Source organism: Schistocerca piceifrons, chromosome 10 (assembly GCF_021461385.2).
Source record: "Schistocerca piceifrons isolate TAMUIC-IGC-003096 chromosome 10, iqSchPice1.1, whole genome shotgun sequence".
NCBI lineage: Eukaryota > Metazoa > Arthropoda > Insecta > Orthoptera > Acrididae > Schistocerca > Schistocerca piceifrons.
The window spans coordinates 117,923,577-118,038,697 of NC_060147.1; the positions used below are offsets into that span (position 1 = coordinate 117,923,577).

A 115,121-nucleotide genomic window follows, 5' to 3' on the forward strand; every position below is an offset into this window, starting at 1 on the left:
GATCAGTTTGGATTTCGTAGAAATACTGGAACACGTGAGGCAATACTGACCTTCCGACTTATCTTAGAAGAAAGATTAAGGAAAGGCAAACCTATGTTTCTAGCATTTGTAGACTTGGAGAAAGCTTTTGACAATGTTGACTGGAATACTCTTTTTCAAATTCTAAAGGTGGTAGGGGTAAAATACAGGGAGCGAAAGGCTATTTAGAATTTGTACAGAAACCAGATAGCAGTTATAAGAGTCGAGGGGCATGAAAGGGAAGCAGTGGTTGGGAAGGGAGTAAGACAGGGTTGTAGCCTCTCCCCGATGTTATTCAATCTGTATATTGAGCAAGCAGTAAAGCAAACAAAAGAAAAATTCGGAGTAGGTATTAAAACCCATGGAGAAGAAATAAAAACTTTGAGGTTCGCCGATGACATTGTAATTCTGTCAGAGACAGCAAAGGACTTGGAAGAGCAGTTGAATGGAATGGACAGTGTGTTGAGAGGAGTATATAAGATGAACATCAACAAAAGCAAAACGAGGATAATGGAATGTAGTAGAATTAAGTCGGGTGATGCTGAGGGGATTAGATTAGGAAATGAGACACTTAAAGTAGTAAAGGAGTTTCGCTATTTGGGGAGCAAAATAACTGATGATGGTCAAAGTAGAGAGGATATAAAATGTAGACTGGCAATGGCAAGGAAAGCATTTCTGAAGAAGAGAAATTTGTTAACACCGAGTATAGATTTAAGTGTCAGGAAGTCTTTTCTGAAAGTATTTGTATGGAGTGTAGCCATGTATGGAAGTGAAACATGGACGATAAATAGTTTGGACAAGAAGAGAATAGAAGCTTTCGAAATGTGGTGCTACAGAAGAATGCTGAAGATTAGATGGGTAGATCACATAACTAATGAGGAAGTATTGAATAGGATTGGGGAGAAGAGAAGTTTGTGGCACAACTTGACCAGAAGACGGGATCGGTTGGTAGGACATGTTCTGAGGCATCAAGGGATCACCAATTTAGTATTGGAGGGCAGCGTGGAGGGTAAAAATCGTAGAGGGAGACCAAGAGATGAAAACACTAGGCAGATTCAGAAGGATGTAGGTTGCAGTAGGTACTGGGAGATGAAGAACCTTGCACAGGATAGGGTAGCATGGAGAGCTGCATCAAACCAGTCTCAGGACTGAAGACCACAACAATAACATATTGACCTATTACAATCCTGGTTGCAAATCTCCGATTTAAGATGCAACATGCTTCTCCAGAATCACCAAAACAAATTTAAATCTTAAATTTGAATCTCCTGTTATTGGTGTTACATCTTTCTGCATTTTAATACTGCTTCATAGTATTAACTTCGGGTATTTATGACACCACTGATCAGATACTTGTACTGAAAGAAGCCGTGAAACAGTGGCAATATTGTTTGTCAAGTTTCAGAAAGCCTATAACAGCATAAGCAGAGAAAAGCTGTGGAGAAACTGCAGAAGTTTGAAACACCAAAGAAAGCTACAAATCTTGTTAAAAGTTAGACTGGAACGCTTAAAGGGGATAGTGGAAATGGATGGACAATATTCTACGGCTTTTGATTTAAAAACAGAAGTCAGGCAAGGAGATTGGATATCACCACTCTTGTACAAAATAATAATACAGAAAGCACTGGATGCATCTAGGGAAGCAGGGGAGGGAATTAGGATAGGAATAAAAATGAATGTACAGGACTTTTTGGATGACGTAGCATTAACTGCTGTATATGTAGGTGAATTGAAAATACTGGCAAGAAAGCAATTTCAGAAAGTAAAAGAAATTGGATTAGAGGTAAATGACTAGAAAACAAAATTTGTGATGGTAGAAAGAAATTACAAGACAAAAAGATGGGAAACCATACAGATATATGACCAAATGTTTGAAGAAGTGGAAGAGGTTAAATATCTGGGTTTGAGTAAATAACAGAAATAATGATAAACAGGAAAAGCAGCATCCATAGTGTCACATTCATTCAACAAACTACTATCAACCAAAATTTTATCAAGAGGAATCAAAATAAGGATATATAAAACTATAATCAGACTAGTGTTACTACATGGGCCAGAAATATTGAGAACAGACAAGATTTTGCCCACCACACCTAGAATAGCTTTTCGTCACTCTCCCGATCTCCACAATTTCCTTGTGAGACACTATGCACCTTCTGCACTCATCTCCCCACCCTATGGTTCCTATCACTGTGACTGTCCCCACTGCAAGACTTTTCCTATGCACCCTCCTTTCAGCATCTATTCCAGCCCTGTAACTGGCAAAACATATACTATCAAAGCAAGAGCCACCTGTGAAACATGTCACGTACCAGCTGTTATGTAAACACTGTTCGGCCTTTTACATCGGCACGACTAGCACCCAGTTCTCAGTCAGGATGAATGGGCATAGGCAGAGGGTGTATAGAGGAAAACCACAATATCCTGTTGCAGAGCATGCTGTACAAAATGACAGTCATTATCTCGGTGCCTGTTTCACCACGTGCGACATCTGGATTCTTCACCCAGAACTCTGCAGTGGGAATTAGTGCAACAAGTCTTTGGTTCTCGCCACCTACCTGGCCTTATTTATGTTAATTCCTTCTGTCTCGGCATTTCTTCACGTTAGCTGTTCCTATCTTCACTTCATTTTAGTTTTCTAAATCTTTCATTTTCTGACTTTTCTAGTCTTTGCCATCCCCCTCCCACATCTGTTACATACAATGCACTTAGCTTTTCACTCTTATTAACTTGTGCCATGATGTTTTAGTAGTAATTATGTCTTGCATATTACCCCGTCTTCCACCTTTAAGCTCTCAAGTTTTCAAATCTTGTGCAGTGCAATCCCCAACAATCTATCTTTCCTGCTTATCCCATCTGGTAAGTCTCCCCTGACACAGGGTTCTAGGTGACTTTTCTGAACTGTACCTCTTTCCCTACACCTCTTCAGTCATTTTCTTTTGCCCCTCTTCTTTTCCCTTCAACTCGTCTGCCAGAAGGAGCCACTGGCTCCTAAAGCTTGTAAAAGTTAAATCCTTGTGTGTGTGTGTGTGTGTGTGTGTGTGTGTGTGTGTGTGTGTGTGTGTGGCACACACGCGCATGCACCCTGCCACCACTTGGTGAATAGATTTTTTTATCTATCCATTTACATCATATTATAAATAATTGATTATTTTTGTTGTTGTAAGTATACAGAGAGAAAGATAATGGTTTCCAAAAATAAAATCCTGCAGAAGATATCTGGACAAATTTGTGAGGGAGGAGGATGGTGAAGAAGAAACAACAGGGAGCTCAGGGAGGTATATAATGAACCACAGTTGCACAAGCTAAGACAAGGAGGCTACGATGGACCAGCCACATCTATAGAAGATTGAGAGAAGTGTTGGAGAAGACACCTGAAGAGCAAAGGCCTAACGGTACTGACCGGCCGCCTTGTCATCCTCAGCTCATAGGCATCACTGGATGCGGAGATGGAGGGGTACGTGCTCAGCACACGTCTCTCCCTGCCATATGTCAGTTTCCGAGACAGGGGCCGTTACTTTTCAATCACGTAGCTCCTAAGTTTGCCTCACGAGGGCTGAGTGCAACCGGCTCAGCCAACAGCGCTTGGGAGACCGGATCTCCCGAGGAGATCACGAATGTAAAATTAGAGAGATTAGAGCGCGCACGGAGGCTTTCAGACAGTCGTTCTTCCCGCGAACCATACGCGACTGGAACAGGAAAGGGAGGTAATGACAGTGGCACATAAAGTGCCCTCCACCACACACCGTTGGGTGGCTTGCGGAGTATAAATGTAGATGTAGATGTAGATGGTCACCATCCCAGTGCTAGCCCAGCCTGGCAGCACTTGTCTGTGATATGACGGGAACCAGTGTTACCACTGCGGCAAGGCTGTTGGTGTAGGCCTTTAGGCGAACCAAAAATAAGATGAAGGGACCAGGTGGCCAAGAATCTTCAGATGCTTGGAGCAATGGAAGAAGATGCCAAGGACAGAATGCTGTTGAGCAGTTTACTTGATAAAGCCAAAAATTGACTGTGGTTTGTAGAGTAGGGAGGGCAAGAGCAAGTATTTATGTCATATTATCCAGTGATATAAAAAAAATTAATAAATAATAAGATTAACTTCAAACACAAACTGAAATCATATCTGCTTGACAACTCCTGCTCCTCGTCTCATTCTCTCATATGGATATACCAAACATCCAACTTAACATGATAGCTTGAGCAAGTCTTGATGTAGTCATGTTTCTTACATGCTGGACTGTGTCCAAAGCGGATGGACATTGTGGCAATGGGACGTCCATTAGCTCCATCCATAAGAAAATATATTTATGAAGAATTCTGAGGACATTGCCTTTGACATTGTTCCAACAAATTTCTTTTATTGTTATGTTGATAATACCTTTCTTGTGTGGCCCAATGGCCATGTAAAAATGGAAGAGTTCTTGCAACAACTGAACAGCATTCATGACCATGTCAAGTACATGATGCAAATAGATGGTTATTTGGTTGATTGGGGTGGGGGGAACCAAACAGCAAGGTCATCAGTCCCATACCAAAGGTGACAGAAATTAAGGGAGGAACAACACAAGCATTACAGTACAGTCAATGGGGAAAGAAAATGTGCAAACAAAGAGGCAAAAAAAGGTTGGGCCAGCAGGAAGAGAAGGGGACATCCCAAAGGTGCTACCAGCACTGCCACTGACCCATCCCAGTCCCCACACCGTGCCGTGACTGCCACACAATGTGGCAACCCAAGGTGGAAAAGACACAAGAAAGGGGGAAAAAATGGCACAAAAGACCACACAAAATGTAGGGAAATGGGGGTAAAAACCTGGCCGGCATGGAGATGAGGCTGAAGACCTCCCAAGCTGACACCTACACTAACAGACACCAATTCCAGAAGGAAATTCACGTACATTAATCTGGGAGGACAAATCACTTTCGTGAAGAAAACCAACTGAGGATGGACATAATTGTTCAAGGATCATCTGCTAAACACCCACGAGAAGAAAGGTGAGAGCACATATTTAGTACAAAATGTCAAAGGGTGGCAAGAGTTCAGCAAACTATGGATCACTGTGGTGAGGGGTAAAGGGGGGACCCCACAACTACAAAGGGGGGGGGGGGGGACTCAGAGTAAAAAACCAAGGGTCAGCTTGGTATGGTTGATACAAAGATGGCAGAGAACGCTAGATTCCTGCTGGGAGAGGCAGCGTGAGGAATGCCACCCGGTGGGAGTCCGCTTGATTTCACAAAGTTTATTACTCAGGAGTGGTCTCCAATAGAGAGAGAGAGAGAGAGAGAGAGAGAGAGAGAGAGACTATTTTGCCATTATTTGACATATTTGTCCATAGGGAAATCATGGTGAATGTTGACTGTAGTATTTATTTTCCTTAAACGTAAACCTAGAGATTCAGACCGCCATTCTCTTGAATACAAACGCAATGTACTATTGTGTTATCTCGATCAGGAGGCTAAATTTGTATTAATACTATTTCCACTGATGTAGCAAATTGTCACTGCTGTATATATATTTCAAAACGTTTTATTCAAATATCCATTTTATAAATGTTTACAACAGGAATGTATTTATCTTTCTTATGAAATGACACCAGCACTGCATTGTACCAATCATCCTGGTAATTATTTCATTACACAGCTCCAGAGTATTTTCATTGATGTAACATCTGGTAAAATAGAAATCTCAATAAATACAAATTACAATCTGCTTTGCACTGAGACATTCTGGTTTTAATAGCGGCATGCACACAGTAAAGTATTTCAAGTACAAAGAAACCACATAGTGAAGGGAGAACCATTCCCATACACTGAAACAGCACCATCATACAAAGGAAAAGTATTGCCTTATTTGTTAATTTGTACTATTTTGTCCAGCACACATGGCAGTAGCAACACAACCAATTTTATGCTTCAGTTTCAGTAGCAGAGACTTTGGTTTCCAGGAAACACTGTCACAGCACAACCCCGATATCTGTTACTGAAGCACGAGACTGCTTTTTAAGCAATCACCGCAAATCACAAATCGATGCCTCGGCTCCGAAATATTTTATCGAGAGCCGCCTCCAGTGCAGCGTTGGAACCGCGCAGGCCCCGCACCACATCCCTCGACCACACGAAGTACTCGTGGACCCTTTTCTCTGACCAGCCATCTGGCGTCGCACGTTCCAGGTCCCTCAGATTGTACAGTTTGTCTGCCAGCTTGATCAACTTTGCACCGGGGCTAGATGTCGGTGCGTGCACCACCTGTAATTGCCAGGCAAAACAACTTTGTCAAAATTTACTGAATTAAAATTTAACACTTTGAGAGGAGGTAAAAACCACTAAAATTTCCCCTAGAAGGGCACGAACAATAACTGACACATTTTAAATTCAATTCAACTGTAAAATGTTATTTCAATACATGTACCAGAATATATTCATAAAACTTCAACAACTCCCTCCCGTCCTCTCCACATCTTGCAACCTCTTCCTTACTCTCCCCCTCTCTGTCTTCCTCTCCACCACCACCACCACCACCACCACCACCACCACCACCACCGTCCTCTCCTTTCCTTCCCTCCCTCTCCCTATCTCCTATATCACTGCTGGCCATGAAACGCCAAACTTAAACACATGCAGGTTTTGCAGGCTTTGTGTTGCCTGAGGCCTAGCCTCTTTGGCTTTGATCCTTCTCGGGTGTACCTGGCACAGCAGGACACTTCACTGAATATTGCAGTGTGGTATTTTTCAGTCCGCACAACTCTCTTCAGTTCGACAGTATCGTAGTGTCAGTGCTATTTATCCTTCGCTTTTTCTTCACGGTACTCGGGACGGTCACAGGTGCACAAAAAGAGGCATCTAGTGATGTCACAAGCCTTAAACAATGAATGGGAATGACAAGAGAGAGAGAGATGATAATTTCTGCATAAATGACAGGGATCACAAATTCGCTGTTAAATGATATTACAATAGCCTGCAGAACGAATTTAAAGATTTAGCTGACAACGAAAGAGCAAGTAACTACAATGATTGATAGATGGGATTTACTGATCTGTAATCAAGGAGCTGTTTTTGCTAAATCTGCAAGCATACAACACGTGAGGAAGTTGGTGCTACAAATAGTAAAATTTCTGAAGTCGCACACATTATTCCACTGTCAGCTGCAACAGTTTTCAATGAAATTGAACAAAGTGTATGGAGACTTTATACATCAATGCAAAGTATCTTGATTAAGTCAAGAGGCATGCCTGGAACAATTTTTCAATTTAAAACTTGCTCTTAAGGAAGGAAAGAGGAGTGCAGGAATGAAAATTAGAATGTCCGGAATGGATTGCAGACCTCGCATTTTAAGTGCACTTGATTGCACACTGTCCGAAGTAAGACACTGCAATGTGAGAAACAACTTGCTTTCTGATTTGATGGGGATGCGTTTAAAAAGAAAATCACATTATAGACGGGACACATTCTGTCAAACACAGTCCCATTCCCTAAGCTCACGTGTGTTGCAGAAAACATGAAGTCTGAAGAATTCATTATGGCTTTGAAAGAATTACAACAATAGTTTTCTAAACATTTTGAGATCACTGTCAATCACTCTTACATCTGTTTTTGAGACTGATTCCCGTCAAATGTGCTGATGATGGCGACATGTCTGATCGCCGAAATATTGTACCTGTTGGACACTAAGGACTGGCAGTACACTCACGGACTGTTCGAGCAAGAAATACGCCAGGAGAAACTGAATAATCACATAAATAAGTTATAATTACACCTGAGTGCAATTGTCTGCATCTGTCCATATGCTGACATTTTGTACCAGATACAAATTATATTATGTTTTCAGCACCATAAATAATTAAATTTGTTTATCTGTGTTGTTGGGAAATGTGCAGTATAAAACTAAGTCGCGTGCAGTGAGTCTGCCCTGCTACTTAAATGCAGTGCATTCACAATTTTTCCCTCTTCCCCCACCTTGCACTCAGACAGCATCACATGGCAGTGGGGAAAGTGTGCCAGCCAGCTTTGGGGGCTGTAGCACAAGTGGTAGGGTTTGGCTCATCATCTGAATTCTTGCTCTACCCTCTGAACTCTGTTTGTCTTGATGTGCAGCTACTGAATCATCTGGCGAAAGACCTACCTGCTACCCTTTTATTGTTTCGTGCATCTTTCCTTATCACCTCCCCACTTCTGTCTACTCAGGTAACTGCTTTCAATAATCGATGTTGAATGATTGCTTTATTTGATATATGCTTTACTCATATGTTCCATTGCCATCCAAAACAATGTTGTGGGGTGCAATGAGCATCTACAGATTGGTCAAATCATTCCATATATGTAATTCATAAAATGAAGTGTCAGAAACAATGCAGATACTTCTTGAACACAGTTGAAGTTGTTTGCTCGGACATGCCAGTCCTGGTAAATACTAAAAATGAACAGAGCAAGTACTCATTGTTAACTGATATTAAAATGTGGAAGGCCACCAACATCTTAATCTAAAATGAAATACTTTTCTATATACTCTGAAGTGCTCCACTGCCTGATAGTATTTATGTAAGTCATAGACACATGTAACATACATGACATTCATTTCTCTCAACAGGGTACTAAATATCACGATTTCAGGAAGGATATCTGAGCTTATGGGCACTAAATATGGTCTGGTTTGATGAGAGACAGATGTACAAGGTGACTAGTAATGGATTTTGCAAGAAGTTTTCCAAATGTTTGTTGATTTCCTGCAAGCACACAAAATGTTTCTACAGCAGTTAGTTTTCTGTTAGCATAAGCTGGCCACACCCGAGTGGATTGTAGCGTTGGACCACAGATACTTCCGACTGATTCTGCAAACTCACAGGCCCTGCTTGCACGTTAGTGGAGACGCAGTCTTCAAGCTGTTACCTGCAGTTTTCAGAACAAGTGATTCTGCCTCCACAGTGTAGCACATACAATCAGACTAATGTTTTCATGTCACAGCAATTTCAATTGATTCAAGTATGGTGAAATGATGGACCAATGAACACATGTGGTACCTGACCCACAAACATTACACAAATGAGAATGTAAAGAAACAGGGGATACAAAGAGATGAAGTATTTCTATATGCTATTCCAGCTGTGGACTAAAACCTAATAAAAACTAAGCTACAAAATTTTAAAGAAGAGGAAAAGGAGCAAAGGCGATGGAGGATCATGTAAACCAACAGTATGATGAGTGCCAATAAAAAGTCTCACACACTATGTATCAAATCACAAACCTGGTCCAATACTCAGTAAGTTAATATTTTGAACACTAAAAGACAATGCAGAATTATATCGAATGCTGGAAATCAAGATACATGGCTTCAATTGAGTGCCTTATTCTACAGTGCTCTGGACCTCGTGGATGAACAGCGTGAACTGAGTTTCTCAAGATCTCTGCTTGAGGGCTTCAGCCCGATTTATATAGACGAGATTTTCATTTTCTGAGAACTTTACAACGTGTGAGCATAAAAAGTGTTTTATAATTCTACAACAGATCAACAACACTGATAGAGACCTATAATTAGCACATTATGGTGTAACTTGTCACTCTGGTAAAATAATGTGTTAACCAACATTTATCTAGACGTCTAATGATGAGTGCGATAGCTGGAACCATTTACTAGTTAAATAGTTTAGATCCAAAAACTGTTAAAGGTTTCTGTCATCTTTTTGCATGTGAAAGAGTATGAATGGATTTCGGACATCTTCAAGGTGAGACAGTGATGATAGTATTATCATGAATTGCAGTACATTCAGACATTGCATTTGTTCTGTGCTACAGTGTCCTGTGTTGGAAAGTGGGATGTGACATGAAGTAATCAGTGTGTCATGACAATGCTGACTACACCACAATGAACAAAAGACTTTCAGAGATCTGCCAAAACTGATTCTTTCTGTTGTATTTTGAACTGTCAACTGTACAGTTACATTGGGATTGGGAGTCAAGCAATTCTGCACTGTTTCTTCTAAAGCATTGTTTAATGTGTAGAGTACTCTAATTGACCTATCTTCATTATCTGTCATAATGATTGGTGGGAATGCAGCCGCATGCAGTAATAACAAATAAAATAGCCTCAGGCTGCAGTGTATAATCATCTCGAAGCCTCATCCTCAGTTGCACCTGTGCCCACAATAAAAATCTTTTTTAAGATTACATACATTATTGCACATAGAACATAAAATAATTTATTGCAAAGTATATGTTGTAACTTATCCAGTTGACCTGTCTTAAGGTATGTCTTAATATTTACTCATGGCCATTATAAAGGCTGATTTAATATCATAAATGTTTTTAAAGGTTGCCACGAGTTTCCCCAAGTGAAATTGCCTCATTTTTCCAGACAAGTTCTAGCATTTTTCCCTGACAAATTTTGAGATCACAAGAGTAAGTTAAGACATAAGTTGACAATCTGTCTTTGCAGCTTCAGTACAAGAAACAATAGTGCAAATGAGGAAATATCTAAAAAAAAAAAAAAACTTGCTAACAGATGGTGTTTCCTGATGTGAGCAAAAATCTTAAATACTAACATCAACGTCTTTCGTAATGAACTGTTTTTAGATGGTCAAAGAAAGTCAAATGGTATATGTGTTTCATTAAGTCCACTGATGTTATCTTATTTCAGTAAAACAAAACACATTTGGTGACAAAAATACGCATTTCTTTGGAGTCGCAAGACAGACTTAAAATACTTTCACTGATTTCAGAAACAACCTCAGAAAAAAGAAGGCATCTTGAAAGAAGTGTATAAGGCGGGGAACAATTGTGTAAACCAACACTGTAGGTGACCGCCAATAGAATGTTGGTTCTACTGTTTGTTATTATCAGTTTTAGACCCACTATGTTATACCTATTATTTGACATGTATTGTCTGATCTGTATTTCAAGAATTATACGAGTACATAACGTACAAATCAACAGTGACTGACACAGCCTTCTTCCTCTTCTTCTTCTTGTCCATACTTTCTACCATATAAACTACTTTTGAAGTTCCAAAATGTTCTAAAACAAATAAAAGTCTATAAAACACCACACTGTACAATGTGCTTGTGGTGAAACAGTTGCAATTCCTGAAACCCATCGCCCATGGCCTCTGGCCTGCTGAGGAGCACCACAGTCCTGGGTCCACCCATCATGAAAATCCACTGCATTACGCCACACACAAACAGACCCAGCCTGTGGGCAGATCGGCAAGACTAGATCTGACAGGCAGGGTGTGCACAGTAGTGGGAACCAAATGGCTTCAGACCAGCAGGCCCGATCCAGTACGGATACCCACAGAAATGGCCTGCAGTTTTGGCCTGTCACAGAAATCCACTCGTGTGGCAGCTTTTCACGAGCCACAGACAGCACATTGATGAAATGAGACCACAGTGATCAATCCGCGCAACAGATAACTAGTTCAAATACTCTGAGAATCAATAATAATGAGGATAGGTAGCAACCGACCATACAGACGATTGTTGAGCCACAGACAGGCATGTAGAAATGATCATCACGCTCTCACAACTGTATTTTCAGTCACAGATTTTATCAGAAAACGAGAGTGCACACACATTCACTCAGACACAATTTGTGCATACATGACCGCTGTCTCCAGCAGCTGTGTCTACAGTCTCTGAGAATCAGATCCAAACAAACGACTCCTCACACCTCCCTACCTCTCGTTGGCAGCTGCTAGGCTAATGGCAAGAAGTGGTGGCAGCGCTGACTGCAAGCTGAGGGGAGTGGTAGGAAGGGGAGAAGCAGTAGGAATGAGGGAGTAGGGAAGTGGTGAACATACTCAGCTGCACCCAGCCAGTGATGATGCACGACACCTCAGAAATTGCCTGATATTCCCCGATTTCCCAAACCTGTAGCAGCCCTGGTTTTTCTAATACAGTAGTTATACTCCCAACACATTTAGGTTCAATTCACCAGAAAAGTGAGTAGTAACAATGTGTAATGTCAACAACGTGAGGCAGAAAATACAAGGGGCGATCAAAAAGTTTCTGTTATAAGGCCGTACAGGCCAGAATTCGTATGCCAATCGGGCAATACCTCCACAAGTAAATGACCTGATCATTCTACCGATGCACCAAGTTGAAGATATTCATTTTGTAAAACAAGATGTCATGCTGCATGAAGAAGTCTGTCACTGCCTGCTGCCCATCCTCATCCTCCAGGAATCATTGACCCTTCAAGGTTTTTTTTTTAAGGGATCACAGATGTGATAATCACACGGAGGAGAGAGCAGGACTGTAGAGCACGTGCTCAAGTGTCTCCCACTAGGGATTGCGTAACTTCTGCGTTAAGACATTTGCGACATTGGGTTGCGCATTATCATGAAGCAGCAGAACCCCTTGTCGCAGTTGGCATCACACAATGGTGGTTTTCAACAGACACACTGCCCCTTGCACATTCTTCATTCTCTGATGACTGTCTACTGGTGTTTGTTCTCCAGCAGGCAAGAAAAGGACACTATGTTGGTCCTCCTCATGTGCATTTGGTAGTAACTCCACCACAGTTCACGTTTCTGTATTTACTGCATACACACTGGAATGACACAAATGCCACACTGATTCCTTGCCTAAATGTCAATGTTTATATACTCACATCAGAGTTGCACATGTTGCATATATGCTGCAGTAACACCCTCAAACAGAAACTTTTTAATTGGTTTCCTTTTGACATTACTTTAGGTGAATACTAACAATTTCATATTTCAAACGTGTAAACCTGTGGTGCATACTTAGTCATCATCGTACCTCAGTGTACTTGCACAATTAATATTTATTCGTGGCCAGTGTACAGGTCATTGGCAACACTGTAAAGTTGTTTTGTACATTAGAGAACAGCTATGCACTCCCAATACATAGAGGTTAACTTCATATTGAAATTAAGTAATATCAATGCGTAATGACAAACATTTAAAGACAGAAAATACTACAGAACTAGTAGTGATATTCACTATTACTAATTATAATCCCTTTATATTAGGATTTAGCACAGACCTCTAACCTAATCTTGAGAAAGGTACACTGGTTAGCTGACAATGTATACTCTGCAAGAAATTATGTTGTATATGCACTGATGTATGTAATAAGAAAAAAAATGTTTTTAGTACGTACACAGATGCACCAGGATGAAATATGAGGCATCAAAATCTATTATCAATAAAATTTGTAACGCCATAACTACAGCCTGAGGCTATTTCATTTATTGTCACTACTGTGATTGAGTTGAAAAATATATGGGATACATATCTGAGAACTGCTGTATTAATTTAGGCACGTGGTGGTTGTACTAAATTTTTGGCTTCCAGCACTTACCGTATAGAATCTGAAACAGCAGCCCGATCCTTTTAGTATCCGTAGTCACAAGAAATAAAATGTGAGCTACATAATATCTGATAATCGCAGCTCACTGACAAATTGCCACCACAGGGGAACATCACATCACCTATCAGGTGGTATATCTTGAAAAGAGGACTGACCTGCACTTTTTAAAAAATACTAAGTTCCCTTCATGGCTCCAGTGACCTACGATAAAATACTGCTAGAAGGGGAGAAAGGTCTTCTGCTTATCTCAGCAGAACAGGTTATCTCATCTGGTCCAGTTGTCTTTCTGCTGCTGACCAGTTTTACCCAATGTTTTATTCCACAATCCTTTATCTCAATATCCACTATTTTGGGATTAATGTGACAACTGAAAGGAGGAACTGCATTATGGTTTTCCGCGGTGAAACAATTTCTGAAGACCGAGTTCAGTATTTCACAGCCTTCTGTCATAAAAAAAATCACACACAGGATATAAAGAATGCACTTCGGTCATTCTACAGAACATAATTAGCTTTATGTTACCTGCTGTCTCTTTCGTTCCTCCTTTGGTAAGCTTTTGTCGTCTGTGACTTCCCGTACAAGAGATGTCACTCTCTGTCCAAACAGCTCCTCAATTTCTTCAAATGATGTGTCTGTATCCTCAACGGTGTCATGCAGCAGAGCGGCCATAATGACCTCCACATCTGTGACACTACCTTCATGTGTCAAGATGTATGCTACACCTGTAATATGGAATGTTAGTTTTTAATGCTTCAATTGTAGTGCACATTCTAATGTGCTTTCATGTATAAACTAAGAGACATATGAAGAGATTTTCTACTAGCTATCCGTTTACAGCTACATCCATACTTTGTAAACTATTATGGAGTGCATGGCAGAGACCATTTTGCATTGTACAAATTATTAGGTTTCTTCCTGACCCCTTCACATATGGAGCAGGGGAAGAATACTGCTCAAATGCCTCTGTACACACTGTAGTTAATCTTGCCCTCATGATCCCTACACGAGAGAAACATAGAGGGCTGTAATATATTGTTAGATACAGTATTTAAAGCTGGTTCTTGAAATTTTGTAAGTAAACTTTCTTGTGGGCACTTCCCATCTATCTTCAAGATTTTTCCAGTTCAGGTTCTTCAGCATCTCTGAGACACTCTCCCCTTGATGAAACAAATCTGTGGCCATTATTGCTACTCTTCTCTGTATATCTTCAATATCCCCTGTTAGTCCTATTTGGTTTGGGTCCCACACACACTTTAGCAGAATTCCAGGATAGATCAAATGACTATTTTGAAAGCAATCTCATTTCCTAGTATTCTAACAACAAACCAATCTCTAACACCAGCTTTACATGCAGCTGAAGGCTACATCATCATTCCATTTCATATTCTTACAGATTCTTATGCACAGGTGTTTGTACTAGTTTGACTGTAATTGTTACTTGTTGATATTATCATAGGATATTAGGTCTTTCTCATTTTGTGATGTGGACATTTCTGAATATTTAAAGCAAGTCACTGGTCTACGATTGCAACAGCTATGTATATTTAAATGACAAAATTTAACCTATTGTCATTGTTCATGTCTTCTCAAAAGCATTTGAGCATGTTAATCACAATAACATTTGAAGAAACTTGAAATTCTGTTATTAAAGGTTATCTGTCTTGAGCTGACTGCAATCTAATTCAAAAGAATTATACCAGATGTGTTTCGCTTTTATTTACAAAGCATCTTTGTGGTAGTCTGTAAATTGGATCATCTCTGTGGTAGTCTGTAAATTGGATCCACATGTTTGTACATTTGGTGTTTCTTTACATAATCTGCTCCTTCCCTTCTTGCTAGCAGTGGTTGGTGTCTACTGGCTTCATTTCATATCTGCACTTGGCAGGTTTCAGCATTATGTACTGTTTCCTGCGCTGCACTATTTACAATTGAGTTTCTCAAATGTATTTCATTCTTCACTGGGCACAGTGCAGCGCAGGAAATAATGCAAAATGCCAAAATCTGCACAGTGCATATATGAAGTGAAGTCAGTCGATACCAACCACGGCTAGCAAGAAGGGAAGGAGCAGATTATGTAAACACCGTAAGTAGCTTGCAGGCCAACTTTATAAAGAAACTGCTGTTTTTAACCTAAAACAATCAAAAAAATATACAAACATGTGCATCCAATTTACAAAACACCACAGAAAATGCTTTTATTTACAAAGCAAAGAGTGTCTAGTATAATTCTTTTGAATTAGATTGCAGTCAGCTCAAGACAGATAACCTATAACAACAGATGTTAACAGCTGCTGAGGAAGATGGCCATACAAACAAACATATTATAAGCTTGAAATTGGTTGGTGCAATGAGTAACTGCTTTCAGTCATATTTCACTTGCTACTGCTTCCTAGTATATACAGGGTGAGTCACCTAACATTACCGCTGGATATATTTCGTAAACCACATCAAATACTGACAAATCGATTCCACACACCGAATGTGAGGAGAGGGGCTAGTGTAATTGGTTAATACAAACCATAAAAAAATTGTGTGTGTGTGTGTTTTCCCTACAAGTTCGTTGAGAAATGAATTTCATTCAAATTATCTACTGCATTTGTTTGCTAAATTAACATGGTTTCTTTTATACAAATGCTTAGCAGCAAAAACAAAGTTCTGTCAAAGTAGATTTACACCATTATTTTACTTCCATTTATTATTCTAATGGCTTTCTTTTGAACTTTAATCATACTGAATACTGCTGGATGGTATGTGTCTGAATATAAGCATGTTTAACAGTTTCCATACTAGTGCATGCCTGTAACACACTTAAGCCATAGTATCTTAAACTTAGCTAACTACTAACATACTCAGTATCTTTAATCCATTTCAGTTTGTCTCGCAGCCAAATGCCAAAGAATTTTGTTACAGGGTACTTTGTGCTTGATCGTCCTCGGGGAAAACAATGGATTTATGTGTAATCTCAAATGGTTGGGTATGAAAATTCATTGCAACAGTCTCACTATTACACATAATTAACTGACTGCGGCCTGCCCAACTGATGATTGTTGACTACATTCTTCATAAGGCAGTACATGTATACAGAGGTAGATACGGTCCTCTATACAGTAGTAGGCCTAGTATATGTTTTAGCAAGGACTGATACTTACGGAACCAGTATCATCGAACTGTGGCATCAGTTTCAACACTTTGGCAGGTATTGCCCCTACAGGACATAGAAAATCCTTTCCTGCATATGGTGTGCAGAAGTCATGCCTTTCTACGTAGTGGATTCACCTACTTCTGATCTAGATTTACATTTCGCTGGCGGTTCTACAAATAAATATACAAACAACATGCATAGCGCATAATCAGTCAAATAAAATTAACTCTCCCGAGTCTATTAGTTTTGGACACTGTATTTTTCATGGACAAGAGTATTATTTCGGCTCATTACGACAAAGTTAACGCTATTTCATAAGACCGACAGAGCCTGTAATATAAGTAACTCAAAACATTAGTTTTTTTCCTTTTTTCTTTTTAACTTTTGCTGTTGTGATTCTGTAAGAACAGTGCTGTATGGACGCCGACAAACACATATGCGAGAGAAATACATAATGACAGTTCATACCGACAGGATGATTGATATACGGAGTTTTTTCTGGGTCTTTCCTTCTCTGGTCTTTATGTTTCACCGCTGCAAAATTGGTGCATTGGATAAGTTTAGCGGTAACATCACCACTTGCTTCCTCTCCTCTCTTCGACATGTTCAAAGAATGCAATTTGCAGTTACAGTACATTGACGCTGCACAATAACACCAAAGACCCTACCAACGAATTTCAACTTCAGGTGCGTAATCAAGAAACACTGCCCCAACTAGAAACTCAAACAGTTTATTGATGACTCTTTAGGATAAACAGTTTTGTGTATCTTTAAATAATCGCTAATACATACTGAAAATACGACACTGGATCTTTTAACATATCAATCTCAATCTGACTTTCTTCAAATCGAGTGCGTGGAACCGGGACGTTCAACACGATGGTCGAAAATGTTTGCTCAATGCCTTGACTTATAATGTCTGAACTGAAAGACCTCTGTAAGTAGGGTCTTTCATTCGCACACGGTTCAACAATTCTTCTTTGTTCCGCGGTACTATTGTCGACTTCTATTCATGTTGGGCCCCGGTTTCCTTCGCACAGCGAGATATGGGCGTAGAAAGGATGTCTGCGCTTGTATGTGATGGAGGTTGCTGAGTTACATCTTTGGTGGTGACAAACGTGTTTGTTGTCAGTGGGAGGTTTACGTGTTTGATGGATTGGATGTAAACGAAAATGGTGAGTTGATGGTTAATTGTCATTTAAGTTTGTTGACTTACAACACACATGAAACGTAGAGCTGACTCGGTTTACCTGTAAAGATTGCCAGTTTATAATAAACTCTACCAGATGTTATGAATATGATATGTGTATTTTGAGTTCTATTCTGAATTTTCCTTTACTTTTTCATATTAAGGACCAGAACATCCCAATTGACATTCATACGAACAAACTGTTGGACTGGATGATAAGCAGACGACACGTGAATCGCGACTGGCAGAACCATGTTTTGACTGTAAGAGAAAGAATAAACAACGCTATTCAAGACATGCCTGTTCATGATGGAATTGCGAAACTTCTTTCAGGATCCTGTAAGTGAAACAACTTGCCCCACAATCACAGGGTCTAGTGCAGCAGGGGATACAACCCTTCGGCTTTGGACAATGACGTCACAAGTCGCCAGATAGCAGTTTACCATTTTCGCTTTTGCTGTTATGTTTCAGTTTCGTTTTTTACTGATTGCTTAATAAAGTGGATCTGTTTATTCTATCTCGTGAGATTTTTTTTAAAAAAAGCCAAAAAACACTTATCAGCCACTGAAGGGAGCTACAACACTAAGAAGAATCGCTTCTCGATTGGCGACTTGTGACGTCAATGTCCAAAGCCGACGGGTTGTATCCCCTGCTACACTAGTCCCCAATCACAGCATGATTTCATGTATGTTGGTAACTATCATTGCTGGCATGGCATTTTTTCACGACTGTATCGTGCCTTTTCGATATTGTTTAATATGAATAATCCCAGTCATCAGACGGGGCCCGGTCATTTGTTTGTGATTTATTTGGCCTTTCTAATAACGTCTACATTTTGTGTTGCAGATATTTAACATGTCACGTTCAATGAATTATGGATACAATTTATGTCTGACTGACGCTAAATATGTACCTGAATAACACACGATAGTTCACTTGTATGTTAATATCAGCCAGTAGTGTGGTACTGATCATGGTACATTTACATCTACATAGATACTCTGCAAGCCACTTTATGGTGCGTAGTGGAGGGGACTACTAGTCATTTCCTTTCCTGTTCCACTCGTAAATAGAGCAAGGGAAATTTAATGACTGTCCTTATGCCTCTGTTACGAGCCCTAATTTGTTATGTTCTCTGCCCTTACCCCCAGTGTATGTTGGCGGCAGTAAAATCATTCGGCAGTCAGCTTCAAATGCTGGTTCTCTAAATTTTCTCTTTAGTGTCTCTCGAAAAGAACGGCACCTTCCGTTCATGGATTCACCTTTTTGTTTCCGAAGCATCTCCATAACACTTACATGTTGTTCAAACCTACCGGTAGCAGCCCGCCTCTGAATTGCTGCAGTGTCTTTGTTCAATCTGACCTAGTACACATCCCAAACACTCAAGCAGTACTCAATTGGTTGCACTGGCTTTCTATAAGTGGTCTCATTTAAGAGTGCTTAAAATTCTCCCAATAAACTGAAGTCGACCATTTGCTTTCCCTATCACAGTTCTCACATGCTCATTCCATTTAGTGTTGCTTTGCAGTGTTGTTCCCACATATTTAAATGACTTGACATGTGTCATGCAGGACACTAGTAATACTATATCTGAATGTCGCAGGCTTGTTCTTCATATTCGTCTGCATTAACTTACATTTTTCCACATTTAGAGCTAGCTGCCATTCACACTAGAAATTTTGTTTAAATCATTTTGTATCTTCCTACATTTACTCAACTTCGACACCTTACCGTGCACCACAACATCATCAGCAAACAACCACAGATGGCTGCCCACCCTGTCTTCCAAATCACTTATGTATTAAGAGGACACCAGCGGTTCTGTCACACTTCCGTGAGGCACTCCTGAGTATACCCTCGTCTCCGATGAACACTCACTGTTGAGGACAACGTACTCGGTTCTGCAAGTGTTGCCCAGACAGTGCACCCTTTTTTTTTTTTTTTTTGCCTCTGCTGAAAACAATGCTACGAATGCGAAATGTTATGTATTCATTATTTGAATTTTCTCCTGAGTGAGCGCGCCAAGTTTCTTTCACTTCTGACAGATAGTGTAGTTGCAGGACAGTTTCAAAATAGCATCTGTAGGTGTCGTATGTTACAAGCAATGTGCCATCACTGAATTTCTCACTGCAGAGAAAGAAACTGTGAGGTATATTCACAAACGCTTGTGCAAAGCATCGAGAAGTACAGTTCGTCACTGGGCACAGAGGGTGAAGACATCAGAAGGTGGTTTCGCGGAGCTCCACCATTTGCAGCGGTTGAGGAGACCATCCGTGGCTGTCACACCTGACATGTTGCAGCAAGCTGATGTTGTTATGTCATTAAAGAATACCATTCATGGGAGACATTTTGAGGACGGTGCGGAGGTGATTCATTTGGTGAAGCAGTGGCTCCGCCATCAGGACAAGGACTGGTACCGACAGGGCATACATGTTCTTGTTTCGCACTGGAGGAAGGCCATAGAACGAGATGGAGGTGACATGGAAAAATAGGGTGCATAATTCTCATTATGTTCAGTAAAGAATTATTGAAGAAAAAAAATGTGGTGCATTACTTTCTGGACAACACTCGTATTACTTCAAAAGTCATCGACTGCTCGCATATCTGTGAACCTATTCCATGTGCTTGTACCTTCATTAACAGCCCGCAAAGGGCACTGTGTCAAATGTCTCCCAGAAATGTAGAAATATGTCGTATGCCTGTTACCCTCCAGCCATAGTTCACAGTATATATGTGAGGAAGGGTAAGCTGAATTTCGCATAAGCAATACTTTCCAAAGCCATGCTGATTCGTGGGCATAAGCTTCCCAGTCTCAAGAAAGATTATTAAATTTGAACTGAGAACATGTTCAAGGATTGTGTAGCAAACCAGATTTGGGGTTATTGATCTGTAAGTTTGCAGGTCTGTTCTTTTACCCTTCCTATGTACTGGAGTGACCTGCAATTGTTTTCCAGTACATATTGTAGTACTTTTACTGAGACAGAAGGGGGAAAAGACTGAATATACAAGAGGGGTAAAAGGTAACATTACAAGATACAGAAGAAAAATGGAGTACAAAATGACACCTAAATATGGCAGCAGAAAGCAGTCATGAAAGAGGAGAAACCTTTCACAGTGAGAAACTGTGAACTACAGAGAAGAAGATAGAAAGAAAGAAATGGGCTACTCATCATTGTTGTTTAGTCACATGAGGCATGCTGCTATCAGGACGCATTGGCCAACTTTACAACACATTCAACGTGGCTTTAAAGACATGATTACGAACATCAGCTCATATAATGAGATCTCTGCAATCCAGGAACAATAATTCAGTCTCAAATAGTGTGCTGTCTGTATCTTTGAAAATGCTTCATGATTATGATTTCGTCAAGTATGCTCTAGTGTAATAGATTAATATTATGAACATTTTCCAAAACTCCCTGTTATGGTTTCTGAATGAATAGGTAGATAGCTGTGATAACATTTGTTGCCCTTCACCCATGTCACAACTCTGTTATGTTGTGTGATGTCACTGAGGCATCGTTGAACTTTTCCCTAGAGAGAACCTTTTTTTTTTTTTTTTTTTCTTTTTTTTCCCCAGAGCTGGTATTTGTTGTTGGCCTGTCAGTGAGTTATTTAGCATTGGTAGTTGCAGGCTGATTGTGTTTTTGGTTTTGGAACTGCTAGTTCATAATTTGAAATTTATTCATTTGTGGGATTTGATTTTTTGTGTGTGTCATTTGTTCATAGGTATGGATCTGACTGTTAAATTTAATAGTCATGTGGTGTTAGTGGCTGTGATGGGTGAGGATATGGCTGCAACTATAAAATTTTTACATTGTATGGTCTAACTGCGGAGTATGTTAGGTGTCACCAGTGTGGTGAAATGATGAAACTGACAAAAGCTCCTGCTTCTCAAACCAGGGATCTGTATAAGTATAGATGCCATTGTGATAATGCTTGGAGGTTCATTAGTAGGCCTATCTGATTTGAGCAATCGAGACTTGCCATACAGGATGTAGTTTTGTACATACCATTGGTGTTATTGTTCTTCTGTTTGGTTTTTTGTGTGTGAGACAAGTGAGAGTGATAGGTGTGTCTTGGACTAGTATTCCTTTTGCCGTGAGGTGTGTACTGAGCTTTTTTATTTTAGGAGATCTTTGAGAGGTCCTAGGTAGGTTGTAAAAATTGATGAATTACAGTTTGGGAAGCTAAGGGTGAGAGGAATGATTGTCCTGTGGGGAACTATTGTTTCTTGGGGTGGGTGTTCTGATGGTTTGTAGGATGGTAGGGATGCATACTGTAGTTAAATTGGTGTAAGTTGATCCCTGTTTACAGTAATTCACTGAAGAAAGTGTAATTCACTCACCAAAGGAAGCAGTTTGCAGAAATCATGTTTGGTGACTTCTTGAGTAATGCTCATCAATGTTGGGGTGACTGTGAAGTAGACTTAATAAAGGAGGCAAACGAGATGCTAAGAGAAACAGAAAGTTTCATTAAGCCCCTATTGGTTTGTTTATAAGTGTGAGAGCATTACAGAGATGCTCCTAAATACACGATCCAAAAATGCCATTGCGCATCGCGGAGAGGTTTACTGTCCAGATTTTGATAGCATACATTTCTCAAAGAGGCAGTCAATGTATTATGTCTTCCCACATCTATATTTCAAAATGGGCTTTCGTGTGATACTCCGAGAAATTAGATCTTGGTGGAGGGTCTGTAGCAGTCATAGCTTCCTGCATTTTTCGTGAGTTGCTAAGGAAAAGGGGAAATGATAGTGATATGTAAAGCACCCACTGCCGCATGTTGTGAGATGACGATGTAGAGTGTAGATGTGTTGGAACCTGTAACATTTTCAGGGTGACAATTTTTCTATAAAACTGGGAATTCTGAGAGAATTACATTTTACTCGGAAAAACTGGGGAAATCTCAGAGAATTCTGTATTTTTAATGTAGCATTGTAATTTAATTTCACTGTGCTTTATAAATTTTTAAATACTTAATATTTCTGAGTGTGGTAGTTATATGAGTATTATTTCACATAAACTAGTGATGTTTAAAAACTGGTTTTTAGACTGGTAGTTATTGATTTGTATGTCTTAGCCATGAGGAAAGAAGAGGCGTTGTTGTAATGTCAGACACCCCCCCCCCCCCCCCCCCCCGCCTCCTCCCCCCAAACAACCAAACAAATGTTATATCATGAAAATAGTTGTACTTCTTCTTATTGTGTATGTTTGATTTCAGTGACTGGTTTTAAGTCAGGCTTTTTGATCATATAATGGGTCAAGGCAGATGAATTATATCTGTAGGTTCAATATTTCCCTGATTTAGGTTTTTCGTGGTTTCCCTAAATCATCTCGAGTGGATGTTGGAATAAGTCCTTGGCCAGTTCCTTCCCTGTATGAAGTGACTGAATGGCATTATTGGCCGGCAGGTGCCATGTGACACAACTTTGGTGACTTGCAAATTCTTGTGATGAAGATGAGATGAAATGATTAGGACACTACAAAGACCCACTCCTCGAAAAAAGAAAATTTCTGACCCAGTAAAGAATCAAACCTGAAACTTCACTGTATATGTGTACTGTCTATATACATCTTGATGTATGAAACAGTGCTCATAAAACAAAATTCACCAAGGACATGAATACCAGCCATGGCAGTCCTGCTTTTTATAGTCACTGTGTTACTCGGGCACAGTATTCGTACTGTGTGTACATATGGCCCTTCCTTCATATAGCTTTATTTGGGCTTTGGTCTTTGATGTCTTTGGGTTCATATTAATCAGCTTAAAGTTCACATTCAGTGTGAATGACAATTCTGTGAAATCAATTTTACCTTTCCAGATCTCCTGAAACTTTTTTGTTGAGTCCATTTCTATCTTCACAATATCACTTTCATAGATAAATTGCTCACATACCACTTTTCTGAAACCATCATGCCTGTTTTCCTGCAGTTGGCTTTGATTACATATCCCCCATTTCTTTCTAGATTTGATTAACATATAGTGAATTATCTTGAATGTATGATTATTTTAATAATCCTTTCTCTTGTCTGAGTGCCTTCGGCATTTGGAGGCTGATTAGCTTCTAAATTGATATTTTGCATTGTAGCAAGGCTAGAACTGAAGATGAGCTCTTCGTAATTTGAAACCAGTAATATATGAATAGACTTTGCAGTCCCAATTTGTTAAATAAGAATGTTTCTTTATATAATGGTCACACTTATGAAATTAAAATAACTGTTGTAAATATGTAGAGTTTACAGTGTTGATCCTTTCCAGTTGTGAAATATGTGTTTCTGCTCAGACATAAATTACTTCCACTGTAAGAAGATTGTGGAGATACTGAAGGAGACAGAGGCTGACAGCCGCAATTTCTTTGGATCGTACGGCTCGAAGCGCATGAAGGACTGGCAAGAAGTTCTGCGCCTGTACGAGAAGGACAACGTATACCTCGCAGACGCCGCCCAGATGCTGATACGTAATGTCACCTATGAAGTTCCAGGCTTGAAGAAGCAGATTGCCAAATGTGGAGAGTTGCAGGAGGTATGTTTCAAATAACATATTGCTTAAAACTATGCATCTGGGAAAAGTACTGTGAAAATAAATGGGAAAGGTCAGGTTTTAGGGAGAGATATGGTTGCAGGTACACTTCATTTCGAAGCATCCATCACACAGGTTGGGAAATGAGTATACAGATCTGTTTATTATATATGGAAGTTGTTTCAGGCTAAGAGGACTGTTCATAAATTATAATCTGGATGGAATTGGAGCTTTTGGATATTATGTTGCACCAGTCAGCTCTCTGTTGTTCATCAGTGTGCAATGCAAGAACTGAAATGGGTGATGTTATTGCAAGCATGACTGGGAAGTCATGCTTGCCCTTATAAAGACACTGTCCCTGACAGGTGTTACTAGTGTTGTGCTGTGTGTGCACGATGGACGTGGTGATTGTGGTCGGTGACCAGACTGCCCCTGGCAGCCACCTCAGGCAGTTGCAGGTGCGTACCACGCTTGCCATAGTGGCCAAACTTATGTCCACCGTTAGCAGTGAGTCTGATGAGGGCATCCCTGATGCTTGCGGACCCTGTGGGACTGGTAAACAAGACCAGCAGCGAGGCGAGAGCCATTTGGATGTCGGAATCCGTGATGAGGGCCAACTGCACAGGCAGTGATAATGGTAGGCTGAAAGGATATGTTCTGCTGATGGAGGCCTGGCTTCAGTCCCTGCTGATGGCAGTGTCTGCTCATTGCAGTGGGAGTGGGAGATGCTGGCACTGGTCACAGTAAACAAAGCTGCTATTGATGCTGACCAAGCCCTGACTGCCAGTATACATCTGCATAACATGGCCTGTTCGATCCCTGGAGTGACCAGGACCGACAAAGAATGAGGCTTTGGGCACACAGCCTGAGAAGGAGACTCTGCACCCAGCCTGGGATGCTACTGGATCTAACGGCGTGTCACAAGCCGATCGTCGTGCGAACCATGAAGACACAGCAATTATGCTGGCTGGCTCAGAACACATTGAGGATACTGTTGAAATGCACTGGCATGACTGGTTTGAATGCCAACAAAACTGGCATGTCTGGGGGATGCTTGCCCAGCAGCAAGAGGTTGAGCTGTGTCTGCAGCTGGTGGCCATGCAGGAGCTTAATGGGTATCATTCTGTAAGAGCTTTAAAAAATGAGTGTGTCTCCTCAACTGGGAAATGTTGTAGGGACTTGCGCTGTATCTTAAACATTCGGACAGGATTTTCTGCCTCACTTTTCAACTGCGTGCTGTGATGTGGTATATCTATTGTGAGTACAAAAGTTCTTGAAAGATTGTGCCACAAACTGAGAACTATAGTCTGAAACCAGGGTACAAGGCAAGCCTTCTATGGAGCATAACTTTGACAGGGCCTTGACAGTTGCATCTGCTGTTGCAGACGTACAGTGAATGATATAAGGAAAGAGAGAAAAAGCATCAGTTACGAAAAGAAGGACAAGTGAAATCAATGTGGATTCTTTCCCAAGCTTTTGTGTAGGAGGCAGCCATGGCAAACCGACATTGTGCATTGCTGCCTGCCCACCCCTACACTTCCAGCAGGCTGCAACAAGGCATTCCACCACTCTGTTGGTGCCCAGCCAAAACATTGGGCCAACAGTTATGTGCGAAACAGCCCCATTGACCCTGGTGTAATACGTGGAGGATACCCTACTACAGAGCCACTGGAAGCACAATGTGGGAATTAAGCCCTTCCATTGGCAGGAGAATAATGCTGTCCAAGAGAGAGAGGCGATGGCACGATGCATAAAAATTCCAAAGCATGTCTGATGACCGTTATTATTGGCTTTAATTTTTTAGGGGTGATTTTTACTCTTTTATATTTTTAATTAAGCTCATTATTATATTTCTTGGATTTATTTGGGTCTGCGGAACTTTACCACGGCAGACCGTCTGACAACCCATGTTTTATCAGGTGTACGACCTGCCAAAGCACCAGATCTGCCACTACAACTGAGGCAATAAGGTAACAGGTCATGGGGAAGCCATCCGCCTTGTGTCTTGCTTCCATATCCAGTTGAAAACAAAGCAGTTCCTCTTGGGTGAATCGTGAGTCAGGAACCACGGGGTACTAGCACAGAGCATCCACATTCAGATGTTGCGAACCAATGGATCATTTTACTGGGACAAGAATGCAGCTCAATGCTGAAGATGATGAGGGGCTTTGTCTGGTAAAGACCATGAGTGGCTATACAGGGAAACTGAGGGCTTATGGCTGGTAATTAAAGTAAATTTTGCACTGCCCAAGAATACATGATTTTTTTAAGGCATAGACAATAACAAGAACTGCTTTTTCCACCTAAGAATAATGTTGCTGAGCTGAGTTGATTGTTTTTGACACAAAGGCAAAAGGCTGTTCAGAACCGTCTGAACTGTGATGGGCCAAGACTGCTCCCACCCCGTACTTGGATGTGTCCATTGCCAGGACCAGAACACGTTTAACAGCTGAGGGCACAGAGGCTTGTGCATACCCTTACGAAGACACAATCCACACTGTGTGTCGCCGGTGTATTGCTGTGCGTGTGTGGCAGAGCTGGTGATTGTGCTACCCCTGGCAGCCACCTCCTGCAGTTTCGGGCATGCTGTTTGAATGTGCTGTATTGGTCCGACTTATGTCTGCTGTGATCGGTGGGTGTAGTAATCGGTGGGTTACTACAGTTCTGTCACTTGCTGCTCACCACAAAGCTACATCGTCAATTGTGTCAAGCGTATGGGAGTGGGTTACGACTGATGATTTTGTTAGGGAGTGGTGCAGAAGATTAAAGGCTAGCCACATGTGGTTGGGGAAGACATTCAGATGTGACTGGTGAACCTGTGCAACATGTTAACAAAATTGCGCATGCGAGATGTCTGTTCATAATTTTCTAACTTAATGAAGATATGCCTTTGATAACAAGGACAATACTGTTTATCATCATGAATGAGAGATAAGGATACTGTAAGTTTTGTGTGTAGTGGTCAACAAAATATGTCTAACATTCAGAAAATGGAAAGAATGTGTTCGATCGTAAAATTTTTTCAGCACTACCAGAAGAGGGGGAGAATTTCTGAACAGAATCATCACTGGATGAAGGCATATGTGCAGAATGTGAACTCTGAAACTAAGCGACAGTCCAAATGGTGGATACACAGCCATTCTCCCGTTAAGCCCAAAAAATGTAAGGAGATGTTGTCAAATTGCAAAATAATAGTTCTAGTTTCTTGGAGTTTCAAAGGAATTTTGACAACAGATTTTACAAGAGTAAACTCCAAAGATCAAGCCAAAACAATGGTGTAAGATGATTACTCAAGCAATCATTGTCCTTCACAATAATGGACGAGCCTATGCTGCTAATCAGATTAAGGAAAAATTCAAGACTGTCTGAGAGATTTTTCAGCATCTTCCATATACTTCATTCTTAGCACCGAGCCACTTTCATCTCTTCCACAAGATGAAGGCCTGGCTGGCAGCTCAACACTTCGTGACTGACAGTGAGCTTGAGGATGATTTCAACAAGTGGCTGAAGCAGCAGGTGCCTCCATTCATTGATAAAGAAAGGAGCTAGTGCCATGGTATGACAAATGTTTGAATATATGAGGGAACTATGTGGAGGAGTAATGTCAACATGTAAGCACAGATTGTTTATAAAAATGGGTTATATGCTCATTTCTCTTCTTCAAAAGCCAGTTGCAGGTTGCAAAACTTGCACTGGAGCCTGTATGCTTTTTCAGAAAAATTGTTGTGTTGTAGCCACATGGGAGTGAATGGCTTCAGGAATGTCTCTCACACCTGAATTCTCTGTTCCCCAGCATCGAATTCGCTGTTGTTGTGGAAGAGAGTGGCAAACTCCCCTGTTTGGATGTGATAGTCGAGCGTAATGTGGAAAAGACTGAGAGACATGGTGTGCACTGGAAACCTGCCCAAACTAATATTTCTATCCCCATAGTTCCACCTGCCACCATCCTCCACAGTGTAAGGCTGTGCTTTGTACAATGGTCTACAGGACTTGTGCAATATTGGACAAAGAAGGCCTGCCAAGGGAGTTTGACCAAATTAAGGATGTAGCCAAGAAGAGCAGATATGGTGGGAGACAAACCTGACATGCTTTCAGGCAGAAGACAGATGCAGAGAATAGAAAAAGAGGAGGATAAGACAGTGGTGTATCTGCTGTACGCTGACACAGTATCGAACAGAACTGGCAGAACCTCGATCATTTTCTTCGTGTGGGATACCACAGTTGTATATTTGTTAAGACATTTTGAAGTTTTCCATCTTGGTTGTTTTTGACAGGTATTCACGTTATTAAATCTTGCACAAGGCCAATTTAGACCACGGACAATTTTCAAGTGTAGTAGGTTTCAGTGTATGTGAAATTATCTGATTATAAAACGATGGAATAGCTGATCAGGAGCTGGTGTTGAACAACAGAAGTGAGTGCATTATAGTGTCCTATAACATGGCGTTTGTTATGAAGATGTAAGCTGCCGGTTTTAATTCGATTCTTGCACCTTATTGCTTGCTTTCTGGTTGGTTATTCCTCTGTTTTAGACTCAGACAATTATACTGTATATAGGTGCCTACTGTGATAAAATGGCCTATAAGGCTGAAATTGGCCAATCATGCAAGTGAATACTAGTCAAAAACAGCCAAGGAGAAAACTTCAAAATGTCTTCTAATAAAATGATAGAATATTGGCTTGATGTAACATTAAATGCATTTTCTGACCACCTCTGACGATGTGCACTATTAGGACGATGAAACATGACCTGATACTCCATAAAGTGGGTGTATACTGTATTCTGTGCAAATGTGATAATGCCTACATTTGGCAGACTGTGCAGAAAGTCAAAGAATGGTGGCAGGAGCACAGGAGATTAGCAAAATCTGTGATTGCAGAACACTGAATAGCTACAGGGACTGAATGAAATATAAACAAACAGGAGTGCTCAGAGAGACTTCATTATTTTGGGGTTGCATTCTAAAGGAGGGTGATCAATTGGGACAGTGATTTCACTTTCAGTAAAGCATGGGACTCACCGCTTAGCTCTCTGAAGTCACAATGTCGGCCTTGGGTGACTTTCGGGCCTGACAGGGGCAGTGTAAACACAGATGAGCTGGAGTTTGGGCTCAGAATTCGACCATTGCTGTTCTCCCAACACTCTACACAACACAGTGTGCAGATGCATAATGATGGAAGGGGAGTGATGAACGTCCATCTTTTGAGAGAGAGAAAATTTTCGCAGTCGGCAGGACTCGAACCTACGCTCCCAGAGGGAATCTGATTTCAAGTCAGACGCCTTAACCACTCGGCCACGACTGCCGGTGGCAGAAGCGACTCCCGACAAGTGAAACCGCCATCTTTAGAAGCAATCTGATGGCAGAAAGCGGCGTGGCCTCACTCTTTCCTGTAGGGTTTCCATTAGCCGTTACGAAAGTGTATTAATTTTCGCCCAGACAGGGACTTGAACCCAGGACCCTTTGGTTGAAAACCTAACGCTCTACCGACTCAGCTATGCGGGCCCACGCAGAATATAAAGGTGGCAGGATGTAGAAAAGATCCTCATTCTACAGGAAACATCATGTATCATAAACAACTGCTCCTAGCTGATGTTTCACAAACAATTGCACCTAGATGGACATCTGAGAGCAACACAAACAGTAACTTGTTGTTAGTTTGTAGTTTATTAAATCTATTATATCTATTATTTGTTTTGTTATTGTGTTTGTGTACTGTAAATCAAGTAATAGTCAAAACATAATTTTAATTTAACAGTAGATCGGTCACAGTAGAAAAGGAATGGTCCAATTTTGCAGGAATGTGACAAGAAGGAAGCGGAATACATTAAGGCGGAGGGATCCGTGCGTTCGGAGCTCGCCGCACAGTGCCGGCAGCTGGGCATTTCCGCTCCCGAGGCGAAGTCCGGGTCGGGTGACGCCAAGACGTGGAAGGCGACGCTCCGCTCCGAGCTGGTGGAGAGGTTGTCGGAGTTGCCACGCGCGAACGCCCAGCTGGCTGCGAAGGCCGCAGCACTGAAGGAGGCCGTCACCTTCTACAATGAGTTTGTCAGCTTTGTGGCACCGGGCTGCAGTGAGAGGCTGCAGCTGCTCAAGCACATTATAGGCAAGGCTTCGTCAACATATTTGTACTTCTGTGACATGTGTTGCATTTAAAATAATGACCTTCAACATGGCCAGAATAGCAGCTAGCTAGTTTATGCACCTACCCGAATATAACAATAAATGATATCAGATTGTCTCATTCCACATCATTATGATATATCATGTCCGCCCCTGGTAGCTGAGTCGTCAGCATGATGGAATGTCAATCCTAAGGGCCCGGGTTCGATTCCCGGCTGGGTCGGAGATTTTCTCCTCTCAAGGACTGGCTGTTGTGTTGTCCTAATCATCATCATTTCATCCCCATCAACGTGCAAGTTGCCGAACTGGCGTCAAATCGAAAGACGTGCACCAGGCGAAATATCGAACGAAAGTGCTGGCAGGTCGATAGACACACAAACATACACATGAAATTCAAGCTTTCGCAACAAACTGTTGCCTCATCAGGAAAGAGGGAAGGAGAGGGAAAGACGAAAGGATGTGGGTAAGGAGTCATTCCAATCCCGGGAGCGGAAAGACTTACCTTAGGGGGAAAGAAGGGGTATACACTCGTGCACACACACACACACACATATCCATTCGCACATACACAGATACAAGCAGACATTTGTAAAGGCAAAGAGTTTGGGCAGAGACGTCAGTCGAGGCGGAAGTACAGAGGCAAAGATGTTGAAAGACAGATGAGCTATGAGCGGCGGCAAATTGAAATTAGTGGAGATTGAGGCCTGGTGGGTAACGAGAAGAGAGGCTATACTGAAGGGCAAGTTCCCATCTCCGGAGTTCTGACAGGTTGGTGTTAGTGGGAAGTATCCAGATAACCCGGACGGTGTAACACTGTGCCAAGATGTGCTGGCTGTGCACCAAGGCATGTTTAGCCACAGGGTGATCCTCATTACCAACAAACACTGTCTGCCTGTGCCCATTCATGCGAGTGGACAGTTTGTTGCTGGTCATTCCCACATAGAAAGCTTCACAGTGTAGGCAGGTCAGTTGGTAAATCATGTGGGTGCTTTCACACGTGGCTCTGCCTTTGATCATGTACACCTTCCGGGTTACAGGACTGGAGTAGGTGGTGGTGGGAGGGTGCATGGGACAGGTTTTACACCGGGGGCGGTTACAAGGGTAGGAGCCAGAGGGTAGGGAAGGTGGTTTGGGGATTTCATAGGGATGAACTAAGAGGTTATGAAGGTTAGGTGGACGGCGGAAAGACACTCTTGGTGGAGTGGGGAGGATTTCATGAAGGATGGATCTCATTTCAGGGCAGGATTTGAGGAAGTCATATCCCTGCTGGAGAGCCACATTCAGAGTCTGATCCAGTCCCGGAAAGTATCCTGTCACAAGTGGGGCACTTTTGGGGTTCTTCTGTGGGAGGTTCTGGGTTTGAGGAGATGAGGAAGTGGCTCTGGTTATTTGCTTCTGTACCAGGTCGGGAGGGTAGTTGCGGGATGCGAAAGCTGTTTTCAGGTTGTTGGTGTAATGGTTCAGGGATTCCGGACTGGAGCAGATTCGTTTGCCACGAAGACCTAGGCTGTAGGGAAGGGACCGTTTGATGTGGAATGAGTGGCAGCTGTCATAATGGAGGTACTGTTGCTTGTTGGCGGGTTTGGTGTGGACGGACGTGTGAAGCTGGCCATTGGACAGGTGGAGGTCAACGTCAAGGAAAGTGGCATGGGATTTGGAGTAGGACCAGGTGAATCTGACGGAACCAAAGGAGTTGAGGTTGGAGAGGAAATTCTGGAGTTGTTCTTCACTGTGAGTCCAGATCATGAAGATGTCATCAATAAATCTGTACCAAACTTTGGGTTGGCAGGCCTGGGTAACCAAGAAGGCTTCCTCTAAGCGACCCATGAATAGGTTGGCGTACGAGGGGGCCATCCTGGTACCCATGGCTGTTCCCTTTAATTGTTGGTATGTCTGGCCTTCGAAAGTGAAGAAGTTGTGGGTCAAGATGAAGCTGGCTAAGGTAATGAGGAAAGAGGTTTTTGGTAGGGTGGCAGGTGATCGGCGTGAAAGGAAGTGCTCCATCGCAGCGAGGCCCTGGACGTGCGGAATATTTGTGTATAAGGAAGTGGCATCAATGGTTACAAGGATGGTTTCCAGGGGTAACAGACTGGGTAGGGATTCCAGGTGTTCGAGAAAGTGGTTGGTGTCTTTGATGAAGGATGGGAGACTGCATGTAATGGGTTGAAGGTGTTGATCTACGTAGGCAGAGATACGTTCTGTGGGGGCTTGGTAGACAGCTACAATGGGACGGCCGGGATGATTGGGTTTGTGAATTTTAGGAAGAAGGTAGAAGGTAGGGGTGCGGGGTGTCTGTGGGGTCAGGAGGTTGATGGAGTCAGGTGAAAGGTTTTGTAGGGGGCCTAAGGTTCTGAGGATTCCTTGATGCTCCGCCTGGACATCAGGAATGGGATTACCTTGGCAAACTTTGTATGTAGTGTTGTCTAAAAGCTGACGCAGTCCCTCAGCCACATACTCCCGACGATCAAGTACCACAGTTGTGGAACCCTTGTCCGCCGGAAGAATGACGATGGATCGGTCAGCCTTCCGATCACGGATAGCCTGGGCTTAAGCAGTGGCGATGTTGGGAGTAGGATTAAGGTTTTTTAAGAAGGATTGAGAGGCAAGGCTGGAAGTCAGAAATTCCTGGAAAGTTTGGAGAGGGTGATTTTGAGGAAGAGGAGGTGGGTCCCGCTGTGACAGAGGACGGAACTGTTCCAGGCAGGGTTCAGTTTGGATAGTGTCTTGGGGAGTTGGACATTATGACAGCTGCCACCCATTCCACATCAAACGGTCCCTTCCCTACAGCCTAGGTCTTCGTGGCAAACGAATCTGCTCCAGTCTGGAATCCCTGAACCATTACACCAACAACCTGAAAACAGCTTTCGCATCCCGCAACTACCCTCCCGACTTGGTACAGAAGCAAATAACCAGAGCCACTTCCTCATCTCCTCAAACCCAGAACCTCCCACAGAAGAACCCCAAAAGTGCCCCACTTGTGACAGGATACTTTCCGGGACTGGATCAGACTCTGAAAGTGGCTCTCCAGCAGGGATATGACTTCCTCAAATCCTGCCCTGAAATGAGATCCATCCTTCATGAAATCCTCCCCACTCCACCAAGAGTGTCTTTCCACCATCCACCTAACCTTCGTAACCTCTTAGTTCATCCCTATGAAATTCCCAAACCACCTTCCCTACCCTCTGGCTCCTACCCTTGTAACCGCCCCAGGTGTAAAACCTGTCCCATGCACCCTCCCACCACCACCTACTCCAGTCCTGTAACCCGGAAGGTGTACACGATCAGAGGCAGAGCCACGTGTGAAAGCACCCACGTGATTTACCAACTGACCTGCCTACACTGTGAAGCTTTCTGTGTGGGAATGACCAGCAACAAACTGTTCATTCGCATGCATGGACACAGGCAGACAGTGTTTGTTGGTAATGAGGATCACCCTGTGGCTAAACATGCCTTGGTGCATGGCCAGCACATCTTGGCACAGTGTTACACCGTCCGGGTTATCTGGATACTTCCCACTAACACCAACCTGTCAGAACTCTGGAGATGGGAACTTGCCCTTCAGTATATCCTCTCTTCTCGTTACCCACTAGGCCTCAATCTCCGCTAATTTCAATTTGCCGCCGCTCATACCTCACCTGTCTTTCAACATCTTTGCCTCTGTACTTCCGCCTCGACTGATGTCTCTGCCCAAACTCTTTGCCTTTACAAATGTCTGCTTGTGTCTGTGTATGTGCGGATGGATATGTGTGTGTGTGCGAGTGTATACCCCTTTTTTCCCCTTAAGGTAAGTCTTTCCACTCCCGGGATTGGAATGACTCCTTACCCTCTCCCTTAAAACCCACATCCTTTCGTCTTTCCCTCTCCTTCCCTCTTTCCTGATGAGGCAACAGTTTGTTGCGAAAGCTTGAATTTCATGTGTATGTTTGTGTTTGTTTGTGTGCCTATCGACCTGCCAGCACTTTCGTTCGGTAAGTCACATCATCTGTGAAATAAACACTGCTCATTCATTTGTACACTGAGGTGACAAAAGTCATGGGATAGTGATATGCACATATACAGATGATGTAGTATCACAGACACGAGGTACGAAAGGGCAGTGCAATGGCAGAGCTGGTATTTGTACGCAGGTGATTCATGTGAAATGATTTCTGATGTGACTACGGCCACATAATGGGAATTAACTGACTGTGAATGTGGCATGGTAATTGGAACTAGATGCGTGGGACATTCCATTTTGGAAATCATTAGGGAATTCAGTATTCCAAGATCTACAGTGTCAGGGGCATGTCGAGAATAGCAAATTTCAGGCATTACCTCCCATCACGGGCAATGCAATGGCTGACAACCTTCACTCAGTGGAAGTCTTCCATGCGGGCCTCTAGCAGGGGATCAGTTGTCCCCTGCCGGCTCTGCATCGGCCATGCTTGGGCGACCCACGGTTACCTCCTGTGCCGTGAAGACCTGCCCGAGTCTCGGTGCGGTGCCCGGTTAACAGTGGCCCATATTCTCGTGCACTGTCCTACTTCGGCTGCCCAGCGACAAAATCTTGGGTTACCGAACTCGTTGCCGCTAATTTTCTCTGAGAAAACCTCATCAGCTGATTTAGTTTTACGTTTTATTCGTGAGGGTGGGTTTTATCATTTGATCTAAGTATAAGTGCATATCCTTTGCCCCTCTGTGTCCTCCACTCTAGTGCTTTTAGGGTGGAGGTTTTAATGTGTTGCAGAGTGGCTGGCTCCTCCTTTTTTATTCTCATGGTCAGCCAGCCATGGTAATCTGCTTTGTTGTTTTAATCTCTTCATCCCGTTTCTTGCATTTCTGTGGTTTTCTTGTCCCCTTTTGTCCATTTACATGTTTGTTGCCCTCCATTGTTCTTGTGATTTCTCCTTTCATTCCGTTTTGAATTACCAGTCTCGTTTGTTTTGTTCTCACACTTGTGGCATTGTTTTATTTGGAACAAGGGACTGATGACCTTGTAGTTTGGCCCCTTTCTCCACTCTTTTAATCCAATCAACCAACCTTCGTTGAGCAACCGAGAGCAGCGACCTTTGCACAGAGTTGTCAGTGCTAAGAGACAAGCAACACTATGTGAAATAAGTCTATAAATCAATATGGGATGTACAATAAACACATCCACTAGGACAGTGTGGTGAAATTTGGCATTAATGGGATACGGCAACAGACGATCGATGCGAAAGCCTTCGCTGACAGCGTGACATCACTTGCAGTGCCTCTCCTGGGCTTGTAACCATACTGGGTGCACCCTAATAACTTTATAATGCTGTCCTGGTCAGATGAGTCCCAATTTCAGGTGGTAAGAGCTGATGGTAGGGTTCGTTTGACTGTGTGCAGACCCCAGGGAGGCATGGACCCAAGGCACTCTACAAGCTGGTGGTGGCTCTGTTTACACAGAGCCAATCATTGACAGGAAATTGTTACATTTGGCTACTTGGAGACCGTTTACAGCCATTCATGGACTTCATATTCCCAAACAATGGAATTTTGATGGATACAATGCACCATGTCATCTGGCCACAGTTGTTCGTGATTGGTTTGAAGAACATTCTGGACAATTTGAGCGAATGATTTGGCCACCTAGGTCACCTGACATAAATCCCATAGAACATTTATGGGAAATAATCAAGAGGTCAGTGCACAACATCCTGCACCAGCAACATGTTAGCGATTATGGGTGGCTATAGAGGAAGCATGGGTCAGTATTTCTGCAGGGGACTTCCAACAACTTGTTGAACCATGCCTTGTTGAGTTGCTGCACTGCAACAGGCAAGAGAAGCCCCCCAGGGGATCCACAACTCTTTTGTGGATACGTGCGTAGCGAGCACGGGACCCCGAGCTAATGTGGCCTTCCTTCCTTTCCGGGCTGCATACCTTCCCTTTCGGCATCCTTCCCCATCCCCCATCTTCGCCCCCCCCCCCCCCTCACCTCTGGCTCTTTCCTTCCCTTTCTCCCCCTCTGGGGAGTATGGTTTGTGCCTACGTCCGGAGACGGACGCTTGTAAATGTACCGCCCTCTTCGCCTTCCTTGCTTGTATGTCTTCATCTTTCTTCGTCCTTCTCTTTTCCTTACCTCTTCTCCTTACCTCTTCTCTTTACCCTTGTCTCCGCTGCGGCGTTTGAGACCTCTCTTCTTTCCTTTCCCTGTCTCTTTCTTCCTCCCTGTGCGTGTCTGAAGGCCGACCCACGCACTTCCATGCGTAGCCGGTGACGGGGTAACGCGTAATTCCCCGCCCCGGATAGACAGGTAGGACACGTACGTACCCCCTGGTAACGGCCAGGCCCAGGGAGGGGTGATTACCCGAGCTGATACCTTCCGAAAGTGCCGATTGGTCCCTCCGTCCGTTTGTCGGGAGGTGTGACCTGAGGTGTGAACAATCACCTAAGGCGAGTGTGCCCTCGGTGTGGGCCCCCACAAGGGAGGAGCGCGCCATCGGAGACGCCGGTAATCATGGGGGATTCTTCCGCAATGGTTTCCTCACCTTCCTCTATGTCTGCTCACAAACGTAAGTTCACTGAGTCTCAGCCACAGACGGTTCTTCCATCGATGCCACAGTTCCTTGTTGTTTGTCGGTCTGACGAAGGTCACGACTTTTCCACGGTCAACCCTTTCATTATTCAGAAAGGTGTCGACGCAATTGCGGGTCCTGTAAAGTCTTGTTCCAGATTACGGAATGGCACCCTGTTGTTGGAAACACACAGTGCCCTCCAGGCTCAAAAATTGCTGCGTACTTCTCTGCTCCACACCTTCCCTGTCCGGGTGGAACCGCACCGTACCTTAAATTCCTCGCGTGGAGTCGTTTATACACGCTCCCTCGATGGATTGTCTGACGAGGAAATTCAGCACTACCTGTCTGACCAGGGCGTCACAGCTGTTCATCGGGTTATGTCTTCTTGACATTTGACAAAGTTCAACTCCCATCAAAAATCAAAGCAGGCTATGAGATAATTTCCGTTCGCCCTTATGTCCCAAACCCTACGCGTTGCTATTGATGTCAGCGGTTCAATCACACCAGCCAGTCCTGTTCCAATCCGGCCAAATGTGTTACGTGTGGCAAGGATGCCCATGAGGGTGCTTGTCCACCTCCATCCCCTCGCTGCATCAACTGTATGGGTGACCACGCTGCTTCCTCTCGAGATTGCCCTGTTTTTAAGGACGAAAAACTCATCCAGGAAATAAGAGTGAAGGAAAAGGTGTCGACCTTTGCTGCTCGAAAGTTACTCGCCAGTCGACAGCCCACTGTGCCTCAGAAAGGAAAATACAGCTCTGTCCTTGCTTCTCCTCGGCCAACAAAGGAGGCGGCCACACAGACTTGCGACCTCACCTTTAGTACCACGGTCGTCAGATCGGCCAGCGCAAAGATCGCCCGTTCAACCTCACCACTTTCGCCTGCCCACTCTATGGCTCGCCCTTCGTCGGGTTCTGCTAAATCTCGAGCCCAAAAGTCAGACGCCAAGTCTTCGAAAAAAGAGCATTCTCGTGAAGAGTTTTTACGTACCACAACTTCACAACCATCGGTTCCTCCTTCATCTAAACATCATACTTCCAAGATGGCTACGAAGAAACACAGTTCCTCTCCTTCTCCGCCAAGGCGTGTCCCATCTACAGCACCACCTGGCGGAAATCGCCCTCGGCCGTCTTCTGTGTCGCCGGGGCGCACTGCTGGTGGCCGGTCAACTGGCCGATCGTTGATGGCTGGAGCTGCTCCTGACCAACCTATGGATCAGGATCTTCTGCCTTCGACTGAATGCCATTCCATGCTGTCGGTTGCAAGCTCTGAGCAGTCGTTGAGCTGACAGCACCCTTGGTCACGTTCCTCCATTTTCTGTTCACCCCATGTCCATTATCCACTGGAATATCCGCGGCATTCGAGCCAATCGGGATGAATTGTCGATCCTCTTACGATCCTACTCGCCGGTCATCTTCTGTCTTCAGGAAACAAAGCTGCGTCCCCATGACCGCTTTGTTCTCCCTCATTTTCAGTCCGTCCGATATGACCTCCCCTCTGTTGAAGGCACTCCAGCCCATGGAGGACTCATGATTCTGCTCCATGATACTCTCCATTATCACCCACTCCCCTTAAACAGTTCCTTCCAAGCTGTCGCCGTCCGTCTTTCCCTTTCTGGATACACGTTCTCTCTTTGTACGGTATACATTCCATCGTCCACACCAATGGCACGAGCTGATCTCCTTCATCTTCTTGATCAGCTTCCACCCCCCTATTTGCTGGTTGGGGACTTCAATGCCCACCACCCGCTTTGGGGATCTCCACATCCTTGTCCACGTGGCTCACTATTGCTAGACGTCTTCCACCAAGCGGATCTAGTCTGCCTCAACACTGGGGTCCCCACATTTTTGTCTGCCTCCACGACAAATTTATCTCATTTGGACCTTGCGGTCGGTACTGTTCCGCTAGCTCGGCGCTTCGAATGGTTCGCCCTTGATGATACACACTCGAGTGACCACTTTCCATGTGTTCTTAGACTGCAGCCTCAACTGCCATATATGCGCTCGCGACGCTGGAAGTTTGCCCAAGCCGATTGGACACTTTTTTCGTCTCTAGCGACATTCGATGACCGCCGCTTTCCCAGCGTCGACGATGAGGTCACACATATTACCGACGTTATTCTCACAGCTGCGGAACGTTCAATACCACGCACCTCCGAATTGCCCCGGCGCCCCCCAGTTCCTTGGTGGAACGAGGCATGCCGTGACGCAATACGTGAGCGGCGACATGCCCTTCGCATTTTCCGTCACCATCCAACTTTGGCAAACTGTATCCGATATAAGCAGCTCCGTGCGCGATGCCGTCGCGTCATCCGCGATAGCAAGAAGGCAAGCTGGAAATTCTTTATTAGCTCATTTAACACCTTCACTCCCTCCTCGGAAGTTTGGAGTCGGCTTCGACGGTTCTCAGGCGCGCCTAGTTTCTCCCCGGTCTCTGGGCTCACTGTCGCGCATGATACCTTAGTGGACCCCGGCGCAATTTCTAACTCATTGGGTCAGCACTTTGCTGAGATTTCGAGCTCTTCAAATTACCCGCCAGCGTTTCTCCTGAAGAAACGTGCAGCGGAAGTGCGACATCTTGCTTTCTCCTCTCAAAATCACGAAAGCTACAATACTGTTTTCTCCATGCGGGAACTCCAACATGCCCTCTCTTCTTCTCGCTCCTCCGCCCCAGGACCGGATGGTATCCATGTCCAAATGTTGCTGCATTTATCAACCCCTAGCCTGCGTTACCTCCTTCGCCTTTACAATCGAATTTGGACTGACAGTACCTTTCCCAGGCGCTGGCGGGAAGCTATTGTCGTTCCCGTTCCGAAACCTGGAAAGGACAAACATCTCCCCTCTAGCTATCGCCCCATTTCTCTCACGAGTAGTGTCTGTAAGGTTTTGGAGCGTATGGTGAATTACCGTTTAGCTTGGTGGCTGGAATCCCGCAGTCTCTTAACACCAGCCCAATGCGGATTCCGAAAGCATCGTTCTGCCGTTGACCATCTTGTTGCTCTCTCCACTTCTATCATGAACAATTTTCTCCGGAAACGCCAAACGGTAGCAATATTTTTTGATCTGGAGAGAGCATACGATACCTGTTGGAGGACAGGCATCCTCCGCACACTGTTCTCTTGGGGCTTTCGAGGTCGGCTGCCCCTTTTTCTTCGCGAATTTATGGCAGAGCGCACATTTAGGGTGCGGGTGAACACTACTCTCTCCCGTACTTTCTCCCAAGAAAACGGGGTACCCCAGGGCTCCGTGCTGAGTGTTGTACTGTTTGCCATCGCCATTAATCCAATTATGGATTGTCTCCTTCCTGATGTCTCGGGCTCCCTCTTTGTGGACGATTTTGCGATCTACTACAGCTCTCAACGGACCAGCCTGCTTGAAAGACGTCTTCAAGGATGTCTCGATCGCCTCCACTCGTGGAGCATCGAAACCGGCTTCCGTTTCTCACCCAGTAAGACCGTTTGTGTTAATTTTTGGCGACGTAAGGAGTTTCTTCCGCCCTCCTTACATCTGGGTCCTGTCAACCTTCCGTTTTCCGACGTCGCTAAATTCTTGGGTCTTATGTTTGACAGAAAACTGTGCTGGTCCTCCCACGTTTCCTATCTTTCGGCTCGCTGTCTGCGTTCCCTTAACACCCTCCGTGTCCTGAATGGTACCTCCTGGGGAGCGGACAGAGTGGTCCTTCTCCGCCTCTATCGTGCCTTAGTGCGCTCGAAATTGGATTATGGAAGCATAGTCTACTCCTCTGCTCGGCTGTCTATTCTTCGGCGTCTCGACTCTATCCACCACCGTGGATTACGTTTAGTGTCTGGAGCTTTTTACACCAGCCCTGTGGAAAGCCTTTATGCTGAGACTGCTGAACCTCCGCTGTCCAATCGGCGGGCAGTCCTTCTGAGTCGTTATGCTAGCCATCTGTCTTCCATGCCTGCTAATCCAGCCCATGACCTTTTTTTCGACACCTCCTTTGATGTCGGGTATGCAGGCCGCTCCTCCTCCCTACTACCCCCGGGAGTCCGCTTCCGTCAACTGCTCCATTCTCTCTCCTTCTGCTTTCCTAAAACCTTCTTGACAACTTGGGGTACAGCACCGCCTTGGATCCGTCCCCGGATCGACTTGCTCAGAGACCTATGTCAATTTCCGAAGGATGGTACCCCTACACTTGTCTACCGTCGGGCATTTGCTGCTCTATGTGCACAAATGACGGAAGCCACATTTATTTACACCGACGGCTCGAAAACATCGTTAGGTGTAGGGAGTGCCTATATTGTTGGCAACACCCCAAATCACTTTCGGCTTCCCGACCAGTGTTCGGTTTATACTGCGGAGCTTTACGCTGTTCTCCAGGCTGTCCACTACATCCGCCGCCATCAGCGGATACAGTACGTAATCTGCTCAGATTCTCTCAGCTCTCTCCTAAGTCTCCAAGCTCTTTACCCTGTGCACCCTCTGGTCCACCGGATTCAGGACTGTCTGCGCTTGCTCCACCTGGTGGGCGTCTCGGTGGCGTTCCTCTGGCTCCCGGGACACGTTGGTATCTGTGGAAATGAGGCGGTCGATATTGCAGCCAAGGCTGCAGTCTCTCTTCTTCGGCCAGCTATTCAATCGATTCCCTTCGCCGATCTACGGAGCGTTTTATGTCGTCGTGTTGTTCATTTATGGCACGCGCATCGGTCGACACTTCCCCATAATAAATTGAGGGACGTGAAAGCTCTTCCTTGTGCTTGGACCTCTTCCTCCCGAACGCGTCGTCGGGAGGAGGTAATTTTAACTCGACTCCGGATAGGGCTTCTTAGCCATCGACATCTTTTAAGCGGCGATCCTTCCCCACTCTGTCCCGACTGCTCTCATGTGTGGACGGTAAGACACCTTTTAATTGAATGCCCCTATTTTAATCCGTTACGCTCCCGTCTACAGCTATCGCCTGATCTATCGTTGATTTTAGCAGATGACACGCGCTCAGCTGACCGCGTTCTACAGTTTATTAGTGACAGTGAAATGACGTCAGTCATTTGATTTTTTTTTTTTTGGGGACAACCAACCCCTTTCTATAGTGGATTTTTAAGCATTCCTTCTGCCTTTAGTTTCTCAAATTTTATGACTTTGTTCCCCTTGCTGCTGATTTTAAATTTCGTTTTTTTCCTGTTTCCTACATCACGGGCTGGGCGCTAATGACCATAGAAGTTTTGCGCCCTAAAACCACAAAAAAAAAAAAAAAACAAAAACAAAAAAAGGCAAGAGAAGGTCTGGCATGATATTAGGAGTCGGCCGGAGTGGCCGAGTGGTTAAAGGCGCTACAGTCTAGAACCGCACGACCGCTACAGTTGCAGGTTCGAATCCTGCCTCGGGCATGGATGTGTGTGATGTCCTTAGATTAGTTAGGTTTAAGTAGTTCTAAGTTCTAGGGGACTTATGACCACAGCAGTTGAGCCATTTTGATATTAGGAGGTAGTCCATGACTTTTGTCACCTCATTGTATTACCTCTTTCATACACACATCCACAGATTGGTAATCTCACCAGACAAACTATTAGTCACCACCATTGGTTTTCCACTGTTGCCCAAACTTATAAGCACTCTCCACCTTGTGGTTGTTCATGTGCGAGTTTCTCTTTGGGCTCGATGACTCTTCTTGCACTTATATAATCCTTCACTTGGTTCAGTCATCTTTTCCTTGGTCTTCCTACTGGTCTACTGCTGATCATGTCTGTATGTATGTAGTTGTTTTGATACCCGTCCCGTATGTCCGTTGAACATGGTCAAACTGTCTGAAACAAGTCCTTGTAATTTTGTTTTTTCTCAGTGATGTGTACACTTCAGCTGAGTCCCATATTTTTTCAGCTCCACAGCCCATATTATCTTAATCCTTCCCTCAAAGTGAATTACCACTCTGTCTGGGATTTAAAAGATTTTCGGAAAGATCTTGACTCAGGTTCAACAAAATGTGCACTGACTGCTATTGAAAAACAATATGTCAATTCAAACTACTGGTTCCTCCTCATACTGGAGAATATGTATGTCAATGCCACAGCTTCCCTCAGTCTTCATCAAGATTGTGAAAAATTCAAAATTGGAAAATAAGTAAGACAGGGAAATTCTATGTCACCAGAAATGTTCTCAGCAATCATGAAATAATTTTTAAGATATTTAAACTGATATAATGAAGGAATATGTGTTGTGGAACATATCCAGACCATCCTCATTTTGCTGATGACATTGTACTGCTTGCCTCTAGTTCAGAAATTATTTCAATAGCAATGGAAGAACTGAACAAAGCACATTTGAAAGCATGCTTCAAAATGAGTTACAGTAAGACTAAAATACAGAAGTGTTTGTAAAGTTTGTACCTTTGGATAGGGGAAAAAATTAGCAATCCCAAATTTTACACTTTTATTAGTCCATCTCTACGTGCAATACGTGCATGTTGACACATTTTCTCATATTGTATGCTATGGTTCTAGAAGTTCTTAGTTTAGTCCTGGAAAAAGTTTTCCACCACTGCAGTCACCTCATAATCACCGATTAAATGACATCTACACCGTGGTTCCTTCAGTTTTAAAAAGAGTGCCAGATTCAGTGAATATTGCGGGTATGGTAAGGTTTCATAACCAGTGAATGAACAGGAAGCTACAGTTTCCTGCAAGTGGCAATGTGAAACAGGCTGTCAGTGAAAACCAGCTGCTAACTTGGTCAACAAAGACAGAGGATAAAACTTCAGCAAATTGTCAAGTCCAACACTGATCATGCTAAAATGTATCTGACAGCCTATTTAAGTTGCCTTTGGACAAGGCACACTGTTATCAAGGCATCAGTATTACAGGCTGTTACTTGATGGATGCACACTCAAGATTTAAACATTGGTCTGTATCCTGTCTGAAGCTGGCGTTCCATAAAAATATTGTGAAGTCCCAGCAGCATGAAACAGTGTAAAACCCAAGAATCATGGCAAGATGTACTACATTGGGAAAGCCATTGACAGCACATTTCTATTATTTTTCTGAACTATAACCATCTACAGCTCTCTTTAGTACTATGGAAGCTACTCCCTGGTGTCTTAACACATATTGTATCATCCTGTGTCTCTTTTTTCGTGTCAGTTTTTTCTAAATGTTCCTTTCTTTGTCGAATCTGTGGAGAACCTCCTCATTCCTTACCTTATTAGTCCACCTAGTTTTCAACGTTCTTCTGTAGATCCGCATCTCAAACCCTTTGATTCTCTTCTTTTACATTTTTCCCACAGTCCATGATTCACTGACATACATTACTGTGTTCCAAATGTACATTCTCAGAAATTCCTTCCTCAAATTAAGACCTATATTTGACACTAGGCTACATCTTTTGTCCAGGAATGCCCTTTTGCTTGTGCTTGTTATGTCCTCCTTGTTTCATCCATCATATGTTATTTTGCTTCTAATGTAGTCGAATTCCTTAACTACTTCAACTCTGTCTCACTAATTTTGATGCAAAGTTTATAGATAATCTTATTTCTCTACTCCTCATTACTTTTCTCATTCTCCAGTTTACTCTTAAGTCTATATTCTGTGCTCATTAAACTATCCATTCCATTCAGCATGTCCTGTAATTCTACTTCCCGGTCACTGAGGACAGCAATGTCTTCAGCGATGTTATCATTTATATCCTTTCAACATGAATTTTAATCCCACTCTTGAACCTTACTTTTATTTCCATCATTGCTTCTTCAATGTGTAGATGGAAGAACAGGGGTAAAAGGCTTCATCCTTGTCTTAATTGTTGTAAACTGAGCACTTCGTTAGTGGTTTTCCATTCATGTTGTTCCCTTTTGGTTATTGCACATATTGTATACTACCCATCTTTCCCTATAACTCAGAATTTTGAGCATCTTGCACGATTGTACATTGTTGAATGCCTTTTTCAGGTTGATAAATACTTTGAACAAGTTGTAGTTTTTCTTAATTTCAGCTTTCTTTATCAGTTGCAGTGTCAGAACTGTCTCTCTAGTGCCTTTACATTTCCGAAACACAAACTGATTGTCATCTAACAGAGCCTCAGTTTTCTTTTCCATTCTTGTCAGTGGCTTGGATGCATGAGCTGTTAAGCTGATTGTGTGACAGTTGTAAATCATATTTTTTTGAAAGTCCGACTGCGCGCCCCCAATCTCGTAGGTTCTACACACCATCTTCAATAGTTGCTGGTTGCTGCTTCCCCGAGTGGTTTTAGAAATTCTGAAGGAATGTTGTCTACCCCTTCTGACTTATTTAATCACAAGTCATCCAAATGTGTATCCCTTATGTCTTCCATATTAACTCCCATTCTTCTTCTAATGCACCATCAGACAAGTCCTCACCTTCATAGAGGCCTTCACTGTATGTTTTCCATCCCTCCACTCTCTCCTCCATACTTAACAGTGGAATTACCATTGCACTCTTAATGTCACCACCCTTGCATGTAATTTCACCGAAGATTGGTTTGTCTTTTCTGTACACTGAATCAGTTCTTCCAATGTCCATTCCATTTTTGATTTCTCCTCTTTCCCCTGCAGCCATTTCATGTTTCCTGCACTTCCTATTTCTTTCATTCCTAGATGTCTTATACTGCTGTATTCCCGTCTTTCCCTGAACATACTTGCATTTATGCAGCGAACTGGAAAACAGTATGCTGCTTGGTATTTTATATTAGTACAAGAGTCACTCCAAAAGAAATGCATGTGTGAAAGTTTTACAGTGTGTAGATACATCCTTCTCGCTTGTTTTCGAACTTAGTTCAACCTGTTCCCGTGAGTGGCACCGTTACAGTATGTCTTCAAGATGGCTGCTACACTTGATGTTCCCGTCAGAAGCATTGTGCTGTCATAGAATTCCTGTGATGTGAAAACGAAAGAGTGGGAAACATCCATAAGAGGTTGAAAAAGGTCTATGGAGATGCTGCTGTCAATCACAGTACAGTTAGTCGGTGGGCGAGCAGGTTACGTGATGAAAGCAGGCACGGCAATATTGAGGATTGTCCTCGCAGTGGCAGGCCTCATACTGCACATACTCCAGACAATGTGCAGAGAGTTAACGAATTGGTGACTGCTGACAGACGCATCACAGTGAACGAATTGTCACGCTATGTTGGGATAGGGGAAGGAAGAGTTTGCAGAATACTGAAAGTGTTGGTGTTAAAAAAGGTTTGTGCTAGGTGGGTTCCCAGGATGTTGACAGTGGCTCACAAAGAAACAAGAATAATGGTATGCAGCAAACTTTTGGAACAGTATGAGAATGGCGGAGATGAATTTCTTGGAAGAATTGTGACAGGTGATGAAACTTGGATGCATCATTTCTCACCAGAGACGAAGAGGCAATCAATGGAGTGGCATCATGTATATTCACCCAAGAAAAAAAATCAAAACCACACCTTCTGCTGGAAAAGTTATGGCTATGGTGTTTTTCGATTCTGAAGGACTCTTGCTTGTGGACATCGTGCCAAGTGGAACCACCATAAATTCCGATGCATATGTGACGACACTGAAGAAATTTCAAGCTCGACTGAGTTGTGTTTGACCACATTGGAAAAAGCAGGCTGTTTTGCTGTTGCACGGCAATGCACGACCACATGTCAGTCAAAAAACCATGGAAGCGATCACAAAACTGGGATGGCCCACACTGAAACACCCGGCTTACAGCCCTGACCTGGCTGCATGTGACTATCATCTCTTTGGGAAACTGAAAGACGCTCTTCGTGAACAAGGTTTGAAGATGATGACTCCCTTGTGCACGATGCCAAACAGTGGCTCCAACAGATTGGTCCAGAATTTTACTGTGCAGGTATACAGGCGCTGGTTCCAAGATGGCGTAAGGCAGTTGAGAGGGATGGAAATTATGTGGAGAAATGAAAATATTGTTCCTAAAGGATGTATCTACACACTGTAAAACTTTCAAACATGTAGAGTAAAAGATGGATTTAAAAAAAAAAAATTGTGCATTTCTTTTGGAGTGACCCTCGTATATAGCCTTATTTTGGCTTTATTGCCTTCATCAGTAGATGTCGTAACATAGATGAACATATGTCAGCTTTGAGTAACCCATTATTGCTGTCTGTAGTTGTTGGTTGTAATATGATTTTCAGCAACATTTTAAAGTTGTTCAATAATTTGCTGTTGAATTATATTGTAACACATTTATTACTATCTGATAGTTGTTGAAATTCAATTTTGACAGCTAGTTGCTGAAAATAATATTACAACCAATAACTACAGACAGCAATAATGGTTAACTCAAAGTTGTCATATTCCATCTACAGCATTAGGACATGTACTGATGAAGACAATAAAGCTGAAATACCAAAATAAAATATCAGGCACCATATTGTTTTCTGATTCTCTGCATAATGTCCTACTTGACATAATATACGCTGCAGGTCCCACAATAAAGAAAGTTTTTGTATTTCCTTTTTTTGTAGATAACTTGAAGTATTTCTTCTGTTCTGCACAGTTTATTTGCAGTTGCCTTCCTTGCAACTTGTTTGTCTGTCCAATGTCTGTGACTGTCCATTTTAGAGACAGCCATTCCTCCTCATGGAACTGCCTCTTGTGGTATTCATTATCACAATATCTACAGCCTTCAAGAATTTCTGACACAACTCATAATTCCCCAGTGGTTCAGTTTTCCGTTCCACACTTATTCTTCCTGGTGATTCTGTTCAACTTCAGTCGTCATTACTAAATAGTGATGCAACTCTATATCTGCTCCTTGGTACGCCATGCAATCTTGCATTTGATTTCAAAATCTCTGTCTTATCAGGACATAAACCATCTGGAATTTTCCCATGTCTCCAGGCCTTTGACTAATGTACTTATTTGTTTTGCAATGTTTGAAAAGTGTATACACCTTTACTAGCTAAAATTTATAAGCAGAACTCAGTCTGTGCTCTTCTGCTGCTATTCCTATTACCAAGCCCATATTCTCCTGTGACTCTGTCTTCTATTCCTTCCCCTATTACCACATTTTAGTCTCCCGTGATTATTGGAGTATCATCTTTCTATACATATTGAGTTACCTGTTCAGAATTATCTCTTCACCTGCTGCTTGTGACATCGGCATGTATACCTGAACTGTTTTTGGCCTTGGTTTGCTGTAAATTCTGACAAGAAGATATCTACTGCTGAACTCTTCATTGTAACTCACCCTCTGCCCTTCCTTTGTATTGACAACAAACACTACTCCCATTGTACTGTTTCCCTATCTTTCTTATAACTTTTTCAAATCTGTGAACTATATTTTTAATTGTAGTTACCATTATGTTCTGCTTATGTGCTCAGCTTGTTTAGCTGTTCTAAAGTTAGCAGGACCACTTTTCTTGTGATGTCAGGCTGCCATTTTGGAATGAGGGTGTATTTTGATTTTTCTAGACCATGGTGATACAACAACTTACGAGTGGACGTACGGAGAGCCTCCAGTCCAGGTAGAGGAGCCTGTTCTCGATTTTGGGCTGGAGGATGATACTGGCAAGTCTGGTGCAGGAGACACTGAAGTAAGTCAGTCATATGTCTGTCTGTTGTTGTACTAACAATAGAAACAATCTGCCAGGATTATTGCTAAGTAGTTTCAAAAAGAATGAAACTTTTGAAATAGTGCACCATCCACCAGAGGGAGCACACTGCAGCTACTGAACACATGTAACAGCGTGTTTAGAGAACAAACTGCCGTTTGCCGCATTTCACTCTGACTGTAGAAAACGAGCTACTGCCGCTGAATTGAGTTCGTGATAAGCTGCTCATCAGATTAGTGCCAAAGTGCCAGTGAGTGAGCTTGAAGAATGTGTGTGCATGTGTGTGCACATGTGCGCATGTGCAAACCTGGCAATACTTTCAGAGAGACATTGCAATTGTGTACTGTAATGACAGTACAGTCTTTGCAGTGAGTGGACAAGAAAAGCACACGAGTCAGGAAAAGATCAAGGTGATATTGGTTATGTTTTTTTACCATGAAGGCATTGTCTGTTAGGAATTTGCACCACGTGGTCAGATGGTAACCAAGGAATCCTACCAGGGAATCCAGCATGCATGATGGATGCTGCATACAGGAAGAGGCCTGAATTGTGGGAAAACCAGACTTGGCTGTCATATCATTACAATGTGCTGACTCGCTCATTACTCCTGATCCACAGTTATCATAATTTCCATTGTGCCCCATTCACTGTGTTCTTCAGTTCTAGCCCCATCACATGTTTTTCTGTTCCCCAAACTTAAAATTTCCCAAACTTAAAACCACATTAAGAGGCCATCATTTCTAAACTGTGGAAGAGATTCAGAACATTGTGACGAGAACTGTGGGCCATCCCGGAAAATGTGTTCCAGGAGGTAAGTGGAAGAAATGGTGGGAGCATTGTATATGATTTCCTTACAATTTGTGTGAGTGTCTGTATTACACTTTTGTATTATCCTGCCAACCTGTTATGATCTTTGCAGCATGTCACTAAGTTCATTTGATGTCTGTTGTAATGTGTATTTGATAAGGACTCCACCATAAACGGTTTTGATGATTGTTACACCATTGCTTCCAACCAGTTCCCCTGTTACCAAAATTAAGAAAGATGGATAATATATAGTATGTACAAAAACTAAGAGAAGCAATGCAAACGGAAAACCAAAAAAGAAGTGCTTCAATTGAGAAGGGTACCAGGCAGGGATGCAGCCTTTCTTCCATGCCCTTCAACCTGTACATCTAGGAAACAATTACAGAAATAAAAGAAAGGTTCAGGGATTCGAGTAAAATTCAGGATGAAGGGATATCAGTGAGAAGATATGCTGATGGCTTTGCTATCCTCAGTGAAATTGAGGAAGATGTACATGTTTATTTAAATGAATAGCATAATTTGCACAGAATATAGATTGAAAGTAAACCAACCAAAGAAAAAGTAATGAGCAGGAGAAATGCGATTAGTGATAATCTTAACATCAGAATTGGAGACCATTTAGTAAACGAAGTGAAGGAATCAAATTGCCTTGGAAGTAAAATAATGCATGGCAGACAACACAAGAAGCAGACTAGTACAGGCAAAGAGGACATTCCTTGCTAAGAGAAGCTACTAATTTCAAATATAGGCTGTAATTCGAGGAAGAAATATCTTGGGAATGTACCATCTGATGCACAGCAATGTACAGAAGAGAATAATGAACTGTGTGAAAACCAGAATAGAAGAGTATTGGAGCATTTGAGATATGATTTTACAGAAGGATGTTGAAAATTAAGTAGACTGGATAGGAAAGAACTCGCAATTCTGGCCAGGTTGGATTGCAGGAAGACATCAAAGCAACCCGTAGGTGTGCTGCTAGATTTGTTACCAGAATGTTTGCTCAACATGCAAGGTTACAGAAATGCTCTGTGAGTGAGCTTAGATTGGGATCCTTGGAGGACGGAAGATGACAAAATTTAGATAACCAGCACTGGCTACAGATTTCACAATGATTCTAATGCCTGTAACATCATCTCACTTAAGGACCGCAAGGATAAAATAACTCAGATTATGGCTCATACAGAAGGATACAATAAATCATTTTCCCTTTGCTTCATTTGCAACTGCAACAAAAAAAAGAAATGACTCCAGTGGTACGAAGTGGCCTTTGCCATGCACTGCATAGTGACTCTAGGGGTATGTATGTATGTATGTATGTAGATGTACAATATGGAAAACTGACACAGAGACTTAAATGGCAAAATCAACCTAAAAAATAATCCATCCACCCTCCTTATAAAACAGTGTGGGTGTACACTGAATCTGAATCTTTCCATCCAAACTCCACAGTCTATGATTCTAATTCTGAGATGTTGATTCAACGTCAGTCAGCCAGTGACTGCCATGTTACAAAATATGATACTTTAATCCTTTTCATGTAAATGAAAAAGGAGGTAAACATCGCCTGCTCCCTTTCCCCAAAATTCCTAATCTAACTCTGTTAATTTCTTTCACCAAGATGATTTTAAAATGAAAAAAATCCAATCTATCATCAACAGCTGTACCAAAGAAGAAATTACACGAATTCACCATGAACACAGAAAACACTCAATATTTTACTACAAAAGTGGCTATCATCATAATGAAGACATCTGGATGAAATGGTTTTTAAAACAATTTTCAGAACTGCATTGTTTTATTGTAGACATAGTTAAGACACCACAGGGTACGGGTAATGTCTTTGACTAGTAATCAATATGTCCTGCATTCCGGGTTCAATCCCAGCCACTGCTGGGCTGATTTCTCCATGTGTGCATATGTCTGTGTCACTTAGTCCAACACGATGGTAATGTTGTGGGTACAGTCCATGCTCTGTAAGAAAGTGTACCATACCTTGTGTTGGACCCACATATTTCATGCTCATTCGTTCTCGGATGTTCGATAAGAATGCATGTGCTCTGTGTCCTTTGGTCTGCCAGGTGTCATTTCACTATTCATTAAGTTGTTTCTTTTCAACTTTTTTGGCTTGTAATTTCCTATACTTTGTCCTGTCATCTCTTTTTCATCCAGTATACTGCAGCTCTGAAATATACCATAATGTCTATTGGGTATATACCCAGGATGACACACAATGCCTCTATAGATGCTGTCCCAAACGCTACAGCCATTCTCAAAATGATGCTTCTCTGTCAGTAGGGAGGGGACTATCAGTAGGGAGGGAACCATGACAAAAAGATCGAATTCCTAATGAAAATGTAAGATTCTATGAGTTGGAGTGTTGAATATCAGAAAGCTGAATGTGGTAGGGAAGCTAGAAAATCTGAAAAGGGAAATGAAAAGGAGTTGTCTAGATACAGTGAGGGTCAGGAAGTGGAGTGGAAAGATGGTAATGACTTCAGGTCAGATGAATATACAGGGTGATTCAAAAAGAATACCACAACTTTAAAAATGTGTATTTAATGAAAGAAACATAAAATAACCTTCTGTTATACATCATTACAAAGAGTATTTGAAAAGGTTTTTTTTTTTCACTCAAGAACAAGTTCAGAGATGTTCAATATGGCCCCCTCCAGACACTCGAGCAATATCAACCCGATACTCCAACTTGTTCCACACTCTCTGTAGCATATCAAGCGTAACAGTTTGGATAGCTGCTGTTATTTCTCGTTTCAAATCATCAATGGTGGCTGGGAGAGGTGGCCGAAACACCATATCCTTAACATACCCCCATAAGAAAAAATCGCAGGGGCTAAGATCAGGGCTTCTTGGAGGCCAGTGATGAAGTGCTCTGTCACGGGCTGCCTGGCGGCCGATCCATCGCCTCGGGTAGTTGACGTTCAGGTTTCATAACTAACCTTTTTCGTAGGACTCTCCATACAGTTGATTGTGGAATTTGCAGCTCTCTGCTAGCTCTGCGAGTCGATTTTCCTGGGCTGCGAACAAATGCTTGCTGGATGCGTGCTACATTTTCATCACTCGTTCTCGGCCGTCCAGAACTTTTCCCTTTGCACAAACACCCATTCTCTGTAAACTGTTTATACCAACGTTTAATACACCACCTATCAGCAGGTTTAACACCATACTTCGTTCGAAATGCACACTGAACAACTGTCGTCGATTCACTTCTGCCGTACTCAATAACACAAAAAGGTTTCTGTTGAGCGGTCGCCATCTTAGCATCAACTGACGCTGACGCCTAGTCAACAGCGCCTCAAGCGAACAAATGTACAACTAAATGAAACTTTATAGCTCCCTTAATTCGCCGACAGATAGTGCTTAGCTCTGCCTTTTGTCGTTGCAGAGTTTTAAATTCCTAAAGTTGTGGTATTCTTTTTGAATCACCCTGTACTGTATTTACACAAATTTAATGCGCCATCGAATGCTGCTCTTACCACTGACACAAGCTGCACGATCCACAGAATATTCACTGTGATAAAACTGTTCATTTCCACAAAGTAACTAATATTTAATAACTGAATGTGTGTTTCACTGTGAGACAGCGGACTGAGTAATTAAATGGGTAGTGGTCTGTGTGATTAGCTACACTCAGCATTGAGTAAAATATGTTCTGTGTTTGAAAGACAAATGACAAGAACACAGTGTGCTCTTACAGTGGGTTTCTGACCGGTTTGATGCAGCCTGCCACAAATCTCTCTCCTGTGCCAATGTCTTCATCTCAAAGTAGCACTTCCTCAATTATTTACTGGATATATTCCAATCTCTATCTTCCCTTACAATTTTTACCTTCTACAGTTCCATGTAGTACCATGCAAGTTATTCCCTATGCCATGTCCTATCATCCTGTCCCTTCTTCTCATTAGTGTTTTCCACATGTTTCTTTCCTAACTCATTCTCTGAAGATCACACAAGAGTTCTGTATATGGTCTCCTCTGCAGACGTGCTAGATTCGTAGTAATGGTCAGCTATTCACTTTTCCTATGACTGACATTATTTGCTTATCCTGTGTCATGCCATTTTGCATTGCTGCACCTAGATATTCTGCCTGTGCATGACGATTTCTTCTAAGAAGCCACACGCAAAAATGCGATTTTTGAGTGGGGTGGGGAGTGTCATATCCCAGGGTCTGTTGGTCACAGAGATAAGGCGTCAAGTGCTTTGCACAGCCATTGGCCTCACACCATTTCCATACCTATAGGAAGAATGGGCATACTGTAGCTATCCTACGGTGCAGGGCCTAAATTTAAATATCACACACTTCCTCCAGGCAAACTGAGCAAGTTGGTCAGTTCTTTTGCATTGGGTGTGGTCTATGGTGGGCCTTAGGTGGGTTATAAAAGCACCATTTGTTAATGCCGGCTCCTGAGAAAACCCAAAAATTGGCTTTTAGCCATTTTTTGCATGTGGCTTTGTGGAACATATTGGTAGCATGTGCGGCATTCCAAGGTCCTTAAATAGGATTGAAACTCATTGTATTTTTTTCGGCATACAAACTTTTTCATGTTCCTTATGTTTAGAGAACCTTTCTCATGTCATTGTTTTATCCACCTGGGTATTGTGTCTCTGTCTGGTACAGAGAATTGATGGTTCCTTTCAAGGTGCTTTGTGCTCTGGATAGCTGCAATGCTGTGCACATGACAGAAATCCTCCGCTACCTGAATGTGTACCTGCGTTGGCAGAGTTCCACACAGAACTGAATGGCGTACTATGACCGAGAGAGGTGGTGCAGTGGTTTGCACACTGGACTCGCATTCAGGAAGACTAGGATTGAAACCAACATCCGGCCGTCCAGGTTTAGGTTTACAACGATTTCCCGAAATTGTTCCAGGCAAATGCCAGTATAGTTCCTTGAATGCACATAGCCAATTTCCTTTCCTATCCACACTGGACTCGCATTCGGGAGGACGACGGTTCAATCCCGCGTCTGGCCATTCTGATTTAGGTTTTCCATGATTTCCCCAAATCGCTCCAGGCAAATGCTGGGATGGTTCCTTTGAAAGGGCAAGGCCGACCTCCTTCCCTAATCCGATGAGACCGTTGACCTCGTAATTTGGTCTCTTCCCTCAAAACAACCCAACCCTTTCCCACCTTTGTCACAATCCAAGCTTGTGCTCCGTCTCTAATGACCTCTATGTTGATGGGCCGTTAAACCCAATATTCCGTCCTTTTGGCATACTATATGGATCTGGTTGGACGTGCAGATGGTATGAACACATCTGTATCTTAGCAGGGTGGTCAGTTGACAATGTACTATTTTCCATGTGCCACCTCATAGGTATGGGTTTGACTCCTCTTTCAGAAGATGAAACAAACAAAATTTTTGAACATGTGATGTGTGAACAGGAATGAAATTGTGACAGATCCTTCGAATAATGGTTTCAGTCTAAATTAGAGCACTCCAAGCATGTTGCAGAAATGGGTGGTCTGTACTCAGCTGCAGTGTGTGATATATGGGGCAAATAAATTTGACATAGCTTAGTGGAAGATGCCGAAGATGACACTCCCACCTGCACAGCTCATGTGGTGGTGTGGATCTCACTCACTTGTGGACAGACTGTGAAGTTGTGGTGTGAAAAGGCTCGGTGCACTTACCTTACTGACAGCTATGTCTTGCAGCATGTTGTGACATAGGTAATCACCACCTTTGTTAAGTCCTGTGGGAGCGACCGTGCAGCTGTTGGGTCATATTCGGTGAGTGCTCGCTCGTGTTGATGTGACTGTGGCTGAGCTGCATAGATACTGAATAATGGTTCAAATGGCTCTGAGCACTATGGGACTCAACTGCTGAGGTCATTAGTCCCCTAGAACTTAGAACTAGTTAAACCTAACTAACCTAAGGACATCACAAACACCCATGCCCGAGGCAGGATTCGAACCTGCGACCGTAGCGGTCTTGCGGTTCCAGACTGCAGCGCCTTTAACCGCACGGCCACTTCGGCCGGCTACTGAATAATGGAGTATGACTGCCACTCACTTGGCTTTGCCACACATTGCCCTCGTCTACATGACCATCCTGAAGTACAGTAGTGTATCATTGTCACAGAATGCCACACAGTCAAGATTTTCTACTTTCATCAGATATTTTACTGAGAAACTCTTCAGCGAACAATAATTTTTGTATATTAATTGCATCTGCTGTTAAATGTTTTTTTCATACATACACTCAGGTACCTCAAGATCATCCTGTAGACTGAAACCGGTCATGAAGGAAGTTGTTAATTCACCGCAGAATTCGATTTTTTGGTAGAATAGTGGGGAAATGCAATCAGTCTCAAAGTGACCCACCCTTGAATACTGCTCAATTAAATAAGACTTTTAACAAATAGAACTAACGGGGGACATTGAATATATACAGAGAATGACAACACTAGTGGTAGCAGGTTTGTTTGCCTCGTGGGAGAGTATCACAGAGATGCTGAAGGAACTGAACTGGCAGGCTCTTGAAGATACATGGAAACTATCCTAAGAAAGCCTACTTACAAAGTTTCAAGAACTAGCTTTAAACAATGACTCTGGGGATATACTAAAATTCCTTACATATCACGTCCATAGGTATCGTGAGGACAATATTAGATTAATTACAATCCGCATATGGGCATGTCAAAAATCTTTCTTCCGATGCTCCATATGTGAAAAACTGTAGTAACTGGTACAATGGGACGCACCCTCTGCCATGTGCTTCACAGTTGTTTGTCAAGTATAGATGTAGATGTCATTCCTGCAATATATCACAGCTGTGGAGCATAGATTAAAAAACTTGTGTACCACACACTGACAAAGATCGCTGGGCAATATGGAACTCAGACTTGAACTTTATGCTACAATTTATACGAAAAATAGATTTTACATTTGCTTTCTATTGTCACCTGAGAGTGACATATTAATGAAGCTGCGTTATTGTGAACAGTTATATAGGAATATTTCCCATAATAACATTTCCTAACACAGGAGGTTTACTGCTAATCAGCAAAATGATTCGTTCTCGGAGTTTTTCCAGTCCTGTTCCACTTATCAGCTGGTTATTTCTTGGCAAGCTTTTTAAAAATAGACTTTCTGGGTTATGTGCATGATAATGATATGATTCTATTAGAAAAATGCTTTTCTCATTGGATATCAGTATTGAATTTATACCTTTGTATACTAGTGTGTCCACATTTTTTTTATGTCCTCATCAAGCAGATCGTAATTGTGACTTTTTTGTGTTTTCAGATTGATTTTGGAACTGATGGTGGTATTGATTTTGGAGACCTGGAAAATGGTAATGCTGATGCAATTGACTTTGGTGAAGCAGCTGTAGATGAAACTGGAGGAATTGACTGGGGAAACATTGACACAGCTGAAACAGTTGACAATTCTGAGGTGAGAGAAGAGATTGACCACAATTTTTCTTTTTTTGTAGGGTTCTGTGCCTCAATTTGTAAAAACGGAACCCTTGTAGAATTGTTTTGTTGTCCGTCCGTCTGTCTGTCAATCTGTCTGTCTGCTCGTTGGTCTGTCCGACTGTTGACAACCGTTTCTCTCAGGAACAGGTAGATATATCAAGCTTAGTTTATGTCACATATTAAAGTCTACGGTCCCTTGGTGGTGTAAAAAACTTAAGCTTCTAAGTCCATGCAATGAAAAGATCCAGCCCTTTATGTCATATATGTGGAAACTGAAAAACTTGCTCGTCTAAACCTCTACACCTAGAATCGTGAAATTCGGCGAGAAGCAATATTTCACAATGCGTGTAAAGGAAGATATATGAAAATTGTTAATTTGTAATTATGTCACTTGCAAAAAATATTTTTTGTCAGTTTTTATCCGTCTGTCTGGTAGTCTGTTCATAGGTTAAGACCCTCTTCCTCTGTAACAGGTGCGTGTATGTTAAGACCCCTCTTTCTATGTAACAGGTGTGTGTATGTTAAGACCCCTCTTTCTATGTAACAGGTGTGTGTATGTTAAGACCCCTCTTTCTATGTAACAGGCTGGCGTATCAAGTTCAGGTTCATGTCACATACTAAAGTCTATGGTCCCTCAGCAGCATTAAAAATTTAAGCTTCTAAGTCAATACAGTTAAGACTCAGGCATTTGTGTGACATTTTTCGAAACTCACAAACTCACTCATCGAAACCTATGGGGTACTTACCATTGACCTTTAATCATGAAATTCGGCAAGAAGCAAGGTTTCACGGTGCAATCAAAGTAAAAACTCTGAAACTTGTTGAATTGTAATTATATCACATAAAAACTATCTGTTTGCCGTTTGAACAGACATTGCATTCGTCATCTGTCAAATGCGTAAAAGATGAACATTACTGCATGCATGCATAGAATGTAAATTGTTGTCATGTTTTATTAAGCAAATAGAAAATGTTTTATTAAATCTTCTTTCTCTACATATATAAACATGGGTAGATATTTTGAGAGTAGTCTTGGAATTACCGGGACCAATATCTTGCCAGAACCGATATTGATAGCAGGCAAAAATCATTGTGATTCTCAATTCCCAGGATGGATGAACTATCTATATACATAATTAAGTTTGCGCGGAGCCCTCAGTGCGGGAGTTCTCTTCGCACTTGCCCAACTTTTTTAAAATGTCTTCCTGAAGTATACTGATGTGTAAAGTATCCTAAATTATATTTCCTTAACAACTGTACAGAAATGTTTGGAAAAATTAACAGACACTGTCAATAATAATAAGGAAAAAAAATATGTCTCACAATTGAGAAACTGGCGTTACTAATGAAGAACAAATAATATAGAATAGTAACGAGGAGTATTGTTTTACATAATATGAAGGCAATCAAACAGTTTAAAATCAGAGAAGGTAAAATAGGCTACATTAAACTGAGTGAAAGTCCAAATCCTCAATAGCTGTTTATTGTGCTTTCAATTTTTGATGACCTCTTTTGTACCCTGGAGGTGTATCTTCACATCATATAAAACTAAAACCTCATGTGCCACGACTCCCAAGGTGCAAGTGCGCATAAAAACATGTCACTCCTCAGTAAAACCTTGAATGAAATGACAGATAGGCGTCCAATCCAAACTGTACACGATCAGTAATATATCTCCAAAACACCGTCAAAAGAAGAGCCCGAACAGCACAATAGTCCATGTGATAGGATGAAACTGTCGTCTAAATCCATGGGGGAAACAAAGAACCATATGACACACAATCCTGGGGAGTCATCAGAATACTAAAATGTATTTGCAGGCATCAAATAGAACTGCATGTTACACTGCTAGCCACACACTGAAAGCGTGGTTTGGATTGGATGCCCATCTACCATTTCATCTGAGGTTTTACTGAGGAGTGACATGTTTTTATGCACACTTGCAGTTTGGAAGTCGTGGCATGTGAAGTATTAGTTTTATATGACCTGGAGATATACCTCCACAGTATGAAACAGGTGTCATACAGTGAAAACACAATAACCAGCTATTGTGTATTTGGACTTTCACTCAGTTTAGTACAGTCTATTTTATCATCATCTCTGATTTTGAATTGTTTAATTGTCTGTCACATTATGTACAAATTTTTTAACTGTGGTTGCCTGACCTATAAGGTTATTTGGTGTTTTCTTTTAGTGTGAGCACTGTAACTGTTTTTATGGGCTGCATTTAATAATACTGAGAAGGGAGCCGTGTAGGTTGTGGCCCACTCCTCACCTCTGCATTACTACTGCAGATTACATCCGTTTCAGCCAGCTTTTGGACTGCCTGTAATGTGTTTACTTCCCACACTTCCTTCCATTACAAAATAGATGATCCTTGATGTCTCTCAATGTGCCTGTCAACTTATTGATTCATCTTGTCAGATTGTGCTGTAGGGCTCTTTTCTCCCTCATTCGATTTGATACTTCTTCACCTTTTCATTCTTCTCCCAAGGTTTCTTTTCTCTTCTGGTCTGAACTCACTACCATCTGTGTCTCACTCCCAAAGAAGGTACACTCTTGACAAATACTTCCAGAAAAGACTTCCTAACACTTAAATTTATATTCAAAGTTGACATATTCCTCTCTTTCAGAAATTATTCTATTTCTGTTCCCAGTCTACATTTTATACCCCCCTTACTTCTACAGATGTCAATATGTTTGCTATTTTTATTGTCTCATTGCCTGATTGAATTACCCAGCACCATCTAACTTAATTTGACTATCATGCATTGCTCTTATTTTACTTTTATTGTCATTCGTCATACAGCCTATAAAATTTTATACATGAATCAGTATCTGTTATATGATAATGAGTATCTGTTAAATGATGACAGTGAGACAGCAAAAATTAATCAAGTAAGGGAAATTTGGCAAGCAGATATTTTTTTTCTTTTTTTTTTTTTTTTTTTGTGTGTGTGTATGTGTGTGTGTGTGTGTGTGTGTGTGTGTGTGTGTGTGTGTGTGTGTAGAGGAAACAAACTGAACAAGCAGCTGCAATTTTATGAATTTTATTAGAAGACCTGTTTTATTTCACAACATTGAATGCAATGTGATGCAAAATTCTTTTTGGTTTTTCATATTTTGTATCAGTTATGTTCATATACCATATTCACCTGAATATAAGACAAGGTTTTTTCCCCACATTCATTCATTCATTCAAAAAATACAGTGTTGTCTTACATTCACAAATTAAACTATTGCTGCTGAGGTCAATGTTTTTATGTTGTGTCACAGATAAATGTGGGATTCATTCTGCATTTACAGTGAAGCTTTGGCAGTTGAGCTCACGTGCACATTTAATTTGAAGCATTCGGGAAGGTTGGAGGGGAAACGGTGACTGCAACTTCATCGAGCACTGGGACCTCGAGCAGTGGGACCCATGTGAGGATGGGGCCTATAAGCGGGCAGCAAATTTTGTTATGCTGGCAACCGTGGAAATATACACTGAAGTGACAAAAGTCAAGTGATACCTCTGAATATTGTGTCGGACCTCCATTTGACCGATGTAATGCAGCAACTTGATGTGGCATGGACTCATCAAGTTGTTGGAAGACCCCTACAGAAATATTGACCCGTGTCTGCCTCTATAGCCATCCATAATTGTGAAACTGTTCTCAGAGCAGGATTTTGTGCACAAAGTGACCTCTCGATTATGTCCCATAAACGTTCGACGGGATTCAGTGGGGAGACCTGGGTGGTATAATCATTCACTTGAATTGTCCCTAAAGTTCTGCCAACCAGTCTTGAACAATTGTGGCCTTGTAACATGGCATGGCACATTGTCATCCATAAAAATTCCATTGTTGTTTGGGAACGTGAAGTCCATAAGCAGCTTCAAATGGTCTCCAAGTTTCTGAAATTAACCATTTCCAGTCAATGACTGATTCAGTTGGACTAGAGGACCCAGTCCATTCCATGTATATGGAGCCCACATCATTATGGAGCCACCCCAGCTTGCGCAGTGCCTTATGGACAACTTGGGTCAAGGCTTTGTAGGGTGTACGCCGCACTTGAACCCTATCGTGAGCTCTTACCAATTGAAATCAATACTCGTCTGACCAGGCCATGGTTTTCCAGTTGTCTAGGATCCAACCAATAATTAGCAAAGGCACTTGAGCTGGTCATCTACTGCCGTAGCCCAGTAATGCCAAATTTCGCTGCACTGTCCTAACAGGTATGTTCGTCAAATGTTCCGCATTGATTTGTGTGGTTATTTTAAACAGTTTTCTTGTCTGTTAGCACTGACAACTGTACACAAACACAGCTGTTCTCAGTTGTTGAATGATGGCACTAAACCACTGTGTTATTCGAGGTGAGAAGTAATGCCTGAAATTTGATATTCTCGACACTCCTGACATTGTGGATCCTGGAGTAATGAATTCCCTAACGATTTTGAAATAGAATGTCCCATATGTCTAGCTCAACTACCGTTTGACATTCAAAGTCTGTTAATTCCATCATGCGGCCACAATCATGTCAGAAAGCTTTTCACATGAATCACCCGAATACAAATAACAGCTCTGACAATGCACTTCCCTTTTATACATTGAGTACACTCCACTACTTCATACGTATATAGCATATTGCTATACCATGATTTTTGTGACTTCAGTCTGTATTGTGTACTTTTATATTAACATCTACCATGTTTAAACTGCAGTTTGTCTGAATCCGTTATTGGTTGGAATTTAACTAACTTTAAAACTGTACAAATACTGAAAAGAAGTATGACCTCCTGCAGAGATAAATTAATGCTAACAAAAATTTGGTTGCACAGGCCATTGAAATACGGCAAAACAAATATAGCATGAGCTTCAGCAATGGTGATGAAGCTGCTGCTGCTGCTGCTCTAAGGCATTGTCAATTTTCGAGTTTGGTTACAGTGGTAAAATTTCTACCGATTCAGCTGTAGGGAGCTGAGAGTAAAATGGATTGTATCATTCAGTTTACTCATATAGTCAGTGCTGTAAGAAATATACATTGTAGAAGTCTACAATGAATGCAAATTACACCTGTGGCACCGTTGTGAAACATGGATCTAAAAGTTCATGGTTCACAGTTGGTTCATGCAGACAGTATGACATAAATTTTAAGTTAATGGTGATTCGTGAAGCAGAGGCCCTAGACAAATGTGCTGCAGGAAGAAAATTTGGTGTCACAGCTCTACATGTTCATAGGTGGCATCGTTTAAAGAAAAAAGAATAAATAAATAACAATAACATGAATTCTACATGGCAAAATTTCAGGAGACTAAAGCATATGAGGTTTCATGAATTGTTGTGAAATTTCTTATTATTTAACAAAGTTTATAATTTTATAGGGTGTACTCATCCACATATCTGCTGCTGCCTCAGGCTCATGTTGTCTACTGCAACATGGGTTTTAAGCCATGATTAATAAATACAAACATTAAGTTTCAGAACTTTTATTCTAAGATATTTCATAATTGTACTGACATGCCAGCCGCGGTGGCCGTGCGGTTCTGGCACTGCGGTCTGGAACCACGGGACTGCTGCGGTCGCAGGTTTAAATCCTGCCTCGGGCATGGGTGTGTGTGATGGCCTTAGGTTAGTTAGGTTTAAGTAGTTCTAAGTTCTAGGGGACTTATGACCTAAGATGTTGAGTCCCATAGCGCTCAGAACCATTTTGTACTGACATGCTTATAACACTTACATTTTCCTTAAGTCATTACATGCTTCTTACACGGAATCTAATAAAATACTGCTCTCCAATGCCAACATGGCTGCCCCTTTATATATGAATACGAACAATCCTCGGTATTGTTATAAAGTTTTTTTTTTTTTTTTTTTTTAATAAAATTACAATTAAAACTTTTGTTATAAAATTAATGACATATTTCAACAGTTGCACTGACACTTATAGAACAAATATATTTATCGAACTGTAACCATTTAATATTTTATAATGCCAGTGATGATAATGACGATGATGATTATGATGTCTAAACTAGTGATACCACAAAGTAACTTGCTTAGATAGTGAACAAAAAAGAAAGTGAAAGTAGAGGTTAATGTAAACCTTTTCTTTTTACTTCAAAATTATTCACTGGCTGCAAATTCCTTGACATCGGCTATATTGGATAAAGATGTGCTAGTCATTAGGGACATATGAAAATTTGTGCTGGACTTGGACCCGAACCCAGATTCCCTATTTGTTACGAGCAGTCACCTTAACCACTTTGGCTGTCTGTGCACACTCCCCAGACTGACCCAGACTTCAATACATCACAGTTTTTCATCCTTATATCATAGCCCATTTATTTATTTTATTTCCCCTTGTATTATCAATATGTAGAAAATCAATAAACTGCAGTAGCAAAAGTAACATTTTTTGAAGAGTCCTCCAATGTCTTTAGTAAATGAGCTAAGGTCAAGAGTAGAAGTGGAACAAGTACAAATCTTTACAGAATTCCATATTTGATATTTCCTTGCTTCAAATTTAGGTGTATTCCTGTGATATCACTTGTTAATGTGATTCTCTGTTTTCTTTCATTGAGATATGACTTCATCCTTGCTGGGGCGAAGTCCTATACAGTGACAGCACCACAGATTTAAGTTGTAATAAGAATTATCATTGCACATCCTGCTTATGAATGAAAATTAATGACTTTCACTTTACAACCCAATAACTGTGAACTGTAGGTGCTGAAGATTGGTGTAACTGTAAGTAAAGTAAATCAATTGTTTCAGGAAATTGATTTCAACATTTCACTAGAAGAATCTGGGATAGTCGTGGAGGCAACTGGTCTAGAAGGTGGAGTGGCCCGGGGCAATGAAGCACTGACCGTCCTCGACAATCCTCGGCTGAGGAATCAGTTCATCGATGAAGTCATGGAGGTGAGTCACTAATGACATTAATTCATTTGAAGATGGGTGGGCACTGGTCTTGTTAACACTTGAGTTGATCTCGCATGTATTGCTATTACCTGTGGACTGGCTGAAATACATGTACGAGGGTATACTGAAGAGTAATACCTCTGAATTTTTTATGTGAAAACTATTAAAACTTTTTAAATAAAAAATGTTGTTAACATTCTACATCTTTATTCTTCAGGTCTTAATATTTATTTCGCAATATTCGACTGCTTCTCATCGTGCCTTAAAATGAGGAATGTCCTACTCACAATTCTTCCCACCCCTCCCATAATGATATCCTGCCATCCACGGAACCCACACAATGTCCTTGTCCGTCCCTGCTCCCAACCCCTTGCCTCATGGTTCACATCCCTGTAACAGACCTAGATACAAGACCTGCCCCATACATTCTCCCACCACCACCTGCTCCAGTCTGGTCTCAAGCATCACCTATCCTATCAGAGGCAGGGCTATGTCTGATCTACAAGCTAAACTGTAAACAGTGTGGCCAAGAAACAGCTGCTGAGCAAGCTGCCCAACACAACATTCCTCATTTCAGTGACTGCTTCATAGCCTTTGCCATCTGGATCCTTCCTACCAACACCTGCTTTTCCAAACTGTGCAGGTGGGAACTCTCCCTGCAATATATCTTACATTCCTGTAACCCTCCTAGCCTCAGCCTTTAGTAGTCACTATCCATCACCCACCTATCTGCTTCATGACAACTGAATTTTGTCCTAAAGCATTTTGCTGTGATAAACTAATTAATCTTCAATCATAGGTCGTGTTTACTTTATTTATTTACTTTCTTTTTGTCTGTGGACACTGAGTTCTGTAAATGTGCCAAAAGTATATATGAATTTTTGCAGATTTTCATTACCATATTGTGTAGTGGCTCATGATCATAACACTTGGTCATCAATGATGAACATTTATGTAAATAATGTGGATGTCATTAAAAGCAAACTTCAACAGTGTAACTACATGCATTTAATAAGGTTTTCAAAGTTCGTCTGGTGCAGGTACCGACAGTTACTCTTTCCTTCTCAGTAAGTCTCTGCTAACCCAGTATTCTGGGTGACTTTTCTGTAACTCTTCTCTATTCCTAGACCTTGCCAGTCCTTTTGCTTCACACATCTTCCTTTTCCTTCAGCTCTTTTACCAGAAGAAGCCGTTGGCATTGAAAGCATGTGCATATCCATATCTTATGTACTGTATGTGGTTTTTCCGGTAGCTGCTTGGTAAGTAGATTTTTTACCTATCCTTATTATGTTATTTAACAAACAATTTTTTATTGCTTCCTCAATGGTAGTAAATTAGTTTTTTGTTTTTAATCTGTTGCAGAAGTCTGTTGTACAAGTTTATTCTTTGCATTTTAACATTGCTTTTGGTAATGATATATAAATAATGGCAAGATCTAGTCCCATGTTCATATATGAACTTGTTGTATGGATTTTAGCAATTTTGTGTAGACCATGTTTGAAAAATACGCTCATTTGAAGTGTAAGGATTTCTCAGTATCTTTAGCATATTCTACAGATTTTTTTCACCGAGAGGTTTTTCAGTAACTTGTTAATGAAAGATTAGTGATGATGAATATGGGCTATATAAACTGGCGCAAGCAAACTGCATCACCAAGAAGGAATTGTGTAACATAAACAAGAGTTGGTAGGTGTGTTTCTACATTTGAAAAATGACGTCTGTTCAGATTTTGTGCCAGTAGCATAAGAGTGGCAGTAGTAGCACCACTAAGAGGATGACTTCAGACAAATGCTGGTATGGTTCCTTTGAACGGGCTCGGCCAATATCTCCTTCCCCATTCTTCCCTAATCTGAGTTTGTGCTCCATCTCTAATGACCTTATTGTCGACGGGATGTTAAACACTAATATCCTCCTCCTCCTAAGAGGATGCAAGTCAGGTTTGCTTTAAATGGTCATGAGCATTAGATACCTTTGAGACTGAAGTGGTGAGCTGATGTTGGTCAAGAATGCTGTGACATACCTGGTCATAAATCAGCTTCTAGTTCCTCAGTGGCCGCGATTACAGTGAAAAATTGACTATAAATGAGGGTGGGTAGAGTACTGTCTACGTTCAGTAATGTGGTTGAGATACACACATTTGGTTTCACAGGTGTTACTTGCACAACTTTCAGACACCTCACTAAATTAGTTATGGTCAGTCTGTGTCTTAATTATGTAATCAAGTCTCATTGACCAGGTGTGCACATACTGCACCTGTTAACTATACAACAATGGTCACTGTGCACTATAACCCAGGCAACCTACAACAATCTCACTCAGATACCAAAAGATGGGCACTGCTTATTGACTCACTCAAAATATCTACAATTAAAAAAATGTGTCTCCAAGCACACAAAACTGCGATACTACAATACTGTCATAAAACCAGATTGCCTATATGGATCAGAGACACTAATTTCAAACAGGAAAACAGACATAGAGAACATTCAGAAAAAGGAACGACAGATCATAAGAAAAATTTTAGGCCCAAAACTTGTAGATGAACAGTATCGGCTCTGAGGAAAACAGGAAATCAAACAATAATCTAATATTTGCAGTGATATTAGAAAATGCAGATTAAGATTCTATGGACACATCAAAAGAATGAATGCGGACAGACTTACATAGCAAATAGTTTAATTCTATGAAAACAGGAGTAAATCTAAAACAGACCCAATGAAATGGATTGGCAAAATCAAAACAGATCTGAAACTAGCAGGAATTACACCAGAGGATATCCAAATAAGGGAAATCTTCAGATCCAAAATTCACAAGTGGAAAGTTGACCAAGAGGAGGAACCAAAGAAGACTGGAACAATGTGGTCTCAAGAAAGAAAAGAAGCCTACTGCAAAAGAGTGAAAGAAGTATGGGCACAAAGAAAGGCAAATGCACGCCACTAAGTACTTTTCGTAGTCCTATGGGCTCATTCACATATATGTGAAAGAAAAGGGGAATGGGCCCCAGTTTGCTTTGTTACAATGCCTTTAAGGTGGCAAAGATGCCATTATCGACACCTCACTGAGTTTGTACGAGGTCGTGTAATAGGACTACGAGAAGCTGGATGTTCGTTCTGTGATATTGCTGAAAAACTTGGCAGGAATGTAACCACTGTGCACGATTGCTGTCAGCAGTGGTCACGAGACTGTGTGGTGCAAGATGATCGGGCTCCAAATGGCCATGCGGCACAGCTGAGAAGGAAGACTGTTGTGTTCAGCGTATGGTTCTGGTGCATTGTACTGCATGTGCAGCAGCAATTTGAGCCGCAGTTGCCACCACACTGACATCTACATCTACAAGGATACTCTGCAAATCACATTTAAGTGCCTGGCAGAGAGGGTTCACAATGAATCTTCCTGTCAGATTAAAACTGTGTGCCAGACCGAGGCTCAAACTCGGAACCTTTGCCTTTTACGGGCAAGCTTCTGTGAGGTTTGTAAGGTAGGAGAAGACATACTGGCAGACTTGAAGCTCTGGGGAGGGGTCACGAGCCAGGCTTGGGTAGCTCAAGTTGGTAGAGAATTTCCCCGTGAAAAGCAAAGGTCCCGAGTTTGAGTCTTGGTCCGGCACACAGTTTTAATCTGCCAGGTAGTTTCATATCAGTGCACACTCTGCTACAGACTGAAAATTTCATTCCTGTGGCTAAGCCATGTCTCTACAGTATCCTTCCTTCCAAGAGTGCTAGTTCTGCAGGAAAGCTTCTGTGAAGTTTGGAAGACAGGAGACAAGGTACTGGCGGAATTGAAGCTGTGGGTGTGGGTCGTGAGTTGTGCTTGGGTAGCTTCATTGGTTGCAGCTTATGTAACAAACTATTATATTTTTATCATATCTTTGGGAATCATCACATTCGCATTCATACGAACACTTAAATCGGGCAAGGAGGCATATCTCACTCGCTCAACAGGCATACGTGCTGGGAACATCGACGAGAGATTCCTGTCGTATGACACACGTACTGTCACTAATGCCGTGTATGACACACCAGACGTGTTTTCCAGTGGAGGATTTGATTGACTTGCTGCCTTGTCATCAAATGTTTGTGGTTCCCATTTGAAAGCCACTTCCTTTTGGCTGTTAATAGAGTAGTTATGCAGAAGCAACTTTCATTATAGGTCTCTTCCTTACACCTTGCTGTTGCAAATGGACGTTACACTATGACATGAACATAAATTTGAATATGACGAACAGACGTGTCAATGACCAGCCAGACTGACAGTTCATAATTTGGTGGTGGTGGTGGGGGGGATTGGCACGATGGAGCTTTGAACACGGGCTCGGCCACTTTGTAGCCCAACTCCATCACCGCTTAACTGCAATGCCGAGGTTATTCGTCTGCACTCTATGTTGTACTTCTGAACTTGGACCATTCACTGTTTCTATTTTGCTTTTTTTTTCACCATTCAGTACACCTTCTTCATGTTTTCTTGCTTGAGCTGTGTTCCATTTTTGACAGGGTGTCCACTGGGCCCTCTTACCACTAAATCTGAGGGGGTGCTATGGGGAGTTTTCCTTGTGAGTATCATAAGGGCGTAAAGCAAATCACCATCGATTGTGAGATTGTAGCATATATTCGTGCTTCTGAGATCTTTTAATTTTATGATGAGTCACGTTTATCTGTGCTGTAGGCCCACATTGTATACATCAAAATGCCCGAAAGGCTGTGTCACTTGTCTTGTCTGATATTCACTTAAATGTGGGATCGATGTTGGTGTGCTTTTGGCCCTTATGGATCTCAGCGTCTCATTTGTATTCTAGGTGAGTGACCATGTTGGTAGACATGTTTCCACAAACAGCACTTTGTGATTGGAGTTGGTTGTTTACTGTGAGGGAATCGGCTTTAATGTGCATTGTAAATATTAACTATGTCGAATCTACTTTAAGTGCTAACACAAAAGTAAAGCTGTGAGCATGGGCAAAGTTCGAGTCTCGGTCTGGTGCACAGCATTAATCTGCCAGGAAGTTTGATATCAGTGCACATTCCACTGCAGAGTGAAAAATATCATTCTGGGAGCAGAAAAGTAAATTAACACGAAAAGTTAAATGCAAAGGAGGATCCTTTGACTAAGAGAGCGACAAAATCAAATAAGTGTGACCTCAAGCGAACATTTAACAACGAGGTGTACAGTTAGCATAAGTTGTTGTGTGGGTGCAGCATAAGAATATCTATTTTCAGCCCGGAAGTAAATTTGTGAACTAATACATCTCTTAGAGATCTTGTACATTTGCCCGAAAAAATGGACAAGCACAAAAACTCCCACTTACACAAAAATGCAAAATGGAGAGTTGTTAAAGCTTACACGTTATTTCATTATTGCCTTACAGTTAATATGTACAAAACAACAAAATTCCACCAAAACAATTCATTCTTTTGTCAGATAAGTTGTTATTATTATTATTATTATTATTATTATTATTATTGTTGGCGAATTTTCCCTAAAAGGAAATCGTTAAGCTTATGACTTTGAAGGCTTGTTCTTCTTGTCCTTCCAGTACTCCTTCATTCTCTTGGAAAGGGCCTCTTTTCTCTCCTCACACCATTCTTGTTTGGTCCGCTGTTTTAGCACTTCTGACTTTACTTCCCAATTGTCTATGTGTTTTCGGAAGGTGCTTCTGTCTGTGGTGTTTGTGGTGCCAATTGCTTGTAGGTCTTTTCGGACTCCTTCCATCCAGGGTGTCGAGACTTTAAGTTTCTTGATGTGTTCTAAAATTTTCTTGGTGAGTCTTGTTTCAGGGAGTCTATCTAAATGTCCGTAGAATTTAAGGCGCCTTTTTCTCATATCGTTCTCGATGTTCGAATATGCTTCTACTGTTGAGTTCTTCTGTAGTCTGTAGCCATCTGGTGTGGGTCTTCCTCCTAAAATTTTCCTCATGATTTTGCGTTCTTCTTTTTTGATTTCTTCAATTTTGATTTTCCTGTTGAGTGCTAGTGTTTCGCTGGCATACAGTACGGCGGGTTTGATCACTGTGTTATAGTGTCTGATCTTGGTGTTTCTGGAAATGCATTGTTTGTTGTAGACGTTTCGTACCATGCCTAGTGATTTCCGTGTCTTCTGTTGTCTGTCTTCGTAAGCCAGTTTCTCTGTTCCGGTCGGTTCGATGATTTCGCCTAGGTATCTGAAGTGTGTGACCCCTTTAATTTTGCCGTACTTGGTTGTGATGTTGTCGCCTTCTCTTGTTAGGACTTGAGTTTTTTCAAAAGTGATTTGTAGGCCGACTTCCTCGGCGCATTCTTTCAGGATTTCGATCTGTGTTTTTGCTGATGTTGGGTCATAGGTCAGTATCGCTAGGTCGTCTGCGAATGCTAGGTAAGGGATTTCCAGTCTTTTCCTTCCTAATGTGACTGGTCTCCAGGTGTTTTGTCTCCTGACTTCAGCTTCCCATTCGCTCATTACTTTGTCCAGGACGATGTTGAACAATAGCGGGGATAGTCCATCTCCTTGTCTTAGGCCAGTGTGGATTTCAAAGGGGTCCGAGATTTTGCCCATGAACTTGACTTTGGATTTTGTATTGGTTAGTGTCTGTTCGATTAGTCTTCGAGTCTTTTGGTCTAGGCCTTTTTCTCTGAGGATTTGGATGAGGGACTTCCTGTCGATCGAGTCGCAAGCCTTTTTGAAGTCGACGAAAGTGCAGATGATTTTTTTGGGGCTTGTCATGTGGGATTTTATGATTGATTTCAGGTTGAAGATTTGTTCAGGGCAGGCTCTGTTGGGTCTGAAACCACGCTTGGTATTCCGAGATGGCGGGTTCCAGTTGTCCTTGCGTTCTGGTGAGAAGGCAGGTTGATAGAATTTTGTAGATGACCGGTAGCACGGAAATTCCTCTATAATTGTTTGTGTCTGTCCTGTCACTTTTCTTGTGTAGCGGGTGAATGAGTGCGGTCTTCCAGTCGTCAGGTATGATTTCGGTTGTCCAGGTGTTCTGTATGATTTGTGTGATTTCGTTTAGCGAGTTTGGTCCTAGGTTCTTCAGCAGTTCTGCCGTTATTCCGTCTTCACCGGCTGCCTTGTTGTTTTTCAGTTTCTTTATGCAGTGGAGGATTTCTTCTTTTGTTGGTGATGGTGAGTCTTCCGGTGCGTTGGCCGGTTCTCGGGGTTCGAAGGTTGAGTTAGGTTCTGGGCAATTTAGTAATTTTGAAAAGTACTTCGCGAGCTCTTCACAGTTTTCTTTGTTGGTAAGTGCCAGTTTTCCGTCTTCTTTTCTGAAGCAGAGGTTCTGTGGTGAGTATCCTTTGACTTGGTTGGCGAACGTCCTGTAGAAATCCCGTGTGTTGAAATTTCTGAAGTCTTCTTCGATGGAGTTTAGCTGATCGTTTATGTATTTGCGTTTCTCTTGTCTTATTGTTTTCGATGTTTGTCTTCGAATTTCGTAGAAGTTGTCCTGTGTTTCTTGTGTTTTGTTGCTGTTGTAGTTTGTGAAAGCTGTTCTTCGATTTTGTAGGGCGATTTCGCAGGTAGTGTTCCACCAAGGGTGCCTGGGTTTTCTAGTCAGCGGGATCAGTTCTTTGGCTGTGTTCACAATTTTTTGTTTAAAGCTGGTCCAATCTTTTGCCTCTTGTTTTTCCCAGTGTTCTGTGATGTTCGATTCTCTGATCTTTCTTGTATCAAATTTCGGTGAGGTCAATTTCTTTTTGTGTTGTCTTCTTGGTGTGAGTTTGATTTTGATTCTTGTTAGGTAGTGGTCCGAATCTATGTTGGCGCCTTTTCTCACTTGGACGTCGTGGATTTCTTTCTGGTATTCATAGGAGATTGCCACGTGATCTATCTGGAATTCGCCTAGTGAGTGGACTGGTGATCGCCACGTCTTTTGTTTCTTGGGCTTTTTCATCAGGGAGGTTGACATGATTTTGAGGTTGTTTTGCTGGCAGAGTTCGATCAGTCTGGTGCCGTTTTTGTTGGTGAATTTGTGTGCAGGGAAATTTCCTACTGTTTTTCTGTAGCGTTTTTCTCTGCCGATTTGTGCGTTGAAATCGCCTAGTAGAATTTTCGCGTTGTCTTGGGGTATTTTTGCCAGGGTGGTTTCGAGTTTGTCCCAGAATTTTTCTGTTTCTTCTGGTTTGTCCTTGTTGTCTGCGTTCGTGGGGGCATGTACGTTGATGAGGGTGTAGTTCTTGTTGGCGTGTTTGATTCGCATGGTCATGAGCCTGTTGTTGATCGCGTTGACTTCTTTTACTGAGTCTAGGATGTTTTTGTTTACTGCGAAGGCCATGAGGAGGAGTGCTCCTCCTTTGCCGATTTTCCTGTTGGTTCCACTCTTGAAGAATCTGTAGTTTCCGTAGTCTATTGTGTCTGAATCCGTGTATCTTGTTTCTTGTAGCGCTAGGATCGAGATCTTTTGACTGGTGAGTTGCGTTGTTAGATTGTGTAATTTTCCCGTTTGTATTAGTGTCTGTATGTTGAAGGTGCCAAAGTATGTGTGTGTTTTCTTGGGTAGTTTGCCAGAGCGCTCCGACTCGCCCTTTAGTACATCTCCAGCTCCCCCAGAATCCGAGTGCCTGGTTGCCGTCTTGCGACGGGTGGATCGTCCACCTGGGGTAATGTTGTTTTTAGGTGTACTTGCCATTATGCTTGTAATTCGTCTGGCTTGCGCCAGTTTGGTAGAACCAGGGATTTTCAGTTCCTGGAGCTCGTATCAGCCGCACCATTGGTGACAGACGCTGGCCAGAGTACCGGTGGTTACCACACAGACGTGTCTGGGCTTTTGTGTTAGTTATCTTCGTTTCGCCGGTTTTTACTCCGGGTACTTATCCTCGAGGATGTGATAGTTTTGGTCCGCCCCGAGTATTTGATTTCCTCGGTGCCACCCATATCTGGGAGGCTTTCCCCTATCCGCCACCTGGGGAGGCGCCCGATGGAGGATCTGTCAACCTCACACGGGTTATTATTATTATTATTATTATTATTATTATTGGCAGTACTGTAGTTGTATAAACTTGTTGATAAGCGTAACTGTTATGTAGGAGATGCTATTAATTTCACACTCTTAAATTTTTCTGAACCTAAAAATTTGTGAACACCCAGAACGTATACTCGTGCACCACCACTGATACCCACCTGTGCACTACTGTTATAACCCAGCATGCTCTACAGAAAGTCGACATGTTGCCTTGGCCTGCTTGATCACCAGATCTGTCTTCAATCGAGCACATATAGGACACCGTTGGACGACAACTCCACTGTCATCATCAGACAGCATTAACTGTCCCTATTTTAATCAACCGAGTGCAACAGGCATGGAACTCCATCCCACAAGCTGACATCCAGCTCCTCTACAGCACAATGCATGCTCATTTGTATGCTTGCATTCAACATTCTGACAGTTACACCAGTTATTAATGTACCGGCATTTCACATTTACAGTGGCTTATCTCGTGCTTACACTAACCTGTAATCGTTTCGTTACTGTGCATTATTTTTTGGTGTTGTGATTTTTTTCCCTGTCAGTGTTTGACTTAGTTTTTAATTTATTTCGTTCTGCTTACCATTAAGCTGTTAAGTCAATTTTGCTCCGTTTTGTTCTTTATATTGAAACTGAATGCAGTTTCCCAACTGTTTGTACAGCTCCAGGCCTTCCTGAAGATTCGGCTGTTTGAGATGCGAGATGACTCCGTGCGTGGTGTGCAGCTGACACAGCTCCAGAATGTGCCGATGTCTGTCCAGCTGCAGTCGTCGGAAACAGTCGAGAAGATGCTGGGCCAGGTCGCTGAAGTGCTAAGCACTGCTAATGATCCGAAGATCAGGCACCTCTGCAATATAAAGCACTCATACAGGTACTAATGTGTCATGTTGTGTTTTTAGATAGGAGGACTGAATAACTTTAAAAAATAAGGTTAAAAAGCAGGTGTACTTTCGAAAGGGGCTCTCCTAATTATTACTCATGTGTGGCCACTGATAATGTATTAACGTGCTATAGCTCGCTCTAAACATTGCATTGCATTTTCATTTAGCCAATTGTGCATCTGCATGTGCACAGGTATGTGGACCGACTAGTAGAGCAGCTGCAGCACAAGCTGAGGCTGGCAGAGAAGATGGTGGCGCAGCAGGCGGCGGCCAGGCAGAAGAAGGCGGAGGCTGCCGAGGAGGCCCGGGCGTTGCAGCCCAAGCTGAAGCTCATCATCGAGAAGACGAAGGAACTGCAGAAGGAGGTGGGCTGCTCAGTGAGCAATGCTAATTGCTTTTAGCCGTTACGAAATTACGTAGAACTTAGTTGATGAATTTACAAAACCTTCAAGTTTCCTCCAAGATTTGAAGTTGCATTCAGGGGTGCAACATGTAATTTTCCATTGGAATAGGCATCGTGTGATATATCGAAGAGGTAGAAAGTTATATGCGTAAAACATTGGTCTCTTTCATTTGAGCATACACGGGCTGGACAAAAATACGGAAACATCAAAAACATGACACATTACCATGACTAATACAGTGTTGAATATCCATTGGCATTCAAAACACCTTACCGTCACCTGATAATGGATAGATACAGGTCCTGTATGATTTTAACAAACGTTTTACCACGAGACACACCTGATCAGCCAAAATGATTGCATAATCCATGGCAGTAATGTGACCTTGCAGGGTAACTGTGGGGTTGGTGGAATACCACGATGTGGGTGCCCAAATCGTCACCGAACCCCTGTCACGTTTTAGTCCCGGAACGTAAATTCAACCAGAAGTTGGAAACAGTGTGAAATAAGACTCATCTGATGGAATGACATTCATCTATTGCTTCATAGTCCAGGTTTTATGCCTTTGATACCACTTTCCTGTTACAGGCATTTGGATCACTGATGAGTGCTTTTGTAATTCTGGCTAGCCCTGCGAGTCTGTCCTCGTGGACCTCCCTCGATGTTGTTTCGGTGCTGACAGGGCTCACAAGTGTTACATTAAATTCTGCAGTGATGCTTGCAGGAGTCGTACTCTAATTTTGTGTCACAGTCGTTTCAGTTGACCGTCTGTGATATTCACTTGACACACATTTTCGTCCTTGCTGTGACTTACCCGATAGTGTTTTTCTGCTTTTCCTATTCCCGGTATAAATCTTTGATACGGTGTCTCTCGAAATACCGAGCACTTCAGCTACCTCAGTTACTGAAGTACCCACCTTAAGAACACCAACAATGTGCCCATGTTTGAAACACTCAAAGTTATACAGAACTCTGTCCTGACTATGACTGGCACTTACAGCATATTGAGGACATTTCAGACGTGTTGTCTGTTTGGCTATTATCTGCACTCATGTTCAGGCATACATTTCTCATGCTGTTTACATATTTTTGTGCAACCCCTGTAGCCTCATTCATTCTGGAGTTATGTCAGATTGAGACAAATACTAGTGCTAATACATTAAGGCAACAGGAAGTGCTCAACCCTTTGTTTAGCATGTTTAAGGTGGTTGTTATCTGCTTCACTCATTCATTTACAAAGAACTTGGCTTATGAGCCCATTTATCAGTGTGAGGTTGCACCCCTCTGACCTGGATGCAAGCGCTGATATGCTTGGGAAGGGTGTCGTAACGCTGTTGTATCCCCTCCTAAGGCAAGTTGGCTCACAGCTGTTGGAAGCCCAAGTGTCAACGAACAGCTCACTGAGGTGTGCGAGGTTTCTTATCTTCAGGTCCACAAGGCTAAACCTAAAAGATAATGATAATGGTATAGACAATGGTGGTGGTGCTGGTGGTGGTGATGATGATGATGATGATGATGAGGACGATGATACTATGGGTTCCATCAGACCTATGTAAGCAAGATGTAACTTGCACTTAGGTTGATGAGTTTACACATTTCAATAACTTTTTGTGATACTGTTGTCTTACTCCTGGTGGTACCAAGCACTGTGTACTAGCTATAGTGACACACCTGTACATGTCTGCAGATTTCTTGTATTTTTAAGGAAAGAAAGTAACAATTTCACAAAAGATTCATTATTATTCATGTTTCTGCAAAGTATGATATATTTAACAATCACTAATAGCAGACAGTCCTGGATTTTGTGCGCAGCTCTTGCAGGATATACATTGCCCCCCTCCCGCCCAATCCAGCTGAGTCTTCCAGTTATATATCTACATACCATATTAACCTGGTTATAATACAATGTTTTTTCCCAATCTTGTCATTTGAGAAATGCAGGGTGGTCTACATTTGCAGATTAAACTGTTGCTGCTGAGGTCAGTGTCTTTATGTAGTGTATTGGCTTAAATTGCTAACACCCTGATGCTGTGAAGAATCAGACTTCCAAGTTTCAGATGTATGACCACTGTAATATGAGTTCATGTGTTAAATATTGGATGTTAAGCATTTAAGTGAGAAAGTGTAGAAAGGGTTGAAATTATGCCTAAAGTTTTTTGGAAGTTGCTATGTGCTGTTGTTATGAAACACTGGATGAATTCGTGTGCATTATTTACACTCCATTTTATGCAAAGAAAAGTTATTTATACATCTCAAGTTTATGACACCGTAACTCCTGAACTATGAATCACACAACGATATAATTGTGCAAGGTACATTCAGTAGCATATGTCGATGCTGTTTGCAAATCGTGTTGTGGATAGAGGAAGTACTAAAAATGTAATAAATTAAAACGTCATGCATGATGTTGAAGTTAACTTCATGAACAGTGAAAATCTAGTAAGTGATACACTTTTTTTTTATCACCCCATTTTTTGGTGTGTGTGGGGGGGGGGGGGGGGGGGGGGAAGGGGGGGGGGCTTTAGGAGGGGGATGGAAGCAAGAAAAAGTTTCATAAGGTTTGAAATTGCATATGAAGTTTGTTGGAACCCACTAAGCGTTCTCATTTTGAAATACTGGATGCATAAAGTGTTTGTGGGCAGACAGCTGTGTTGCCTCAAGACAGAAACATGGTTTTAACTGTAACACTAGTCTTACTGTGTTAAACTTTTAATATAATATAATGTCTCTTAATAAGCAGATTATGATAGCATTTTAAATTTTTAGATTCAGTCAATTTTTACATGAGATATTGAATTGAATTTTTTCCCCCCAAGGAAGTTGTTAGATAGGCAACCTACAAAATTGTTCTGGGCTCCATTTTGTTGCTTAGTAAGGTAGATAGTTGTCATCTTACATGTACAGATGAAACTCTGCCAGCTGAGGTTGCATTCAAATTTATTTTGAAGAATTTGGAAGTTTCGCAAGCAGCAAATTTCGTCGTGCTGCCAACCGTATAACATGGGAATAAATACTATATTCCTTGGCTTTTTATGGACGTTTACCACATTTAAACTGCAGTTTGCTTGAATCCATTTGTTGCTGAAATTAAATTGACATTAAAATTTGAAAAGTAGTCAACAATAATTTATATTTCTGCAGGAGAAGGTAAAAGTCTCGATAGTGGCCAGTGGTGTACTTATGTGTTTCAAGCAGCAATGTTTTCAACACTCACTGTGAAATGTGATGGAAATGAAATGGGATGTGTCAGCTGCTGGTTCTGTGCAACCAGTGGGAGAGAGCAGTGGGCAGACAACGTGTTTGGAAACAGGAGAAAAAGGTATAATGTGTTATTCAAATGCCAACATAGGTGCGAATTTCATTATGTACTCTCAAAAACCAGCTGTCTTCTGAGGTTCCAACATAATGACAACCTCAGAAATTGCATCCTATTCAAAAGGGCCAAATATTTGTGATACCCAAGATTATAAATTTCATTGCTGCTGGTGTATAGAAATACATTGCCTCTTTTATGGTTAGGTGAAACTATCATTCGAGATAATGATGATACTGGTGGTGGTGATGATTATTATTAACCATGTTCACCACGGGGTTAAAAATAGTGATACCACAGATGACTGGCTTCTATGGTAATCAGAAGAGGATGTGAAGATAAAAGTTAACATAAACCATTTCTCTTTGTTTATTTTATTTCTATTTTTTTATTTTATTTCTCTTTTTATTATCAAAATGTATAAGATCGGTAAATATCATAAGTTTAGGACAAGTATAATGTTTATTTTTTAGGCAGATGTTTTACATCAATAAAAGTTTGTACTTTTGATTAGTTAGAATATATTAAAAATAAAATTTTCTCAAGAAGCCTCTTAAAAAAAGGAGGTGGATTGTTGTATATTCATGGCACTCTTATAGTTTGATAAATATAGTACATACTTTGCAAACCATTGCCAAGATGCATTGCACACCTAGCATGAAACCACATGCTAGGATTTCTTCTCACTCCATTTGCATATGGAACACAGGAAGATTAATTCCTCAGTTGCCTCTGTGTGTGTGTGTGTGTGTGTGTGTGTGTGTGTGTGTGTGTGTGTGTGTGTGTGTGTGTGTGTGTGTGTGTGTGTGTGTGTGCCATAATTAATCTAATTTTGTTTTAATAGTTCCTATAGGAGTAATACATAGGGGATGGAGGGATATTTATAGGCTCTTCACTTAATACTCATTCTTAAAATTTTATTCTTAGACTGTCTCAGGATAATTTGCAGCTATCATTGGGAGCCAGTCCAGTTTTTTCAACATTTGCAGACAAACCTGTGACCATATATATGCTGTCTTTCTGTGTGTACAATCAATGATCCTTGTTACTCCTATTTGGTATGGATCCAAAACACTTGAGCAGTATTGTAAGGTGGGACACACAAGTGATTTGTAAGCGGTCTGTGTCATACACTGATTGCATTTCCACAGTATTCTGCTAACGAGCCAAGGTCTGCCACATGCCTTACCTAAAACTGAGTGTATGTGATTGTTTCATTTCATATCCCTACAAAGTGTCACATGTGGGTAATTTTATGAGTTGACCAATTGTATTTGTGAACACTGATGTTGTAGTTACAGAATACTATTTTTTCTGTGAAGTGCACAGTTTTATATTTCTGGATTTCAAAGCAAGTTGCCAATCTTTGCACTACTTTGAAATCTTATTAATACTTGATTTAATATTTCTGCAGCTATTTTCAGACATTACTTTATTATGGAGAAGCAAACTGGTAATTGCTAAGTATGTGTGAAATTGGATATACATCATAGTCTCCCTCTTCTCTCTGCCCATCTCCTCCTTCCCCCTCTATTTGTACATCTGTTCCTCCTCCTCCTTCCCCTCCCCCCCCCCCTCCCTCTCTCTATCCTGCAACTCCAACTCCTTATCTCTCTCTATCTCTGCCGTCCCCCTCTCTATGTCCATTTTCTTCACCCCACACTCTATCCTCTTCCTTCTCTCTCTTACCTTGAGCCTTGTTTATTGTTATTGCCAACAGTTTCTTGATTGGAAATTGGTGTCACTTAAAATGAATTAGTAAATAGGTTGGAATCATTGGTATATAGAGTATGAGAGAGACTTCTCCTGCTGTTGGATGGAGGATAGTAGCTTCTATGACAGCATTTCACATAGTTTTAATCTGCAAATGGATAGGGTTATAAAGTTTTGAATGATTCATATTTTGTAGTAGTATTCTAATCAAATCCTAAACACAACTTTCATGTTTCCTGTTAAAACTGACTGCAAGGAAGGAAACAAAACATCACTTAATTGTGTACACAATTTTTGTTTAAAACTATATATAAGGAGAAAGAAAATATGGGGCAGTCACAAACAGTCTGATAAGCTTTTAAGGCTGCTGCAGGGAAGTTTCTGCTGAGAAATATTAAAAAAATTCAATGTGTTGTACCGTTCCCAAGTTCTTAACATTGGAGTTAACCAGTCACGTCATTGCTTGTACAAATTCAAGCAATCATGTGTGCTTAAATGTGGTAATGCACTGTCATCTGCAGGTTCACGAGTTACCATTTGGTCAAATGCTCATTACCAGTTAAATGTGCCTTTTTCAGAAGTGATAAACTTAAGGTAGGTGAGCAAAAGCTATGTCTATTCAGTTTGAGGAGACCAAACAAAGAATAAGATTGGTGATACTGTCTCTGGCCAGCTGCTGGATTTTTTGTGCTCGACTGCTTAATTGCTTAACTTCAGTGCTAAATAACTCGGAAATGGCACAACATAACCAATCTTTTTTTTAGCAATTATTTCTCAGCACAGTCTCCCTGCATTACCCTTACAAGCTTTTCAGACTGTTTCTGACCACTCAGTATTTGGGAAAAGCAATTTGTCTAATGGTTTAAATGCCGTGCTATTGTAGTTAAAATTGACTTGATAAATAAACAAACTGCACATTTTTACAATACAGCATGGAACAGTATTTTTTTCCTCACAGATGGTTTTAACAGAAAACCTATACACTGGTGTTTAAAGAGATGCAGGACGTCTTAAAAGAAATTTTATATTTTAAAAGCTCTCTGCACATGCACAATAAATCAGAGGAGAGTGGGAAGTACATTCATAACCTGCTTGGCCTTTAGGAATTCAATCAGTATAGAGTGCTTCTTGGAAGCAGACCGTGCATTGTGTGTTTGAGAATTTTATAAAAATGGTGATTCGACAACTGTAAACAGAGGAAATTTTGCAGTGATCATGGACAGCACAATTTAAATGATGCTCTGGGTGAAATATGCCCCTTAGCTGGAAAGGGATCAAAATGTTTGAGTAGACCAGTTCAGTACTGGCCAAAGTGAAATGCAGGCGATGTGGGTCATCAAGAGTAGGCAAATCCGTGGTGAGTGTAAATCAGTCTGCTCGTAATGATCCTAACCTCTCCATTCACGAGCGTGCAAGTTCTTTAAATTTACATAATCATCACTGCACCAAATTCTGCAAAAGGACCTTAAACTGCACCCTTAAAAATCCAACTTGTGCAAGAAATAAAGCCCCAGGATGCCAGATATAGGCTTCAGTTCATTAATGATGTGACTGAGTGATTACCATTCATTTAACTGCATCTTGTTTTCTGACGAGGCTCATTTTGACCTGAAAAGTAATGTCAGTAAGCAATTACCACTACTGGAGTGCAATGAACCCCTTAATTCCCAAAAGTTACTGTATGGGCTGCGATGTTCACTTGAGAAATAATTGGCGCACAATTTTTAGAGGATGAAAGTGGTCGTTTAGTTACAGTGAATTTGGAATGCTATGTGATGATGTTAAATGCATTTTTGGTGTCTGAGTTACAAAACTTTTCTAGTTATTACCAAAGAACATGGTTTCAGCAAGAAAGAGCCACAGTACAAACATCCAATGCAGCTATACAGCGAGTTTGTGATATTTTCCCCGGCAAATCGATCTCCAAGAGGGGGGACATAAATTAGCCCCCATGCAGCACAGATTTCAGCCCCATGGATATTTTCTTATGGGTGTATTTCAAATCTAAAGTTCATATCAGTAACCGAAATTCTCTAGAACAATTGAAAGGAGATACGTGTAGCGAAGTGGCAGCCATCCCGGTGTCTACATGCGAAGCTGTTATGCAAAATTGTGTTTAATGTTTAAATGAGTGGCACAGGCATACTGGATTGCATTTTAATGAAATAATTTTTAAGAAATAAATTTGAAAACTGTTTGTTTCAGTAATGAATAAAGATTCTGTCGATAGACTTCAACCTCTATTTTATTTTGACACATCAACTTTCTTGTGCGAGACCCTGTATATAGCCTATGTCTGACTGAATATGTATTAGAATATTGCGTATAAATTTGAAGTAAATCAGTCGGGAGCTTTTCAAGATTTTTGGTATGGTAAAAATGTTAAATGATGATACATATAGTGCAGATGATAGTGCATGAGACGGCTCAGCCTCTGGCTTGGGTTCGATCCTTACTACCATCCCGTGTCCAAATTTTGTATCGCTCTCTTGTTCTGTTTTAGGAAACCAAACAATCATGTTTGGTGACATTGTTTCTGGCATGCTGCTTGAATTTGTATACGCAAAGGCCTAATTGGCTAATTTTGATGCTAATTAATTCGGAAACTGTACAACATATTGAATTTTTTTCCTTAACAGTTATTTTTCAGCACAAGCTACTTTGCACACTCATACAAGCTCTTCAGACTGTTTCTGACCAACCTGTATAAGGTCGTGGTCCATAATTGATACAAAGACATAAATGGTTTCCTGGTTGACTGCGTATTTCAGTGCGACTAAGTTGCAGGATTTTAAATTCTTTATGTTTCAGTGGGCCGTATTTGTACATGAGACTGTGGAATGTAATCACAAGATTTAGTGTTATAAGGCACTAACAAGCAGCCAGATCAGATTAGTAGAATGCGAAAGTCATTTTTCATGAACAGATTAATACTTTTTGATTTTCCACCATTTTTGTTTTGTCACTGTAATTGGCATTTTCTCAGTGTAGTTTTTCAATTTGTGCACAATGGATTCATTGGCTAGCTTCAACACTAATTACCTTCAAAATGGCACAAGTATTGAATTTTTTTATAAACAATTACTTTTCAGCACAACCCGTCCTGCAACATCCTTACAAGCTTTTCAGACTGTTTCTTACCACCATGTGCAACAGGTAATAAATTTCAGTCTATGATTACCATCTTCAAGAGCTGAGTGCAGACACTTTTTTAACCTTTTAACTGCTCTGGATGTGTTAACACGCACGCCATTGTACCTGTCCCTGTGTGCTCTGAATGTGTTTACACCCACCACCAGTACTTCTACCTGGTACTCTGAATGAGTCTACGTGTAGACACTTTCAGAGTACCAGGTAGGACTGGTGGTGGATGTAAACACGTTCAGAGCACACAGGGACAGGTCCAAAGGCACACATGTTAACATGTCCAGAGCAGTTACAAGGTTAACACATTCAGCCAACATATGAAAGATTGGGTCCACTCAGGTCTTTTGGATAAGACCGTAGTTTCTAACGCAAACAAAAAACATAAAGAATGCAAAGTACAAACTGTAGAAATGATTTCCTCCACACATTGCGTTAAGGAATATTAAGTCTGCATCATATATTATTGAAGAAGGACCTAATAATAAACTATAGAAATGGGATAATGACTAAGCTAGTAGTTTAGTTTTGAACATACGTTATGGAAGTGTTATGCTGATTTTTTGAGGAGAAATATCAATTCTAATTCTGTATTACGTTATTGTGGTAACTGCTATTTTTCCTTTTGCCTTTACAAAATCAACAAAGTCTCACAAAGACTGTTCTTCTGTTGCAGATCCAGCAAGACATTTCAAAACGTTACAACAATCGCCGAGTCAACATAATGGGTGGAGTGAACCTTCTATAACCTATACTTATTAAAGGAACAAAATACAATAAAGATAAATATATTTTTGTCCTACTTTTTGAGTATTCTTCAGATGAACACCATGCTGTTGAGAGTACACTTAAATTAATCAGAAGAATTTTAAGCAGAAGACATCCACAATTACTTCCTTTGAATGTGCTCATTTCAAGACACACAACACTGACATTTACACTTGCACTAAATAGTCTTGTAATGTGACTATAGTGACATACATTTTTACTTCTTGGATATGCACAGCAAGTTACTACACAATTGTAACTGGACTTTCTCCTAACATTTAAGTTGTTGCCTCCAAGTACCTAACTTTAATACTTTAAAAAGATTAGATGTTCTTGCAGAACTGTATGAATATTGTACAAATTATTGTTAAAAGGGTGCACCACCAGTCCTTCTACCTGTGTCAGTTAATGCATAAGTAGTCTTTGCACTTAACTGAATTTTACATACAATGCACCATAAACATGTCCGCAGCTTGTGGTCTTGCGCTTCCCATGCATGGGGTCCCAGGTTCGATTCCTGGTGGGATCAGGGATTTTCCCTGCCTCGAGATGAATGGGTGTTGTTGTGTCATCTTCATCATCACCATTCATCCCCATTACAGTCGGAGGAAGGCAATGGCAAACCACCTCCGCTAGGACTTTGCCTAATCAGCGGTGCGGGTCGCCCGCATCGTCCCCTATGCTCCTCGGAGTGTGGAACCTCATCATCATCATCATCATCACACCATAAACATAGGACAATCAGCCACAGGACGAGATAACATCACTATTGAAATGGATGGATGGCCTGTAAATGATAAGTAAAAGGTAACAAATATAATTAATAATAATTTCGTAAATATATGTTATAAAGTATAAGGACAAACAGTTCAAGAGACTAATCACAGCACTATATTGAAAAATCAACTCATAAAATTCAATCAGACGACTCTCTCTCTCTCTCTCTCTCTCTCTCTCTCTCTCTCTCTCTCTCTCTCTCTGTGTGTGTGTGTGTGTGTGTGTGTGTGTGTGTGTGTGTGTGTGTGTGTGTGTGTCTATTGTTGATGAAGGCCTTAATGGCCGAATGTGAGAGTCTTTTTGTTGTGTCTATCTGCGACTCAGCATCTCCACTATATGGCGAGTAGCAACTTCCTTTTTCATAATATTGTTACATTCTATCCTGGATTTTCCATTGTGTGATAAACTTAACGTGCGAAAGGCAAATGAAGAAGTATTGTGCACCCAGAATTTCTTTACGGCATGTATCAGAACTCAAGGTTAACACTTTGAGCACTAGATACAGGGTGTCCAGGAGAGGAGTCCCTAATTTCAAAATTAAATATCTCAAAAACTAAGATCGATAGACAAATGGAATGGATGCTATGTTTATAGTGAAAGCTGTACGAATTTTACAGAGAAGTACAAAAGTTTGGAAATAGTTCAAAAATCTGCTAACAGATGCTGCTGTGTTCACAATATGTAGTGCCTACGAAACAGTGTGCACAGCTCAGAGTGACCAGTTCCACTGTTGAAACGTGAAAGAAGTTTTGCGTGCCGAAGGAAGAGGTTGAAATAATGTATTCCATTGAGCAATATGTTTTGATGACGCTGGAATGCCACAGGTTAGAACACATTCCTATGACAACAATGTACAGTTTTGAAACAGGATTTAATATTCCAAAAGTACCCAATGCAAAAATCATTCTCAAGCTCTTCACCAAAGTTCAATGGATAGGCAGCGAGGCTGACGATATATCGGGAAATGTTGGCCCCAGGAAAAATGTTGTTACTCCTGGAAAGGTCGCCAAGGTTTCTGGTTACATTCGTGATCTCCTCGGGAGGTATAAGTAGGGGGAAGCAATATATTCGATACCTCATCCAGAAACGCACCCTCTCGAAACCTGGCGAGCAATCTACACCGCGATGCAGAGCGCCTCTCTTGCAGAGTCTGCCACTTGAGTTTATTAAACATCTCCGTAACGCTATCACGGTTACCAAATAACCCTGTGACGAAATGCGCCGCTCTTCTTTGGATCTTCTCTATCTCCTCTGTCAACCCGATCTGGTACGGATCCCACACTGATGAGCAATACTCAAGTATAGGTCGAACGAGAGTTTTGTAAGCCAACTTCCCGCGAACCATACGCGACTGGAACAGGAAAGGGAGGTAATGACAGTGGCACGTAAAATGCCCTCCGCCTCACACCTTTGGGTGGCTTGCGGAGTATAAATGTAGGTGTAGATGTAGATGTAGAATTACTAAGCAAAATCCAAAGAAATCTGTCTGAAGAATTACAGCAGAGATTGGTTTGAAGCATTCAAGCTCACAGAAAATACTAAACCAGTACCTACAGATGTTCCATTCAAAATCCAAAGCCACCAGGCCATACATGTACGACGTAGGTGAACCAGTGAACCAGCATTGTGAGCAATGAACCCATGCAGTCGGGTTGGAGCAACAGTCAGCTCTGCATCAACATGGTTCGCCTGACCATTGCTGCCATGCATAGCTTGAGCCGGGCCACGGTCTTGGTTGATCGTCTGTCGGTCGTCCTAATGGAAGACGTATTTTGACTCGCCGATCATTCATGAGTCGGCTGTGTGTGTGTGTGTGTGTGTGTGTGTGTGTGTGTGTGTGTGTGTGTGTGTGGGCCCGCACACGCACCTTCGTGCAAGTGAGGTTTTGTGTGTGTAGTTGGCATGATTTCCTTTGACAAGTTATTTTAAATGTCGTCGGCGTACTGGCTCTGAGAGGTCGGTCGTCTCAGCGGCTGACGTGTAACTGATTCTCCGAGCTCTTCTGACCCCCTTCAATTACCATCTTGTGGAACTTGGGTCAATCCTTTCCTGCTGCAGGGATGTCGTTTAGCCAGTGGGCGTGTTTCCTCTGCATGGTTGTGTCCGAGCCAGTATTTCTGCCATCGTGTATCTGGAAGTGAGTCAGAAACGCACCAGCAGTGCAGTTGCGACGGAGCAGCAGTTGCACAGACCAGCAGGGAGTCGGTCGGTTGCTGGGGACCAGGGAGGATATCTCCGTGCAGCACGGTCGGCTCACAATCATTAATAATGAAGGATTTGATGTTGGCTACATCTGGGTCACAGAAGAAGCACACATCCACCTGAGTGGAGTCATGAATAAACAAAACTTCCGATTTTGGGGTTTCGAAAATCCCCATTTGTGTGAAGCGAAACCTCTATATTCTTCCAAAGTTTCTGTTTGGGCTGCAGTATTCAGCAGAGTCATTATTAGCCCATTTTCACTTGTGAACACTACATTGCAGTTTTGGAACAATTTCTTGCCACGCATCTAGCACTGGAGGATCTACCAGGCACCGAGTGGTTCGTGCAATACAGAGCCAGACTACATCGCACCAAACAACTGTTTCCCTTTTTTGATGAATACGTTGGGAAAAATCATTGCGTTGGATTATTCCAAATTTACTGCTGCAGCAATGGATTGGCCTCCATATTTGCCGGATATGACTTCTCGTGACTACTTTTTGTGGACCACATTGAAAGACACTGTCTACTGGAACCATCTCGCCATGCTGGACGAGCACGAGTTGTCAATCTGCGTGGCATCTGAATCCATTTTTGTTGAGACACTACAGGATGTGATGGCTAATTTCATTGTTATTGTTCAGCACCTCCATACTGCAAATGGTGGATATTTTGGGAAGATTGTGATCTGATTGCAATCTGATTGCAAAGACTGCTTACAAAGGACAAGTTTAATTATTCACACTGATATTGTATGAGCTGCACAGAGTGCAGTGCCATCTATTAGCAGATTGTCAAAGTACTTGGAAACTTCTGCACAACATTCTCACAGCTTTCACAATAAACATACCTTTTGTGGAACACTTGTATCAATCTTATTTGTCGAGATATCGGATTTTAAAATCAGGGACTCCTTTGCTAACACGCTGTATGAGAGTCATACTAATGGAAATGTGAACTGTACCCTAGTCATGGCTTTGCTTACGTTTGATAGTGTTGTGTCAGCTACCGTGAGAGTCAGCACAAACACAAACAAGGAAGGGGAGAGGTTGTGATGGCTGGTGGCAGATATCCAAAATGATTTGTATATAATGCTTTAAGATTAACTGATCACTTTATTTTTAAAAAGGAAAGAAACTTAACTTCTTGTATCTCATGCATGCAATCACATTTATCCACTACTAGTTCGGGTACCCGGCTTCACTCTCAGAGTTGATATGATATTGTGTGGTAGTTGGAATAAAAGGATGAACTTTAAAGTATAAAAGGTAAAAAATTTGTTTACCAAGTATTGTAAATAGTTACAATATTTTTCTAAAGTACAAGAGGTAAAAAAAATTATTGAAAACATATTCCAACTATTTACTGTATTAGTTTATAAACTACGTTTTTCATTTTGTTATCCCGGGTACATAGCACTTTCGTAACTGTAAAACTGTAGGCTAATTTGATTTGAAATTTCAGTCTTCTAAATTGGAATGGCAGTTAAGTAGAGATCAGTGGTAATCTGGGGATAAATAATGTGTGTCCTTTGTACTTACCAGTCATAAGTTCGGCTTGTATGACGTTATTTGATAGCTGTTTGACAATCATCCTTGTTCCATTACATAGTTTTGGTGAGCTGAGATTTCTAAGTAATATGATTGAAGATCCAGTTTTAAGTCAAAGACAGAGTAATGGTGTTCCTGATACTCACAAAGAGTTTAGAAATTCTGTGGGGAAGTTTGATCGATTTGTATATTCTGCTTCACTGGGAATTTTATTTTGATTATTAAAGTTGGTATCATCGACAATACTATTTTTAGTTGCCAGAATTGCCCTTCAAGTAGACAGTCCAGATTGTTACAGTTGTGAACAATGTTTGGATCGCTTGGTCAATGAGTTCATTTTCAGCAGGGGCTAAGTTGCAGAAATCATTGTTGAGTTTCGTGAGGCCGCTCATCTGGTCAATAGGATATTAGTAAAAGTTGTTGAGGAAAATGTGCTGTTTTTTTGTCTTTTGATAGTTCAACTCTTATATTTTTTGTTAGTCGCAATATTTGTATGTGTAGCCAGAGATGTGACTTTTTTTAAGCATGTATTGATCTCATCTACCAGCGATGACGTGGGCATAACTGGAAGCGTTTGTCGAAAATCTCCTAAAACTGTGAGTAGAGCTCCTCCAATCACTTCAGAGTTTCCTCGCAAGTCTTGTAATGTTCTGTCCGTAGCTTCGGGTGATTTTTATGTGCAATTTGGCATTCGTCCCAGAAGATAATTTTAGGTAGCTTTAGAAGTTCACCCCATCCAGATGCTCTTGAGATTTTATATACCGGGAATTGTTCTTTGGCTATATAGTTGTAAGACAGAATGGGCAGTTCATCCTCCTTCCATAAGTGTCCATGCAATGCTCGATGATGCCAGTGCAAGTGTGATGTGTTGTTCAGCTCATATTTTTGCTGACAATGGATTAATTAGGGCTGCTTGGTGCGTCCACTCATACTCTTTGGAGGAGTCCCATGGCTGTTTTGAATTCAATGGGTTACGTATTGTTTGAATTATGGTGAATAAACCTCTCATTTGTTCAACCAAGACTGTGAGTGAGGCTTCCTGTTGTGTTAATTACCAGTGGTTGTCATTTTCCACGAATCCTAAGCATTGACATGCTTCTCTATGCATCTGGCATAGGTAACTGTCAACAGTCTTGAGATCCGTGAAACTTGTTGATCCCCATATTTTTTGCAGCAACATGTGGAGACAGAAACATTCGGCATTGTTTGGATGTACGGTGTATACTCAGCCTAGTGTGCCAGTTTTCGTGATTCCTGCATGATCTTGTATTGGAATGCCTTGTTTTCATGGTTGAAAGATTTTTCTTGTTGTGTTCCACGTATAGCACATAGGGACATCGACATGTAGTAATGTTTTCACGAATGGATCTGTTTGGTACAGTTGGTAAAAAGATGTTAATGTTTTGTTCTGATGTGAAATTTTTATGGTGGAGTCTTTTGTGAGTTAACTCTCTGTCCATTCTCCAAATGTACCGCTAGATGTTGCACAGTTGATTAGCATATGTGTGTGGGAAAACTGAAATTCTGCCACGTGCTTCGTTACTGTCCCTTTTGGAACATGAGGATCTCATCACTTCTGTTTCGTTGTTCACTGTCTTTTGGCAATTTGAAATACTGCCATGTCATTGCCCTTGTTCACATGCTTGCAGATGTATATGATGGATTTCACTGATTTGCAGTATTCTGCGTTTGTGTGTGCTTGGAACATTTTGGAAAGTGATGTATTATATGGTACTACCCACTGTCTATCTATTTCCAGTTTGTTGCTGCCTTGTATGTGTATTTTTGCTCTGAAGCCACCGTATCTGGGTGTATTTGGAATAGCCATCAACTCCGGTTTGTGTGTCAGCCAAGTATAGTTTTGGGTATTTTTTGTACATTTTCCAGGCTCGCATGGTGGATTGGGAAATATGGATTGGGTGATTTTGTCGATATCTGTGGGACCATTTCTGTCGTGTATCAGTATGAGATTACGTGAGTGAGTTAGTACTTGTTTTTGCCATTCGTTTGTGCACATCGAGCATCTAACAATTCCAAAGATGTGATAATTTGTGATGACTTCAATAAATCTGAATTGTTTTTTTCGGAAAACTCAGCCTAATATGTCGTGTCGATGCATGGGGGCTTGACCGCATCTTAGTTGTTCTTTGATTTCTGGCCAGGCTGAGTTGCATGTGACTGTTATGAAGATGTCAGGTCATCCATATTTTCTTATGTAGGTCATTTCATCTTGAATGTAGCCCTGCATGTGTCTTGGATTTCCTATGTATGATGAGGGCAAGATTACCATTGCTCCAGTGTTGTAAATGTCTCTGTCATTTATGATTGCGTCTCGAAGGTGGAGATAGTTTTCCTTGTGTAATTTCTTCTTATTCATTGTTATATAAAGCATCTGTTCTGCTTCTATTTTTGCTTACATACTTACCAGCAATTGTTGGAATAAACTGCAAGTGCTGAGAATGTGATTGTATGTTTCATTGTCCCTGATTGTTAAGCGGTAAGCACAGAACTCCTTGAAAGTGGCTTTTTTGTTTGTTTCTACACCTGTTACAGGTTTAGATTACATTAGATTACATTGATTCAGTTTTCATTCCATAGACCCAAAAAATGAGATGATTCTTATGGGTGTGGAACATGACAGAAAGTATAACACAAAAGCAAAACATTTGAATAAAATACTTACTACCCTGATCATTTGTCAGGAGATTGTCAAAATAGAGGAATACAATGTGGTAAACTGGAACGGCTAATATTTACAGAATTAACATGCTGTCAGAATGAAACATTGTTATGCACTATTAATAAATTTATCATACACAAAATACCTAATCTTGACTGTTGTGACCAAGTGCTGTCAAAACTGAAATGTAACAGACATTTTTACTTAAGCTGGCTTAACAGTCTCGTTAAGATATTCATCTATAGAGTAGAAAGAGTTGCCTATCAAAAAGTCTTTCAAACTCTGTTTACACTGTGCTTTATCTGAAACCAAGTTTTTAATGGTCGCTGGCAATTTATTGGATTTAATTAAAATGATATCCTTCCTCTCTGTGTAGAAATATTAACAGATATTGGAGGGCATCATATGAATGGTGTGTCTCTGCAGTGTGTCATAGTCCTTCTCTTTGTTGTACAATTATGTCTCGGCTTGTGTTTTCATTGTCCACATTTACTATGGCAACTTCGTCTATCTGGGGTACATTTAATTGATGTTCGTCTCCTTCAGGTGGTCTTTTTTCGGCTTGAATTATAACTTTGTAGTCATCAGAAATCATTTGGTCTGGTGCTGTTTTGAATGTGTGAATCAGTTGATTATATTTGTGTAAGATCCACTGTACATCTTGGACTACTACTTGTCTCAATCCACCGATATTTGTGCATTGCTGATCAATTCCTGGTTCTTCACTTCTAATGAAATATACTTATAGAAATTTAGGGTCTTTGTTGGGTAGTGATAGTAATGATCCCTTGTTGTGATAGATTTATCCTTGGATGAAAAAAAAAAATAGATTTCATTCTTAGTAATGTTGATCAAAGCGACACCGAAATAAGTCATTTGGAAGCAGGTGTTGTGCATTTTTATCTTTCGAAGAAAGTGATTCTGGAGTTTTCTTGGTCATGTAATTTAAAAAAAATTCCTGCAGAGATGCTTCCAGTGGTTGTAATCGAATTTTTCCATTCATGCAACAGATCCTGGTATTTCTCTACTGAATTTTTTCACATTGCAAAATTGGCAGATGTCCATTTTCCCGATTACTGTTTACTTGTTCTTGTCCGCACTTCTGACAGGGTGATATTTTCGTGGCTGGCTAGAGTTCGCAATCTTTTATTATGAGATTGTGTCACAGTTCTTGATTCTTCAATCAATTCATTGCGCTGTTCTTTGGTTCTCTGCTTCTCACGGTGCTCGTTGTCGTCCATTGGAACTTGAACGTGCTTTGCGCTCTTTGTTTGTCTTGATTTTTCACTGCTCTTTCTATTTTCACTGTTTTGCTTCAGAACTGGCAAGATCTCCTCCTCTTTTACATTTGGGCATTCTCTAAAATATAAATCAAATCAACTTTTTACTAGCAAATACACTAAGTTCTCTTTACACACTTTTCTCACTTTATTTTTGATTTATATTCTGTAACTGATTGCTTTGAGTACTCACACTTCACTGTTTGTTTTTATTCACTCACTGCAATAATTTCTCGTTTCCTTTCTTCGTCACGGATAAGAAACTGTTCTAGACTATTCCTGAACATTCCAGAACATTCCTGATCATTGTAGAACATGTTGGAATGTTGTGGAATGGTCTCGAATACTCTCAAATGTTCTAGAAATTTCTAGAGAGGGCAAAACTTCCGAGGCCTTGTATCTCCAAAAGCACGCCGTTCAGGTAAAAACGGGAATCTTCTGCATGGATGAGGGATAGAAGGCTACCGCACCATATAACTCCCTTGATCGAACTGGGACCCGTTTCTAAGATGTAGCAGCATGCACACTGTGCACTTACTTTTATAATATATAGGGTGTTTCAAAAAGAATATAGCCTACATATTTCGAATGCATATATTTATTAAACTTTAAGACATATGAATATGAAACTTTACACACACATTTATGAACCTCTCAAGTTCAGATTACAGATGTTCAATATGGCCGCCATCATCGACACGAGCAATATCACATCGCCACTCAAATTCCTCCCATACTCGGGCAAGCATGTCCTTCGTCACAGATGTTATGGCAGTACGGATCCAGTTCTTCAACTCTTCCGGGTTCTGTGAGAGTGGTGGTGCCTAAACGTTGTCTTTAACAAAACCCCACAGGAAAAAGTGAGAAGGTGTCAAACCCATTGACCGTAGAGCCCAGCACTGAGACATATTAAGTCGCAAGCTCCTTGATGACCAATCCAATGGTTCCGTAGAGTTTCATTCAGATATTCACACACTTGGTGGCTCCTGTGAGGGGATGCCCCATCTTGTTGAAAAATGAAGTTGTCTTCCTGCAGCCTCTGAAACAACCAGTTTTGTAACATAGTGAGGTACTGCTGACTGTAAACCATGTTTCCATAAAAGAAGAATGGGCCATAAACAGATGATCAGGATATCGCACAAAACACATTGACTTTGGGCGAATGTCGTACATATTCCATGGCTGCATGTGGGTTCCGTAGGCCACAAAATCGAACACTGTGTTTGTTTACCTGACCACCAACAAGGAAAGTCGCTTCATCACTGGACACGGTGCATTGTGCGAAAGTTTTGTCAATAGCATCAAGAATCTCGTTACAAAATGTCACATGTTTGCATTTGTCATCTGGATGCAGAGCTTGTAACAGCTGTAAACTGCACCTCTTCATAACCAACTGACATCTCAAAACACACCAAATTGTTGTTGTAGGCAGTTGTAACTCCCAATTGGCACAATGAGTTGATTTTGAAGAACTACGTCAGAATTCGTGCAACATTTTCTTCAGGAACACTAGGGCGGCCAGGACTATTTCCTTTGCATACACATCATGTATCTAGAAACTGTCGATACCATCTGTGAATGTTCCACCCATTTGGAGGATTAATTTGGTACCTCAGCCTGAAACATCTTTGCACTGTAGTCATGTAACTGCACTTTTCAAACTCGAAAACACAAAATGATTTCTGCTGCGGAGTAGCCATTTTAAACATATGACAGTTACCAAGGAAAACAGAAGACAACTGACATCTAACGGCTATTAATATAAAATCCAGTAGCCGAGCCGAGGTGCAGTGATCGATAGTTTGGACAAAATAATACTTTGTAATATGTATATTCTTTTTGAAACACCCTTTGTACAGGGTGTTACAAAAAGGTACGGTCAAACTTTCAGGAAACATTCCTCACACACAAATAAAGAAAAGATGTTATGTGGACATGTGTCCGGAAATGCTTAATTTCCATGTTAGAGCTCATTTTAGTTTGTTCTTCCACCTACGCTCAGTGGAGCATGTTATCATGATTTCATATGGGATACTCTACCTGTGCTGCTAGAACATGTGCCTTTACAAGTACGACACATCATGTGGTTCATGCACGATGGAGCTCCTGCACATTTCAGTCGAAGTGTTCGTACGCTTCTCAACAACAGATTCGGTGACCGATGGATTGGTAGAGGCAGACCAATTCCATGGCCTCCACGCTCTCCTGACCTCAACCCTCTTGACTTTCATTTATGGGGGCATTTGAAAGCTCTTGTCTACGCAACCCCGGTACCAAATGTAGAGACTCTTTGTGCTCGTATTGTGGACGGCTGTGATACAATATGCCATTCTCCAGGGCTGCATCAGCGCATCAGGGATTCCATGCGACGGAGGGCGGATGCATGTATCCTCGCTAACGGAGGACATTTTGAACATTTCCTGTAACAAAGTGTTTGAAGTCACGCTGGTACGTTCTGTCGCTGTGTGTTTCTGTTCCATGATTAATGTGATTTGAAGAGAAGTAATAAAATGAGCTCTAACATGGAAAGTAAGCGTTTCCGGACACATGTCCACATAAGATATTTTCTTTCTTTGTGTGTGAGGAATGTTTCCTGAAAGTTTGGCTGTACCTTTTGGAACACCCTGTATAACAATTATAAAGAATGTAGCAACCGGTCACGGAAACATAATTTATTTATCTTGTTGCAAATCAATTTCGACCGATATCAGTCATCATCGGTGCATTTTTGTAACCGATACATGCCATAAGTAGAAGTACTGCAAAGGACAGTACTTCTACTTACGGCATGTATCGGTTAGAAAAATGCACCGATGATGACTGATATCAGTCGAAATCGATTTGCAACAAGATAAATAAATTATGTTTCTGCAACTGGTTCTAACATTCTTCATAATTTTACATTCCACGGTTGATGCACAGAAAGGGAACCTCATGGAGCCCAACATTCGAAACCCTTTATATTGATTTCTAGTTGAAGAACTGAGGCTAAGTATCATCATGCTATTACTCAGTACTGATGCTCTTGAAGTCTGCGCCCAAACTGGGCCGACCAGCGATGGGCGGCTGGGTAATTCAGCATTGACAGGAGGTACTTCCTGGAGGTGTGGTGCTGCTTGCTCTCTCCATTGGTGTAGCAGCGCCATCTTGATGGCATTTTGTGGTGCTGCACTGGTCAGTGTGCAGTCGATTCTTTAGGACTACATAGATACAGTAGAGCAGATGTCTGCCAGATTAAACCAGGAAAATTATTCTGTGGCTATAAAGTATTCATTTACAGCTGAACTTTAAAGTACCTTCTGTTCCACTGCATACTTAGTTGCTGCTGAAACACCATGATTTAAAAGTGCTTAAGTAGGAACAGCTTTCATTTTATTGTAATGCCGTGGCCTTATCACATCTTCTGGTAGGTTCCAGACAATTTTTAATTTTTTCCTCTCTGTCAGAATTATACAGTTTTTCAAAAGGCTCAATGCAGACAATTGGGCATGGCAAACGACTGACTTTAACAACTTATTTGGGAAGAATAATGTGGTCATAAATTGTTAAATGATTTCTTAGATTTTGACATACAGTTTCTTTACACCATACTTGCAATTCATCTGAAATTGATCAAGTGTAAAATCTATATAAATAAGAATGTAAATGTTCCTTAGCTTGAAAATTGTGAATCTCCGAAAGTGTGTATGTAACTTTTGAGATTTTTTTGTAGAAACGTTTCCCTAGTATTACATTTGTAAAAATTTATATATTACATATATTAAAAATAGGAAGCCTATATAAAAACACACACACACATTCCAGCACAACGTTGTGTCAAAATTCGAAAGCATTCAGTCAAAAACTCTCAGAGATGTGTGATTAGAAACTTTTACAGTTTCTATATAAGTTCAAACATTGATGTTCGTTTCTTCAAAATCTCAAACCTCCTAAAGTTCTTCATGGATTACTTTGAAATTTTGACACAACATTCCAATCATATACTCATGTGATTTTATATATACCTACTGGAACGCCATCTGGTAAATATGTAATAAAAGGGGAAACATTATGAAAATGTAAAATGTTGGTTTCTTCAAAATCATTAATCTCTGAAAGTTCTTGACCAACTGCTTTGAAATTTTGGCACTACATTGATTCTAATACAGGCATGTTTATGGATATCTAATTCTCTAATACATACATATTTTAATACATATAAATATATGTCATTTCTAAAGGGAAAACATTGCTGTCAAAAATATCAAAATTGGCCTTTCTGAAGTACTTTAAATTTTTGCACGTTACTGCAACAATGAATGTTCATACACATATAGACAAATACTTTTTAATATATAATTACATATACAATACTAAAATGTTATTAGCAAACGGGAAACTTGTATTTATCGCTTATAGGTTTATGATTAGAATAGTACTACAGAATCTGAATCGGCAATAACAATAAGCAAGGCTCAAGGTCAGAGAGAGGAGGGAAGAGGAGATGGACAGAGGGGTGTGTGGCAACGGACATGGGAAGTGGGGGGAGATGAACAGACAGATGAGGTAGAAGGTGGAGAGAGAAGGGGGGAGAGAGAGAGAGAGGGAGCATGAGGAGATGGAGAGACGGGGTGGAGGAGAAGATGCACAAAGTTAGGGGGCAGGAGGAGTTTCAGAGAGAGAGAGAGAGAGAGAGAGAGAAGGGGGATGGACTGGGAGAGGGGGAGAGAAATGGGCAGTAGGTGATGAAGAAAGAGAGAGAATGGGAGGAGGTGATGGACAGAGAGTGGGGGAATGAGTAGGAGATGGACAAAGAAAGGGGATTTGGGAAATGGACAGAGACAGGGGAAAGGAGGAGAGTAGGATGTATCCCACACATGTTAGAAATGTGTGCTTTCTCCTTTTTTTTCATTCCCATTGAAGCAGACTAAGCCACAGCAAAGTGTGACTGGATACAGTCAGTAAAGTTAATAAATGGAAATAAACATTGAAATGTAATATGATATGGAATTTAAAGCTCTTACTTAACTCTATTACAAATTAAGGAGACAGTTTTATCAAGTGCAGAGAGCAGGAGGGATAAGGGGAGGGGGGGAGGCAGAATTATATGGGGCCAGCCTTGCACTTGCAATCCAGCTCTCTACCAGTTTCACTACAAACAAACTTGTACTAGGCAAGTAATTCTGTACAAAAGTTACTTTCAGTTAATCGACAATCCTAGAAATATTTATTTATTTATTTCACATATTCTAGCACACTTGTGCGGAAATGTATCTTTCCTTCCATTTCGCTGCAACCATATTTTGCATCTTTCTGCATGCCTTTCGCTTTGTGGAAGTCGGAAAAACCTGTTACCACGATCTGCCTTCGAATAGCAGTTTAGTGCACGACACTGACTTTCTTCACCACAGAAAAGTTGACACTTTTTGTTAGGCTCTTATATTAACATAAAATAAATCTGATTGTTTCACACATTCACACACACATATCCACGTATTGTTGATATATGTCCGACGTGAATACATGTCGCGAGCTTGAGACGCGGCTCAAATACGTGGGTATTCGCGTTCTCAACGACGTGGGACAAGGGAAGATTAAGGTCACATAATTGATAACAGCTTATGCTAATCAAGAATGGATAGTGCAGATAGCAAGCGAAACAGTACTTCTTACACAAATCTCTTTCCTTTGGAGATATACATTGTAATTCCCATATTAGGAACAGGCATCGGTGGTTCAGTGGTAGAATGCTCGCCTGCCACGCGGGCGGCCCGGGTTCGATTCCCGGCCGATGCAAGATTTTTACATGCCTACTTCGTTTCCACGAAGCGCAATATATATATATATATATATATTATTGAAACAAATTTAGCCACCAACTGCAGTTTGTAAAAATTAATGACGATGTTCCTACTTCGTTTCCACGAAACAAATTTAGCCACCAACTGCAGTTTGTAAAAATTAATGACAATGTTCAATCAGTTGTTCGTGGTGCATTTGACACAACAGTTTTCTATGACAGTAGAGAAGCTATCCACCATTTACACACTGCAAGTAATAGAAAAGAGACCTAAATTCAGTAGTGTGGCCTTATAATGTGTGGTCTGAGATAATCGCTAATTACAACAATCCTTCCAAGTACGTCCTTGTGTTACATGGGACCAAAATGGCTACATTCCACTGACCAATGGCAGCGCTCAGTTGTCGGCAATGCAGACATAAAAGGTTGTCACTACCTTCTGTATTCAGGGCTTTCGTTCCTGTTTGATCAGGTTCCACACATGCTATCCCACTGGGGTCCTGTATGAATGCTCATTCCAATGGAATGCTCACAGTTCGGACAGCCAACGTTGAAAATTCTTGCGTAATTAGACACAATGTCTGCCACAACGTAACAAAAACAGCGTCTGGGTATGTGAAGACCTCGGCTGTAAATAATGGTAACTACGAAATAGCAGTTAATCTGTTATTAAGAAGTACGATGCAATGTTCCTTCGGACGTGCACTGCATCCAAACAGTACTCGGAATGCCCAGCTGTACCGACTAATCGCCGTTTCATCCTTAGCCAACAGGCGTCATTATATGCTGATATGGAAGGGCATATCGCCCTCCCTTTCTCAGTTTCCGTGACCGGAGCCGCTACTGCTTAGTCAACACCCCTCCACCTCCCCACTTCACCCTCTTTGCCAACGACGCTCGTCGTCATGGACGGTCACCCATTCAAGTGCTAGTCAAGCCCGACAGAGCTCTACTTCGGTTGTTGTTGTTGTGGTCTTCAGTCCAGAGACTGGTTTGATGCATCCCTCCATGCTACTCTATGCTGCGCAAGATTCTTCATTTCCAAGTAATTACTGCAACCTACGTCCTTCTGAATCGGCTTAATGTATTCATCTCTTGGTCTGCCTCTATGGTTTTTACCCTCCACGCTGCCCTCAAATACTAAATGGTTGATCACTTGATGCCTCAGAACATGTAATACCAACTTATCCCTTCTTCTAGACAAATTGTACCACAAACTCCTCTTCTCCCCAATTCTTTTTAGTACCTCTTCATTAGTTATATGATCTACCCATCTAATCTTCAGCATTCTTCTGTTGCACCACATTTCGAAAGCTTCTATTCTGTTCTTGTCTAAACTAGTTACTGTCGATGTTTCACTTTCATACACTCCATACAAATACTTTCAGAAATGACTTTCTGACACTTAAATTTATACTCGATGTTAAAATAATTTCTCTTTTTCAGAAACGCTTTCCTTGCCATTACCAGTCTACATTTCATATCCTCTCTACTTAGACCACCATCAGTTATTTTGCTCCCCAAAGAGCAAAACTCATCTACTACTTTAAGTGTCTCATTTCCTTATCTAATTCCCTCAGCATCACCTGATTTAATTCGACTACATCCCATTATCCTCGTTTTGTTTTTGTTGATGTTCATCTCATATCCTCCTTTCAAGACAATGACAATTCCGTTCTACTCCTCTTACAGGTCGTTTGCTGACAGAATTACAATGTCATCGGCAAACTGCAAAGTTTTTATTTCTTCTCCATGGGTTTTAATTACTACTCCAAATTTTTGTTTTGTTTCCTTTACTGCTTGCTCAATATACAGATTGAGTAACATCGGGGGTAGGCTACAATCCTAATCACTGCTTCCCTTTCATGCCCTTCTTATAACTGCCATCTGGTTTCTGTACAAATTCTAAATAGCCTTTCGTACCCTGGATTTTACCCCTGCCACCTTCAGAATTTTAAAGAGAGTATTTCAATCAACATTGTCAAAAGCCTTCTGTAAGTCTGCAAATGCTAGAAACGTAGGTTTGCCTTCTGTCTTCTAAGATAAGTCGTAGGGTCAGATTGCCTCACGTGTTCCAACATTTCTACAGAATCCAAACTCATCCTGCCCCAGGTCGGCTTCTACCAGTTTTTCTATTCGTCTGTAAAGAATTCGTGTTAGTATTTTGCAGCCGTGACTTATTAAACTGATAGTTTGGTAATTTTCACACCTGTCAACTCCTGCTTTCTTTGAGATTGAAATTATTATATTCTTCTTGAAGTCTGAGGGTATTTCACCTGTCTCATACATCTTGCTCACCAGATGGTAGAGTTTTTTCAGGGCTGGCTCTCCCAAAGTTACCAGTAGTTCTAATGGAATGTTGTCTACTCCTGGGGCCTTGTTTCGACTTAGGTCTTTCAGTGCTCTGTCAAATTCTTTACGCAGTATCATATCTCAAATTTCATCTACGTCCTCTTCCATTTCCATAATATCGCCCTGAACTACATCGCCCTTGTATAGATCCACTATATACTCCTTCGACCTTTCTGCTTTCCCTTCTTTGCTTAGAACTGGTTTTCCGTCTGAGCTCTTGATATTCATGCAAGTGGTTCTCTTTTCTCCAAAGGTCCCTTTAGGTAGTATCTATCTTACCCCTAGTGATATATGCCTCTACATTCTTACATTTGCTTAGCCATTTTGCACTTCCTGTCGATCTCATTTTTGTGACTTCATTTTCTGCATTTTTATATTTTCTCCTTTCATCATTTAAGTTCAATATCACTTCTGTTATCCAAGGATTTCTACTAGCCCTAGTCTTTTTACCGACTTGAACCTCTGCTGCCTTCACTATTTCATCTCTCATAGCTGCTCATTCTTCTTCTACTGCATTTCTTTTCCCCGTTCTTGTCATTCGTTCCCTAATGCTCTCTGGGAGATTCTTTACAACCCCAGGTTCTTTCAGTTTATCCAGATCCAATCTCCTTAAATTCCCACCTTTTCGCAGTTTCTTCAGTTTTAATCCACAGTTCATAACCAATAGATTGTGGTCAGAGTTCACATCTGCCCCTGGAAATGTCTTACTGTTTAAAACCAGGTTACCTGACGGAAATCGGTGTCACCACTGTGACAAGGACGCTGGCGGGCTTACGCTGCTGTTTCGTATTTATTCGTCAGTACCAGGCCCTCGACTCTCAATAAATATGGCCTTCCTGGAGGGGAATGTACGTCATGCACGAGTGCAGGTTGTGACACACAGACGACGACATATGGAAGTTCGGATGTAGCAATGATTCGTGAACGGATAGCCGCAGTTGTTAAGGCGACAGCTGGTGACAAGAGGGAGATCTGGGTTCGATTCCCAGTCGGACACAAATTTGCACTTTCGTCATTCCAGTATACAGCCGATGGTGGTTCATACTCGCAATTGCAAATACATTTCCTGTAAATAATGGTAAGGCATAGTCGATGAGATGCAGTTATTGCCTGTAAAACATTGCACGTAATACGCTTTATTGATATTAGTTGACAGTCCCACGATTAGCCCAGAAATAGCAGTTCTCTCTCTAATTTCAGATTGTCACTGGCGAGACTTTTGTCAGGGTGTGTGCGTTTAAGCAATAATAAGAGGCGAAAACGTAATTGACAGTAGTAGTAACGTGTGCGGTGTTCGTGCCAAGTAAATGCTTTTCAAGGACGATTTGTACAAATGTCAGGATGACTTGGGAAAACGACAATGAGACTGAATATGTTCCTGGACGCAAACGCTCATCAAAAGTTGTTGCTGATCAGGTAAATGTGAATTATCGCAGTCTTTGTGAGTTTACATGATAGAAATTCTTAACATCGTTCACGTGCTGTAGAAAGGCGACAGTAAAATTAATTTTATTTTCTTCTTCTTCTTCTTTCGTTTCACCCTCTTTGGGGTACGCTGGATGAATCATTTCTTTGTGCGTTGTTCTTTTCTTAGGGCCCAGTATTTATTCATTCTTTCTGATCTTCTTCTCCTCTCTTCTTCCGAGATGAAAGATTTGGATTTTTGTGCGGATTTGTCTCGGAATCTTATGTTTTCATCTTTAGTAATTAATTTAGCTGTTCGAACAGTAAGTGAATTTTCTGAAATTTTAATTCTACTGGGTCTTTCTCAGTTTCTTTAAACCAGTTGGGTTTCGTTTTGCGGTTACGGAAGAAGTCAAAGATTTGTTTAGTTAATCTGTTGGAATTCATTCTGAGAAGATGACCATAAAAATTTATTTTTCTTTTTCGCATAGAATCTGAAAATTTTTCAATTTTCTTGTAGAGAGTTTCATTTTTGATGTATATAATCTTATTGTCTTGAAATTTTGGGCCAATGATTTTTCTTAAAAATTTTCTTTCCTTTAGCTCAAGTTTCTCCATTTGGCCTTTGAAATTCATGTTAAGTGCTTCTGCTGCATACAGTGCTTCTGGCTTAATCACTGTCTTGTAATGTGTAATTTTGGACCCCCATGAAATTTAGTATTGGAGGGCAGCGTGGGGGGTAAAAATCGTAGAGGGAGACCAAGAGATGAATACACTAAACAGATTCAGGAGCTGCATCGAACCAGTCTCAGGACTGAAGACCACAACAACACACGAAAGGGATTTTTTGTTGTATGTATTTTTTGTTAGTTGGAAGGCCAATTCAAGTTTATTTTTCCTGGATTCCATTGCTTTGCTTTCCCCAGCATTGCAACTAATCCATTCTCCGAGATATTTGAATTTTATTTTCTGCTGAACCATGGATTAATTTTTGAGAGGGTTATGTTTCATTACTGCAAAAATTGGTAATGCAGATCTTAGTATCATAAACCGAAACAATTCAGACTTGGCTTATTCGAGCCATGCTGGCGCGTGACGATAGGTCCACAAGTGTTCAGTGCTCAGAAAATTGAGCTTCAGCTGCAGTGGTAACCTGTTTCGGGCCGACACATCCATTTTCAAACTACACCCCTAAAACTGTATGTATGTCGATATTGTAGGTACTCACGTGCTTACAGATATACCTTGCTATTAACCGTAATTATTCATACAATATATTGCCAATACGCACAGTATAGTATAAGTGGACAACAAGGATCCAGACTGATCTTAGCCCATGCGTCCGTTGCTGCTGATAGACGCCATCAAACTGACAAATGTTACCTTCAGCAGGCAGTAGGACGCCTTTGTAGGTGTCGCCAACATACATATGTGCATGCGCCCGTGGCTGCCTATTAATTTTCTACGGTGTTGCCCCACCCGTTGTGTTTTTATTGATCAGATCTTAAAAGTAAAGAAATATCAAATTTACCATCACATAAAATGTTGACGATCTTGTTTTACAACATAACGTGACATCCAAATGAAAATATCAATTTTACATTACAGGAAATATTAACAGTTTTTTTCCAAAATAAGTTAGCGCCCAAATGGAACATAGAAAGCTAGGAGGCGATGACATAGCGCGCCCTCCTGTATACAACACCGTATTTTTGTAGGAGGGCGTAGTACCAAGCAGTACCACCTTGCATACAAGGAGTTGATGCCAGATCCTTATTGCACATTAGCCACGTACTGTCTATACTAAATTATGAGTGTAACCTTTGGTATCAAACCCAAGTGAAGCATTAAGTAAATATAACACAACACTGTACTGCGCATCATCATTCATGACGCGAAAGCCGCATTCAAAGCCAGACATTATATCTGCGTTGATCTCTACATCTACATCCATACTCCCCGAGTCACCTGACGGTGTGTGGCGGAGGGTACCCCTTCTATTCCAGTCTCGTATTGTTCGTGGAAAGAAAGATTGTCGGTATGCCTCTGTGTGGGCTCTAATCTCTCTGATTTTACCCTCATGGTCTCTTCGCGAGATATACGTAGGAGGAAGCAATATACTGCTCGACTCCTCGGTGAAGGTATGTTCTCGAAACTTCAACAAAAGCCGGTACCGAGCTACTGAGCGTCTCTCCTGCACAGTCTTCCACTGGAGTTGATCTATCATCTCCGTAACGCTTTCGCGATTACTAAATGATCCTGTAACGGAGCGCGCTGCTCTCCGTTGGATCTTCTCTATCTCTTCTATCAACCCTATCTGGTACGGGTCCCACACCGGTGAGCAGTATTCAAGCATTGGGCGAACAAGCGTACTGTAACCTACTACCTTTGTTTGCGGCTTGCATTTCCTTAGGATTCTTCCAATGAATCTCAGTCTGGCATCTGCTTTACTGACGATTAATTTTATATGGTCATTCCATTTTAAATCACTCCTAATGCCTACTCCCAGATAATTTATGGAATTAACTGCTTCCAGTTTTTGACCTGCTATATTGTAGCTAAATGATAAAGGATCTTTCTTTCTATGTATTCACAGCACATTACACTTGTCTACATTGAGATTCAATTGCCATTCCCCGCACCATGCGTCAATTCGTTGCAGATCCTACTGCATTTCAGTACAATTTTCCATTGTTACAACCTCTCGATGCACTACAGCATCATCCGCAAAAAGCCTCAGTGAACTTCCGATGTCATCCACCAGGTCATGTATGTATATTGTGAATAGCAACGGTCCTACGACACTCCCCTGTGGCCCACCTGAAATCACTCTTACTTCGGAAGACTTCTCTCCATTGAGAATGACATGCTGCGTTCTGTTATCTAGGAACTCCTCAATCCAATCACACAATTGGTCTGATAGTCCATATGCTCTTACTTTGTTCATTAAACGACTGTGGGGAACTGTATCGAATGCCTTGCGGAAGTCAAGGAACATGGCATCTACCTGGGAACCCTTGTCTATGGCCCTCTGAGTCTCGTGGACGAATAGCGCGATCTGGGTTTCACACGATCGTCTTTTTCGAAACCCATGCTGATTGCTACAGAGTAGATTTCTAGTCTCCAGAAAAATCAATATACTCGAACATAATACGTGTTCCAAATTCTACAGCTGATCGACGTTAGAGATATAGGTCTATAGTTCTGCGCATCTGTTCGACGTCCCTTCTTGAAAACGGGGATGACCTGTGCCCTTTTCGAATCTTTTGGAACGCTGCGCTCTTCTAGAGACCTACGGTACACCACTGCAAGAAGGGGCAAGTTCCTTCGCGTACTCTGTGTAAAATCAAACTGGTATCCCATCAGGTCCAGCGGCCCTTCCTCTTTTGAACGATTTTAATTGTTTTTCTATCCCACTGTCATCTATTTCAATATCTACCATTCTGTCATCTGTGCGACAATCTAGAGAAGGAACTACATTGCAGTCTTCCTCTGTGAAACAGCTTTAGAAAAAGACATTTAGTATTTCGGCCTTTAGTCTGTCATCCTCTGTTTCAGTACCATTTAGGTCACAGAGTGTCCGGATCACATAAACATAATAATCATAGGTAAAATTATGATATAAAATGCTGGTAATATATCGTTGCGTAGGGCTACATTACAAAACAGCATATCAAAACAGTTATGCGCCGTCAGGAGGCGTTCAGGTTTTGGTCACACACATTTGAACAATTGTATTGAAATTAAGGAAGGTATCACGTATGATGAGATTGTTACATGCACTACATTTTTTATAATACGTTCATATTTTATTCATGACACCTTGTTTTGTTTTAATTCATGATACGAAAGGTGTTAAGTGGTTCGATTCCACAAGCCAGGCACTGTATGATACAGTACGCATTGATCACACAAAGGTGTGCTGTCCCGTATGTATCAGCGGTCCTTACGATTATGCCCTTTCTGATCAAAAGCATATGTTGTTGTATCACTATTGCGCTTAGGATGCGCGCACGCATAATCGTTTGATACACGTGTTCAAATAAAAAGCAACATGGATTTCGCAAACAGAGATCTTGTGAAATACAGCTCGCTCTGTTCCTCCATGAGATTCATAGCGCTATACGCATCGGCGCTGAGGTCGATACCATGTTCCTTGACTTCAGGAAGGCATTTTACACCGTCTCGCACTGCCGTTTAGTGGAAAAAGTGCGAGATTACTATCGGACCAGACCTGCTACTGGATTCGAGATTTCTTTACACACATAACTCAATATGTCGCCCTTAACGGAACAAATCGTCGTGAGCTCGTTAAGTATGACGTGCAAAGGATTAATGTATAGTGCAGGCTCTAACAGTTGACCATGAACGTAAATAAATGCAACATATTGAGTACGCATTGGATAATAAATCCCTTACTGTACGACTACGAGGGGCGTTTGAAAAGTCCGTGCAAAAATAAAAACTACTTTCGTGTTTGGGGTAAACCTTTTTCATTTTTTGACATAGTCTCCTTTTAGACTTACACACTTCGTCCAACGCTGTTCTAATTTGTTCAATCCTTCCGAATAATAGGAATTGTCCAAGTCTGCAAAATAGTTATTAGTTGCTGCAATCACCTCTTCGTTTGAACAAAATCTTCGTCCCGCCAGCCATTTCTTCAAATTGAGGAACAAATAGTAGTCCGAGGGAGCCAAGTCTGGAGAATAGAGGGGATGTGAAACGAGTTGGAATCCTGTTTCCATTAATTTTGCGACCACAACTGCTGAGGTGTGTACTGGTGCATTATCGTGATGGAAAAGGACATTTTTGTCGTCCAATCGCAGGCGTTTTTCTTGCAGCCCTGTTTTAAAATGGTCCAGTAACGATGAATAATATTCAGTTATAACAGTTTCACCGTTTTTCGGAAAGTCGATGAGGATTATCCCTTGCGAATCCCAAAAGACAGTCGCCATTACCTTTCCGGCTGAAGGAATAGTCTTCACTTTTTTGGTGCAGATTCTCCCTTAGTAATCCATTGTTTAGATTGTTGTTTGGTCTCAGGAGTATAGTAATGTATCCATGTTTCATCCACAGTGACGAAACGACGCTTAAAGCCCTGTGGATTCTTCCTGAACAGCCGCAAACCATCCTTGCAACACTTCACACGATTACGTTTTTGGTCAAACGTGAGCAATCGCGGAACCCATCTTGCGTTCTCATGTCCAAATCTTTATGCAAAATATTATGTACCCGTTCATTCGAGATTCCCACAGCACTAGCAATCTCACGCACCTTACCTCTTCTGTCATCCATCACCATATCATCAATTTTATCAATGATATCTGGAGTCGTCACCTCCACAGGGCGTCCAGAACGTTCAGTACCACTTGTGTCCATATGGCCACTCCGAAAATTTTGATACCACTTATAAACTGCTCTAACCGAAGGTTCAGAGTCGCCGTAATGTTTATCAAGCTCCTCTTTAGTGTCATGAAGCGTTTTGCCCTTCATAAAGTAATGTTTAATCACCACACGAAATTCTTTTTCGTCAAGTTTTTGACAATCACTCTACTTCCTTGATTCACAAGAATGCCAAGCACAAAAAAATAGACCAATATGGCTGACACCTGGTGTGCGCCCTTTCCAAAGATGCTACTAACTGAACATGACCTCGATACACGCCGGTGGTGTCATCTCTTGGACTTTGCACGGACTTTTCAAACGCCCCTCGTACACTATTAATGAGAAATTGCTGGAAAAGGTATGTACCATAAAATATTTAGGAGTAACTATCCAGAGCGAACTTAAGTGGACTGGTCAGTCATAAAGCAAATAATAAGAGAAGCAGAAGCAAAACAGAGATCCATAGGAAGAATCTTAAGGAAATGTACGAACTCGCCCACGAAAAGAAGCGTCACTTGTTCAATCAGTTATTGAGTGTCGTTCATCGACACGGGATTCTTACCGGGTAAGACTCATAGAAGAGGTAGAGAAGAGCCAACGAAGAGCGACGCGTTTCGTCACGGGATCGTTTAGTCGGCGCGAGAGCGTTACGCAGATGTTCGAGAAACTTCTGTAGCAGACACTACAAGAGAGGCAGTGTGCATCACGGACGGGTTTGCTATTGAAATTTCCAGTGCGCACATTCTGGGAAGAGTCGGACAACACGTTACTTCCTCCCACATGTTGTTGTTGATGTTGTGGTCTTCAGTCCTGAGACTGGTTTGATGCAGCTCTCCACGCTACTCTATCCTGTGCAAGCTTCTTCATCTCCCAGTACCTACTGCATCCTACATACTTCTGAATCTGCTTAGTGTATTCATCTCTTGGTCTCCCTCTACGATTTTTACTCTCCACGCTGCCCTCCAATACTAAATTGGTGATCCCTCGATGTCTCAGAACATTTCCTACCACCGATCCCTTCTTCTAGTCAAATTGTGCTACAAACTCCTCTTCTCCCCAATTCTATTCAATACCTCCTCATTAGTTATGTGATCCACCCATATAATCCTCAGCATTCTTCTGTAGCACTACATTTCGAAAGCTTCTATTCTCTTCTTGTCCAAACTATTTATCGTCCACGTTTCACTTCCATACATGGCTCCAGTCCATACAAATACTTTCAGTAACGACTTCCTAACATTTAAATCTATACTCGATGTTAACAAATTTTTCTTCTTCCTCTCACATACATCTTACGAAGTGTAAATGTCGTGTGACTAGGGCCTCCCGTCGGGTAGACCGTTGGCAGGGTGCAAGTCTTTCGATTTGAGACCACTTCGGCGACTTGCGCGTCGATGGGGATGAAATGATGATTAGGACAACACAACACCCAGTCCCTGAGAGGAGAAAATCTCTGACTCAGCCGGGAATCGAACCCGGGCCCTTAGGATTGACTTCTGTTGCGCTGACCACTCAGCTACCGGGGGCGGACATCTTGCGAAATGACCACTATGAGAAAATTCGAGGAATTAGAGCTAATACAGAAGCAATCATTTTTCGCGAGTGGAACAGTGAAGGAGGGGTCAGCTAGTGGTACCATAAGCACCCTCCGCCACACACCGTTAGGTGGCTTGCGGAGTATTGGTGTGGGTGTAGAGTGTTTCAGTATATAGGGCCTACACCTTACACAACGTCCAACTTTTTTCTGTCGAGGCAAGTGCAACTTTTCCCCCGTGTCAATAGGTGAGCCATCCTCATTTTACCTATAATGATATTACGCAGAACAAAAAGATTGTACGAATCAGCGACGGGTCACTGGCCGATGATGGGAACAGCAGTTGTATGGTAACAGGAAACCTGCCCCCTGCGCTTTCACTAGTAGCTAGCTTCCAGTATAGGTAGCAGACCTGCCAGAGATATGTTCAAACTACTTCATAGAGCAGCTCTCTGAGTTACCTTGCTCAGCCGCACATAAACATAAGTTGACGGAAAAAAAAAAATATCGCCGCTGGCCGCGGTGGTCTCGTGGTTCTAGGCGCGCAGTCCGGAACCGCGCGACTGCTACGGTCGCAGGTTCGAATCCTGCCTAGGGCATGGATGTGTGTGATGTCCTCAGGTTAGTTAGGTTTAAGTAGTTCTAAGTTCTAGGGGACTGATGACCACAGCTGTTAAGTCCCATAGTGCTCAGAGCCATTTGAACCATTTTGAAAAAAAATCGCAACACCAAAAAAAAAAAAAAGTAATGTAGAGAAATGAAAGTTCGGCAATACATTTATCTACGAGGGTAATCCCAAAAGTGAGGTCTCCTATTTTTTTTAATAAGTACATAGACCTGTTTATTTCTACAATGGTTTACATCAGTTTACAGCTTGAACAATTAGCTATTTTTCGACATGATCATCATTTCTGTCGATGCATTTTTGAAGACGCTGTGGCAGTTTTTGTATGTCCATGTCATACCAGCTCGCCGCCGTGCTGTTCAGAAAGTTAAGAACCTTTTCTTTGACCTCGTCGTCGGAGCTGAGTCGCTTTCCGGCCAAACGTTCTTTTAACCTAGGAAAATGGGCGCCAAGTCGAGACTGTAGGGTGGGTGTGGGTGATTATGTTCCACTGAAACTGTTGCAGGAGGGCAACGGTTTGCCGAGCGATGTGTGGGCGAGCGTTGTCACGGAGAATGTGTACGCCCTTGCTCAACATTCCTCTTCTCCGGTTCTGAATTGCCCGTTTGAGTTTTTTCGGAGTCTCACAGTACCTGTCAGCGTTAATTGTTGTCCCAGTGGGCATAAAGTCGACCATCATTACCCCTTTACGATCCCAAAAAACGGTTGTCATGGCTTAATCGGCATACTGTGTTTGTTTGAATTTCCTCGGCTTTCGCGAAGAAGGATGCTACCACTGGCGTGATTGTTGCTCGGTCTCTGGTGTAAAGTGGTATGCTCATGTTTTGTCACACGTGACAATTGAGTCCAGAAAGTTGTCCTGTTCGGTTGCAAGGCGGTGAAGAAATGCGCGGGAAGCGTCAATTCGTTGTCGCATGTGGTCCTCAGTCAGCATGCGTGGCACCCATCTTGCGCACACCTTCCGGTAGTTCAATGTTTCCGTTAAAATTCTGTGAGCGGTTCTTCGGGAAACCTCAGAAACCAACGTGCAGAGATCATCCAGGATGATCGGCCGAGCTTCACCCGTGCTTTGTCGCTTCAACGCTGTCTCCTCAGAAACTGACGGTCTCCCGCTCCTTTGTTCGTCGTGAATTTCGGTCCGACCAGCTGCAACCTCTCTACACCATTTACGAATATTTTTGTCTTCCATGCACGACCCGCCATACTCTTCCGTCAGTTGGCGATGCATTTCAATAGGCGCAGTGCCTTTTGCGTTCAAGAACCGAATAACTGCGCGCAATTCTCACTTGGCGGTAACATCCAAAGGGAGCTCCATTCTCAATGGCTGCCAAGCCAAGACTGAGCGCCTCAGCGCGGCGTGCGCATGTTTACACACAGCACGTGAAGCACTCTTCATAACAGTGTAACCAACTGCCACACAAACAGAGATCTGTACTTTTAAAAAAGTAGACCTTATTTTGGGATTACCCTCGTATGTAACATGTAGTTGTGGTCTTCAGTCCTGAAAATAGTTTGATGCAGCTCTCCATGCTGCTCTATCCTGTGCAATCTTCTTCATCTCCCAGTACTTACTGCAACCTACATCCTTCTGAATCTGCCTAGTGTTTTCATCTCTTGGTCTCCCTCTACGATTTTTACCCTCCACGCTGCCCTCCAATGCTAAATTTGTGATCCCTTGATGCCTCAGAACATGTCCTACCAACCGATCCCTTCTTCTTGTCAAGTTGTGCCACAAACTCCTCCCCAGTTCTATTCAATACCTCCTCATTAGTTATGTGATCTACCCATATAATCTTCAACATTCTTCTGTAGCACCACATTTCGAAAGCTTCTATTCTCTTCTTGCCCAAACTATTTATCGTCCATGTTTCACTTCCATACATGGATACACTCCATACAAATACTCTCAGAAACGACTTGCTGACACTTAAATCTATACTCGATGTTAACAAATTTCTCATCTTCAGAAACGCTTTCCTTGCCATTGCCATTCTACATTTTATATCCTCTCTACTTCGACCATCATCAGTTATTTTGCTCCCTAAATAGCAAAACTCCTTTACTACTTTAATTGTCTCATTTCCTAATATAATTCCCTCAGCATCACCCGACTTATTTCGACTACATTCCGTTATCCTCGTGTTGCTTTTGTTGATGTTCATCTTATACCCTCCTTTCAAGACACTGTCCATTCCGTTCAACTGATCTTCCAAGTCCTTTGCTGTCTCTGACAGAATTACAATGTCATCGGAGAACCTCAAAGATTTTATTTCTTCTCCATGGATTTTAATACCTACTCCGAATTTTTCTTTTGTTTCCTTTACTGCTTGCTCAATATACAGATTGAATAACATCGGAGAGAGGCTACAACCCTGTCTCACTCCTTTCCCAACCATTTCTTCCCTTTCATGCCCCTCGACTCTTATAACTGCCATCTGGTTTCTGTACAAATAGTAAATAGTCTTTCACTCCCTGTATTTTACCCCTGCCATCTTCAGAATTTGAAATAGAGTATTCCAGTCAACATTGTCAAAAGCTTTCTCTAAGTCTACAAATGCTAGAAACGTAGGTTTGCCTTTCCTTAATCTTTCTTCTAAGATAAGTCGTAGAGTGAGTATTGCCTCGCGTGTTCCAATATTTCTACGGAATCCAAACTGATCTTCCCCGAGGTCGGCTTCTACCAGTTTTTCCATTCGTCTGTAAATAATTCGTGTTAGTATTTTGCAGCCGTGACTTATTAAACTGATAATTCGGTAGTTTTCACATCTGTCAACACCTGCTTTCTTTGGGATTGGAATTACTATATTCTTATTGAAGGATTTCTACTAGCCCTCGTCTTTTTACCTACTTGATCCTCTGCTGCCTTCACTACTTCATCCCTCAGAGCTACCCATTCTTCTTCTACTGCACTTCTTTCCCCCATTCCTGTCAATTGTTCTCTTATGCTCTCCCTGAAACTCTGTACAACCTCTGCTTCTTTCAGTTTATCCAGGTCCTATCTCCTTAAACTCCCACCTTTTTGCAGTTTCTTCAGTTTTAATCTACACTTCATAACCAATAGATTGTGGTCAGAGTCCACATCTGCCCCTGGAAATGTCTTACAATTTAAAACCTGGTTCCTAAATCTCTGTCTTACCATTATATAATCTATCTGATACCTTCTAGTATCTCCAGGATTCTTCCATGTATACAACCTTCTTTTATGATTCTTGAACCAAGTGTTAGCTATGATTAAGTTATGCTCTGTGCAAAATTCTACCAGGCGGCTTCCTCTTTCATTTCTTCCCCCCAATCCATATTCACCTACTACGTTTCCTTCTCTCCCTTTTCCTACTACCGAATTCCAGTCACCCATGACTATTGAATTTTCGTCTCCCTTCACTATCTGAATAATTTCTTTTATCTCGTCATACATTTCTTCAATTTCTTCATCACCTGCAGAGCTAGTTGGCATATAAACTTGTACTACTGTAGTAGGCGTGGGCTTCGTGTCTATCTTGGCCACAATAATGCGGTCACTATGCTGTTTGTAGTAGCTTACCCGCATTCCTATTTTCCTATTCTTTATTAAACCTACTCCTGCATTACCCCTATTTGATTTTGTGTTTATAACCCTGTAGTCACCTGACCAAAAGTCTTGTTCCTCCTGCCACCGAACTTCACTAATTCCCACTATATCTAACTTAAACCTATCTATTTCCCTTTTTAAATTTTCTAATCTACCTGCTCGATTAAGGGATCTGACATTCCGCGCCCCGAATCGTAGAACGCCAGTTTTCTTTTTCCTGATAATGACGTCCTCTTGAGTAGTCCCCGCCCGGAGATCCGAATGGGGGACTATTTTACCTCAGGAATATTTTACCTAAGAGGACGCCATCATCAGTTAACCATACAGTAAAGCTGCATGCCCTCGGGAAAAATTACGACCGTAGTTTCCCCTTGCTTTCAGCCGTTCGCAGTACCAGCACAGCAAGGGCATTTTGGTTATTGTTACAAGGCCAGGTCAGTCAATCATCCGGACTGTTGCCCCTGCAAATGCTGAAAAGGCTGCTGCCCCTCTTCAGGAACCACACGTATGTCTGGCCTCTCAACAGATACCCCTCCGTTGTGGTTGCACCTATGGGACGGCCATCTGTATCGCTGAGGCACGCAAGCCTCCCCACCAACGGCAAGGTCAATGGTTCTACAGAAAAATTCAGTATATTAGCTGATTTCCATACGCAGCAACATATTATGTAACAATAACCAAACGCAAAATCATAGCGACCCCTATTTATCACTGCAAACTTTTCCGAATTTCGGGCAGTGTATTAATTCTATGAAAATATGATTATGTCCATTAACGAAATGACGGGCACATCATCATGAGGCTGACACATAAAGCTATAAGAAAAGCAAAAATGAAAGTTTTTTTACCTAATAATTTCTGTAAAATAACAGGCCGTGTGCCTCGATTTTATCATCACCGACCAGCTGAAAGGTGGCAGACACTGTAGACCTGCCCTTAAGAACAAACGAATGAACTCGTCCACTGTTTTGGTCACTGCGCAACGGTCGCCGTATCCTGCGTAGACTTTACTGTGAATGAAATGATACTTAAATCGACATCCTAGCTGCAAACAGGCGTTGATATACATCATTGGGGACATGATGAAAATGTGTGCCCCCCCCCCCGGGACTCGAACTCAGGATCTCCTGCTTAAATGGCAGACGCTCTATCCATCTTTTTTTGTTGTTGTTAATCTCGTTTTGTTCTATATTGTTCGATGAGTTTGTTCGTGGCGGATGTCCGATGACACTCGTTCAGGGTGTTCGTTGATCCGTTCACTCAATTTTTTTTAATGAAGAGGGCACTTAAACCCTCTGACCGAGCAAGCTGTTCCATCTGAGCCACCGAGGGCACAGAGGATAGTGCACCTGCAGGGACATATCCCTTGCACCCTCCCCGTGAGACTCAGATTCCCAACATGTCCACACCACTACATTTGTAGTGCGCCTAATAGGTGTTAGCCCATCACCTTCATCACATTTTTGTGAATGAACTTGCTCTAAACTACAGTACAAAGTTCCTATAAATAATTGAACGATTTCATAAATTCTCTGTACTAAAGTACACTACTGATCATTAAAATTGCTACACCACGAAGATGACGGGCTACAGATGCGAAATTTAACCGACTGTAAGAAGATGCTGTGATATGCAAATGATTAGCTCTTCAGAGCATTCACATAAGGTTGGCGCCCGTGGCGACACCTACAACGTGCTGACACGAGGAAGGTTTCCAACCGATTTCTCATACACAAACAGCAGTTGACCGGCGTTGCCTGGTGAAACGTTGTTGTGAAGCCTCGTGTAAGGAGGAGAAATGCGTACCATCACGTTTCAGACTTTGATAAAGGTCGGATTGTAGCCAATCGCGATTGCGGTTTATCGTATCGCGACGTTGCTGCTCGCGTTGGTCGAGATCCAATGACTGTTAGCTGAATATGGAATCGGTGGGTTCAGGAGGGTAATACGGAACGCTTGCTGGATCCCAACGGTCTCGTATCACTAGCAGTCGAGTTGACAGGCATCTTATCCACATGGCTGTAACGGATCGTGCAGCCACGTCTCGATCCCTGAGTCAACAGATGGGGACGTTCACCAGACAACAACCATCTGCACGAACAGTTCGACGACGTTTGCAGCAGCTCGGAGACCACGGTTGCGGTTACCCTTGACGCTGCATCACAGACAGGAGCGCCTGCGACGGTGTACTCAACGACGAACCTGGGTGCACGAATGGCAAAACGTCATTTTTTCGGATGAATCCAGCTTCTGTTTACAGCATCATTATGGTCGGATCCGTGTTTGGCGACATCGCGGTGAACGCACATTGGAAGCGTGTATTCGTCATCGCCATACTGGCATATCATCCGGCGTGATGGTATGGGGTGCCACTGGGTACCCGTCTCGGTCACGTCTTGTTCGCATTGGCGGCACTCTGAACAGTGAACGTTACATTTCAGATGTGTTACGGCCCGTGGCTCTACCCTCCATTTGATCCCTGCGAAACCCTACCTTTCAGCAGGATACTGCACAACAGCATGTTGCAGGTCCGTACGGACCTTTCTAGATACAGAAAATGTTCGACTGCTGCCCTGGCCAGCACATTCTCCAGATCTCTCACCAATTGAAAACGTCTGGTCAATGGTGTCCGAGCAACTAGCTCGTCACAATACGCCAGTCACTACTCTTGATGAACTGTGGTATCGTGTTGAAGCTGCATGGGCAGCTGTACCTGTACACGCCATCCAAGCTCTGTTTGACTCAATGCTCAGACGTATCAAGGCCGTTATTACGGCCAGAGGTGGTTGTTCTGGGTACTGATTTCTGAGGATCTATGCACCCAAATTGCGTGAAAATGTAATCACATGTCAGTTCTAGTATAATATATTTGTCCAATGAATACTCGTTTATCATCTGCATTTCTTCTTGGTGTAGCAATTTTAATGGCCAGTAGTGTAATTGACATCTTGTCAGAAAGCTCGGCAGTCAAAGAAAAATTCAAAAAGTTTTGTGTTGTTCAGATTTCTGCCATGAGAGCGCAGCAGTTAGCAATTAGGCAAGAGGGCGACAGGCGCCAAGAAAGTGTATATTGCGCTCGAAAGGCATCCCCACCGATCTGCTGTAACTGTGCAATGACACTTCAGAACAAAGATCTTCCAACTGCCAACTGCATTCTGCGACGGTATGCGAAGTTTAAAGCTTAGGATACCTCTGCAGGGGAAGTCAACAGGCCGGCCTGCAGTGAGTGGAGAAACGATTGACCGCGTGTTTGCAAGTTTCACACGATTGTCGCAGAAGTTGACGAATAGCGCAAGTAGAGTGCTGAACACAGCGCAACCAGCCGTTTGGAAGAGCAGAAGAAAC

The 115,121-nt window shown here is 41.7% G+C and overlaps 2 protein-coding genes and 2 non-coding genes across 4 annotated transcripts; 2 read left to right on the forward strand and 2 right to left on the reverse strand.

Moving 5' to 3' along the window:
- Positions 1–5,724: 5,724 nt before the first annotated feature.
- On the reverse strand, positions 5,725–17,094 carry LOC124718976 (guanosine-3',5'-bis(diphosphate) 3'-pyrophosphohydrolase MESH1). The gene is made up of 3 exons (XM_047244647.1): positions 16,951–17,094; positions 13,863–14,062; positions 5,725–6,264 (listed from the first exon to the last, which is right to left on the reverse strand). The coding sequence occupies exons 1-3, from the start codon at positions 17,084–17,086 to the stop codon at positions 6,037–6,039; spliced, it is 564 nt and encodes a 187-aa protein (XP_047100603.1). The 5' UTR covers positions 17,087–17,094; the 3' UTR covers positions 5,725–6,036.
- A 291-nt stretch (positions 17,095–17,385) lies between these two features.
- LOC124718879 (CDK5 regulatory subunit-associated protein 3) lies at positions 17,386–82,674 on the forward strand. The gene is made up of 10 exons (XM_047244516.1): positions 17,386–17,657; positions 17,836–18,010; positions 23,958–24,196; positions 29,992–30,298; positions 48,201–48,322; positions 56,414–56,563; positions 63,339–63,485; positions 73,080–73,288; positions 73,492–73,663; positions 82,549–82,674. The coding sequence occupies exons 1-10, from the start codon at positions 17,655–17,657 to the stop codon at positions 82,618–82,620; spliced, it is 1,596 nt and encodes a 531-aa protein (XP_047100472.1). The 5' UTR covers positions 17,386–17,654; the 3' UTR covers positions 82,621–82,674.
- On the reverse strand, positions 29,416–29,497 carry Trnas-uga. The gene has a single exon. It is a non-coding gene; the product is annotated as a tRNA-Ser (tRNA).
- Positions 82,675–96,833: 14,159 nt separating the features above from the next.
- On the forward strand, positions 96,834–96,904 carry Trnag-gcc. Its single transcript has one exon. It is a non-coding gene; the product is annotated as a tRNA-Gly (tRNA).
- Positions 96,905–115,121: the final 18,217 nt, after the last annotated feature.

Excerpts from the sequence above, each read along its gene's own strand:
- LOC124718976 (XM_047244647.1), bottom strand. The coding sequence starts at position 17,086 with ATGTCGAAGAGAGGAGAGGAAGCAAGTGGTGATGTTACCGCTAAACTT. Across the intron at positions 14,063-16,950 it reads GTATATCAATCATCCTGTCG|GTGTAGCATACATCTTGACA; the intron begins GTATGAACTGTC and ends TCCATATTACAG. Across the intron at positions 6,265-13,862 it reads AGGAACGAAAGAGACAGCAG|GTGGTGCACGCACCGACATC; the intron begins GTAACATAAAGC and ends TGGCAATTACAG.
- LOC124718879 (XM_047244516.1), top strand. Across the intron at positions 30,299-48,200 it reads GCTGCTCAAGCACATTATAG|ACCATGGTGATACAACAACT; the intron begins GCAAGGCTTCGT and ends TGATTTTTCTAG. Across the intron at positions 73,289-73,491 it reads AATATAAAGCACTCATACAG|GTATGTGGACCGACTAGTAG; the intron begins GTACTAATGTGT and ends GCATGTGCACAG.